Source organism: Plecotus auritus (genome assembly GCF_963455305.1).
Source record: "Plecotus auritus genome assembly, chromosome: 9".
In the NCBI taxonomy this organism is placed as follows: domain Eukaryota; kingdom Metazoa; phylum Chordata; class Mammalia; order Chiroptera; family Vespertilionidae; genus Plecotus; species Plecotus auritus.
The window spans coordinates 64,455,178-64,596,077 of record NC_137783.1 but is presented as its reverse complement, the minus strand read 5'-3'; the positions used below and the strand labels follow the sequence as shown (position 1 = coordinate 64,596,077).

The 140,900-nt window shown below is 51.0% G+C and overlaps 5 protein-coding genes across 12 annotated transcripts; 4 read left to right on the top strand and 1 right to left on the bottom strand.

Annotated features, from left to right (window-relative positions):
* The first annotated feature begins 36,892 nt into the window (after positions 1-36,892).
* On the top strand, positions 36,893-58,189 carry GHITM (growth hormone inducible transmembrane protein). 2 transcript variants are annotated; one of them, XM_080642874.1, is made up of 9 exons: positions 36,893-37,029; positions 38,062-38,228; positions 39,365-39,464; positions 40,538-40,649; positions 41,549-41,690; positions 44,878-44,986; positions 52,054-52,242; positions 52,702-52,873; positions 56,607-58,189. In XM_080642874.1, exons 2-9 carry the CDS (start codon positions 38,097-38,099, stop codon positions 56,689-56,691), a joined length of 1,041 nt encoding a protein of 346 aa, XP_080499000.1. In that variant the 5' UTR covers positions 36,893-37,029; positions 38,062-38,096; the 3' UTR covers positions 56,692-58,189. The 2 variants fall into 2 exon arrangements, with proteins under 2 accessions (XP_080499000.1, XP_080499001.1); XM_080642875.1 differs by having other exon boundaries at positions 36,956-37,294.
* An 8,986-nt stretch (positions 58,190-67,175) lies between these two features.
* GPR15LG (G protein-coupled receptor 15 ligand) lies at positions 67,176-72,398 on the top strand (the record flags this gene model as incomplete). The annotated part of the gene is made up of 3 exons (XM_080642873.1): positions 67,176-67,245; positions 68,786-68,875; positions 72,084-72,398. The coding sequence occupies 3 exons, from the start codon at positions 67,176-67,178 to the stop codon at positions 72,167-72,169; spliced, it is 246 nt and encodes an 81-aa protein (XP_080498999.1). The 3' UTR covers positions 72,170-72,398.
* An 8,055-nt stretch (positions 72,399-80,453) lies between these two features.
* CDHR1 (cadherin related family member 1) lies at positions 80,454-105,036 on the top strand. Of its 7 annotated transcripts, XM_080687761.1 has the most exons (18): positions 80,454-80,611; positions 81,103-81,198; positions 81,995-82,167; positions 82,872-82,922; positions 84,066-84,155; positions 85,895-85,981; positions 87,113-87,229; positions 88,737-88,880; positions 90,351-90,429; positions 94,400-94,500; positions 96,381-96,584; positions 97,040-97,192; positions 99,910-100,074; positions 100,524-100,591; positions 101,085-101,313; positions 102,445-102,702; positions 103,107-103,177; positions 103,795-103,826. In XM_080687761.1, the coding sequence occupies exons 1-17, from the start codon at positions 80,569-80,571 to the stop codon at positions 103,128-103,130; spliced, it is 2,082 nt and encodes a 693-aa protein (XP_080543887.1). In that variant the 5' UTR covers positions 80,454-80,568; the 3' UTR covers positions 103,131-103,177; positions 103,795-103,826. The 7 variants fall into 7 exon arrangements, with proteins under 7 accessions (XP_080543887.1, XP_080543883.1, XP_080543882.1 ...); XM_080687757.1 differs by lacking the exon at positions 103,107-103,177 and having other exon boundaries at positions 82,022-82,167; positions 103,795-105,036; XM_080687756.1 differs by lacking the exon at positions 103,107-103,177 and having other exon boundaries at positions 103,795-105,036.
* An 11,952-nt stretch (positions 105,037-116,988) lies between these two features.
* Positions 116,989-125,741, bottom strand: LRIT1 (leucine rich repeat, Ig-like and transmembrane domains 1; the record flags this gene model as incomplete). Its single annotated transcript, XM_080640571.1, has 4 exons — positions 116,989-118,044; positions 119,227-119,532; positions 122,747-123,210; positions 125,620-125,741. 4 exons carry the CDS (start codon positions 125,739-125,741, stop codon positions 117,134-117,136), a joined length of 1,803 nt encoding a protein of 600 aa, XP_080496697.1. The 3' UTR covers positions 116,989-117,133.
* A 2,669-nt stretch (positions 125,742-128,410) lies between these two features.
* RGR (retinal G protein coupled receptor) lies at positions 128,411-137,870 on the top strand (the record flags this gene model as incomplete). Its single annotated transcript, XM_080640570.1, is given in 7 exon segments — positions 128,411-128,489; positions 129,908-130,064; positions 131,064-131,189; positions 133,890-134,039; positions 135,535-135,649; positions 137,230-137,343; positions 137,733-137,870. Coding segments are annotated over 7 exon segments (879 nt in total).
* Between the last annotated feature and the right edge of the window lie 3,030 nt (positions 137,871-140,900).

Genomic DNA, 140,900 nt, shown 5'->3' with positions numbered 1-140,900 from the left:
CAGAAATGAAGCCCAGAAGGCGGGAGTCATAAGTGAAGGGCCGTGTTGCTGTGCTGATCTTACAGGCGATTTGGGACACAAAGAAATTTGAACAAGAAAATGAATGATCCCATTTACATTTTAGAAAGATCCCATGGAAGCATGGGAATGTCGAGGGGCAAAAAGAACTGGGGCAAGACTGAAAGGACATCGACGAGGAGACGGTGCAACAGTCCAGAGAAGGGATCAGGGAAACTTAGGACGAAGAGGTGGAAGGGAGTCAGACACATGGCGACAGAGACCAGGCTTTGGGTGGCAAGTGCACAATGGAGTATACGGATGATGGATTACAGCACTGCACACCTGGAATTTAAACAATGTTCTTAATAATGTTACCCCAATAAGTTTAATTTTAAAAATAAATTTAGGACATTAAATATGGGCAGTGTGAAGATGAATTCCAAATGTAAAGGACAGGATCTAGACTTAGTCAAGAGAGAGTTAGAAAAAGAAGCATCTAGTATGATTTCATGATTTTAATTGTTTGATAGTGGTACCATTAATGAAAACAGTGAACGAAAGAGGAAGAGTATGTTTCTCTGAATATGAATTTAATTTTGAACCCATTCAATCTGAAATGCCTGAGGGCATTCAGGAGTTGATAGATAAGCATGTAGCTTAGGAGAGTGATATGTGTTGAGAACAAATTTGTCATAAATATATGAAATTTAGAGCAATGAAAGACAGCAAGAAAAAGTGAATGAAATGAGAATGAACATAGGCCTTTAAAAACCCTCCAACATCTAAATTAAAGGTTTTTCCATTTCAGTGATCACAAACCCCATTGAGACTCTGCAGGCAGTCGCGTCTTCACATCTGTCAAAGCCACACCTTCACATGTGCAAGCAATTAGAGGAGAGGCACAGGCCTCATGATGCCTGTCGGTAAGGCCTCCTGGGTTAAGAGAGGAGGGCAGAGCAGGACACCCTGAAAGCAATGGCCACAGAGATGAGAGAACCGCCAAACAGCGCTGCGGAGGAGGAGGGCGCAAGAGGACGTTAGAGCCAGCTGAGCCCAGACCATGCAGGGCCACGTGCCTCCGGCTGAGAACTGTGCTCAGTCCTAAGGGCCATGAACGGGGAGTGAGGTTTTAGATGATGTTGTCTATAACACTTCATTCGATGTCATGAAAAGGAATACCAGGACCAACTACAACAATGATGCTAAAATGAATCACTGTCTTTCTCCTTCTTGAGAAAAGGTGATGTGTCTGTGTTCTTTGTATTTCCTCTGAGAGTAGGAAACATGATCAATTCATAAAAAGCTTCCCTGACATTCAAGTGAATCCCTAGACCCAGCGTTTTCCGAGGTGGGTTCCTTAAGGCCGGAGAAAAGCGGGGAACTGCAAAGGAAAGCGTACACTGCCCCCTGGAAGCTCAGGAGCACATCACACAAGCCAAATAAACAAGGTGTAAGTTCATGTGGCCGCAAAAAAACAAAATCTTCAATTTTCATAGAAATGTAGGTTTATTTCGATAGAGACATGCTGAATACAAAGGGCTGAAATAAATGAGTCATCATTAACATAAAATAATAGAACATTTTAATAAAAAATAATATTTTTTTCTTGAACATTAACTTACCAGACACTGAATAACTGCACAGATTAATAAGCATAATGCAAATAAAACTATCTTTCTGGTTCTCCAAAAGTGAAATGTTTCCTGTTGCGCACACCAAACAAGTCAGTACAAGACTAATGACGCTGCAATCAGCTGCTAGTATTAGTGGAGAGAAATGGTGCACCTGTGCATAAGGTGCTTAAGGAAAATGAATGCAGCACGATTATAGTAATCAGTCATTGGTAAATTTAGTAGTTCGTTATTAATAATCCTATATAATAAAAGGCTAATATGCAAATAGACTGAACGGTGGAACAACCGAACAACCGGTTGTGACGTGTGCTGACCACCAGGGGGCGTGCACCGAACATGGCAGGCTTTGGCCACGGCGGGATGGTGGAGCAGGTGAGTGGAGGTGCCAGACTAAGATAGGGTACTGGTTGCTGTCATTGGGACAAGCCTCTGGTAGTTACTGAAAATTCTTTGCTCCCACATGCCATGGCTCCGGCTGGTGCTCACACCTGCTGCCAGCACTGATCCCACTTGCCCCTGTTGCCAACACTGGAGCTGCCGCTCAAACCCGCTGCTGGCCCCCAGTGCTGGCCCCAATCACTTGGCACCATCAGCAGGTGTGAGTGGTGGCTGCCAGCCCTGATCGCTCCTGAGGGCTTTTCCACCTCCCCCTGCTCCTGAGGGGCAACCTGGGCTGGCAGCCACTGCTCACACCCGCTGCCGGCGATGGCCCCACTCGCACCCACTGCCAGTGTCAGCTGTGGGTGCAAGCTGGGCTGGTGCCATCAGTGGGTGTGAGATGCGGCGGTGGGAGCAGGGCTGCAGCAGACAGGGGGCTGTGGCCACAGCAGGAGGGGCCAGGCGGGTGCTCAGAGGATGGGCCAAGACCCGCTACTGTGCCCTCCGCAGCCTCTTGGCCGACAGTAACTTTCAAGGTGCATGGATTCATGCACTGGGCTCCTAGTTATGTATAACAGTATATTATAAAAATTAAGTTACAAAAATTTTATTAAAACGTTTCTTACATACCATTACATTGGCTGGGCCACAAAAATATTCGTTGTGGGCCACATGTGGCCCATGGGCTGCAAGTTTGACATGCTTGGCCTAAATGAATCAGACAGCATGGAGCAATCAGGAGAGAAATAGCGTTCTATGGTCTCTCTGAGCATTTTTAGTTATTGAAGCTAAAAATATGAATGAGTACTCTATTGCATAAGCATGAACCAAAGTTAAGCAACCCTACCACTGCTTTACATTATACTAGTGTCCAGTACACAAATTCCTACACATTGAAAGGAAATTAATTAGAAGAAATATTTTAATATCGCTATTGGCCCTTTCTCTATAATAGGTCAACCAAATTCAAAATCTACAATGACAGATGGAAACATACACGTGTGACTGATGTCAGTGAGAGCTTTATATGTATCCTCATGCGCAAGTCAACTTAGCCTTTTATAGATATAGAACAAACTTGCTTAATTAGACCTGCTTTCTGATGTAGCTAAACTTTTTTCAGCCCAGTGAAGCACCCCAACTTTCTTTCAGGTAATTGTCAGCAACACAGCAGTAAATATCAACATGAAGCAGGTTATTATTGTAGATCATGCAGGGAGAACAAAGGGTAAAATATTTAACTGCAGCAGTGTTTGACTATATTCTGTGCAGTGAGAAACCTGAAGTCACTTTCAAGGTCCACCATTTCCTACTTCTCTTCAGTTGGGTCAAGTTTCTAAGCTTTCTAAATCTCCATTTTCCAGCTAATGAAAAGAAAATAGATTCCACTGAGTCTCCTATCTACCTACTCCAGGACTTCTGTGAGAATCAAATGAGATGAGGCATGTGAAAACACTTCACAGACATTTGGTAAAAGTTTAAAATGTTTCCACCTGGCTATAAAGCAAGTTTCATAGCAACCAAACCAGTTGGAAGGTGGGAAGGACACTTAGCATATTAGCCTTTTATAGATAGATTGCTTGAACTTATTCATATGTTAACAGCAATGATAATTCGGGTTGGAAAGGAGAATTCTCACTTGTATTTAACTATGAATTCTGCCTGAATAAAGCTACAAATAGGAGGAGCAGACAGCACTCTGAGGAGGCAGCCACTCACATCAGCACTCAGGGATCTGGAAAGAGAAGAGAAGAAAACGAGATCCAGTGAACTTACATAGACTGTGAGGTGTCCTGAGGGGCCACAAAGAACTGGTGGGTGAGAGAGCTCAGGGTGCAAAGCCAAGAGTCAGAGAACCAAGACCTGGATTCCAACCCCTCCCCAGTGCTCAGAACTCAGGTCTCTGATTACAAGGACCTCACTGTGCCCTGGTGAGTATGACCTGTAGCTTCACTTCTCATTCAATGCAGCAGGACGATGAGCTAATGTCTATGGAAGACATTTAAGTATTGAGAGGAAAGGGATTACCCAAACAAAAAATGGCCAAAGTTCATGAAAATATTACTTATGCTGCTCTTCTTAGGAGTCCTAGGACATTGGAAAAGTCAGTTCACTGAAGCTCAGAACAAGCAGTGTAACGAGCACTTTGAGAAGAACATGGCTGGCACCTCGCTGTCGTTCTGCATGGAGCTCTAGAAACCAGAGAGTGGGAACGAGACCCGCTCTCGCTGGACTCTGTGAGGCAGAGGAGCACGCTGCTTCCACAGTCCACTGGCGGCTTCCGTGACCTCCTGGAGGGCTGTGAACAATGCCCTGGATATTCTTACTCTTTAATGTATGATTTGTTTATTTGGATGAGCCCAATGTGACTGCATTTACCCAGCACCAATATCCAGCATTTCCCTCCTCTCTCTGCATGTTGTGAGTGTTCAGATTAACTTCAATATACAGCATGTAATATGCAATATACATTTAATAATTTGTTTCATCTACATATCTTCTTTCCATCTTATAATTTGAATTGAAAAGTTTCTTTCAAAAGTTCTGTATAATACAATCCTACCCAGAAAAAAGGCCAACTCCATTCACTTGATGACAGACATGTACTGAGTGCCTTACTCATGCTGGGAAATGGAAAGCAACAAAAGGTGACCAAACAAGGCTCCTTCCCCCAGGAAGGGTGCAGCTAGCAGTGACCCAGACAGGAAGGTCCTGCTGCCCCTTGCTACTTGAGTGAGTCAATGCGTAGAGACAAGACTGAATCTTTGTGGTGTTTTATTCAGATGGCCTGCAATCCAAGAGAGCAGCAGGCATAATACCCTGAAAGAAACTGCTCTGACATTTCATTTCAAACCAGCCCTTGCCATAGGGCTAGAAGGTGGGAAAAGTCTAACACTAGTGAGTCCCAGGGTCTGTTTTCTACCATCCTCCTTGCAAAGATGAGCCCTGGAACCCGCAAAGATGAGCCTGGGAACCCGCAAGGATGAGCCAGAGAACCCGCAAAGGTGGGCCTTGGAACCCGCAAAGATGGGCCAGAGAACCCGCAAAGATGAGCCCTGGAACCCGCAAAGATGGGCCTTGGAACCCGTAAAGATGGGCCAGAGAACCCGCAAAGATGAGCCATGGAACCCGCAAAGATGGGCCAGAGAACCTGCAAAGATGGGCCCGGGAACTCACAAATATGGGCCCAGGAACTCACAAAGATTATCCCAGAATGCGGTCTTCCTTGAGATAGGCCCTGCCTTTGACCTGCATTTAAAATGTATCTTCTTCTCTGAGTAATAACCCACCCCCCCCTCGCCCCTGGGCTCCCGATGCCTTATGTTTAGAGCCCTGCTTGTCTTCTTGCAGCATGTCCTCCAGTGCCCCAGGGTCTGCAAGAACAATCTCTTTTATACAGCTAAAATAGTGAACTAGTGGCCTGGTGCATTGATTTGTGCACATTAAAAGGAAATTAATTAGAAGGTGGCTGATGGGACGGGACTGGGTGAGATGGGCCGGATATGCCCTGGAGCCAACCTCCCATGGTCCCTCCCTGGCTGGCCACACCTCGGGCAGCGCCACAGCTCGAAGGGTATTTATGGTCACCGCAGCTTGGCAGTAAACCAGATTCAGGGCCAACAGTGCCCCAACAACATAATCCACAGCCAAAGGTGGAATCACATGGCCCTGGGAGGAATCGGGCTCCCTCCTCTCTGGTTCCAGGATACGTCACCTGAGAACCACCGCTGCCAAGCCACTGCAACTTGGCAACTCCTGCGTTGAACATCTGCCCCCAGGTGGTCAGTGCACATCACACCTACAGGCTGGTTGGATGGTCGCTTAGCCTTTTATATATATAATTAAACTGATGGGGAGCCCTAACAGGTTTGGCTCAGTGGATAGAGCGTCAGCCTACAGACTGAAAGGTCCCAGGTTCAATTCTGGTCAAGGGCATGTACCTTGGTTGCGGGCACATCCCCAGTGGGGGATGTACAGGAGGCAGCTGATCGATGTTTCTCTCTCATCGATGTTTCTAACTCCCTATCCTTCTCCCTTGCTCTCTGTAAAAATCAATAAAATAAATTTTTTAAAAAATTAAAATAAAATGATGGGGAAAATAAGACATTTGGGGGGGGCTAGTAATCTGGATCTGTACCAGTAACCTAATGTACATTCTTATTAGCCTATAGTCTAGTCACTTCCCCTTCCTTAATTATCTGGTCTTGCAAGACCTATTTACCTAAGTACTCTCATTTTACAGAGGCCATAAACTATGAACAGTACACATGAACCCCTAAAGCAGGGTTATCAGTGCTGGTGCCAGGCCCAGCCTTTACGTGTGGTCTCACAGCCCCCATCCCAATACATGGGGTTTTTTTGCAAAGCCCGCGAAAGGTCCAGAAGTCCCATCCATTTTTGGAGGACAAAGAAACCAAAAGAGTATAAAGGGAAAGCTTCCTCCATATTGGTTTGCTCAGGATTTGGAGAGGAACAGTCTCCTGAGTCACTGTGAAATGGAATTTTTGGACTGGAACTCGGATTCTTTGTCCACCAGAGTCAAAGAATGAATCCATGGACAGAGAGTAGTATAGCAAAGGTGGAGATTTATTGAAGAACAAGTACAGACTCCCACATGGGGAGAGGGAAAGAGTCCCACTGAGTTCCTTTCCCTATCCTATCTAATAAGAGAGTAATATGCAAGTTGACCATCACTCCAACACACAAGATGGCTGCCCCCATGTGGACACAAGATGGCAACCACAAGATGGCCAGCAGGGGAGGACAGTTGGGAGGGACCAGGCCTGCAAGGGAGGGCAGTTGGGGGCAATCAAGCCTGCAGGGGAGGGCAGTTAGGGATGACCAGGCCAGCAGAGGAGGGAAGTTGGGAGCGACCGGGCCTACAGGGAAGGGCAGTTGGGGGTGACCAGGCCTGCAGCGGAGGGCAGTTAGGGGCAAACAGGCTGGCAGGGGAGCAGTTAGGCATCAATCAGGCTGGCAGGGGAGTGGTTAGGGGATGATTAGGCTGGCAGGCAGAAGCAGTTAGGGGCAATCAGGAAGGCAGGCAGGCGAGCAGTTGGGAGCCAGCAGTCCTGGATTGTGAGAGGGATGTCCAACTGCCCAGGTAGTCGGACATCCCTCAAGGGGTCCCAGATTGGAGAGGGTGCAGGCTGGGCTGAGGGACACACACCCCCATGCACGAATTTCATGCACCGGGCCTCTAGTGGCTTATAAAGGCTGCAGATCCTGGTGCCTTGACATCCCCTCTGATTGGTCCTTTAGACTGGTTACTACAGTAACTCCTAGGCTCAAAGGTCGAACCTCACATGGGACATTTGTGGTTCTCCCCCCTTCCTTCTTATTGTTTTCTATGCCGTGCCAGCACAGCCAAGGGTGAACCTGAAGAGGGGCAGTGAAGGATTAAAGAAGACAAACGAGAATACAGCTGGGGCTCGGCAGATCTCCTGTGCCTGGATGAGGACACAGAAAGACCCAGCCTGCAAGCTGAGGCTTTATTTTATAGTCAGATCAACATGTTTACAACATTTTTGTGAGTTTTACCTTGTTTTGGCAGCACTTGCTGCACCTCCCACAGCCCATTAGCTACCTAGGAAGGAACTAGGGAGGGCTATAAAGTTAAGCTTAATTATGCTAAGAGGGCTCTGCTTTCCAAGCTGGGACTTGTTTGTGGCCCTGCCACAGGTCAATCTGAGGCTTGACCCTATATCCACTTCCTACATCTCCCCCTTTTTTTATTTTTAAGCTACTACTATTAAAACAATAACAAAACAATGCCAATGCAAAAACCAAACTACAGACATGTTAACATTTTTAGCTACTAAATGTTTCTTTTGCTGCTGGTGTATATTTACTCAAGAATCCTAGGACTTGGCTGTGCAAGACATTACAAAAGACTGGCAGCTAACCAATGCTAGCATAGCCAGAAACTTGGTTGAGGGAGTAGCTTCCACTTCTTGCTTTTTCTAACATCTGCTGGGCTTCAGTTATTAACTTCTTCAGCTGATCCCATGTTGGCACCTCGGCCCCTTGTGCAGCTTTCATTTTCTTCTTCTTCCATATTGCTGTCATTGGGGCAACTCTCAGTCTTTTGAACGAAGGGACAAGGAGTTTCTCTGTGTCCATTGTAGTGATGCACATAATGCTCTGGCACCCAAATTGGCTGTGCTGCTCCTTCTGAAAAGATACAAAACACAACCTCTTTCCCACATCATTACTGGATCTGGTAAAACTCTTGTCTGGTTTGTGTATCCTCCCACCAGGCTAACTCAGTGGAGGCTATTGCACTGGAGGTCCGATGCCTTTCAGCCGCTGTACAACTCTCATCATAATTCAAAAAACTTAACACATAACATCCTTCTCCTCCTTTTTGTCTTTGTAATTGCTTTTTAAGAGTAGGATTGGCTCTTTCCGATATTACTTGACCTTGAATTTGTGCTATTTTTGTTTCTGGTAAGACCTGATTTATAGTATTAACTAAAGGCCCGTTGCACATAGAGATTTGTGCAATAGGCCTTCCTTCCCTTGGCTTCCAGCACCGGTTTTCCTCCGGCACCCGGGACCCAGGCCTTTGCTCTGGCCAGAGTCTGCCTTCTTCGTCTTCGCTGCTTTGCTGCAGACTCTGGCTGGAGTCTGCCATCTTCGCTGCAGACTGCCATCTTCATCTTCGCTGCAGACTCCGGAGTCTGCAGTCTTATCATTGCTGCGGCACTCCGCTCCTGTAGATCCCTTTGCCCCCCGCCCTCCCTCTCATAGCAGGCGTCCTGCCCCGCCTGGCCACTCCATGCCTGGAGCAGCTGGGCGGCCGCCATCTTTGGCCTTCTAATTTTCATAATCACTCTGATTGGCTGTGGGCATAGCAGAGGCATGGTCAATTTACATGTTTGTCTATTATTAGGTAAGATTGTGCCATTACTTTAATTTCTCCAATATAGTCCTGATCTATCACCCCAGGAAGAACTTGAAACCCTTTCAATGTTAAATTGCTTCTCCCTAAAATTAGTCCCATTATGCCTGGGGGAAGGAAACCATGCACTCCTGTGGCAGTGGCCTGAAGCCCCATCTCTGGGGTTAGTACATATCGGGAGGTGGGACTGAAGTCCAATCCTGTGCTTCCCAGGGTAGCATGGTAAAGGTTTTGAACGGTTGGCTTTGGGACTGAGCTGGCTGGAAAGGCTGCAGTGGGGTCAAGGATAGGGCCCCTACTGTTTGGTGGGGCTGGGGCTGGCCTGCCTGAAGTTTCCCTGCCTAGGCGGCATTGGATTATCATCAACATTAGCCTTGGAGTGGCATTCATTTACCAATGCTTTCCTCTCCTGCATCTTGGACATAGTCCAGGCTACTTGTTTCCACTGTAGCCTTTTGACTTCCATTTCTAGCATTACACTCTTTAGCAAAATGCCCTGGTTTACCACAGTTAAAATATCTCTCTTTCTTTTTCTGCTGACCAGCGAGTAACATCTCCTTTAATGTGGCAGCTAATACCACTCCCTGAACATAGGCTGGTCCAACGTCAGTACAAACATGGATAAAATACTTCCATAATAAGTAATCTCCAGGTGATAGACAAGCCTTTGCAACAGTTTTAAGCCTCTGGCAACCTTCCACTATCTGTCTTAGTTCTTCTGCCACATTCATCCACTCCCTTTCCAGAGTGGGCTCTAGGCAGTCCTGAATCAGGGATGACAGACCAAAAGTAGAGGTAGGAATTTCCTCTGGACCTTCAGCTATATAACAATCTCTAAGTTGCTTTCCTACCTCCTCCCCTGTCTCTACATTTACCTTTCCTTCCTCAGGAAACCATGGGAAAGTTTTATTTACAAAATCCAACAAATCAAGAAGCTGTTGATACCTCACAGAACAGCCCCGTGCTTGGAGCATAGCCTTAAGCATAGATATGTATAAGTTCTTTTCCTGTGATCCTGAATTTCCCATGTTTTACACCTAGCTATTACTAAACTGTGCTCTTTGCCTTACTTTTTGCTTTCTGCATGTGCTTCACTGGAGCATCCTTTCATTTTACAATTGTAGTTCCCCCATACTCAGGCCCCCCATTGGGTGCCACATGTGCCGCATCCAGCATGGGCAGGTTCAGTGAGCCTGAGGAGAGGTAGTGAAGAATTAAAGAAGACAGACAAGAGAATACAGCTGGGGCCCGGTAGGTCTCCCATGTCTGGATGAGGACACAGAAAGACCCAGCCTGCAAGCCAAGGCTTTATTTTATAGTCAGATCAAAACAAGGGAAGTGGTCAACATGTTTACAATGTTCTTGTGAGTTTCACCTTCTTTTGCCAGCACTTGCTGCACCTCCCACAGCCCATTAGCTACCTAGGAAGGACCTAGGGGGGACTATAGGCCATGCTTAATTATGCTAGGAGGGCTCTGCCCTCCAAGCTGGGACTTGTTTGTGGCCCTGCCACAGGTCAATCAAGGCTTGACCCTATAGCCACTCCCTACAGTTTTCCTATTCCCTTTGGGCTTTCTTCTTCTCCTTCTGGATGAAGGGCTTCATTCTCTTTATTTTGTAAATAGAGACCTTTTGCTGTTCCCAGCTCCCTCATTCCATGGAAATGCACGTTTTTCAGCTTCCCTATTCTATGGAAATATACCTTCTGCTGCTCTGAAACCTTGTGCTTCTCCCATGGTCCCCTTAATTTCTAAAATTTCCTAAAATCTGTCTTTTTCACCCCCAAAAATTCCTGTTTCAGTCCCTCCTCTGATTAGGAAACCCCAACTGCCTTTTGGGACAATGAACAACAAGTCATTTTGACTGCTTCCTGCTGGCAAAGGTAGTTTGGGTGGGGGGGGGGGGCGGTCACAGATTCCCATCAAAAATGAGCTAACTAAAAGAGTCCATGGATGATGGATGCAGTGGCCTTCATCTGCGGTTCTATGTGAAGGACCATTTGTAGCTTTAGGGCTTCTATATGGGAGGATATGAAACATAACAAGAAATGGTTAAAGGTGAGTAATAATAAAACAGTATAAACTAAGGCCTGAAGTGGGGAGCTAATTAATAGAGATGGTATTATATACTTTGGGGCCTTTTTCTTTAGCTAAGTTGCTTACAGCAAGAAGTGTTATTTATGGCACAGACTTTGCCTTGCTCAATAAAGGGCTTTTCTGTGAATAAAAATCTTTAGAGGCTTGAGAATTAGTTCTGGTTAGTGGTAGTGGTAGCATAAGTTGTCCTATAGACTAAGGTTTAGCACATTTTACTCTGAAAGAGATGTGGGAGATATACATTTATTTGAGATTATTTGACCCTGAATTGGGCTGCTTATAACATACTTACTAGTTAGGGATTTGGGAAGCCAATATGGCTGAAAATTTGCTACATTAGGGATACAAAAAAAGGAGCACTAAGTAGGAGCATCTCATGTGGTTGCTACCTCCCAGCAAGGGCAGAGAAGTACCAGCCATGGGTTTAGATGACACTTAAAAAAAGACAGAAAATGCCCTAACAGGTTTGGCTCAGTGGATAGAGCGTCAGCCTGCAGACTGAAGGTCCCAGGTTCGATTCTGGTCAAAGGCATGTACCTTGGTTGCAGGCACATCCCCAGTGGGGAGTGTGTAGGAGGCAGCTGATCGATGTTTCTAACTCTTTCTATCCCTCTCCCTTCCTCTCTGTAAAAAAAATCAATAAAATATATTTTTTTTAAAAAAGACATAAAATGAAAACATTGTTTATCTAGAAAATAGAAGCCCGGTGCACTTAATTCGTACACTAGGGGAGGGGAGTGTCCCTCAGCCCAGCCTGCACCCTCTCCAATCTGGTACCCCTCAGGGGATGTTTAAGCCTGATCCTGCAGGGATTTGGCCTAAACCGGTGATCGGATATCCCTCTCACAATCCAGGACTGCTGGATCCTAACCACTCACCTGCCTGCCTGCCTGATTACCCCTAACCACTTCTGCCTGCCAACCTGATCACCCCCCTAACTGCTCCCCTGCTGGCCTGATTGACACCTAACTGCTACCTTGCTGACCTTATCGCCCCCAACTGCCCTCCCCTGCTGGCCCAATCTCCCCAACTGCCCTCCCCTGCAGGCCGGGTCTCCCCCAACTGCCCTTCCCTGCTGGCCTGGTTGCCCCCAACTGCCCTCTCCTGCTGGCCATCTTGTGGCGGCCATCTTGTGACAAGGTGTGAGCGGCCATCTTGTGATGACATGGGGTGGCTATCTTGTGATAACGTGAGGGTGCGAGGGTACAAGGGCCACCTAGGCTTTTATTAGTATAAATACCAGAGAATGTTCCTTATCTGCAACTCATTGACTTCCCAGGATCCCTTTGAAAGAGAAGTTTCAAGTCGTCTAGAGGCACACATGAGTAGAAATCTGATGATCTAGTTGATGGCAATGCAGCTTTGTCCTCCTGTGCTGGCATTCAAGGCTCACTTGAGACAGACAGATCTAGGAGTCGATGCTGCCAACCTGTGGGGAGACTTAAAGACAGTGCCTGTAAAAGGGCTTTTTGGACTGTTTAAAGGCCTGCCCAAATAAATGAGGGCTATTCCCGAAAGCTCTGGGGCAGTATTGACCATATTAGCTGACAGCTTTGATTATTGGGATCTTCTAAAGGCAAACAGGGACTGTGAGTTACTATAAACCACTTTGTGTTTTCTGGAATTTGGGAAAGTAAAGCATAAGGGTTAGGGACAATTGGCTGGATAGGAATCACTGCCTTATGTATAAGTCCTGATCTAGTCCTCCCCCTCTATTAGGCTCTTGTACCCCTAAGATGACAAGGTTTCAATAAACCTTGGGCTTCTAAAATAGATGGCCTATTAAAATATTGAGTCCTTCTAGAGCCTCAGGGTTGAGGGGAAAGTGTTTCTGATGTGCATGTGAGGCTTTTTGCAGGGTCAGGAAGGCATGGGAAAGGAACAACTTACCCCAGCTATGCCCTAAAGGCTGAGAAAAAGATCTCTTTCTCAGCTTCCCAGACATGTCTGTAATGGCTACAGCCTCTGAAGATGGTTTGCCAGGGTTTGGGAGGAGTACAGAGAAGGTGGCTCCAGCATCGAGCAGGAAATTAATTTCCTTGCTTCCCTCCCCACCCCCACTGTCAGGCTTACCTGGGGCTCTTGGGTGGAGGTGGCAGTCCTCTGAGGAGTGGGATTGAGAGACCCCGAGCCCCATCAGTCCTGTTGGGCCAACTGGTCGCTAGCCCCGCCTCAAGGGACCTCAGTCTCCAGGGGCAGTCCAACTTCCAGTGGTTTCCTTGGCAGGCAGAACAGGGCTTCAGCAGTCCACCACGCCCCTTGGGGCAACTCCAGCACATAAGTCCAACCTGTCTACAGTTGTAGCAGGTGACCAGGACTGACCATTCGCCTCCGGGCTCTGACTGGGGGCCCTTGCCTTGCCGAAGTGTGGCGCAAAGAACCTTGGCTTTGGCCTGGCTTCCCCTGTTTCTCCTTATTCTGGTCTCTATTATAGAATACAGAGGTGGCAACTTTCAGGAGATTTCATAAGGTACTTTTGGGACCAATAGCCAATTCTTGCAACCTCCTGATGTCTGGAACAGCCTATGTGATAAATGTGTCCTTTAAAATTAGTTGTCCCAATTCTGAATCTGGGGTAATGTTGGTACGCTTAACCAAAGCCTCGTTGAGCCTTCCAAAAAGGCCAAGGGGTTTTCACCAGCCCCTTGATTAACGGTGGTTAATTTAGAGTAATTAACAGGCTTTGTTTTACTATGTTTGAGGACTTCTGTAACACAGAACTGGCAGTGCTTTATTTTCTAGTATATTTTGCTTTTCAGTGGCTGAGAGGGTCAGGTGGAATATGAGCATGATGTCTCTATATGAGAAATCAAATATTTAAATGAGGTTTTGGAAGACCTCAATATATTTGTCAGGGTCTTCTGAGAACTTTCCTAGATCATTTTTAATTTGTCTCATGTCCTGGGGTAAGAAGGGGATCTGGGCTAAAGTATGGCCAGATCCTTCATCTGTCTTGGGGCAAGCTAAGGTTGGCTCAACCCTGGTGGGGGCGCAGTCTCCACCCTCTCCCTCAGTGGACTTAGGTTGTTATTGCCAGGAGCGAGGGACTTACTTTATATTTTTTATATAAATCTGGCCTGTCGCTTAGGGTAAAGAACGTTTGGACATATGGGACTTCTGACCATTTCCTATTTTTTCCTACTGAACAAATTAAAACTTCTTTCTGTGGCTAGTTTTTACTATTTTCTAGTTGGCATTTGAGGCCAAACCTGAGTGCAGAAAAAAATCAGGCTTTTTTTTTTTAAGGTTTGTGGGTCAAACTTATCCCAGTTCTTGAGGATGCATTCTAGAGGGCTGTCTTTATGTAGAGTAGATAACACGCTTCCCATCTGAGAAAAGAAAAAAAAGAAACATGCAAGGATGCCTGCCACCCTTGTATAGGTGACCCACCTTGTCAGCATGTGGTCACAGACAAAGTGGCAGGGTGGACTTAACCGCACTCACCACCGCGACTGACAACCCAAGCTCACGCAGAGGCCGCCCCTTCCTGATGCTCCTGGTGACTTCCTAATGGGGGTGGCATGTATAACCAGTGTTCTCAGGTCCCTTGTTTGTGATTAAAGTGCCTGAGGCGGCTGTAATATTTTTGAAGTACCTACTGGACCATATTTGTGAGAGGTTTAGTCTAGGGTGAGGAATTAATAGAGTACCTGGAACCCTGGTTTGGCCAATATCCAGTGATCCGAGTAAAGTATTAACAGCTCCGGTCCCCACCCCTTTATTCCTCATCATTAGGGATTTATCCTCTGCCTGATTTTTGGATGGAAGCTCTTACTAGTCAAATTTAGTACTTTAAACTTTCTGCTCACTGGCTTACCTTCTTATTTTTATTGAACCTTAATTTCTGTTGTTTTATTTTCAAACCTTAAAAATGTCACCTTCTTTTAAACTGGGCAACCAACTGGGTTGCTTCCCCGCTGGGAGAGGGATCTGCTAGTTGACTTTACAGGGAACTACAAAGGCACACCTTTTTAGTTTTTTATTATAGTGTATGTTGGTGGAAGAGATTTTTAAACTTTCTTTTTAAAGCATATTTTATTCAGGTATGCCATACCACCTTCTCTATATATTTTCGTTATTGTTTCTAATTAATAATTTCCTGAAGTTTTACAATCACCTTTTAGTTCAAACATATGACCTGCTTAGAAGCCTGCAATTTAGAGTAAGTCAGAGTCCTTTCCATGGGTTTTCTAAAGACTTAAATGCACCAAAGTAAGGCAATGGCTGTCCAATGACAAAATTCAAAAGTGGCATGTTATAGATTTGTTTAAAATGCAATTGATAAAGCCTTTGCTTTATAATATTCTGAGACAACAACCTTCTAGTACAACATACAATTTGTATATACAACATGTGGCACGTGGCTTATTGCAGATGGTGTGTTAAGCATTGAAAACAATTTATAAATCCCAATAAAAGAAACGTAAAACCCCCAGAATGTCACTGGCAGACACAGAGAATTATCTATCATATTTGCCCTTTTTCCCTGACTGAAAGTTTCTTGTTTGAATTGGCTTTGAATCTATGTAAGTTTTTATTTTTATTATTATTTTTTTTCTGTAGCAGACTGAAATCCTGTAACATTCAAAGAATATGTATTTTAAATAGAACATTGCTATTAATTTTTATTTGGCAGAGTTTCCTCATGCAATTTCAAGTATATTGCACTGGTCTAATTTAGTTCAAAGATATTTCTTTTTAGGGAGAGAGAATAAATATTTGAGTCACCTCAGGACCCTTGGGGTGTCATAAAGCTGTCTCTCAATTAAATGCTTAAAATATTACATTTGGCAAAGCTGTCAAATATACCCAATTTAAAGATCATTAAAACTTAAACCGGTTTTAATATTAAAGATTTTGTCTTGACCACAGAATTAATTATTTTCAATTTGGCCATTAAATTTTTATATCTTAGTAACATCACAGATATGATATACTTTGTATGTCAGAAAGGAAATGCTGGGAGGACACGCCTATCGCCCCCCATTTCTTTGCTGCCATGCCCCCAGGGGCGCAGAAGTGGCAAAGCAGTGATCACCTCATAGTTAACCTTAGTTCCTGTTTCCGCAGAGCCTGCACGGGTTTGTGACATCACAGCCAGGCGTGGACCACCTGGTCCCCATTAATACCTATGCTGCCTACCAGATGTTTAATGGACATGATGCTAGGCGGGGCCCTGCCAATTTCCTCGGCCCTGTCCCTTTTCTAAGCAGCCGCACAGGTTCAGCCAGTGCTGCCTCTTATTCTGCTGCTTTTGGAACCAAAAGCCACTTGTCTGAGTAAAACTGCTCTCTTCCCGCTCCTGATTCACCCCAGGTGGGGAAGACAATGGTTTGTCAACCACAGGCAGGCTACAACTTTAGCTGGTGGTCTTTGTTTAAACTTCCCTGGGTTAACATATATGTAACCATCACAAATTCACATTTTCAAATTAGCCTTAGAATCTTAAAATCTTAACCTAGCAGAACAACTTTTGGTTCTGAGTGGCATAAAGCCTACACAGAGCAGAGACATAGGGCTTTCTATGTTCATAAAGATGGCGAAGAGCAAACCAAGCTAGCAAAGCAATCAGTAACCAAGGTACATCGCAGACAAGGAGACTCTCAAGATTCAAACCCTGCAACATGTTCAGCCTGTCCACACAAGCAGCTGGGCTCCAGCAAAGTGGGATGTTCCCTAGCTTTAAATAGATTGACTCAAACATCAACAGGAAGCATCAATAAAAACACAATATTTATAAGTGCACACAATCCACAGACACTCCATTAAAAAGGCAATGTCTCTCGTCCCAGGTTTGGGGACTGACCCTCCCCAGAACCTCAGCATCCTTCCAATGGACTATTTTGGCCATGTGGCTTGCCTGGTTGCCTCGCATTCCCCTTGTGTCATTTTCACCATTTTTCTAAAGAAAAATAGTCTCAGGCCTATTCTATAGCATCCAGGAAGAGATGGGGCTCAGGCCAATGGGCCACCCAAAATCAGGTGGGATGCCTCCCCTGGAACTAGCCTTTCCCTCTACACAGGTATAGAAAGTCCTGGAAGCATCCCTAATTTGTGAGAAATGATTCCCTATCTAAATTTCAAATGATGGACTGGGAAATAAAAACATGGCGAAAATGAGACTTTTAAGAACACTCCCAAGTGTGCGACCATTTTACAGAATCACAATGAAGGCGAGAGGCGAGTTACCTAGTAATTAATGGGCTAACTTAATAGCTGTGTCTGGCTGTAATGCTGAATTCTCCGAAAGGCTAAAACTTCAGGGTGGTGGCAGAAGCAGCTAAGGGCTATGATTAACTCCTGTTACACCTGATGGGAAGATCTAGGGCCATGCTCATATGCCAGGAGTGGAAAACCGTTAGCTGGCCCTCCCTTTCTTAACTCTTGCCTAGAAGTTTTTCCACAGGACCCTTCCTATAAAGGCCCGCACCAATGGAGACTTAGGATTTTAAGCTTAGTGGCACCTGGACAGCAGAGGCAGTGGTCTTGGCTAGATACTATTTGACCTGACTGAGATAGAAAGCAGAAGAAAAAGGCAGATGATTCTCCAATTAAAACCTGCTTGGGATCTCGGTCAGGGGAGTGGACATATGTAGTGGTCAGAAATGTGCTGTTTTTTTTGGAACCATGTCTCAGTTTCTCTCCCAGCTGTCTAAGACAGCCACGAGGACCTGGGATGCTGGGTGACCAACCATTGTATGTGTTGTGGAGCAAATGCAAGTAAACGACCACTGGAGTCAAGACCACATTAAAATTTAGGAGCCTTTTAATAACCGGCCAGCTGACTGCTCTCTCTCCAGGCAGCAAGCCCAGAGAGCAGCCCCGACCCTTTGTGTCTGACAGTATTTAAACCCATTTACTACATCCTGTTTTTGCAGAGCAAACAGTCTAAAACAATTTAAAACAAAGCAGTTCTATCCAATTAAAAAATGCACCTGGCATGGCATTGAGATTATGGGCATATCTAGTCTCTGGCCTACAAAGTCAGACAGCTAAGTTTATCTTCCTCATTATTCAAGCAGGCTAAAGCAAGCTAGAAAGCAAAGTTATTTTTAGAATACGAATCCATCTAAAAAAACAGCAGAGAATTCCAAACAGTTTTACAAAATAGGGGTTAGCCTTCTCACTAGGAGGAAGCATGCTCAAAAATTCCCACTCTCCGACATGCATCCTCTGGATGGGTCAGAATTTAATTACATGTGTTGTTAAAACCCTACACGCTATGGGGAGTCTCTCCCAGTACCCCCGCTGTGGCTTTTATGTAAGAACATCCAAGAATCCCTTCGGAGCTGGGCAGGGACCCAAGCACTCATGTAGTCAATGGCTGGGCTTTGACTTGCGACTGGTGGAAGCCTAACACTCTAACCCGACCCGGCACTAGTTTATCCTTCCATGGGAGACTTTTTCTTCTAGCAACAGTCACCCTAGTGGCTTTTACGTGACTGACCCATGCCCGCTTTGGTTTTGGCCCTGGAGAATACATCCAGAAAGAAGCAGTGAAAAAGGGAGAGATAGAGAGATGCCCACTTTTTAGACAGCAACCAAGTTTGAGTGCCTGGCAGGTAGCTTTCAGCCTCCAAAATCATACAAGAGACAGAAAAGGGACAGAATCCGTCACTACTCACCATTTGACGTGAAAAGGGTTGACTGACTTATGGAGAAATTCCCGACTGATGCACCAATTTGAAATGGAATTTTTGAACTGGAACCTGGATTCTTGGTCTGCCGGAATCCAAGGATGAATCCACGGACAGAAAGTGGTATAGCAAAGGTGGAGATTTATTTGGAGAACAAGCACAGACTCCCACATGGGGAGAGGGAAAGAGACCCACAGAATGGACTCCCATGTGGGGATGGGGAAAGGGTCCCCCTGAGTCCCTTTTCCCTGTGGCTTATAAAGGCTGGAGGTCCTGGTGCTTTGATATCCTCTCTGATTGGTCACTAGCCCCTTAGACTTGTTACCATAGCAACTCCTGGGCTCAAAGGTCGAACCTCACAGGGGACATGTGAGGTTCTCCCCCTCCTTCCTTATTGTTTTCCTATTCCCTTTGGGCTTTCTTCTCCTTCTGGATGAAGGGCTTCCTTCCCTTATTTTGTAAATATAGACCTTTTGCTGTGCCCAGCTCCCTCATTCTATGGAAATGTACCTGTTGCAGCTTCTCAGCTTCCCTTTTCTATGGAAATATACCTTCTGCTGCTCTGCAGCCCTGTGCTTCCTCCATGGTCCCCTTAATTTCTTAAATTTCCTAAAAACCTGTCTTTTTCACCCCCCATAATTCCTGTTTCAACTGTACTAATACATGCAAAACATCTGAAAATAAATGGGTTTTTCCTGTATCTCAAGTACTTCTTTGTATTCTTGGTTGCCTGGTAAATTCTGCAACAAAACAACTGAAATTCTATTCTTACAGCTGCCCTCCCCCTAACAGCTAGAACTGTAGCATGGGCCCAGGTGAACTGTATTTCAAACAAACTGTTGATACCGGAACTGTGAGCAGGAATTGTCCTGGGATCTTATCTCCCTGTGGTGCCGCTCTCTGATTGGTTCCTGGCCTTTTTGCAACATTGTTTGTCACTTGCAAAAAAAAATCCTTGTTTCAAAACACCCTGTGTTTCTGGTATAGGTCATGTTTTTCTGCCATCCTGTTTCCTGCAAAACACATTTTCCATTTGTTTCAGCCAGCTGCTCATTCCTTCTTCTCCCACCCTCCCCTCTCCACCTAATTCTGCTCTAACTCCTTCACTGTGGTGCTCACTTCCTGGCCTGAGAGAGGCACTGGGTCATAGAGAAGCGGGAGTTTTGGACTGGAACACATGGTGTCCCCCTGGGCAGGATGGTTCCTAGGCTCTTTGTCCGTCGGAGTCTAAGAATGAATCCACGGATGGAGGGTGGTATAGCAAACATGGAAATTTATTGAAGAACAAGTACAGACTCCCACATGGGAAGAGGAAAGAATCTCACAACACAGACTCCCATGTGGGGAGGGGGAAAGAGTCCCACCGAGTTCCTTTTCCCTGTGGCTTATAAAGGCTGCAGATCCCGCTGCCTTGATGTCCCCTCTGATGGGTCACTATTTCCTTGGACTGGTTACTATAGTAACTTCTCAGCTGAAAGTTCAAACCTCACTGGGTTCTGCTACTTTGCAGCCCTGTATTGTTGTCATGGTCCCCTTAATTTCTAAAATTTCTAAAAGTTCCTAGACCTGTCTTTATCAAGCCTAAAAGTTCCTGTTTCAATAGATAAGAAAAAGCCCCTTGGGATGCAGCCACAGAAACACTGTTATATTGTAAGTCAGTGAGCTTAGCAGAAGACAGCTTAGTGAGCCAATTAATTTGGAGTCTTTTATTACACTAGCGGGCTCATGGGAATATTGCTTCTCAAATTCTGAGCAAAAACATGGAGGGAGTTTTCCCTTTTTACACTTTCCCAGTCCTTTGTTTCCCAAATTTGGAATGAGACTTCCGGACCTTTTCGCGGGCTTTGCTTGTGAAAGGGCGGGGAGAGACCAACTCCATGTTCCCTTTGTTCCATGTCCTCCACCTCGTGGAGTCAGGTTCCCACCCTAGAACCTCTCCAAGAGTCCAACCCACACTTTTGAATTAGCCAATAGAAATGCAAGAGGAAAGTAAGCCGCGCCCTGCCCCCATGTGCAACCTGACCCCAACCAATCAGTGGAGGCCACACTACTTCACCCCTCCTACCTCTCCCAATCCCCCTATAAATCAGCGCGTTTGGGTCTGGGGCTCTCTCTCTCTCCACCTCGCCACTGCGCCGGTGTGTGTGTGTGTGGGACTGAGCTCGAGCTAGCTCGATTAAAGGCTCTTTGCTTTTGCATGGGACTCGGCTCCCTGGTGGTCTTTGGGGATCATGAAATCTGGGCATAACATTTGGGGGCTCGCCCGGGATCCCCAAGAACCTCAAGGGACCCCCGATCCGTAGAGTCTGACTGGCCACGGTAGGTGTCTGTCTGTTCCTTGTCTCTTTTGTGTGAGCTCATTTCTGGATCTCTGGCAGTGCCCGAAGCGGTCTAGGTGGACGCACTGGAGGACCACGGGCGGGAGGAATCGGGAGACATCCCGATCCTCCTTCAGGAGGAATGTGTATTCCCCTCAAACCTCTGGGACGAGGTGGGTCGCTCCCACCGATCGGCGTGAGGCCGTCGTCCGCACTTTCGGTTTTGTCAGTTTTGTTCCAACGGACTCGCGTTGGAAAGCTTGTCTCAAGGGCCCTTTGTCTGTGTCTGTGTCTGTGTTTTTTTGTTTTGTTTTGTGGACTCTCTTGACGGACATCATGGGACAGACTCAAACCACTCCTTTAAGCATTATGGTTGATTATTTCAAAGAGGTTAAGGGAAGAACTAGCAACCTCAGTGTAGCGGTCTGGAAGGGCCGGTGGTAAACTTTTTGTTCTAGGGAATGGCCGACTTTTAGTGTCAGGTGGCCGCCGGAGGGGACCTTCGACCTCCCCACCATCCACCGGGTGAGGGACATCGTCTCTCAGCCCAAGAAGGGACATCCTGATCAACTCCCTTACATTATTACTTGGCAGGACCTCGTGGAAGAGCCACCCTCCTGGCTTAAGCCCTTTCTGTCCCAGCGCCCCCTGGAGCCAAAACCCATACTTGCTTTGCAGGAAACGGAGAAGGTGAAGGAGAAGAAAGACCTCACCCCGCCATCAGCTCCCCTCTACCCTGTCTTTCAGGGGGGAACTGAAGAGGAACTAATCTTTCCTCCCTCATATCAGCCCCCTAGGAGTCCACAGGGGGGCGATCCTCCCACGCGAGGGGAAGCGGATGCCAGGGGAGCAGAGTTCCGGGAGCGGCTGGGGGCAGAGTTCCGGGAGCGGCTACGGTTCCGGTGGGCTTCCAGATGCAGATGGCAATCAACCCCATCACTATTGGCCTTTTGCCACTAGTGACCTTTACAACTGGAAGGCTCAGAATCCTAAGTTCTCTGAGAAGCCAGCAGGGCTTATTGATCTGTTAGATTCTGTCCTTTTCACCCACCAGCCCACGTGGGACGACTGCCAACAGCTTTTACAGGTCCTGTTCACAACTGAGAAGAGGGAGAGAATCCTCAATGAGGCCCGGAAAGTGGTTCCATGCGTGAACGGGAACCCAACCACCAACCCGGTCCAGATAGATGTCTCTTTTCCCTTAACTAGGCCTGAATGGGATTTCAACACGGCAGAAGGTAAGGAGAGGCTCCGGGTCTACCGCCAGACTCTAATGGGGGGTCTCCGAATGGCTGCTAGAAAGCCAACTAATTTGGCCAAGGTAGGGAATGTTCAGCAGGAAAGGGATGAGTCTCCAGCTGTCTTTTTAGAACGGATCATGGAGGCATACCGCACCTATACCCCCATGAATCCAGAAGCTCCTGAAAACAAGGCAGCTGTGATCATAAGCTTTGTAAACCAATCGGCTGCGGATATTAAAAAGAAACTGCAAAAAGTAGATAGGCTGGGGGAGAAGAGTTTAAAGGACCTACTGGAGGTAGCCGAGAAGGTGTATAATAACAGGGAGCCCCCGGAAGAAAGGCAGGCTCACGCTGCGGCGGCTGCGAGCAGCAAACAAACCCGAGACCTAGCTAAGATCCTGCTCACCACCACCGTGGACTCTTCCGAGGAATGGAACCGCTGTCTCCACCGACTCGCCGGCAACCAGGAGGACGGTAAGGGGACCGCCCGGGGCGGGAGGCAGAAGCTGCAGAAAGATCAGTGTGCTTACTGTAGGGAGATAGGGCACTGGAAACAAGAGTGTCTGAAAAGGGCCAGCAAAAAGGGAGGCGAAGCGGATCGAGTGAAAGTCCTGGAGCAAGATGAACGGAGTGATTAGGGGAGTCGGGGTTTGGACCCCCTCCCCGAGCCCAGGGTAACTCTTTAGAGTGGAGGGGACCTCCACTGACTTCCTTGTCGACACCGGAGTGCAACACTCAGTCCTCTGTATGCCTCAAGGAAAATTAACAAATAAGTCTTGGGTACAAGGAGCAACTGGTATGAGCCAGTATTCATGGACTACCCGAAGAACGGTGGATTTAGGGACGGGCTGGGTATCCCACTCTTTTATGGTAATTCTGGAATGCCCCTACCCATTGTTAGGATGAGACTTGCTCACTAAGATCAGAGCTCAGATAACTTTCAGACAAGGGGGGCCTCAGGTTACTGAAGGCAAGGGCCACCCCATTCAGGTCCTGACCATAAGGCTGGAGGATGAGTACCGGCTTACCAAAAAGCCTCTCCAATAGAGGGCAGCATGGACGAATGGCTGCAGGAGTTCCCCACGGCTTGGGCGGAGACAGGGGGAGTGGGGCTCGCCACCCACAGGACCCCAGTCCTGGTAGAGTTAAAACCAGGGGAAGGCCCAGTGAGAATCAAACAGTACCCCATGCCTCAGGAAGCCTGGAAGGGAATTCAGCCACACATTCGGAGACTGAGGGGCCTAGAGGTGCTGGTCCCCTGCCAGTCTGCCTGGAACACCCCCCTCCTGCCAGTCAAGAAGCCCCACACGAATGACTACCGGCCGGTACAGGACCTCCGGGAAGTAAATAAGAGTTATGGACATATATCCAACGGTCCCCAACCCATACACTCTCTTAAGCTCTCTGGTGCCCTCCCGTGTCTGGTATACTGTGTTAGATTTGAAGGATGCCTTTTTCAGTTTGCCGCTGACACCCCGCAGTAAACCCATTCGCCTTTGAGTGGCGTGACCCGGAAGAGGGCTACAGCGGACAACTGACGTGGACTCGGTTACCTCAGGGGTTCAAGAACTCGCCCACCATCTTCAACGAGGCCCTGCACGAGGACCTGGGAATCCTAGAGCAAGTGCATGGGCTCCGGAAGGACCTGACCGACCAGCCCCTTCCAGATGCAGACGTCACCTGGTTCACGGATGGAAGCAGCTTCATACGGGACGGGAGCAGGTATGCAGGTGCAGCTGTAGTCACTGAAACGGACACTGTATGGGCAGAGGCTCTGCCCTCCGGGACGTCAGCCCAGAGAGCAGAGCTTGTGGCCCTCACCAAGGCCCTGACACTGGGAGCTGGAAAGCGGCTCAACATCTACACAGACAGCTGGTATGCATTCACCACCGCTCATGTTCATGGGGCAATCTACCAAGAGAGAGGGTTACTAACAGCAGAGGGGAGGACTATAAAGAATAAACAGGAGATACTTGACTTACTCTCAGCCTTATGGCTCCCTGCCAAATTGGCCATCATACACTGCCAAGGACACCAGAAGGCTGACGACCCAGTGGCAAGAGGAAACTGCAGGGCTGATCAGGCGGCCAAGGCAGTAGCCCTTTCTCCGATCCTCACCATGGCCCTACAGCTCCCAGACCCAGGAGACCCAGTTCTGCCAGTTCAGCCAGGATATTCCCTGGAGGAGTTACAGCGCATTAGGAAGCTTCCCCAAGCAAAGAAGGAGAAGGGGTGATGGTATATGCTGGAAGACATCTTGCCCAGGTACGGTTTTCCTGCTGAGATAGGGTCAGACAATGGACCAGCTTTTGTCTCGCAGGTAACGCAGGCAGTGGCCAAGGCCATTGGGGCAAATTGGAAATTGCATTGCGCTTATAGGCCCCAAAGCTCAGGGCAAGTAGAAAGGATGAATAGAACTCTAAAAGAGACCCTTACCAAATTGACCATGGAGACTGGTGGGGACTGAGTGGCTCTCCTTCCATATGCCCTTTACCGGGTTAGGAACTCCCCCTACACCCTGGGTTTTACTCCTTATGAGATCATGTTTGGCCGGCCACCCCCTATTATCCCTAACCTTAAAGCCAAATTTCTTACAGAATTTGAAAGTCAAGAACTGTTTCTTTCCTTGAGAGGGCTCCAGAAGGCGCACGAGGACATTTGGCCGCGCCTCCGAGCCACCTACGAGACCGGCCCAGCCCCGACTTCTCATCAGCATAAGCCCAGGGACTGGGTCTACGTCAAGAGACACCACCGGGAGACCCTTGAGCCACGTTGGAAGGGTCCCTACATCGTGGTGCTGACGACCCCCACCGCTCTCAAGGTAGACGGCATCACGACCTGGGTCCATCACACTTACATCTGGTCAGCGGGACCCATCTGGGATCCGGGAAGACTTTATCACCAAATGGAGCATCAATCAAGATCAACACAACCCGCTCAAGCGCAAGCTACAGCATGCTCGACCTGCCTGATGCTGGAGGGGGAAGGAAGGCTACTTGATGGGACACCGGGAAGACTTGGGGACTCCGATTTTATCAGTGCAGGGAATTTGGGATGGTGTACCCTCGTGACCCAGGAATGTTGTTCAGTAGAAATACAAACCGACCCATGATTGGGTCTGTAAGTTTTAAGACAAGGGGGGAATGAAAGGGCGGGGAGAGACCAACTCCATGTTCCCTTTGTTCCATGTCCTCCACCTCGTGGAGTCAGGTTCCCACCCTAGAACCTCTCCAAGAGTCCAACCCACACTTTTGAATTAGCCAATAGAAATGCAAGAGGAAAGTAAGCCGCGCCCTGCCCCCATGTGCAACCTGACCCCAACCAATCAGTGGAGGCCACACTACTTCACCCCTCCTACCTCTCCCAGGCCCCTTATAAATCAGCGCGTTTGGGTCTGGGGCTCTCTCTCTCTCCACCTCGCCGCTGCGCCGGTGTGTGTGTGTGTGTGTGTGTGTGTGTGTGGACTGAGCTCGAGCTAGCTCGATTAAAGGCTCTTTGCTTTTGCATGGGACTCGGCTCCCTGGTTGTCTTTGGGGATCATGAAATCTGGGCATAACACTTGTAACCTGAGCTTGTAACTTGAGCATAGTACATTTCAGATAACTAGAGCATGGAGTAGCCAAGGACAGCAGCAGAGCTGCTTGCAAGGTCAGATAGTTGAGCTTATCTTCTCTATTATTCAAGCAAGCAAGCGTTTACAGAAGCCAAAATAACAGGGTTAAAATTTCAAACAGCAGTTTTTACACAAGTTGGACATTACTATGCTTCATTCCCCACTAGTTTTATATACATGAGTCAAATCATTGACTCTTGTGGGCCATTGCTGGGGATGGGGTTATATCGACCTCTGAGGACCATGAGCTTGATAGAATTAATTCTTTGTTGAATAAAGTTAGTAAAACATTTTATAAGACAGGAGCCCAGAATGAGGGCCAGGAGTACATGAGAGAGTCTTAGCTTTAGTGGGTCTGATGAAGAGTCCTGTGTCAGAACCCAATTCCAGCATGTCAGCAAGGGCTGAATCACCTGGGATGACTAAAGTCATTTCCCCAAACCTGAAAAGGATGATTGCTTGCTGCCAGACAGCTCAGGGCATCTTAATCTACATGTTATTGCCTCCTCCTGGCCAAATGCCTGAACAGCCGAAGGTAATTCCCCAATCTGACAATGGATTCTGTAGACTAACCCTGGCCTTTGAAGTGTATATCTCCACCTTGCCTTAGGATAAATTGTGTTAATAAAAAGCAAGGGGTTTGCCGAAACCGGTTTGGCTCAGTGGATAGGGCATCGGCCTGCGGACTGGAGGGTCCCGGGTTCGATTCCGGTCGAGGGCATGTGCCTTGGTTGCGGGTGCATCCCCAGTGGGGGCTGTGCAGGAGGCAGCTGATCGATGTCTCTCTCTCATCGATGTTTCTAGCTCTCTGTCCCTCTCCCTTCCTCTCTGTAAAATATCAATAAAATATAAATAATAATAATAATAAAAAAGCAAGGGGTCCTAAGACAAGGAGAACTTGGTTTCTTTAGCCAGGCTCCTCTGCCTCCCCCTCTCCCCCAAATGCCTTTCAAAATTATGTTTTGTCTCTGGACTTTTATTTAATTTATGCACAGCCCCTTCTCCAGGTTTCCAAAACCCTTCTAGATGCCGGATCAAGACCACTGGCGTTAAATGGTGCCCGAAGTTCGGCAATGAAGGGCGCTCAAGACAAGGACGGAAATCTGGAAAAGAAGTATTCACCTGATTGGATAAAACAGCACCAGTGATGGTAGTAAGATTAACTGTGCATAGAGCCCATGTCAGCTTCGGAAGCCCTCGGATCTGCAAGTGTGTGGGTAATACTTTTTGTTTAAGTCAGATTATAATGGGGAAGAATTTGGTTAAAAGGAAAAATTATAAAGAAATTGGAATATTAAAAGGTACTTTTTTTAATCATGCTGGAAAAAGAGTGCCATGGTCATCTTTAATATGGTTTCTTGTTCAAATCATAAAATACCTAATTTGTTTTGAAGATCGAAAATCTGTAATTTCCAAAAAGCCGCCAGATCCTCTATTTCTGATCTCAAAGGTGGCTGGAGAGGGCAGAGCTATCAGCTCTCCCACAAAAAGACTATGTAAAGCTTTGTTTAAAAATTACCGGAGAACGCATTGGGAAAAACAAAATTTGGTGAAAATCACCTTAAGTGTTAGTTATTACTTTGGAAAGCGAAATAGGAAAAAATTTTAAATCTGTGTTTATCTATTAAGCATGCCTTTAATTGGGGAAAGAAATGTGGACGAACCAAAGCAAGCAGGATGTGTGGGAAGGGAGACACGTGGTGATCCTGTAATATGGACGCCCACTCCCCCAGTATGCTAATTTAAAGTCTCCTTCTCTCCATGAAAAGTTTTACAAAATTTAGAAACGCATCTGGGATTTCTGCACATGTAAAGAGAAAAGCTAGCTTAAAACAAATGCGTGCAACTGTCCGATTTCGGATATTAGATAGTTTTGAGCTAAAAACTTGACTCTCTTTACAGATGGTACAGAATAAAACCCCCAGGACTGTTTTTTTTTCCTGCAAAAAGAAAGATGGCAGATTTGAACCAAACATAAAAATACAAGCTGGTTCTAGCAACAAGGTTGGTATTTCCATAATAAAGAGTAGTTTTTAAAATGCTAATGAACCACATTCAAAAGTTAACATTAGCCCAAACCGGTTTGGCTCAGTGGATAGAGCGTCGGCCTGCGGACTGAAAGGTCCCAGGTTCGATTCCGATCAGGGGCATGTACCTTGGTTGTGGGCACATCCCCAGTGGGGGTTGTGCAGCAGGCAGCTGATGGATGTTTCTCTCTCATCGATGTTTCTAGCTCTCAATCCCTCTCCCTTCCTCTCTGTAAAAAATCAATAAAATATATATTTTTTTAAAAAAAGTTAACATTAAAGCCGCCAAGAAAATCAGTAAAATTGTCTCTCTTGTAGAATTTATCCAAAGTAAATTCCTTAAAATAATTAGAATTGGGTTTAAATCAGGTTTTGCTGTCTAAGACTGCCTGGATTGGCAGCCCCCTGGAAGAACTACAGGGTCTAACTGTCCCTATTTTACTCACACACACACACCCACACACGTCCGCACACACCTCTATCGCTCCCTCACTCTCTCACACACTCTCCCTCCCTACCTTCCTGCTGGTCGCCAACTTTGAGCCCCCTTACTTAATAAATTAGCTTTTTAAAATATAATCAAGTTCTCAAATAAATTAAGTTATATGAGAAGCCAATATTTTTATAAGTAATTGAATCCAAATAAAGTCTAAGAAAGTTACTGAAGGCTTCCCATAATCCCTCTTTATATGCAAATAAGCCAAAGGGAATACTCTTTAAAAATATAATTCTAAGCTTAATAAAAAGGAGAAATTTTAAAATTTTGAAATCTCTTCCACTAATATTTACAGGGTAAAATAAAGATTTTTGTTAAAGTGTTAAATCTGACAGTAAATAGTAGTCAACATAATGTAAGAAGAGTCATTGTAATATAGCTATTTGGCCGCATGACTCAGTATCCAAGCAGTAGCCCTGTAGCTTTCTTGGTGTAAAAAAGAAAGACCAAAATTTTTTTTTTAATACATTTTATTGATATTTTACAGAGAGGAAGGGAGAGGGATAGAGAGCTAGAAACATCAATGAGAGAGAAACATCGATCAGCTGCCTCCTGCACACCTCCCACTGGGGATGTGCCCGCAACCAAGGTACATGCCCTTGACCGGAATCGAACCTGGGACCCTTCAGTCCTCAGGCCGATGCTCTATCCACTGAGCCAAACCAGTTTCGGCCCAAAACTTTTAAAGAAACTCTAAAAGCTGGCTTGGAAATTATTCTGAAAGAAAATAAAGGTTTCCTTCAAATGTCTAAAAAACTATAATTAAAAGTCAATGTATTAGGCCTCATAAAGGAAAGTAAATAATTTGTGTTTTTGCCTCTCTGACAAAGTTTATATAAAGTTACTCAAAAATTATTAGCAGAAATTTAATTAATGTCATTTACTGTCCATACCTAGGACAAGTAAAGTTAAAAAGTTAACTTTATTTCAGAATAATTTAACTTGGCTAATTGAAATAAGTGAATATTTAAGAAAACTTAATTGTACTGGACAGGAAACTGTTCCTGAAGTATTAACTAAATATTTTACTGATGGTTCATCTCATAGTAAACTTGATTAACATGCAATGAATCCAAAGCAGTCATATTTCTATATAGAAAATTAAAATTAAAAGTTATCAAGATTGCATTGTAAAATTTCCAAAAGCTTCCTAATATTTAAATAAAAAGGGGGGGATAGTAGGATAATGTCCTGTAAGAAAAAAAATCCTTTAAGAAAATTACATCAAGCCTTAATTGCTTTAAATTTTTACTTTGAAAATTATTTTTCATTTGTAATACTGATAGCAAGACAGACACCCATGAAAACACACATGGTGTCAGAATAAGCCAAAAGAAAATCGTTTGGGCAAAAATGAAAGGATCCCAATTCTTTTCTAATTTATAGAAAAGAATTCCTTTATTAACCTTTGGTCAAGAATATTTTTCTATATTTCCAGAAAACTCCTCCAAGCCCATGTGGATTCCCGAAACAATGACTCCAGAAAGGAACTGATAAGACTGCTCCAGCCACAGAAATAGCAGTGGCCCCCAAGAACAGAGGAGAAACAGTCCAGAAATGAAGATGGTGAAGACACCTTGCCATGCTAGCAGTCAGCAGCTGTGTGTCGCTGCAGGTTGGTCAGGACCAAACCAGAGAGGGTCGGACCTGCATTGCCACCGTTTGTCCACTATCCAGAACTAGAATATCATTGCTGGCATGTACACATAAGGAACTGTTGGACATTGAAATTTGGACTCAAAACTATTGGACATTGAAATTGGGACTCAAAGAACTGTTGGCCCAAAATGAAACTGACTGCAGGCTAATTCCTTTAATGCCTGACAGCAATTTAAAGGGACTTGATAGAACTCTGTCCTTTCCATTGAATTTAAAAATCTTAATACGTGCATTATTGTTAAATTTAAAAAATAAAAAAGGGCGAGATGCCGGAAGCCAATTCCAGCATGTCATAATTATAAGAGTTTCATCAAAAGGTTGATGAAACTTGGGGACTCAACAAGGGCTGAGTCACATATGTAATCACCTGTTGGGCTGGCTAATAGGCACTTCCCTCACACCTGAATAGGATGATTATTTGCTGCTAGACAGCTCAGGGCATCTTAATCTACATGTTATTGCCTCCTGTTGGCTAAACACCTGAACAGCTGTAGGCTATTCCCCAATCTGAAAATGTACACTACCCTTTGAAGTTTATGTCTCCACCTTGCCTTAGGATAAATTGTGTTAATAAAAAGCAGGGGTCCTAGGAGAAACCAAGATGGCGGCATAGGTAAACACCTAAACTGCTGCCTCGCACAACAATTTCAAAACTACAACTAAAAGACAGAACGGACACCATCCAGAACCACAGGAAAACTGGCTGAGTGAAAATTCTACAACTAGAAGGAAAGAGAAAACCTCACAGAGAATTGGAGGTACGGCAAAGGGGCTTTGTGCGCGCAGAGAGGAAGGGCGGCTGAGAGCCTGGCTGACTTTCTCTGGCGGAAGGGGGAAGGAAGCCCCCGACCGCACTGAACCCCAGTTCTGACTGCACTGAACCCCAGTTCCGGGCGAACCCCTGGGGACCCACGCTCTTACGGGGGGAGTCTGGACTCTCGGGCGGAGATTCGAGCTGGGAAAGGCAGAAGTCTGAAGGCGCACGCGGGCCAGTGTGCACAAAGGCTGCGGAGGTTGCCACAGGCTTTCCCTAGTGGAAGGGAGTCAGAGGATCCTGACTGCACTGAGCCCCAGTTCTGACTGCAGTGAACCCCAGTTCCAGGCGAGCCCCTGGGGACCCACGCTCTTGTGGGGGGAGTCTGGACTCTCGGGCGGAGACTCGGGAGCTGGGGAAGGCGGAGGACTGAAAGTGCGCACGCGCGCGTGCCAGTGCGCACAAAGGCTGCGGAAGTTGCCACAGACTTTCCCTAGTGGAAGGGAGTCAGAGGATTCTGACTGCACTGAGCCCCAGCTCTGACTGCAGTGAACCCCAGTTCCAGGCGAGCCCCTGGGGACCCACGCTCTTGTGGGGGGAGTCTGGACTCTCGGGCGGAGACTCGGGAGCCAGGGAAGGCAAAGGACTGAAAGTGCGCAGGCGCGCGCGTGCCAGTGCGCACAAAGGCTGCGGAGGTTGCCACAGGCTTTCCCTAGTGGAAGGGAGTAAGAGGCTCCTGACGGCACTGAGCCCCAGTTCTGACTGCAGTGAACCCCAGTTCCAGGCGAGCCCCTGGGGACCTACGCTCTTGTGGGGGGAGTCTGGACTCTCGGGCGGAGACTCGAGCTGGGGAAGGCAGAGGACTGAAAGCGCACATGCGCGCAAGGGCAAGGCTGACAGGAAGCCAAGACTGAGACTCCACCCCATCCAAGCTGAGCACAGAGGCTATTGCAATTTGGCAAGTCTAATCCTATAAGGCTGTCTCCAGCACCGAACTTCTCCCAGCATAGACACAGCTGATCCTTACAGCCAACTGGCCCGGAGGTCAATTCTTCCCAGTGATATCAACAACAATAAAGACTTAATTACAACAAGGCTGTACACACAGTCCACAAAGGGGTGCACCAAGAGTGTCCACCTCAGGTTAACTGGGGAAGCAGACCCACTGGGCCATATTGGAAACCTAGCACAAATATCTACCTTACCAACTCAGGGAATCAGTGAAAATGCGGGGTCAAAGAATCAGATCACAAACGAAAGAAATGGAGGAAAACAAACGACTGGATATAGAATTCAAAACCACCGTTATAAGACTTTTTAAGAATATCCTAGAAAAGGCCGATAAATATAACGAGACCCTCGAAGATATGAAAAAGGACCAACTAGAAATTAAACATACACTGACTGAAATAAAAAATATTATACAGAGACCCAGAAACAGAACAGAGGAACACAAGAATCAAGTCAAAGAATTGAAATACAAAGAAGCAAAAAACACTCAACCGAAAAAGCAAAAAGCAAAAAAAAAAATCCAAAAAGTTGAAGATAATGTAAGAAGACTCTGGGACAACTTCAAGCGTACCAACATCAGAATTATGGGGGTGCCAGAAGAAGAGAGAGAGCAAGATGCTGAAAACCTATTTGAAGAAATAATGACCGAAAACTTCCCCCACCTGCTGAAAGAAATAGACTTACAAGTCCAGGAAGCCCACAGAACCCCAAACAAAAGGAATCCAAAGAGGACCATACCAAGACACATCATAATTAAAATGCTAAGAGCAAAAGACAAAGAGAGAATCTTAAAAGCAGCAAGAGAAAAACAGTTAATTACCTACAAGGGAGCACCCATACGACTGTCAGCTGACTTCTCAACAGAAACTATGCAGGCCAGACAGGAGTGGCAAGAAATTTTCAATGTGATGAACAGCAAGAACCTACAACCAAGATTACTCTACCCAGCAAAGCTATCATTCAGAATTGAAGGGCAGATAAAGAGCTTCACAGATAAGAAAAAGCTGAAGGAGTTCATCACCACCAAACCAGTATTATATGAAATGCTGAAAGGTATTCTTAAAGAAGAGGAAGAAGAAAAAAGTAAAGATAAAAATTATGAACAACAAATACATATCTATCAACAAGCGAACCTAAAAATCAAGTGAATTAAAAACCTGAGGAACAGAATAATCTGGTGAATATAATAGAATCAGGGGCATAGAAAGGGAGTGGACTGATAATTCTCAGGGGGAAAGGGGTATGGGGGGTTCAGGAAGAGAATGGACAAAAATCATACACCTATGGATGAGGACAGTGTGGGGGAGGTAAGGGCAGAAGGTGGGGTGGGAAATGGGTGGAGGGGAGCTATGAGGGGAAAAAGGAGAAATAATTGTAATAATCTGAATAAAGATTTAAAAAAAAATTTAAAAAAAATAAAAGGCTAAAAAAAAAATAAAAAAATAAAAAGCAGGGGTCCTGAGACAAAGATAACTATGAACTATGAACTAAGAACTTGGAACTTTAGCTGAAACTCCTCTGACCCTCAATGCCTTTCAAAATTATCTTTCATCTCTGGACTCTTTCTTAATCTATGCACAGCCTTTCTCCAGATTGCTGAACCCTTTGTAATGCTGGGACAAGAACCCTGGCAGCTAGGAGCTGGAAGGCCTTTGTCTGGCTTCAGCCTTGGCCTAATCTCGTTTTTGGATTTGGGTCTCCTTATCTCTGTTATTAAAGACTTTAAAGGTCATGTTTAAAAGGTCTCTTTGGGGAGTTTGTCCCCTCTGGGCTTGTAGGGTCAAGATTGCTGTATTTTCTCATGGCCTGAGTAAGGCGAGAGAGGAAGCCTGCCGGATTTCATTTCTTTCTTGGGTGACCTTTGCTAATTTTTTTATAATCAACTGCTTTGTGGTCTGTGTTTCTCAGTCCTTCTAGGTAGAGAACAATGTGGTCTTAAGACCTGAGACCTGCCTGCCCTTCCTGATAGTTCCATTGTGGGTCTTTGTTAGGGACAGCACCCACTCTGACTGGGGGGGAGGAGGGCAAGGGGCCTGCCAGCGGAGGGTATCTGCGTGGCCCTGGGCATAAAGCCATATTTGGCATGAGCAATCTCCGGAAGGGACACTTTAAGGCTAGTGGGAGTGGGGGGAGGAAGAGAGCCGAAACCTGCTCCGGAGTGGGTGTGAGCTGAGGGGGTGGTGGTGGGACCCATTAGGTAGGGTGTAGGCCCTCAGGCTGCTGCTGAGAGTGGGGAGCCATAGGCTTGGGAGCCGGGGATGGTCAGAGGGATCAAAAATGGTGAGGGAGGAGGGGGATCAGGATCCGGGGGCTTAGAGCGAGGAAGGAAAGTCTGCAGGAGAGCAGCTGTCACAGAGAAGGACAGTCCTGCATGTGAAAAAGCTGGCTGTACAGGCCCTCAGGCCACCTGCCCTGCCTGTGGGACTGTCCAGGTCAGGATAGTGCCTTTCCGGGCATAGGGACCCATTGTGCAGTGTTGTGATGGAAAATAAGTTGCCTAGGGCCTCAGTCCTGCGGAGCCCTGGGTCTGAGGTTAAGTAGACTCAGGGGTGGGTGCGGGGAATGGCCGGCTGCGAAGGCCCCTGGTGACGGCTGGGGCTTAAGGCCGAGAAAGGCGCCCTGTCTTCCCTAACGCTCACCAGAAACGGAGGGAGCCTCCCTCCGTGAGAGGTGCCCCATCAGGAGAGGGGGTGAGGGACCTACTTCCCGGGGGCTTGTCCGACCAGCGCTGGATTTCCGCAGAGGCTGAACAGCATCAGCCTGGAGCCTTGCTCCAAACCCAAACAGCAGGACAGCCCTGACAGAGGAGACGGACTAAGCCACTTACCGTGGGTTTATGCCCAGTGTTGATGCAGGAGGAGGCAAGGCAAGGAGAGTCCCACTGTCCATCATGGGCGCGGTCCAGACCCGTCGGAGGAAGACTGGGCCAGGAAGTGCCCGTGTCCCTCAGCAGCTCAGCTGAGCAGGAGGGAGCGTGGCTGGGGGCTTCCCTAGACACAAGGGGGCTCAGGGGCTGGATGATCATGGTCTCTGAGTGCCAAGTGCCCAGTTGCTAGAACCCTGCGGTGCCTCTTATTGGACCCCTTGCTAAACCTTCCTGGGTTTTGGCACCAAATGAAAGGTTCTGCATGGGCCAGGGTCGCGCACCTATGACATGAGGCCATAATGTATCAAAAAGATTTTATTCCAGGGACCTGGGTGCAGGTGGCTGAGACTGAGGAAGGCATCAGCGAGGAGAGTAGGGAGAGAGAGGTTTTTATACATCCTGGCTGGCTGCAAGCCGCTCTGCTGACGTGGGGTCTGGTCTGTCCTTGGTTCCTCCCAAGCGCGGTGTCTCCTGGTGACGTGAGCTGTGCTGTGCTCAAGGCTGCAGGCTTTCTGGAGTATCTCTGCTCAGCACAGTAAGTCTTTCTTTGCCCCATTTTATTCTCTTTAACCCTTTCACTGAGCAGCACTTCAAAACATACGAAGAAGTGGAAAATTGGGTCTCTGAATGGTTTGCCTCAAAACAAGAAAAGTTCTATTGGGACGCTATCTACAAATTACCTGAAAGATGGGGGAAATGTGTAGCTAGAGATGGAACAAAGCACTGTTGATGTTTCTCTTGACATTATCGTGTTTTCTTTGATTACAAAATCTGCATTATTAATCGGTACACCTAGTAAATCTTTGAAAAAAATAATTACTTTATGCATATTTCTCCACCTCTTTGCTGACAAGGGGTTGCTCAAGCCTCAAACAGAATTCCTATAGTTGATTAACATCATTGCAGGATCTATTAGTCTGAAGGCCATCGGAGAGAGGAGCATTTCACTCTGTTACAGCCTCAGTAAATATTTAATGACTAAAAGATTGAAAGAAAACAAAAACAAAAAACCTCCATTAAATAGGAGAAATAGCTTTTCACTACAAATTATGTGCAATAAAAATGTTACAGGGAAGTGAGAAGCTAGGAAAATTTTAGGGCTAGTGGAATAGGGAAACTGAGACAGGAAAGTTGATACAAGGCCAAACAGTGAGGGTAATTTGCAGCTGGCCTGCAAATAACAAGCCATTATCTTTGAGACCAAATGGTTAAAGCCTCCCTCAGGAGAGAATGCAGGCAAGGAGGGGGAAGGAGAAAGGAGAAACAGCCGTTTCTTTTACTAAGCAGAGAAGCCAGCATCCTCAAGGCTTGACAAGATAAAGCTGCCAGGTGCTTCTCATGTGTCCTGGGAAGTCCACAACAAAGTAAAAAGGAACCTTGAGAATTAATCGGCACCCACATATGCAGCAGGGCAATTCTGAAACCTATAGCCAGGAGGGTACATAACACCTCGGACTCACCCAACCTGCTCTTCAGATTAGCTGAGCGCCCGTCTGCGCTTCATAAGCCAGATGGATAGGTTTGCTTGCCTTGCTTCTCTAATAAATGTGCATGCTTTAATTTTTAAAATAAATTCACTTTAAGACAATGTGATTATTACTCATTTGAATGTACTCTTAGGAGTATGACAGTAATTGAGTTGGGGACAGCCCTCTCCCTCTGACTTAGGGGCTGTCCCATAGCACCTCTTGTGTCTGTGAGAGGTGCTGGCACAAAAATATCTGGTCAGTCCTCGGAACCACCTGGACCAGAGGCAAACCCTGCGGCATCTGCCCTATCATGCAAGTATATACTGCAGCGTGAAACGTGCAGTGTGCAGGCCACGCAGCAACGAAAAAAACTCCTGAAACCCGGCCAGCTCCCTCTCCAACCTCCTGTAACTTAGATACTTTCGAGATTTCAGGCGCTAACCTTAGGCATCAAACCCAAGGAGCCAGTTGGCTCCCGTCAGAAACCGTCACCTTTGACATACTGTTTATACTTTCTTGAGGAGGCACAAAAGGCGACAAGAGCAAAGGATCTGGAGGTAGAATAACTTTTAATTCTCACTCCACGTCTTGCACATGTTGAATAATTTTTGTAACCGCTGCAAGGAAAACCGTTAAGACAAAAACAGAGCTCTGCCCACCGGACTGGGACGTACGCTATTCCTTCTCAACCACCTCGCACTGACCCCGCCCCTCGGCCCAGACACCCTCGGCCCTGGTGCCCGCCCCTCTGTCGCAGATCGTCCTGGGATTGGCTGTCTGTAGTGCGGCCACTTCTCCGGACGTTACGTCACGCCGTGAGCAGGGGAGCTGCGCGCGCCGACGGCGGAGGCGGGTGGACGGGCTGAGTTGCGCGCCTGCGTTTCGCTGCCGGAGGGGCCGTGAGGTTGAAGTGACCCGGAGCTGAGGTGCGGTTCCCCGCTCTGGGCACCCGAGGTCGCCGCGCTCACAGAGTCCGGGTCCGCTGGGGGCGCCGGGTCCACTGGGGGCGCGACGGCGGCGGCTGCGTCACAGCCCGCGGCGCGTCGCCTGTGCCGCCGGCGGTGACCTGTGGCCCGGGCGGCGCGGGGCCTGGGCCTACAGGGCTCGCCCTCGCTGCCTCTCCTCCCTGCTCGGCGAGTGCTGAGTCACCCCGCCGCCCCGCAGAGTAGGGGGTGCCCGCGGCGGTGTTGGGTGCGTGGACGGGGCGAGGCTCCCGCGGGCGCTCGTAGCGGCCCGAGGCTGGGGCGCCCTCTTGGGCGCCTTTAGGGCCAGGATCCGAGTCCCAGGTCCAACTCCCGGGGCCCCTCTCGCTGCAGCGCAGGCAGCCGCCCGTCCTGGGGACAGAGCCCCGCGAGCCGGGCCTCGGGTCGGTGCGGAGCCCGAGAACGTCCCCGCGAGTGCAGGCGGGGCTGGTGCTAGGCTGACAGTGCTGGAACTCGGGGTTCCCAGGGCCGTGCCCGCTCGTGTAACCCCGTGGACGCAGGGCTGGGGGCAGAGCGGGACAGACTCTGAGATGGGCGTTTTTAGCGAGAGTTACGAGCTTTGGGGTGCAGGTTAAAAACACATATTCCTGCGTCCCACCCTGGAGGTTGAATCATTAGGACCAGCAGAGTGAGACTCAGGAATCTACACTTAAAGGTGCATCCCAGGTGGTTTCAATAACTTGAAAATTTTACATCATATTGGAAGAGAAATAATTTTTGGCATGTTTGGCAGAAATATTTGGTTTCTATTAATGTCTTATAACCTTGCAATGCAGTATGACCTTGAAGAGGTACTTGTCTCTTCCTGGTTTTGTAGGATGAATTTCCTGAATTAACAAGGGACAAGTAGAAGTTTAACATTTTAAAAGCTCACTTTAGTCCCTCTTTTCAGCAAAAGATGATTGGCCCCTTCTTGTCTCTGGACCCCTGCCCTTCCTCCCCGGCTCACGGTGGTTTCTGTCTTTGTCTCTCCAGCACCTGCGACCTGCCGGGGAGCCTGGCGCAGCACCATGCTGGCCGCGAGGCTCGTGTGTCTCCGGACGCTGCCGCCCAGGGCCTTCCGCCTGGGCCTTTCCACCAAGGCCGCCCCTGTGCTGAGGGGCCCCATCAGGAAGGATCCCTGGCCCTTAGCCCCCAGCAGGGTAAAGATCACCTGGATGCCTCTAGGGCTGGCTCTCTGCTCCCCATCCAGCTCTCTGCTCCACCATTAGTCATTTACTGGAACAGCTAGCCCTGAAAATGTCCCAGATTAGCTCTTTCTCCCCATTAGTTTTGTATCTTTCTGTTCCATCTTCATCTCATGTGAAAGAGAAAAGGAACTAGAACTTTTTCATTTTTTACAGCTCTTGGTTTCTCATTAAAATAACTAGTGAGGGATGAGAGCTATGGTGTAGCATAGAGATCATGGAGCCTATAGTGAAAAACTTACCCTGGGAATATTACCCAGGACTGCTGACTCCCAACTGCTCGCCCCTGATTGCCCCTAACTGCTTCTGCCTGCCAGCCTGATCACCTCCTAACCACTCCCCTGCCAGCCTGATTGCCCCTAATTGCCCCTAACTGCCTTCCCCTGCAGGCCTAACAGCCCTCCCCTGCAGGCTTGATTGCCCCCAACTGCCCTCCCTTGCAGGCCTGGTCCCTCCCAACTGCCTTCCCCTGCTGGCCATCTTGTGGTGGCCATCTTGTGTGTTGGAGTGATGGTCAATTTGCATATTCTTTTATTAGCTAGGATAGGATATGTCATTTCAACTTTCGTTTAGGAAATAGTAAAATTGGTCAGGTAAGAGAGAAAGCCATTTCCTTAGATAATAGAATCCTCCTGGCATTCAGAGAAGTATACATTTTGAAACGGGAGGTAGATAAGGACATATACAGAATCTAGAAGAGATTTTACCTTTTAAATAGTTTCACTGTTGAAAAGGAGCTAAAATGGAGGTAGTAGTCATTCCTTTGGCTTTGTGTTAAGGAAAGAAACTATTGAGCCCATTTTCCAGATGGAAAAAAAATGTAACTAATAAAGTCTGTAGTTTATGAAATATAAATTCTGAAACTTTAAGAAGTTACGTTATAAAGAATTAGCAAGTCACTTTGAAGATAGAGTACAAATACAATGGGGTCTCCATTTAACATTTAAATTGGCTACCGTACTTTCATAGTGAAAGTACATGCATATAAAGTAACAACTTTATATAGTTTTCTAGTGTAACAAGATCCTGTTTTATCGTTAATGTTCTGTTTTGTTGTGGGTGGTGTATGTCTTTGTTTTCATGTGTATCAGGAATATGCCACCAAGACAAGAATTGGGATCCGGCGTGGGAAAACCGGACAAGAACTCAAGGAAGCAGCATTGGAACCGTCAATGGAAAAAATATTTAAAAGTAGGTGCCTAACCAGATCTTAATAAAAGCCTAGTGTTCAGGGAGGGTCCTATTAACTGGCTGCCCTAGAGGCTTCTCAGAAACTGTACCTTCAGTTCACAGTTTGAAAATCAGCTTTGCAAGTTCAGAAACTAGATTGTTAATCTACCCAAAGCCAGCCAAGGTTCCTTAACCTTGCAAAATGTCAATATATTATGTGGGAGACAGCCCTAATTTGTATCCCTTCGGGTATTTCTGATCAGTAAATTGGCCCTAGAAACCAAATTATATGAATCCTATGGCCGTGGAATAGTAACATTTGTGAACAAATTTAGACTAAAGGGAGTAAGCTGGTCTTCATGAATACCTTTATCCAGTTAGAGTTGATAAGTTGTTTCTTTCTCAATATTAAAAGCAAAAGCACCCTCTCCCTTAATTCAGTGGCATAAACATGGTTCACATTTTTCCTTAACTCCACATAAAGCACCATCTTTGCTACTGTCACTTTAGACACAATGTGATCTAACTCTTATCATTTCTTTCTTATATTTAAAAAAATTATTTTATTGCTTGATTGATTTTAGAGAGAGGGAGGAAGGGGGAGAGAGAGGAAAAAAAAACCACCTCAATTTGTTCTACTTTATATGCACTCATTGGTTGATTCTTGTATGTGCCCTGAACAAGGGTCAACACTCTAACCAACTGAGCTTCCCAGCCAGGCCTCTTTCTCATCTTTGCTTTCTAGTTGTCATGAGAACACACTCCAAACTCTTATGAGTAAAATAACGTATCACAGAAGGCTTCCCACATCTACGGATACATTGCCTCTAATTTTGCTGGAGTGAGATGAAAGGTTAACCAAGTCTGATCCTTTTTGTGCTAATTTTTACACCTATGTTTCAGCAGTGTTCTTACTAGTCCCCTAATTCTAAGGCCATTTCTATATATACTAATTATAGCTATTACAAGGAAGTATGGTGTATAATTTGATTTTCCTCATTTACTCTATAAGTATGGGGAAGGGCTTACTGCCAACATTTTAATTTAGTTAAAACATGACAGTGTTAACCTCCATTTCCTCCTGTGTTCTGCAGTAGATCAGATGGGAAGATGGTTTATTGCTGGAGGGGCTGCTGTTGGCCTTGGTGCATTGTGCTACTATGGCTTGGGAATGTCTAATGAGATTGGAGCAATTGAAAAGGCTGTGTAAGTAAATTGTTCCCTAATAGTTCTAGCCTTAAAGGCTCCAGTTTTCTTCTCATTCTTACCTTTGGCCACTTCGGGAATGTTTTATGTCAAGTCTTCTACTTGTGTAGGAGAAAAATGAATACAGATAGAATCTCTTGTTTCCATGACCTGTATTTATTCAAACCTAAATAAAATTCTTTTTCCAAGGTTATATGTATTCAGGTAAGGAGAAAATGTGTCGCTTTGTATATGAGCCAAATGCTTATGTCTTTTATTAGTATTACTATGGTTGTGTTTATTTTTTAAGCAGATTTATTAAGGCATAATTTATATAAGTTCACCCATTATGAGTATACAATTCAGTGATTCTTGAATGTATAGAGGTTCAACTATCACCACAGCTATTTTAGAACATTCCCATCACCTCGAAAAGATCCCTTATGCTTAATTGTAACCCTTCCATCCCCAGTCCCAGGAAACCATTAATCCACCTTTTGTCTTTGTAGATTTACCTTTTTTGGACATGTAGTCAGAATAAAATCATGCTGTGTGTGGTCCTTTGGGCCTGGATTCTTTCACTTAGCACAATGTTTTTGAAGTTCAGCATTTTGTAGAATGCATATATCTCATTCTTTTTTTTGTGTTTTTTTATTTTAATTTTTTCAAAAATTTCTATCACCATTTATCCCCTCTAGGCCCTCTTCCACCTCCACCCATTACCCCCCCCCCCCCCCCCGCTTTATATGTTTTTTATCATTTACGTTTTATGGTAACTTCAGTGTATGCATCATTTCCGTGATAAATGAGGTGAATAGGATTTAGAGCAGTAACATATTTCCCAAGACCTCCCAGCTAATCTGATTCAACCAAAATTCACATTCAGAATCTTATAAATTAACATTTTCTTTTTTTTACAGAATTTGGCCTCAGTATGTGAAGGATAGAATTCATTCTACCTACATGTACTTAGCAGGAAGCATTGGTTTAACAGCCTTGTCAGCCCTGGCAGTGAGCAGAACTCCTGTTCTCATGAACTTCATGATGAGAGGCTCTTGGGTTGTAAGTCAGCTTGTTTTTGTTTACCTTTTCCACTACGAATCAAAAGATTAGACAAAAAATATTGGGATGGGTGTTAAAGGGAAAGAATACCTTACTAAATTTAACAGGTTTTCGTTCAAATAATACAGGAAATTAGTAGTGCAGCTGAGATAGAGTAAGAAGTACACAGTGAAGTACGTCAGCTATTCTTTGTTGGATATGTATTTTATAGTGGCAAAGGGGTTGGAAACCAAACTTATAGGAATGTCCTATTTATCTAGCAGATAAATATCTACCAAACTGCCTGTATTTTGCATATCTTATAGCAACTTACTAAAATAAAGTGGGATTCCAAACCATCTTAGAGGTCAGTGGGAAATGCATATCACAAAAACCTAACGTTCTATACTATTAAGCAGGCATCCTCAAACTACAGCCTGCGGGCCACATGCGGCCCGCCGAGGACATTTATCCGGCCTCCGGGTGCTGCTGCCTGTCTTGCTTAGCAGCCGACTCGTCCTGGGCCCGCAGTGCGCATAGGAATTTGTTCATAGTTTTTTTTTTTAAACTATAGTCCGGCCCTCCAACGGTCTGAGGGACAGTGAACTGGCCCCCTGTTTAAAAAGTTTGAGGACCCCTGCTATTAAGAGTAGAATAGTGCTACAACTATTCTGAGTTTTCTTGACCCTATATTGAATGAGTGTTTCTTGTGCATTTGTTACTTTACTAGATACCAAAAACTGATTTCAAGTGTGGTGACTATTTTTCTGCTCTCTGGTTGAAGAGATAAACTAGAGTAAGTGGTAAAGAATATACAATAAGAAGTAGAAAGTTTAAAATCAGTTGAAAGATTATTTTTGTCTTGGACTAGTAGGGAAATTCCATGAAGGACAGTTTTATCTCATCAGGGCCTGTCATTTCTTTTTTTAAAATATATTTTATTGATATTTTAGAGAGAGGAAGGGAGAGGGATAGAGAGCTAGAAACATCGATGAGAGAGAAACATCGATCAGCTGCCTCCTGCACACCTCCCACCAAGGATGTGCCCGCAACCAATGTACATGCCCTTGACTGGAATCGAACCCGGGACCCTTGAGTCCGCAGGCCGACGCTCTATCCACTGAGCCAAACCGGTTTCGGCGCCTGTCATTTCTTATTTTAGGAGAGTACAAGGGTAGTCCAAGTTTGCAAAACAGCATGAGCAAAGAAAGCAGTCATTAAAAGTGCCTTTACAATTCCTTAGCATATTTGAGGGCTGGAGTGTGAAGAAGACAGAAAGGGGCTGTGTGATTGGCAAGCTGAGAGGAGTGCCTAAGCAGTGAGAGGCCATTGCAGAGAACTGGAACAGCAAAAGGCTGATGGGTATTGGAGTATGGAGAACTAGTGTGGAAGAGCTGGTGTACTAGCTCTGCCTTTGCAAGATCTGATGATAAGAGTGTGAACTAGAACAATGAGTGTGAGGCTGGACGGGAAGGGAAGATGGGAGAGTCTATGTAATACTTAGAGATGTCCCATGGCAAACCAGTTCTCCACAGGTAGCGCAAACCCATCTAACCTCCAAATCTGTAATATTTCCACAGTATTGTACATTCCAAAAGGAAAAACACTTACAGTAGCATAGCCATGTGGACAGTAAGTATTCTTAGGATATTACTTCTCAGATGGGTGTCATGGATTGCCTAGCCTACAGGTTCTAGAAGACACAGAATAAGCATGTGCATTCTCACCAGGAATGTTAGTTTAATCTGTAGTACGTAATTTACAATAGTGCTTTTTGTAATTAAGCAAGCATGGCTATATGAGGAAGATCAAAATACGCAAAGGAGATTAGCCCCTAAAATGAGACGTTAAAGAAGTTTTGTGCATGGGCTATATTCTCAACTCCCTGTGGGCATTAGATCACTCTCATGTGCTTTTACTCTCGTACTTAAGTAAAAGTTTAGGAAGCAAGACAGATGCTACAGTGGTGAAGATATTTTTTTTTTTTTTGAGGGGTGGGTGTGACATGTCTGTAGACACTGATCACTATACTAAGTGTCTTTGGGACAGAGGAGAGTAATCTGACACCTCTTGGCAGCAAGTGGACCCCACCATAAACCTTCCCAGACAAAGAGGAAGTTCTGAAGTAAGTCAAACAGGAAAAAGTTCTTAGGCACAATGAACAGAATTAAAGAGGCATGAGCCTGAGGCATGTTTGTAGCCCTACTAGTTCTGTGCAGCTGGAGTGGAGACTGGAAAGCTGAAAGGCAAAAAATGTAATTGGATCATGAAGGACCTTAAAAGAAAAAATGTAATTGTGATAAATAACCTGAAAATGCTTTGCACAGAGATGTATGAAGTAGTTTTTAGTAATTGTGCACTGGAAAATGGTAGAATAGAACTCAGCATGTTTTTCTGTTTAATGTGAATGAAAGTAGCAGGTGCCTGTGTGTCAGACAGACAGTGCAGATGAGGCAGGTCTGGAGCATCGCACAGGATTCTTAGCATCTGGAGAAAAGCCTTCCCAACCAGAAGCATTTGCATTCAGTTACAGTTTTTTTTGTTTGTTTGTGTTTTTTTTTAGTAATTGGCCATATAAAATACCTGCTACCTGATTCTGTCCAAAAGCTACAAGTTTACAGTTTTTCCTTTAAATTTCCTGGATATTTGTTATCATCTTTCTTCCATTGCCTATATTTCTTTCTTGTTATATACACAAGGAATCTTTACAAGTCATAACAATGAAAATCTAAGGCAAAGAAAGGGAAGAGGACCAAGTCAGCCAGAAAGTTTGAAGGAAAGAAACAGTCTTATTTCTCCTCTTTTCCATGTGCTTTTATTTTTTCAGGTTTCTTTTAGCAAGTGTGATGTATATATTTTAATTGTTATATCTTGACTAATATTTTTAAATGCTATTAGTGCTATGCTAAAATGTAATTTAAGATAATAATTCTGGGACTTTTAAAGAGATTTTGTGAAACCTATGTCTAAAAAGAATAAAGTTTTTAAAAGATGACGTTATTATTCAAAGCTTAACTCATTCACTTAAAACTGTCTGCAAATTTAAGGGCGCTGGCGCTCTTGTAACTTGGCCAAATGGAAATAAAGGCCTTTAATGTGTTGGGAAAACATGGTTTCTTGGAAAGACTAACTGAAAATTAGAACTTGTGTGCTTCTACTTTGTTGTTGTATAAGGAAAGATTTTTCTTAGTAATATGTGTTCTTTCAGACAATTGGTGCAACCTTTGCAGCCATGATTGGAGCTGGAATGCTGGTACAATCAATACCTTATGACCGGAGCCCAGGCTCAAAGCATCTTGCTTGGTTACTGCATTCTGGTATGTTCTAGTTTTCAGTTGTTATTAAATAAATCTTGAATACTACCTTTTAGGTGGCTTTTCACAATCACATGCTTTGTACATAATTTAGTTAAGCTTTATGTTTAGAAAACACTTGTAATTTTCTACTTACTACTGTTTATATACTAAGACCATGGACATCCCCAGTACTACCCTTGCCTCCTGTATAGTCTAGTACAGTGGTCGGCAAACTGCGGCTCACAAGCCACATGCGGCTCTTTGGCCCCTTGAGTTTTTAGCAAAGGCCAGCTTAGGAGTACCCTGAATAAGTTAATAACAATGTACCTATCTATATAGTTTTAAGTTTAAAAAATTTGGCTCTCAAAAGAAATTTCAATCGTTGTACTGTTGATATTTGGCTCTGTTGACTAATGAGTTTGCTGACCACTGGTCTAGTACATGCAGAGATTTTCTTTTTTGTGTTTCATCTAATACCAGGAGGATTTCAGACCTGATACCCATCACTTAAGAATTGTTTATATTGTGTATCTTTAAAAAAATTAAAATGGTGAAAAGAAGACGGAGATAAGACATGTGACAGAGTAGGAGAGGAGGTTTTTGCAGTGCAGTATTTCAAGAAAGCAGTCAAAAAAATGTTTGGAAATACATGTTTGCGTCTGATGCGTTTAGGACAGTTCTTGGCACAAGGTAACATTGGGCAGGGCAAAGGCTGTCAGCCCTGCTATTGCAGAGCAGTTTTCATATCCTTGTAGGTATATGCTGTGGATTTTTTCTTAATTGTTGCAAGACAAATATTTGAAAGTTCAGACGAACTTTTCTACAAGTTTCCTGGCATAGTTTGTTTCTAGGTTGAATAAAGAACCAACCAGACCGAGAAACAAAAATGCTTCTTTGGTGCATGTTCTCTACCGCAATACAAGACATTTTATAAGCATTTCCCTGAAACTTCAGGGAGACGGACTCAGAAGTGTTCTAGCATGGTTAGTAAATGGAAACCAGGTTTTTGGCACTCAGTAACAACTTGGGGTGAAATATGTCATTTATGTTATTCATATGCTATCTTTATTTTGGTAACTATGAGACGGCATGATTTCCCAACCTTGTTTTCAAGTCTCTTGGGTGTTAGGTTATTCAATCATAGATGTTCTCCCTGGAGATTTGCAGGACAAATCACTGGTTGGGAGGGAGATGGTCCCTTTTCTTCTATTACCAATGACTTGCTTTTAAGAAAAAAAAATATTTAGAATAATAGAATGTGCATTTGTTAATAAGACTTTCATTGAATCACCAAAATTCTCGCCATCTGAATTTTCACATTTACATTTATGTTTCTAAATCTCTTGGCTACTGAGTAGTTTTGCACCTGTTTCCCATTTTAGACAATGAGTTCTTTGAGAAAACAGGGTTAGTGTCTTTTTATCTCTGATAAATAGGCAGGAGGCAGCCAATCAGTGATTCTCATTGATTTCTTCCTCTCTCCCCTCTAACTCTCTCTCCCTCTCCCCTCTATCCTTAGTCTCTTAAGTCACCTGTTGAATTGAATTAAGCATTTCTACCTGCTTTGCTTATAAAACCCCTTTTAATCTGATGTCATTGTAGCATATAAATTACTTGGGTTAGTATTTTATGTGTGTTGTGGGAGTGGGGTCCTTAAGACCACTAATTCACTCAGCAATTGATTAGTATTCAGAGGTGAGGTTTATTACAATGAAAGGATGCACAACTGAATCAGCAAGGGTAAAAGATACAGGCAGAGTCTGGATGGAAAAATACACAATCTTTCTTTTTTTTTAAAATATATTTTATTGATATTTTACAGAGAGGAAGGGAGAGGAATAGAGAGCTAGAAACATCGATGAGAGAGAAATATCGATCAGCTGCCTCCTGCACACCTCCCACTGGGGATGTGCCCGCAACCAAGGTACATGCCCTTGACCGGAATCGAACCCGGGACCTTTTAGTCCGCAGGCCGACGCTCTATTCACTGAGCCAAACCGGTTTTGGCAATACACAATCTTTCAATGCTCTCCTTCCTGTGGGGGAAAAGATACAGGCAGAGTCTGGAGTTGGAGAAATACACAATCTTTCAATGCTCTCCTTCCTGTGGGGGCACACCAAGAATGAGGAAAGAGGAGCAACGTGTAGTTTTTCTGCCCAGGGAAGCCAGTAGAGACTCAGTGTCCAAGGTTTTAATTTTAGTTTATTTATTTGTAAATATATATTTATTGATTTCAGAGAGAACGGGAGAGGGAGAGATAGAAATATCAATGATGAGAGAGAATCACTGATTGGCTGTCTCCTGCATGCCCCACACTGGGAATTAAGCCCAAAACCCAGACCTGTGCCCTGACCAGGAATCAAACTGTCACCTCCTGGTTCATAGGTTGATCAACTCAACCACTGAGCCAGGCAGGCCAGGCCCAAGGTTTTTATTGAAAGCTAATCATGTAGGCAACCTCCTAGCAACTATCAAAAACCAGACTCCCTGCCTTGGCTGGTGTGCTCAGTGATTGGAGTGTCAGCCTGCACACCAAGGGTCACAGTTTTGATTTCCGATCAAGGGCATGTACCTGGGTTCAGGTTCAATCCTTAGATCCCTAGGCCCAGTCAGGGCACGTGTGGGAGGCAACCAATCAATGTGTCTCTCTCACATTGATGTTTCTTTCTCCCTTTCTCTCTCCCCTCTGTCCTCCTTTCCACTCTATTAAAAAAAAAAAAAAAAAAAAGTCAATGTAAAAATATCTTCAGGTGAGGATTAACCACAAAAACAAAAAAACCAAACCAGACTCCCTGAAGGAAAGCAGGTCTTTAGCATAACTCAAGTGTTTGCACCAGTAGCCTAACGTTGTCAGTTAGAGAGCTGTCCAAGTACCAGGTTCTCAGATAAGAGGCAGGACTAACCTGGCAAGCAGGCCTTTGTAAAGACAGCCCTAGGCCTGCTATGTTAACCCAGGGCTGCACAGTATGATGGCCAATTTCTTTTTTGTTTTAATTGTTGTGGCTCAAAATTTATTTTATTCTTCATAAACATCTTAGGAAGCTGGGTAGATACTAGCATATTCATATTGTATAATTGAGGAAACTGAGGCTGGGTGAGACACACACCAGGAAGCACCAAAGTCAAGATTGGCACTCCAACTTTGTTTTTTCAAGTCCTGCACTATGCCCATTTATTATTCACTGGCATGATTGAGATGGGACCCAGAGAGGGTTTGGATGATTCAAGGACAACTACTCAGCATCAAAAGGACATCAAAGCTGACATTTTTTATCCAGATGTTTAGTACACCAGTGGTCTCAGTCAGGACCAAGTGATACTTAGCAGGCATTACTGAAATGCTCATTGAAAAACTATTCTAATTGTGTTATTCCCCCAACTTTATTGAGATGTAATTGACACATAATATTGTATAAGTTGAAGGTTTGCAACATGTTGATTTGATACATGTATGCATTGCAGAATTATTACCACCATGGCATTAAATAACACCTCCACCCCATATTTGCCATTTCTTTTTTTCTAGTGGGAATATTTAAGATTTACTTTCTTAGCAACATTCAAGTGTATGATGCAGTATTATTAGCTATAATCTCTGTCAAAAATTCAGAACAAGTAAAATCAGTGAATTACTGAAATAGTAATTAGTAAAAGTTAATAGTACACACACCAAAATGACAGTCTGCAAACTGGGAGCACTTAACCAGAAATATGGAATGAGGCTCAGGTATCTATACTAATAAAAGCCTATGTGGTCCTTGTGCCCTCGCGTGACGCCCTCACATCATCACAAGATGGTCGGCAGGTGAGGGCAGTTGTGGGCGACCAGGCTGGCAGGGGAGGGCAGTTGGGGGCAACCAGGCAAGCAGGGGAGGACAGTTGGAGGTGACCAGGCCTGCAGGGGAGGGCAGTTGGGGGCGACCAGGCCTGCAGGGGAGGGCTGTTGGAGCTGACCAGGCCTGCAGGGGAGGGCAGTTGGGGGCGACCAGGCCTGCAGGGGAGGGCAGTTGGGGGCGACCAGGCCTGCAGGGGAGGGCAGTTGGGGGCGAGATCAGGCCGGCAGGGGAGGGCAGTTGGGGGCGATTGGGCCAGCAGGGGAGCAGTTAGGTGTCAACCAGGCCAGCAGGGGAGCGGTTATGGGGCGATCAGGCTGGCAGGCAGAAGCGGTTAGGAGCCAGAAGTCCCAGATTGTGAGAGGGATGCCTGACTGCCGGCAGTTGGATATCCCCCGAGGGGTCCCAGATTGGAGAGGGTGCAGGCCAGGCTGAGGGACACCCCCCTCCCGTGCACGAATTTTGTGCACTGGGCCTCTAGTCCTATATAATAAAAGGCTAATATGCAAATTGACTGGATAGTGGAACAACTGGTCGCTATGACGTGTGCTGACCCCCAGGGGGCAGACGCTCAATGCAGGAGCTGCCCCCTGCTGGTCAGTGTGCTCCCACGGGGAATGCCACTCAGGCAGAAGCCCTGAGCCAGGCTCATGGCTGGCAAGCACAGGGACTGTGGTGGGGGCCTCTCCCGCCTCTGCAGCAGTGCTTAGAAAATCCGACTTACGTGGGGAGCGGGCCTAAGCCATCATTTGGACATCCCCCGAGGGCACGAATTTCATGCACAAGGCCTCTAGTATTATTATAAAGCAACTTATATAGTGAGAAAGCAGTGGCTGTTCGTTCTTCACAGGGATTGGTTATAATAGAATTTTCTGCGGTTACCTCATATCAACCTTGGGAAACAGTTCACATTTTGTTAATAACTTCCAGAGGCATAAGCAAGAAATGACCTAGGTCAGGTTAATCTTATAAAATAAACTAAATTGTGCTTTGTTTTTATGACTAAACTGGTTTTGTCTGCCCAGGGAACGTTCACATCTAGTCTCCATTTGTTTATTTTAATGTCACCATGCTGTACATTAAATCCTCAAACTTGTTAATCTTAGAACTGGAAGTTCATATTTTTGACCAATATCTCCCCACTTCCCCCATTTCTCCTGCCCCCCGCCCCCCCAAACCCCGCAAACACCTGGTAACCACCAGTATAATCTCTGTTTCTCTGAGTTTGACTCTTGGATTCCACATATAAGTGAGATAATACGGTATTTTTCTTTCTCTGTCTGACTTATTTCACTTCGCATATTGCTTTCAAGGTCCATGTATGTTGACAAAAATGGCAAAATTTTATTTTTTATGACTGAATAATATTCCATTGTATATATCTATATATATGTTTTTACCCATTTATCCATTGATGGACACCTAGGTTTTTAAATCTTGATTATTGTGAATAATGCTGCAATGAATATGGAAATGTAGCTATTTCTCTGAGATCCTGATTTTAATTTCTTTTGATATAAACCCAGAAGTGGGATTGCTGGATCATATGGTAGTTCTGGCAATAATTTTTTTGAAGAACCTCCACACTTGTTTTCTACAGTGGTTGAACCAATTTGCTGAATGCCAGTTTTCATTCACAATAATAATGCGCTATCCTTGTTAGTTTTATAATTGATTTGTCCTTAAGCAGCAAACAGCTATAACTCAGATTTTTATCAGAAAGTGTCATTGAAAAATCTCTGAATGGTCTATTTAAAAGTTTTGATAAAAATTTTGCTATCAGCCAAAACCGGTTTGGCTCAGTGGATAGAGTGTCGGCCTGCGGACTGAAGGTCCCAGGTTCGACTCCGGTCAAGGGCATGTACCTTGGTTGTGGGCGCATCCCCAGTGGAGGGTGTGCAGGAGGCAGCTGATCGATGTTTCTCTCATCGATGTTTCTAACTCTCTATCCCTCTTCCTTCCTCTCTGTAAAAAATCAGTAAAATATATTTTAAAAAAAATTTGCTATCAAATGTAAAACTGATGGAAATCCTAACAGAAATATTATACAGAATTTTTATTTAGCATCTTTTCCTAGAGCAAAAAATATTTAAGTTATTCATCATGAAATACAATTAATTACCTTACTACTTGACCTAGAAATGTTATTCTCACAAAAGAAACACTAGTATTGAAATTTTAGTATGAAGACAGCTCTGTGCCTATTCTATGAGTTAAACCAGTTTAATGTTTAAGAAAAGGGTAACTTGTTCTCACCATTGAAATAATGCCTTATCTAAGATTTATTTGTTTATTTACTTATTTTTGGTTAATTCTCACCTGAGGATATTTTTTCCATTGATTTTTAGAGAGGATGTTAGCAGGGAGGGGCGAGAAACATTGATGCGAGAGAGACACATTGATAGGTAGCCTCCTGCACATGCGGGCCTGCAACCCAAGTACATGCCTATACCAGGAATTGAACCCGGACCCTTCAGTCTGAGGGCCAAGGGTCTTACCACTGAGCCAAACTGGTTAGGGCAAGATTTTTCAGTTGAATTCTAATTACTTGGTTAATTATATCGATAACTTTCACTGTAATTTTTATGAGGCTGTTTATAAATATCTGACAACAAATAACTTTTTACAAGTTATGATTACGTTCCTTATTACACAGTGTAACAGCAGTGTCCTTGAAGTTTCTACATTTTAAAAAAAATACGTATTTTTTATTGATTTTAGAGAGGAGGCGAGAGGGAGAAAGAGAAAGAAACATCAATGATGAAAGAGAACTATTGATCAGCTGCCTCCTGCATGTCCCCTACTGGGGATCGAGCCCGCAACCTGGGCATGTGCCCTGACCGGGAATTGAACTGTGACCTCCTGGTTCATAGGTCAACACTCAACCCTGAGCTACATTTAAGATTAGCATAATATACTCACTTTCTCATCGTACTTTGTTTAAGACTAAAGTTGGGTTTGAATCCAAAAAATTAAACTACAGCACAGAATTTGACAGTCACTAAAAATGTAGGTTAGTGTTTGTACTTGTGACTTGTGGCTGTTTGACTAGGAATAATGCTGCTATTGTGATTTTAGAATCTGGATAGCCCCAAGTTTTGGTTGTAGGATTTTGGGGGTAGTGTTACCTAAATAAGGGGAAGGCTTTTTGTATCGTACTGTTTAACATAAGGTAAAATAGGTTCAAAGGGCATGTTAGAAGTGGCATTTTCCCTTTGGTTGTTTAGTAAAAAGTAACCACTTGCTTTCTCCAGGTGTGATGGGCGCAGTGGTGGCTCCTCTGACGATATTAGGGGGGCCTCTTCTAATCAGAGCTGCGTGGTACACGGCAGGCGTCGTAGGTGGCCTCTCCACTGTGGCCATGTGTGCACCCAGTGAGAAGTTTCTGAACATGGGAGCACCCCTGGGAGTGGGCCTGGGCCTCGTCTTTGTGTCCTCACTGGGTAAGCCACTGTGCTTTGACAGTTGGTTCTTGGTTCATGATGTACCAAAATCATCTTAGGTACTCAGGTTTCCTACTGGAAGGAAAAATATTTAGTCATTTTTAAAAGTTGTTTAAAAGATCTGTGCTAATTAGACTGGATTTTCTTATTTGGCATCATAGCAAATCATTACTATTGGTTTACCAAATGCATCTAAAATGGCAAAGTTGGTCTGCAGAACATGAGCATTGCTCTGATGCAAGAGCCTTCCTGTAATGTGGGTAAGCCACCCTTTGCAGAAATGAGTATCATGGGTTTTGAATTGAATGTATATAAAATCAGACCGTGCTTATAACAGAGATGCTTTTTTTATCTGTTCAGTATACCAAAGAAAAATTTTAAAAATAGCATTAACTATATATTCAGTTAGAGAAAAGTCCCTTTTTTAAAAAAAAACCTTTTTCCCCATTTTGATTTCAGGATCTATGTTTCTTCCACCTACCACTGTGGCTGGTGCCACTCTGTACTCTGTGGCAATTTATGGTGGATTAGCTCTTTTCAGCATGTTCCTTCTGTATGACACGCAGAAAGTCATCAAGCGTGCAGAAATAGTGCCAGTATATGGAGTTCAAAAATATGATCCCATCAATTCGTAAGTAGCCTTTTAATGTCTTTGTTATATAAAGACATTTGTTTTATTTTGTCCTATTTTGTTTTATGATTATACTAGAGGCCTGGTGCACGAAATTCGTGCACGGGGGAGGGGGCGGGTTGTTCCTAGGCCCAGCTTGCACCCTCTCCAATCTGGGATCCCTCTCACAATCCAGGACTGCTGGCTCCCAACCACTCGCCTGCCTGCCTACCTGATTGTCCCTAACCACTTCTGCCTACCAGCCTGATCGACGCCTAACTGCTCCCCTACCGGCCCGATTGCCCCTAACCGCCCTCCCCTGCTGGCCCGATTGCCCCTAACTGCCCTCCCCTGCAGGCCTGGTCGCTCCCAACTGCCCTCCCCTGCAGGCCTGGTTACCCCTAACTGCCCTCCCTTGCCGGCCCGGTCACCTCTAACTGCCCTCCCCTGCTGGTCTGATCACCCACAACTGCCCTCCCCTGCTGGCCTTCTTGTGGCGCCCATTTTGTGTGTGATGGTCAATTTGCATATTACCTCTTTATGATATAGGATAGGATTAGTTTCTTAGGACTGCCATAACAAACTGTACAAACTGGGTGGTTTGAAACAAGAGAAATGTATTCTCTCACAATTGTAGAAGCTAGAAGTCTCAAATCAAGGTGTCATCAGCGTTGGTACCTTCAGAGGCCTCTGTGGCAGAATCTGTTCCTTGCCGCTCCTACCGTCTTGGCAGAGCCAGCATTCCATTTGTAGATACATCACTCTGATCTCTACCTCTGTCTGCACGTGGCATTCTTCCTGTCCCTGTCTGTTGCTGTCACTTCTCTTCTTACGAGAACGGAAGTCATATATGATTAAGGCCCACCCTACTCCAGTATTCATCTCAACTCACATCTTAATTATATTCGCAAAGATCCAGTTCCCAAATAGGGTCACATTCACAGATAACCAAGGATTAGGACTTGGACATACCTTTTGATTTCAACCCACAACAATGGCTTTGTCAAATTTTACTATTTCTATTGCTGTTTGGTCTATTCTTTCTCTAGTAAGCTGTGTATCCATAGAAATTTTATTCTATTGCAACTAAGTAATATTTAGGTATTCAGTTAATTCAGAATAATTAGCCTATGGTGTTCTTGTTGGTCAATTACTTTTAATATTTAACAGACTTTAGAACTAAAGAAAAGATGTATTTGTTGGGTATTCATTGGAAAGTGTAAGTAATTGACTTGAAATGTTTAATCAAAAAGACTTTTACTAAAAATTGGAAATACCTTAGTATGAAAATTTCATTTTGGAGATATTTAAATTTAACTGGTATTAAGTGTTATATAATAATGCTTTTTTCCTTTTCTCCACCAAAGTAGGTTATTTTATTAAACAATTTTCTTGAGTTTCATGGTGTTACCACATATTTTTAAAGTAACTTATTTTTTTTTTTAATATTTTTTTATTGATTTCAGAGACAAAGGGAGAGAGAGAAATATCAATGATGAGAATCATTGGTAGGCTGCCTCTTACATGCCCTTTCCTCCCACCCCCGGGGGTTTGAGCCGGCAACCTGGGCATGTGGCCCTGACTGGGAATCGTAACAGTGACCTCCTGGTTCATAGGTTGACACTCAACCACTAAGCCATGGCAGCTGGGCTACAGCAATTTCTTTTTCTTTTATTTTAAGTTATATTTATTGGAGTGATACTGGTTAATAAGATCATTATAGACTTCAAGTGTATATTTTTATAATCCACTAGAGGCCCGGTGCATGAAATTCGTGCACTCTGGGGGGGGGGTGGTCCCTCAGCCCGGCCTGCATCCTCTCGCAGTCCAGGAGCCCTCGGGGGATGTCCGACTAGCAGCTTAGGCCCACTTCCTGTGAGTCTGGCTTCCGGCTGAGTGGCATGCCCCCTGTGGGAGCACACGGTCTTGCCGCCGTTCGGTCGATTTGCATATTAGCCTTTTATTATATAGGATGATCTGTTTATTGAGTGGTGTGCCCACCATGCAAAGTCAAATCATCTTCCGTCACCATATACTTGGCCCCTTTACTTTCTGCCCCCCTCTGGTAATCACCATCCTATTGTCTGTCTGTCTCTGAGTTTCAGTTTTATATCCCACATATTAGTGAAATCACATGTTTCTTAGCTTTTTCTGACTGGTTTATTTCGCTTAGCATGATATTCTCAAGGTCTGTCCATGTTGTCGCACACAGTATTACACCTTTTCTTATGGTTGAATAGAATCTTATTGTGTACCACATCTTTACCAAAAGACACGTTGGTTGTCTTCATGTCTTGGCCACCATGAATAATGCTGCAGGGAACATAGGGGTGCATATATCTTTGTGAATAAATGTTTCAGAGTTTTTCAGGTAGATGTTGCTGCATCATATGGTAACTATTCTTAATTTTTTGAGGAATTGCTATAATGTTTTGCATAGTGACTGCATTCCCACCAGCAGTGAATGAGGGTTCCTTTTCCTTCACAACCTCTCCAACACTTGTTATTACTTGTCTTGTTGTTAATAGCCATTCTAACAGGTGTGAGGTGGTATCTCATTATAGTTTGGATTTGCATTTCGCTAATAGTGAAGTTGAATCTTCTTTCATATATCTGTTGGCTGCTTATATGTCTTCTTGGGAGAGATGTTTGTTAAGATCCTTTGCCCATTTTTCAATTAGATTTTTTGTCTCGTGTCCCCATGTACAAAAGTTAATTCAGAGTGGATTAAGATCTAAATACAAGATCTGAGCCAAAACCGGTTTTAGCTCAGTGGATAGAGCGTCGGCCTGCGGACTGAAGGGTCCCGGGTTCGATTCCGGTCAAGGGCATGTACCTTGGTTGCGGGCACATCCCCAGTGGGAGGTGTGCAGGAGGCAGCTGATCGATGTTTCTCTCTCATCGATGTTTCTAACTCTCTATTCCTCTCCCTTCCTCTCTGTAAAATATCAATAAAATATATTTTTAAATACAAGATCTGAAACAATAAAGTACATAGAAGACGACATGGGTACTAAATTTATAGACCTTGGTCATAGAGAACATATTAGGAATTTGACCCCAAAGGCAAGGGAAGGAAAGGCAAAAATAAATGAATGGGACTATATCAAACTAAAAAGCTTCTGCACAGCAAAAGAAACTGCTGACAAAACAAAAAGGCAACGAATAGAATGGGGAATGATATTTGCAAAGAACAGTTCCAACAAGGGGTTAATATCCAAAATATATAAAGAACTCATACAACTCAATTTATTTGTCTTTTTTTAATACTAAAACTGTAATGATGGTTTTTAAAATGCTGCTATAATGCTTATAGATTCATAACAGTTTCTTAGGATGAAGGGGGAGTAGGGCCTTAAGGAGAGGGTATATTATATTTTAAAATGCCAGACTTGTGTCTAACACATTTTTGTAAAGGTGTTTCTTTGGTTTTGTTTTGATTCGTATTGTCTAGCACCCATTCCTCCCCTCCCCCCATGTCCCCCATCAAGATATTATACTTAGAGTGTTAGAGGATAGAATAATGATTTTTAAACTGCTCATTGCTATTTAAAAGATTAATCTGCCAGAAGAAAATCTTGACTATTATCTTGTCGAGGACTTCCTTAGTTGGCATATCTTGTTTTAAAATTTCCATCTTACATACCTAAGATAAATAATCAGTATTGCTTTTTCTTCTTTTCTAGATTAAGAAATAGTTTTTATCATTGTTATTAGAATTACATACTTAAACGGGTGTTATTTTTTTTTCTAGGATGCTGGGAATCTACATGGATACATTAAATATATTTATGCGAGTTGCCACTATTCTAGCAACTGGAAACAGCAGAAAGAAATGAAGTGACTCCGCTTCTGACATCGTTAGTGCATCAGGTTCCTGGCTTGTCTAATAGGGCAGGTATTCATTAAATAGTTTGTTAAAGCAGCTTTTGTTGAAGTTTAGAAGATAAGAACTTGTCATCATGTTTGAAATGTCCCAGTAATGTGATCCTTCAGGTCTGCTTTTTCTTCTGGAGAATAAATTCAGTAGTTCTCTGCCAGATAAGCACACACGTGTTTAGTTCTCATTTTTGAATAATTCTGAAATGTTTTAATGAACGTGAAAACTGAGGTTTGTGTTTGAGAATTTAAGTGTTTTATCTTAAATTTTGTTTTGTTAAGTAAAAATTAGCAAACTTGTGTTTACCTGTTTAGATTTTGAAATGCAGAATATTAACAAGTAATGTCATGAGTGGCATGGAGATTTGGTAAAGGGACCAGAAAGAAATAAAGGGTCACCTGCAACCTTCCTTTGACTACTGGCTTTAGGACTTGCTATTTGGAAACAAGTGATCACTTTAACGTTTGTCTCCTGAACTTACCGAAAGCATTGAGCACAAAACAAAGGCGTAGGTAATATCATTGCCTGCTGTTCCTTTTTAAGCCTCTTTCCAGCGTAGATGTGACCATATTGGCTTCTCATTGTTTGACATTGTTAGGACACACCAGAATGTAATCATAAAGAATTCCTGGTATAAAATACGTGTATGTGCTTTATTTTTGAATATTCTAGAACAAAATATTCCTTAAAATACTTCCTCAGGATAAAATATTCAAAGTATACAAACAATTGCTGAATATTTTGCATATTTATTGAAATGTTTAAATATATTTTATCAATTTTTTTTTTTTACAGAGAGGAAGGGAGAGGGATAGAGAGTTAGAAACATCGATGAGAGAGAAACATCCATCAGCTGCCTCTTGCACACCCCCCACTGGGGATGTGCCCGCAACCAGGGTACATGCCCTTGACCGGAATCGAACCCGGGACCCTTCATTCAGCAGGCCGACGCTCTATCCACTGAGCCAAACCGGTTAGGGCTATTGAAATGTTTAGTAGAATACATGCTTGTTTTTTTCACCTCTTCAACTTTTGAAGCTTTATTAGAATAACCTGTTTGTGGTTTACACTATGAAGGCAGTTTTTCTCCTGAGACTTGATTTCTCGTGTTCCCTCTCAGATGAAGCACTAAAAGAAGGAAAGCAAAGCTACTCTTTCTTCATGGAGTACATCAGTCAGAATTGTAATGGGCAGAATGCTTCCTGAGAGTGTCCTCTAGCAGAATTTTCCTTCTCTCCTTCATAGACTGTTCCTTAACTCTCTTGTGACATTTATAAATGTTTGAGAACAATAGAGTTATTTTTGGAAGTTCTTAATGAATGAAATGAGTATGTATAATTATTGAAATGATTGGTGTTTTTGACAAGAATTTATTACAGTAATCCAGAAAAAAATATTCTAACCACATCAAGTTACCGAGGATGCTTATTTTGGAAATATTAAAGGTTCCAGCCAGATGGTGATTGGTCTGTAATTTTTCCATCTGAACCATATGCATATTTTTTGAATAGGGCATTTGTTCAAGAAAGCGGCTTATTCTCTTCCCATTATAGTATATATAGTGCAGTGTGATTATGACCATGTACTGACAGCTGGACTGCCTTTATTTGAACCCCAACTCTTCCACTTCTTATGTGACCTAGGCATTATGTCACGGCACTGTTCCCATTTTCTCATCTAAAATGAGGACAGCAGAGCCCACCTGAAGGTGACATGTGCTGCCACTTCGTAAACACTGGGCATTTTAGCTACTGGGGTTGGTTTGTTTTTTGTTATTTTCCCCCTGAGAAAAATTCTATTTTTTCCCTACTTTGGTTCTGGTACAATGTTAGTGTGACCTTAACGTGAAATCTTAGAGGCCCTTTTGTCTCCAGTCACATTTTGGAACCCAAAGTTCATATCTTCATGCTTGGATGGTATCACACACAAAAAACAAAATATCATTTTAAGCATGGCTGTGAGGCAGAAGCTTATCCAGGAAATCAAGGGTGCTTGTTTTTTAGTGACCTAGTTTTTTACTTTTTCTGACTTTGTTAAGACAGTGAAGACCTTTCAGTAAAAAGTGTATCTACCATGCTAGCTGGCCAGGGGAGGCACATCTCCCTGGAAACAGGCATTGTTTGTTATGGTGTCAATACGAGAAGCGAACAAAGGACTGAGTTTCCAAGCTGTCCCAGGAGGAATTCTTCAAGTAAATACAGTAGTTACAGTGCACAAAAACAGGCATTTCATAGAGCAGAAGGATGACGGAGGACGAGGAGGGACATGGAGAAAGATGGCAGGAAATGAGAAGTTCCCTTGAAACCTGGTTTCCTGCTCACAACATGTATGTTCTGTGCTTAGAACACTGACCTATTGGCCTTTTCTGTGCTCTTTGAAGTGTTAGCATCATGTTTCCTTTAAAGTTGTTCATCTGTATAGAATGTGTCCACATTGGAGTTCCTGAAACTAAATGATACCCAAGATTTGTATCATCCCAGTAGGGTGGGGGGGTTCTAGAGAGGCTGGTGTGTGTGTATTGTGTGCTAAGCCCTTTGCACAAATGATAACCTTCCTTTGAACTAGGTGCTGCTGTCTTCATTTTGCAAAGGAGTACACTGAAGCCCCAAGTTTAATTTTTGTAACAAGATCATATGGCTGGGAAGGAGAAAGTGGTAGAGTTGAATGATCCTTCTAACCTGTTACACTGGGAAGTTTGTGATGAATGCCATAGGGCTGAAATCCTATTTGAGAATCAAAAGTACTGTACCAATTAAATAGGCAGGCTGGGATTCTATTGAGCATACCTAGGACGTTAGAATTCTAGTGTTTATCAAAAGGAATTGACCTCGGTCAAATGGTGATGATGCTTTACTTCCTCAGGTCCTATTTTTTTACTTTATTGATTTTTTACAGAGAGAAAGGGAGAGGGATAAAGAGTTAGAAACATCGATGAGAGAGAAACATCTATCAGCTGCCTCCTGCACACTCCCTACTGGGGATGTGCCCACAACCAAGGTACATGCCCTTGACCGGAATCGAACCTGGGACCCTTGAGTCCGCAGGCCGACGCTCTATCCACTGAGCCAAACCGGTTAGGGCTCAGGTCCTATTTTTTTATAGATAGTATCAGAAGTTCCAGTCCACTTGGAGCTACAAATCAAGCCTTTTTTTTTTTTTCTTTTTAAGGTGAGTGTAGTCGATAAGATGGACTCCTCCCTAAATGTACTCAATTTATGTCACTCAAAATGGAAGCCATTTTTCAGGAGAAGACATGAAGGCTCTGACCTGGAGGACTTGCTCTTCAGCATAGCAGCTCACGAAGATGGAGAGAACGCCCCCAGTATTAACACTTGAAAGCAGCAAAGGAGCATTTTGTGTCAGAAGCAAAGATGAAATCAGAAGTCTGATGGAGGAGGGGATGTGTGGACTATCTGGCCAGTGTCTCCCAGGGCTGCTGGCCAGTTAGCATGAGGGCAGGTCCAGCACAGTCTCTTCCGGCCTGAGCCTTCCATTCTGCCTGGTTCACAGCTTCTATGGGTTCCTTACCTAGTGAGATGTCAGTCCTAAAGGGCCTCCGCCTTCTATCTTCACTGGAAGGTTGATGGGTGGAGGGGTGTTACAACCTCGCTGGTGCATTTGGGAGCTGGGGAGTACCTGTGGCTACACTCAGGAATACAGGATATTTTCTGGCAAGACTAAATTGTCATTTGTTCTCACAATGAGGCACACAAGTCTGGAAACAATTTTTTAAAAAGCTCTTGCTCTGGCCCGATTGGCTTGTGGACTGAAGGGTCCTGGTTTTTTTTTTTTTTTTTTAATATATTTTTATTGATTTCAGAGTGGAAGGTTAGATAGAAACATCCCTGATGAGAGGGAATCATTGATTGGCTGCCTCCTGCACGCCCCCTACTGGGGATCGAGCCCACAACCCGGGCATGTGCCCTTGATTGGAATTGAACCAGGGACCCTTCAGTCCGCAGGCCAACGCTCTATCCACTGAGCCAAACCGGCTAGGGCAAGGGTCCCGGGTTTGATCCCAGTCAAGGGCATATGCCTGGGTTGTGGACTCAATCCCCAGTAGGGGGCGTGCAGGAGGCAACCAATCAATGATTCTCATTGATGTTTCTCTCCCTCTCCTCCTCCCTCTCTGAAATCAATAAAAATATATTTTAAAAATAAAAATGCTCTCCACTGAGACCCTTGTAAAAGCTATCTGATCAGCTGAAGCATGGTGTCAGTTGGCCATTGTACCCCCAGACTAGGCTTATGTGTGCCTGGAACACGTGGGCTACTCACCTGTACCCCAGTGGGAGTGTGCATAGCATCCCAGCTGCTGAAAATTGGTTCATGTGGTGATCTCAGAGAGGGTGTCTTAGTTTCATTTACTCAGTAGCCGTGTTACCTTGATGCTAAGATGCAGTATTTTCCAGTTTCAATTTCTTTTTCTTTTCTTTTCTTTTCTTTCTTTCTTTCTTTCTTTCTTTCTTTTTTTTTTTTTTTTTTTACAAAACTAGTGTATCTTAAAATTAGTGGCATTTTAGAACTGAAGAAATACGGTGTTTTCCATAATTTCCCAATAGTTCATTATCCTGTAAGAACAGGTATCTAAAGGATAATCATGGTAATTGCCAGTAGCTATTAACTTTTCCCAATAATTCAGAGGGAACCTTTCACAAGACAGTACTAGCCTAGCCCCACCCAGTTAGGTGTCTCGTGGGCTTGAATGCTGAATGACCCAAACAGAAAGACCAGTGGAAGCTGAGAGCACAAGTGATGTGGTTTGATATGACTTCGTTAGGAAGATTCAGGGATTTGTTAGGTTGGTTCAGTTTGGTGCTTCTTGAAACCAACTCAGCACCAGCTGTGGGGAGAAACATGAATCCTTGTGTCTGCCCTTTCTGCCCTGCCATCAGCCCAGCTAGAAGCAGGCTGTCGAGAAGACAGGCATCTGATGGGCAGAGGCAGGGTGGCAGCAGGAGAGAGCTCGTGGGAGGAGGCCAAGGCTTGGCTGGCTTGGAGCAGGGGGTGCTGGAGCCGGAAGCTCTTAGGATCGGTGGGGAATTTCCGGCACAAACACAACTGTCAATCACAAGTCACTCTTTTTAAGAGATCAAGTCAACAGATACATGTTAGATGCTGTATTAGATACCATGCCGTTAAAATGTGAGAAACAGCAATAAGTGACCCACGGTAGTTATGAAATACTTACCTAGAAACTCCAAAAGCATGATCCAGACTGAAGGTTGCAGGAGTGCAGGGAAGGGACAGGTGTGCCAGATGCCCACAGGAAGGCAGGTGTCCCCCCATGCCCTGCAGTGGGCTGATGGCTGGAGGGGGCTTTTTGCTTTGGTGGGAAGGGAATGTCTTGGACACCCCCACACACAGCATCAGGGGAAGTACCCTGGCCCCCCTTGCAGAGGACCCAACCTCTGCTAGCACACCCAATGTATCTGTGACTCTGCTTGTGTCTCAGGGTGTATCACCCTTGCCATACTGGGTGCCTCAGCAAAGGAAAGCATGTGATCACTACCTCATTTAAGTAGAAGTCATTTTAAAAGAAGTTGGAAAAATTATGACAAGATCGTCACAATTCTAAGTGGCAGGGAAAGGGACACTTGGTAGGAAAATGAGGTGTTTGCTACATTTTCCAGTATATTATAGCTGGCCCTAATTAATTTTTTACAAAGAAAAGTACATATGGTGAGAAAGTCCATTGAAACACACTTTTCAAAATAACCATGAAAGCAGAACATCTCTCCACCCTGAGGACTTGGCATGTCCCATCTCCGAGTGGACCTGGACCCAGAGCCTTCAAGGTGCTTGTGGCCCTGACAGGCTGTTGGCAGTGAGCCCAGTGTTGAAGTTTTCCCAGGACTGCCGAGCTCTGGCCACACCTCAGACCTCGCCCTGTCCCTGTGGTGCCAGGAGGGAGGGTGGGGATGGGGAAAGCTTACACTTCTGTTCTGGGAAGCCTGCTGTCAACCCTGCAAGTCAGAGGCCAGACACTGACAGACAGGATCCATCCCAGCCAGCTCTGAGGGCTGGCAAAAGCGGCGACCTTGACACCCCCTTCTCCCTGTGGCCCACGCCTCATGCGTGTTCTACAGGGTCTCCCTTCTCTGTCAGAATCCACAGCTGTGAATGGTGCTGGCATCCGTCATTTAGGCCTGAATTTTAGAATTTATTTTTGTCCTGAATTGTGGCAAGAAAACAGTCATTGCTCTACATCAAGCATGTCAAACTTGAGCCAGCGGGCCGCATGCCTCATTTATTTAAACAAGGCATGCGAGTTTGACATGCTTGCTCTACATTGAAGAAGCACCATACATCCTTGAACACAAGTGGGGATTGCTATTTTTTGGAGACAGGTTGCACCCCAATTCCAGCAACCAACCACCTAATAATAAGATTATCTTCAGATACCAGGACGCGTTAGCATTGCACTCATCACAAGGATCTGTTCCTCTCCAGCTGCAGCTGCTGTTGTAATTCAGAACAGACACTGAGAACAGCACAGCTGCGCAGCAGTCCCAGGGCCGCTCAGTGGCAGAGTTCCGTTATTCACACAGCCCAAGGCCCTGAAGAGATGCTGTCGGACAGCCCGAGTCAGAGGGAGAGGCCTGTCCCCACCTCCGTTCTCTTCATGCTCCTGTAAATGAGTTTAAATGAGGGACTCTAGATGATTGAGTTGTGATAAAGCTAATTTATTATTAAAGCATGCACATTCATTAAAGAAGCAAGGCAAGCAAACCTATCCATCTGGCTTATGAAGCGCAGACGGGCGCTCAGCTAATCTGAAGAGCAGGTTGGGTGAGAGTCCGAGGTGTTATGTACCCTCCTGGCTATAGGTTTCAGAATTGCCCTGCTGCATATGTGGGTGCCGATTAATTCTCAAGGTTCCTTTTTACTTTGTTGTGGACTTCCCAGGACATGTGAGAAGCACCTGGCAGCTTTATCTTGTGAAACCTTGAAGATGCTGGCTTCTCTACTTAGTAAAAGAAACGGCTGTTTCTCCTTTCTCCTTCCCCCTCCTTGCCTGCATTCTTTCCTGAGGGAGGCTTTAACCATTTGGTCTCAAAGATAATGGCTTGTTATTTACAAGCTGGCTGCAAATTCCCACACTGTTTGGTCTTGTTCTAACTTTCTTGTTTCAACTTCCCTATTCCTCCTGCCCCAGCTTGTTCCTTGCTTCTCACTGCCCTGCAGCAGAGCCTGGGCCATGTGGCTCTAAGGCCTGTGCTTCTTAGAAGACCAGGGTCTTGAGTCCCCCTCCAAGCTGAAACTACGGGTAGGTGTGAAGGTGTCGGGCCAAAGGCAGAACCTCCATGGAGAGGAAGGGCAGAAGGGCAAGGGGCTCAGAGGCAGTGGCCTCACAGGTGCTCCAGCAGGACAGGGAGTACAAGCTGGAAGACGGCCCCCTTTTGTGTCCCGGAGCAGAAGACGGCATTCCAGCATGAGCCCCGGGGAGGAACCCAAGTCCTGCTGGCAGCCACCGTGGTGGGCAGGTGGCCCGCTGTCCCCTGTGGGTCGATGGCCCCCCAGTGGCAGAAAGAGAGAGTAACGGGGAGGGTGCACAGCATCCGGGGAACTGAGGGGCCAGCCAGGCCAGGGTGGAGGGAACAGACAGGATTTACCAGCCTTGACCCCAGAGGCAGGCTGGAGGCTCATGAGGAAACGCAGATCAATTGTAAAACAGAGAGGAAGCCATTAGTTTTTTGTGCATTTTCAGGGTGGCATGTGAGCTAGCATCAATGCTGTAGATTATTGTCAATCCCATGAGCTCTTGTGGAACCAACACATCAGAAAAGAACCTCAGCTTTGGAGTCAGACTGACTGCTGCTAAGTTGCCATAATGTTTCCTGTGAGGGGAGGAACGTTTTCCCTGTAACAAGATGAAACTAAATGCTTGTGTCTCTGAGGTTGGGGAAGAATTCCATGAGAAAAGAATTGAAGGATCACTGAAGTAGTCCCAGGAGTCTGACCCCTCCTCTTATAAATTCACCTGGAATTTGCTAAGCAAATAAAGGAGGGAGCGTCATTGCAGGGCCAGTAATTGCAGGGCTAGTACCACGCCCTGGGAAGAGAAGTGGTGGCCGAGAGTGAAGGGAGGGACCAGCCTAAGGCGCATGGCTTAAGAGGAGGTGCTTCAGGCAGTTTCCTAATTAAAAACCAGAAATTTGACTTGAAACCATTTCCTTCCTGGCATCCCCCTGTGTGAGTTAGGTGAGCCTCTAAGACATTTTCTCAGGAGGCTGCCAAGTGTCAAATCATCTTTGGAAATTATTCAACGCCTCAAACTTGATTATTTTTGTACCCAAACTGCATATGCTTAAACTAACAGATGTTCCTGTTAAAAATGCTCCTCATTTTCACCTCTTTCAGCTCAACATTAGATTTCAAATATTCTAAAGAGCCAAAGGCATTTCTTCCTTTTTAAAAATAAGACATCCACAGCCATCTGTCTTTGAAATGTTAAGAAAGCAGGTGAAAATCCAAGAGCAGGGATTGTCTTTGGGGTGTGGGGTTTTGGGTAGAACTTGCACTTTATACCCTGTGTTATTAAATTACTCAGGCAGAGGTTGCTGAAGTAACTTTTATAAGCATTTAAAAGCAGGTGGTATTCTGACATCTGAATCCATCCTTCCCGCCAAGCATGCGATCCCAGGGACACCTGCAAATCTGAGAACAGTGTGTGTGGTTGTGCAGGGAACGGAAGCTGAGAGAGCCAGCAGTTGCTCCTGCTCTTAGTTGTCAGTGCCCTTATGATCCTGTTCTGTGTTGAGAAGCTGGCAACTATTTCTGACTCAATAGCTGGGTGGCTGAGGGCATCCAAAATTACTCAAGGCCTGGACCTTGGGAGCAGATGAGTACCTCTCTTCAGTAGGCAGAGTCTCTCCTACTGTCTCTGCCATTGCAAAGCAATTAGAGTTCAAGTCTGAGTTTGACTGCATTTCTGCCCTGGGCCAGGGCGGGCTTCCTCCCCTCTGATGCTGGTGTGCCAGTACAGAGAGTAGCTGTTACAGCAGGCAATGGGTGAGTGCAGCCAAAGGTATGCTATCTCCCAGAGGACTTGGTGGTGGCACCCCAAGTCACCCAATAAAAGCAAATAAAACTGTGGCAATAGTTCTTGATAGGAACCATGGATGTATTCTAACTCAGAAAGCACCTGTCACATGCTAAGAATAGCTGCTGCTGGCAGATGCAGCTCAAGACAAGTCCCACTTTTCCCTGGCCCTCCTTTCAACAATGATCGCCCTCAAACCTCTCCTGGCACCAAGACTGGAGTTAGCTCTGGAAGAACCCGCCCCCCCACCCCCCAGGTCTTCCTGGCCACACCCTCGCTTCCTGGCCACAAGCCATCAAGGCTGGGAACCGCTTGGAGAGGAAAGCAGACTGGGGCTGGGTGACTATCAGCAGGACGTCGGACCTCAAGCCAGCAGCCCCTTTGTGTGGATGGTTTAAACACACAAAAGCACACAGGCTGACTGTCATGACATCCCCTGGGCCCTGATTGGCTCACTGAGCTGACGGACACTGTTGTCTAAATTGTTCCCTGAGCTCCAGCGGGGGAGGCTGGGGAGGGCGTGGCTGTCAGTCCCAGGCAGCCTGAGCATCTGCATGGGCTGCTGGGAGCAGGGGGCCTGGAGGCTTGAACCAGATGCCACAGTGTCCCATGCGCCTGTGGGCCGGAGTGGAGCCTGCTCTTGGTTAGAAGGGCACACGTATTAGGGCAAAGGAGAGAAGGACATGAGAGCACCAGGGGAAGCACACTGTGTATCTCACAGCTGCCCCACTAAGAAAGCCCTGAGGCCGGCACGGTGCCTTCCACCCCTGGGCCCAGCACTCAGCGCACGTGCTATGAGCAGGCCACGGAGCTTCCGGGCCCACGCGCAGGCAGACCCTCCTCACACCTGGTTTCTCATTGGACTGGAGGAAGGCAGCACTTGACCCTTCACCCCTGGGAATCAGTCAGCGCAGGCTCCGGCACTGCTGTGTGGAGAGCAGAACCAAGCCCGGCTCTCTGGATCCCGAGCCGCTGCTCCCACATCCCCCAGTGCTCTCAGCGCTCCCCAGTCTTTGCCCAGGGCTTCACCGGCCTCCTCCTGCCACAGCTCAGCAACGAGCAGGAAGAGCTGCGTGGATGGGATGATCACAGACACGAAAAGTTAATGTTCAACCCAGGGAAGTGGCTCTTCCTGGCAAGTTTCCTGCTCTGGCCACCGAGGCCCCTGGGAGCTCCCTGGGCTGGGCCATAGCTCTGCTTCCCACTCACCAAAGGCTCTCACCTTCTTGAAAAGCTGGTTTTTTCCTTTTGGGAGGGGCTGACTCTACTCTTTATGAGAATTTCAAGGTTGCTGTGCCCTGCCCATTTGGGAACACCTCTCCAGCACTTGGTGTCCTTGGGGAGGATTTCCGGGGCGCAGCTGCCTCCCAGGACAGACACGGAGGCCCGGCCGCACCATGCGGGCTCTGGTCCTCTCCAGCCTGCTCTGCACGCTGCTCCTCTGCTCCTCCATCTTCTCCGTGGAAGGTAGGACTGTGCGGGGTGCTGGGCCTGATGGGGTGTCAGCATCAGGAAGGCTGGAATCAGGAAGTTGGAGGGCAGGCCCCTGGCAGGCAGGCCTGGGCCCCAAAGAGGTCATCCTCCTGAGTCTCTGCAGCACTTCTCCCCACAGTGTCACACCAAGGTGGCTGGGAGTCTTTGCCATCATCTCCTCACAGCTACAGCACACAGGCAGAGGGAGGGCAGGCTCCCCACGCAGACCAGACAGGGGATCCCCGCCGGATTGCTCTGCACCGAGGTCCCGCCTCGCTAGAATTCAAGGGCCACTGTGCTGTCCTGTGTCACACTCAAAGCACAGTAAATGTGTGTTGAATGAATGAATAAATTAATTAATAGATTATCTGAGTCTGAACATCTCCCAAACTCATGCATAGTAGACACTGTGGCAGAAGGCATGAGAGGGTACATGTGGGGTTTAGAAGTGGGGGGCGATCCTGTGCCTCTGTGGATATGAGTATTTTGTAGATAGCTGAGTATTTTGAGCTTTTTCTCTTATCTAACCCTCTAGAAACTGCCTACTTTTACTCTTGTTTTAGTGGTTACGGTTATTTAACATTCATTGGGGTTGAGGATAAAGAAGTATGTATAGGGGCGAAAACACCCATCATTTCATGCTGCAAGAATAGCCATGTTCAACATTTTGATTATTTCTTTTCAGTATTGCATGCCAACCTTTTTTGTAAATGATAAACCCCTACATGTTCGATGTTGTGTCTTGTTGTTTATCACTGCATGATGATGCTCACCAAGCACAGTTATGATTGAGATCCTAGGAGCATTCACACCAGCATGTCAGCAGCAGTGATCTCTGAGCAAGATGATAGGAAGGATTTGTTTTCTAACGTGCCTGCAGGAACATTGTGCGTCTATGACATGGAGCTAGGGCCTGGAATTCTCATACACAGGGCCTGGCAGTGCAGACAGGCCTCCATTCACCATGTTGGAGGCTGCCACTGCTCCTTCATGAGGATTTAATGACGATAAAGCTCTTTCCCCATAAAGTTTCCTGTCCGTTTAGGAATATCTCTGGCAGATTCTCCAAAGCAGTGCTATTCAACCAATATTTTTCAGGTATAACTTGCCATCAAGTGAATGTGCATGATGAATTTACATGCTTAGACATTTAGATGGTTGACAACTTTGCACTATTTTAGGTATGTGGCCAAGGCATATGTGTACATAAAATAATTCTTATATTTAGGGTTATTATCTTAGGCTCAATTGCCACGGTGAGAGCCATGGTGTCAAAAGGCAGAGACACTTTCGAGTGAATGTTTCTCGGACAAGAACATGAGGAACAGATTCTGGGGGCAGAGAATCCCTCCACATCGACTTTAATATTCCTGAAAAGTAAATCACCTCCAGGTCCCTCCTTTACTTGGGCCTCCCAGAGCCCATCCTGAGCTTTCTCAAGCAGCATGTCTGAGCCCTGAGCCGTGAGAGCTGAAGCTCACGCCAGTCATTCCTGCACAGACCAAGCCCAGTGCCCCTCTGTGTCCGCCCTCAGGAAGAAGGCACCCCCGGCCTCCTGCCAAGCCCTGGAAAGGCAAGCCCTGCTGTTCCCAAGTTCCTGATCCTGCCCTGAGGACCCAGAAAGGTGAGCACCGCACCCCGTGGGGCCATGTCAGCCCCGCCCAAGCCTGGTATGGAGGGGCCATAGACAGATAGGATCGCTGTTTCGTGGGGCTTCCCGTCTGTGGGGAAAACTGACCACCCCAGCCCCAAAGTCAACAAATGAATCATTTTGAACTCAATATGTTCTGTCAAATGAAAGAACAGGATGCAATTAGGAAATGGGGAACAGAGGGTGGAGGGAGAGGGTGCAGGCAGGGGCTCTGTGATGTGCAAGAGGAAGGCATGGGGGGCATAGGGAGGGGGTTGAGAAGTGCTCATGGAAGCTACCAACCAAGGCAGGGCTGGTCTTGGGGCTGGCACAGAGGTCAGGCAGATGAGGCCAGCAGGTCGAGAGTCCCAGAAGTACAGGCAGGGAGAAGGCCTGGGCATGGCTGGGTGGCAGGGGGCATGCAGTGGGGGAGGCTGCAGGCACCCAGGTCCCAGCCAGGCCAGGGGTAGACTGACGCGTGGGCGTGGGCTGGCCCGGGTGCGAGGTAGGAGTGCTGGACCTCTGCTGACCTGTGGTAAGTGGGTCCTAGAGCCTGGGGCTAGCACAGTCCTTCAGGGTAAGCTGCAGAGCCTGCCATCAGCCAGGCCTGACACAGAGCCAGGGCGCCTGCCCCCACTCCCCGCAGCCTAAGGTCCCCTGCAGGACGGATTCAGGCACCAGGCTCCTCCATTACCATTTGTAATGGAGGATACAAGTTTGACATGCTTGATGTAGAGCAATGACTGTGTTTTCTTGCCACAATTCAGGACAAAAAAACCCTCACTAAAATTCAGGCCAATTAAGTATCCTCCATTACCATTCCCGCTGGCTCTCCTGCACCCAGGCCTGACCAGCTCCAAGAGCCTGTGCACCAGAGGGAGCTGAGTGGCTCAGCCTCAGGCCACTCCTTTGAGGAAGGGCATCGCCTCCCGCAGGGGCCAGTAGAAGTACCAGACCTCACACCCTGAGCCCAGGGCACCCAGCACCCAGGTCAGGTGGAGAGTGAGCCTCTGACGGGCTGCCTGGAGCTCAGCTCCCACCTGAGGCCCAACCAGGCGCAAGAACCGTGTTTCACGAAAGAAATAAGGCAGAAACCTAGGAAAGAGAAGCAGCATATACCCCATGTGGAGAGAAGGCATGCTCAGACCCTCCCCAGGATGCATCTGCTTGGAGGCGGGAGGGGAGTTAAGGACGTGTGCACAGCACATGCTAGCACACGGCTCCCACGAAACAGCTGGCAGCTGCCATGCGCAGAGCTAGGAGATGGTGAGTCACACAGGACTCCAGAACAATCCATGTGCGAGGCTCTCGTGGTGGATCGGGATTTCTTTCAGTGTGTACATTTTTAAAATTCCAATGCAGAAATTTGCAAACAACTTAGAACAAAGAGAGCAAAACAAACAGTTCTATTGTGTCCTTAGCAATCTCAGTTAAACCCGGGAAGCATGGTCACTGCTTCACAGACTGGGAAACTGAGTCTGAGGCAGAGCAAGGAGACCAGTGTGTCCAGTCTTCCCACTGCAGCCACGCTTCCCCCCCCCCCCCCCAGCCGGCTTCCCGCAGCGCATTTATGAAGCGATTCGCATGCCCCAGGGGACCTAGGACTCACCGCGGCCCTCAGCCACCTGCTCCACCTACTGGCCACCGCACTCCTCGCTAGGGTCCATATAACAATTGAAGCTGCCTCACCGGCCAAGGTGGAGCCCGGGGGTCCTGAGTGCCCTCCGTGTGCCTGCTGTTTCTTGGGAGGAAGTGTGAGCGGGCCCAGGATGGCGGGGTCAGGAAGCATCGAGGTGCACGCTGAGAGCAGAAGCCATGTGTTCTCGGCCAGGCGTGGGGGGCTCCTCATGTGTGTGGCCAGCAGCGGGGCGGGTGTGCCGGCTCTGCTCTCTTTACTGACGAAAGAGTGTCCATGCGCCTGTCCTTGGAAAGAGAACATAACCAGGTGGCCTGGAGGCGGTCCCTGCGCCCAGGTGGGCGGTGGCCCATGCGTGGACATCAGCTGCTCCTCAGCCTCCAGGCTCTCCTGAGCTCTGTTTCCCTGCAGGTGCCGCGCTCGGAGGAGGGGGCGGGGAGTGGGTAGGGACGGGGACAGGAAGTGCCAGGCATAGGACTCTGGGTCAAACCGACAAAATCATCTTCAAAAATCAATGTGCCAAGTGGCCAATTGCTGAAGTTACACAGACCAATTTACTAAAAAAGTCTTTTTCTCAAGTGTTAGAACCGTGTAGCACTCTGTCCAGCTGCACTGTCATATAGGCAATTTTTAAAGCAATGTTCAACCTGTTGGCCGTGAGCACTGGAAGGGCATCAGGCGTAGGCTGGGGTCAGATGGCAGCTGTTTAGGCCCCACCTCATAATAATCCTAAGAGTTAGGTACTATTACTATGGCCATTTTTACACATGAGGAACCAAAGCACAGAGAGGTTAAGTAACTTGTTGAAGGTCACACAGCTAGTAAGTGGTAAACCTGGCTCTGCCAAATGACCTGGCTCCAGATTCTATGTTCTTAACTCTCTCACTGCCTTTCATAGTAATAGCGTGGAAACAGAAGGAGGAAAAAAAAAGAATAATCCCATTACCATAACTTAATAACCCTCTCATTCGTGTTTCCTTTGTTTTGTTATGCAAAATGTTTGCCTGGTTTTATTTTTTATTGTATATCATTCTTCAATTTTTAAAATTCACACTACATCATAATCATTTTTTTCATGTTGCAACATAGTCTTCATAATCATAGTGCTTTATTACTATTAAATTTTTCCACTATTGAAAACAAAACTCTGAAGAATACCTCAGTGCATGCAGTTTTTTCTTTTTGTGGATTGTTCGTCCCATAAATTCGTCCCAGCTCTGTCACACACATTGCTGAAAGATTGTCTGAGGGTGCCAGGGCCTGCATACATGTGGGCAGGGCCTCCACCCGGCCCCTCAGCCTCAATGGACTCTGCTCTTGGCAGAGCCAACCAAGCAGCTAAGCCACCTTCTCTCCATCTCCTGTGAGGAAATCGGATTTCTCTCTGACAGATGAAATAGCCTGGGCTGGTCGTGCTTGGAGGCCTAGTCTGTGCCTCGAGGAGGAGGGTAGAGTTTGATTCATGCTTTGATTTTTTAAGATTGTGTCTAGAAGCGAATCCTAATTGTGTTCTCCTCTCTCCACCACTGGGTCTGCCTGCCGTGTCTGCTCATTGCTCCTTCCCAGGGCACCGTGTGAGGATCTGCAAACCATGCAAGTTCAAGCCAGAGTCCCCCTTCTGGGTAGTGCCCGGGGCGCTCCCACAGGTTTAGTGTTTCCCAAGCAAAGCTCAGTTCCTGAGGCACCCAGAAGCCCCCGGCTCCCCTGGATCCCTTCTGGAGTGGGACTGAGGCAAAGGCCCTGGGACTTCCAGCACTGGAAGCCTCTGCCCCAAACCACTGGTCTCCTCCTTAAAGACACAGCATCCCCCGCGCCACATTGAATTGTTCTTGCCCTGCCTTTCAGAAAAGCCACAATAAAGAAAGAAGAGCTTGGAATGCTTGTCTTTCTGAGTGTCCTTGGACAAATAACCTAGCACCTTGGGACTCACATCAGCGTCAGAGATGTAAAAGCTGGTGAGGAAAAGACAAGGTCAGGGAAGGCCCCCTCGTCGCTATTCTGAAGGCCTCCATTCTCCTCCTTCAACCTTCACTGCTGTGAGCTGGGTGTTGGAGGGCTTCCTCTTGGGCAGCAAGGGCCCTGGGGGAGTTCCAGAATTTCAGATCCTGGTCCCATTGTGCCACCAACCATCAGAGTTACTGTGAACCAAGCTCAGCCCACCTTGCCTCAGTCCCCACCTGGCCCCTGTGGCACAGACAGGATTCTCCTGGGACACATGCAGCTATGAATTCAGAGCCTTTAGAGCCTGCAGGGTGCAGGGAGCAGGCTCCCCAGGGCAGCTGACTAGCTGCAGGGGCCCCACCGTTCCACGCGCCCAGCCCCTCCACTTGTATCCAAAGGCCCCTGAGGGGTCCTTTCCTATCTTCCCCATGAGAGTCAGCAGGAATCTATAATAATCCTATCTAATAAAAAGGGAATATGCTAATTGACTGCCCCACCCTCAAAGATGGCAGCGCCCACAGCCACAAGATGGCGGCGCCCACTCCCCTCAGCCCCACCGGGGTGGCAGGCACATGGCAAGGCTGGGCCCACCCCCAGGTAGGCCCGGCTGCTCTATGTGCCTGCCTCTGGAGTCCCCCAGTCCCCTCAGCCCCCCAGCCGCCCAGGGCCAGCCTGAGGCTCAGGTAACCAGGGCCGACGGAGGCTTGCACTGCCAGCAGTGGCAGCAGCAGAGGTGTGATGGGGCGTCGCCTTCCCCTGATCACAGGGTTGCCTCCCGCCCCTGAGGGCTCCCGGACTGTGAGAGGGAGCAGGCCGGGCTGAGGGACCTCCCCTCCAGTGCATGAATTTTCATGCACCGGGCCTCTAGTAAAAGAATAATATGCTAGACTGGACAGCCGAATGGCCTTCTGGATGACCTTTCAAACGAAGGCTGGGCTGCAAGGGCCAAGCCCCTTGCACGAATTTCGTGCATCGGGCCTCTAAGTGAATAATAATCAGACAAATAAATAAGCAAAATGCATGGGGCATCCTTGTTTGGGCAAGTCTGTCAGAAGATGTGAGCCCCAAGGTTCTGCTCAAGGAAAGCCCTTCACCACAGCACACCCAATGTGGAGCGGGGAGAATGAGAACAACGACAGTAGCAAGGCCTGCGCCAACACCCCAGGATTCAAGTCCCAGTCCTGCCCAGGATTCCTCTTTTCTGTGAAATAAAGCTCACAGGACCTACTTAGAGGGCAGACAGGAGGCTCCAACTAGTAGATGGATGTAAAGTACCCACAAACAAAGGGCTGGCTCATAGGGCCAGGGCGGGTGAGCTTGGTTCAGGGAAGTCCCTGCCTCCCTGCCCCCACCCGGGGGAGTGTTTGTGTCCACGATGAATACAGAGCTGCAGGGCTGCGGCTCAGAGGGGCAGATGGCTCAGGTCTGAGAGGCTTATCTCTCAGTAAAGCTCCCTTCAATCGGATTCTCCCGCAAGGTGAGCCCCACACACATGTCAGCCTGCCAGGCCGCCAGGTGCAGGGTTGATGGGAAGCGGTGCTCTGCATGGCCTCGGGGACGTGGTCCCAGGGCAGCCAGCAGCCCTTGCCTTGCTTTCCAAGCTTCAGTCACAGGCGCACGCCTCACGCACTCATTCTCTCCTTCCCGGTTGGCATTGGTCAGGCTGGGAGGCTCTGAGGCACTGAGGCTGGGATGCATCATGAGGCTGGGGCTGAGGAGCCATCACAGTTCCACAGAGTTGGGAGCACCGCGGGGAGGGATGGGGAGAGGAGGAGCTGGTGCCTGAGCTGAGTTCTGGGGGAGCTCCAGCTGGGAGAGAAGGTGTCTATCTGTCTGTCTGTCTGTTTGGGGTGAAGTAGGGGTGCGGCAAGGGCCAGGCAGGAAAACTTAAGTATTTGAGTAAAATTCAGCAACTGGACAGAAACACCAACGGACAAAAAGAAAGAGGGGGTTCACTCTGGGGCCCTGTGAGCCCCTGGAAGCCATCAGATATTTAGAGTTTATTCTGATTCGAAGAACCAGAGACGCTCGTGAGCAGAGGTGAATGCAGGCAGGGAGAGGGGCCTGTTGGGATGAAGGCAGGACAGTGGGCCAGGCAGACAGACGGGAGGGTGAGACGTGGCAGCTTGCGGGCTGTGTGGATGAGACCATTCCTGGGCGTGAAGGGCTCCCACTGAGAGCTTCCTTGGCAAAGGGACCCTCACCTTCCAGCAATGCCGGAGAGCCAGCCCTGCTCCCTCCTCTATTTTCCAACTCCCACACCCTCCAAAACAGGAAAAGAAAAAAATCTCACACAAAATTAAACACCTGAACTCAAGACTCAACCAGGAGGAACAATTCAAAGGCCACATGCCCGACCGCTGAGCCAAGTCCCTCTTTACACTCAGAAAGCCCTAGGCCTGAGGCCCAGCCCTCTGAGGGTGCAGTCGGAAGGGAAAGTCAGACATTAAATGCACAAATAAAAGTGTAACCGGACAACCAAGGGTCCGCACTGCTTGTCAGTACTTGAGCCAATTAAGCAGAGACCGGATTGAATCATATAAGCGATTAGTCCAGTCCTCCCGGCAGCATGGGAAAGCAGCAGGTTACCCAAGAAAATCTGCTCTGCCCCCACCATAAGCCGCTGCTTATAGAGGTAGAAGGACAAAGGAAAGTAGGCAAAGGGCAAAAGGGCTGGGTCCTCAAAGGGCTTAGTGATATGCAAGGGCTGGGGCTATCTGGGAAACAGCCAAAGGGGGAGCCTGGCTCCCATGCAAACAGGTGCCTGCAGAGCTGCAGGAGCCCAGAGCACCCTCCCCTCTCACCTGAGGAGCCGCCTCCAGAGCTCGCCACATGGGTTTTAACTGGTGAATCTATGGGGTAATCGTGTGCATACGGCGATTCAAGGCTCTCAGGGACCCTTTGAGATGACAAGGAAATACCAAACATCTGAAAGTGACTTTTAGCTAGAAAACTGGACTTCTCAGCAGCCCTGACTCCTTGAAGAATCCAGCCATGTTTGCAGGTTACAGTGGGGCCATTAGAGAAAGTGTGAAGTCTCCATGGCAACTGAAGGGGCTCACACTCCCTGACTGTGGGACCTTGTACTGCTGACAGCTTCAAGTTTCCCAGACAGAGTTGGGTTCAAATGATGGCTCTGTCATGTGCCCACATGGGCCTCAGGTTCCCGCCTCTGCAATGAGACTGAGAGCCTCTCATGGAGAGTAAGTCAGACGAGAAAGGCCTGGTTCTGCAATAGAAGCCAAATGGTCACAGATCTGCCAAACAGGACCAGGCCTCCTGGAGCGGTTCCATTCCAGCCACTGCAGGGCCTCTTGTTGGCACCGCACACATTACAGGCCCTTGTGCCCACCCCTCTGCTGACTCATATCCCAGCTTATCTTGGGGCAAACTGTTGAGGTGGCCCTTCCTGGGGCTGGAGAGTCCACGTCTGGTCTGGTCAGTGCTCCACAGGCCCTGCCTATGGCCCCAGGGACCCTGCAGCACTTCCCTGCCCTGAGAACAGCAGGAACCTCCTGGGACCAGGTGTGCCAGGCTTCGGTTTAGTCAGGGGCTGGCCCTGTGCTTACTAGCAGACTGGTAGCCTGTGCTAGCTCCAGAGGCAACTGGTAGGCTTGTTGGCTCATCTGCTGTTTAACCTGTAAAAGGACACTGCCCCCTAGGGACCTGCAGAGTGTGAACCAGAGGTGGGAGGTGTCAGGTTACAAGATGTCAGAATCAAAAAGGTCCTTTTCTACATCAAAATGCAACCTTTTTGCTCAACTAAGTGATTAAATATGCTGTGTATCTGAACAGGGGTCATGAGCAGGGGTCTCCACCCCTTGCTATTGGGTGGAGTCAGAGAGACCTGCCCTAGAGGGACCTGCTCTAGAGGGACCTGCCCTAGAGGGACCTGCCCTAGAGAGACCTGCTCTAGAGAGACATGCCCTAGTCATGACCTGCTCTAGAGGAAGCTGCCCTAGAGGGACCTGCCCTAGATGTGACCTGCCCTAGAGGGACCTGCCCTAGAGAAACCTGCTCTAGTAGTGACCTGCTCTAGAGGGACCTGCCCTTGTTGTGACCCTCTCTAGAGAGACCTGCTCTAGAGGGACCTGCTCTGGTCGTGACCTGCTCTAGAAGGACCTGACCTAGAGGGACCTGCTCTACTCGTGACCTTCTCTACTGGGACCTGCCCTAGAGGGACCTGCCCTAGTCGTTACCTGCTCTAGAGGGACCTCCTCTCGTCATGACCTTCTCTAGAGGGACCTGCCCTAGAGGGAACTGCTCTAGTCGTGACCTGCCCTAGAGGGACCTGCTCTGGTCCTGACCTGCTCTAGAGGGACCTACTCTAGTCATGACCAGCTCTAGAGGGACCTGACCTCTAGGGATCTGCTGTAGTCGTGACCTGCTCTAGTCGTGACCTGCCCTAGAGGGACCTGCTCTAGAGGGACCTGCTCTAGTTGTGACCTGCTGTAGTTGTGTCTGGCTCTAAGGGGCCTGCCCATTGGGACCTGCTCTAGAGGGACCTTCCCTATTCGTTACCTGCCCTAGAGGGACCTGTTCTAGTCGTGACCTGCTCTAGAGGGAACTGCTCTAGAGGGACCTGCTCTAGTCGTGACCTGCTGTAGAGGGACCTGCTCTAGTCATGACCTGCCCTAGAGGGACCTGCCCTAGAGGGATCTGCCCTAGAGGGACCTGCTATAGTCATGACCTTCCCTAGAGGGACCTGCTCTAGTCGTTACCTGTCCTAGAGAGACCAGCTCTAGTCGTGACCTGCTCTAGAGGGACCTGCTCTAGAGGGACCTGCCCTAGAGGGACCTGCTCTAGAGGGACCTGCCCTAGAGGGACCAGCTCTAGTCGTGACCTGCTTTAGAGGAACCTGCTCTAGAGGGACCTGCCCTGGAGGGAACTGCTCTAGTCCTGACCTTCTCTAGAGGGACCTGCTCTAGAGGGACCTGCCCTAGTCCTGACCTGCTCTAGAAGGACCTGCTCTAGTTGTGACTTGCTCTAGAGGGACCTGCTCTAATCGTGACCTGCCCTAGAGGGTCCGGTCCTAGAGGGACTTGCCCTAGAAGGACCTGGCCTAGAGTGACCTGCTATAGTCGTGACCTGCTCTAGAGGGACCTGCTGTAGTCATGACGTGCTCTAGTCGTGACCTGCCCTAGAGGGACCTGCCCTAGAGGGACGTGCTCTAGTCGTGACCTGCCCTAGAGGGACCTGCCCTAGAGAGACCTGCTCTAGTCGTGACCTGCTCTAGAGGGAACTGCTCTAGTCTTGACCTGCTCTAGTTGTGACCTGCCCTAGAGGGACCTGCTATAGTTGGGACCTGCTCTAGAGGGACCTGCCCTAGTCGTTACCTCCTCTACAGGGACCTGCTCTCATTGTGAGCTTCTCTAGAGGGACCTGCCCTAGAGGGAACTGCTCTAGTCGTGACCTGCTCTAGTCGTGACCTGCCCTAGAGGGACCTGATTTAGTCATGACCTGCCCTAGAGGGACCTGCCCTAGAGGGACCTGTCCTAGAGGGACCTGCTATAGTCATGACCTTCCCTAGAGGGACCTGCTCTAGTCGTTACCTGTCCTAGAGAGACCAGCTCTAGTCGTGACCTGCTCTAGAGGGACCTGCTCTAGAGGGACCTGCCCTAGAGGGACCTGATTTAGTCATGACCTGCCCTAGAGGGACCTGCCCTAGAGGGACCTGCTCTAGTCGTGACCTCCTCTAGAGGGACCTGCTCTAGAGGGACCTGCCCTTGAGGGACCTGCTCTAGTTGTGACCTGCTCTAGAGGGACCTGCTTTAGTTGTTACTTGCTCTAGAGGGACCTGCCCTAGAGGGACCTGCTCTAGTTGTGACCTGCTCTAGAGGGACCTGCTCTAGTCGTGACCTCCTCTAGAGGGACCTGCTCTAGTCGTGACCTCCTCTAGAGGGACCTGCCCTAAAGGGACCTGTTCTAGTCGTGACCTGCTCTAGAGGGACCTCCTCTAGTCGTGACCTGCTCTAGAGGGACCTGCTCTAGTTGTGACCTGCTCTAGTGGGACCTTCTCTAGAAGGACCTGTCCTAGAGGGATCTGCCCAGAGGGACCTGCCCTTGTTGTGACCCTCTCTAGAGGGACCTGTTCTAGTCGTGACCTGTTCTAGAGGGACATGCCCTAGAGGGACCTCCTCTAGTTGTGACCTGTTCTAGAGGGACCTGCTCTAGTCATGACCTGCCCTAGAGGGACCTGCCCTAGAGGGCCCTGCCCTAGAAGGACATGGCTAGAGTGACCTGCTATAGTCGTGACCTGCTCTAGAGGGACCTGCTGTAGTCATGACCTGCTCTAGTCGTGACCTGCCCTAGAGAGACCTGCTCTAGTCATGACCTGCTCTAGAGGGATCTGCTCTAGTCTTGACCTGCTCTAGTTGAGACCTGCCCTAGAGGGACCTGCTCTAGTCGTGTCCTACTCTAGAGGGACATTCCCTAGAGGTACCTGCCCGATTGGCATTTCACCACAGGTCGTGGTGAGAAACCCAAGGAGAGGGAGCTGCCGTTCTGCACTTTGGTGGGCCTGGGGGAGGCCAGGTGACTGGTGTGCTGGAGTCAACACAGGGTTGTCCAGAGGGCCAAGCCCAGGTCCCACAGCAGGGAATCCTTCCTTCAACCTATGACAACCCAAGCCATCAGGCCCTCCTTACTGTAAGGCCAGGATCAGGCTGTGCTGAGGCCTCCACGAAGAGCTGATGTTTCCCGGGCTCTCGGGGCCTGAGGATGACCGCTCTGTTCGTTCACCCCAGACGTCTCTGGTTGTAGCATTGAAGGTCCCACATTTTAAAACACCCTCAGTCCCAGGCAAGCCCGGATGGCTAGTCCCTCTAGTCTAGCAGATGTGAGCCTGTGCGATGGAAGGGCGCGATTTCTGTAAGAGGACAATATAAACTGCAAATATAAAGCCAGTGCTGTGGAAGGGATGTGTGCGCAAGGGGCTCAGCTGAAAACTCAGCAGCTTCAGTCACCTTCTCAGCGGGAAGAGCTTTAACTGTTTTTGAACCCAGCCCAACGTGGATGTGATCCCAGGCTCTGCCCCTCACTGGTTGTGTGAGCTCGGCAAGACTTACCTCTCTGTGCTTTAACTTTCCCTTTCTACAGCAGGGACAGGCATACCAGGAGAGGTGTGCTGGTCACATGAGATGATAGAGTGATAGTGACAGGCCGGGTGGGCCCTTCTCTGTCCCTCTAGTCGTGACCTGCTCTAGAGGGACCTGCTCTAGAGGGACCTGCCCTAGTGCAAGTCTGGGACGTGGCCCAGTGCAAGTCTGTGGATTGAATGGAAGGAGGAGAAAGAAGCCACTTGGTGAGGGCATGGGCCAGGACACAGAGCGGGTTCTTCTAGGCCCACTGACGGCATTTGCCCAGGAGATTCTGGCCCTGCTTCCAGGCACTGGGGGTCTGCAGAAGGCGGCAGTCCTCATCAGGAGACAGGTTGTGGGACACCAGCATTTAGTGACACAAAGTGCACCTTCGGGCCAAGGGCCACGCCCCAGGGGTTCATGAGGAGTTAGGATGAGTACAAAGCTGCCAAGCTCTCTGGGACCCCGATTCGCCTTCCCCCGCCCCAATCCCCAGCTCTCAGAAGGAAGGGCTGGAGTGGGCTGTTCTCCCTGGTCTCGGCCTGGGCAGGGGGTGGGAGTGGGGAGGGGACCACAGCCTCCGAGACACTCCCCGGAACCGGGAACCCGGGGTTTGTCCCCGAGGCAGGCCCCGCCCACATGTCTGGGCTCGCTCTCATCCCTCCTCTGGGAGGGAGCCCTCTGTTCCCGGCTGATCGCGGTGGGAAGGCTGGCTCCGAGCGCCACCCTCCTGAAGCCGAGGAAGCTCCTGCGAGGGGGTCTCCTGCGGGGTCGCCCCAGGGGCTTGGGGATTCGACGCCCAGTTTTCCCCGCCTTCTCAGGCCACCGCAGTGCGTGTCTGTCCCTCAGGAGGCCGGGTTGGGCTCGGACCAGAGCGCAGTCTTCGTCCCCGCACCTCCCTCCCCACCACCACCCCGCCACCCCGCCACAGCGGCCCCGCGCTAATCGGCCTCCCAGCCGGTCACCGCGCAGCGCCTCGCCCCGCGCAGCGCCCTCGCCCATCCCCCGGCACCTCTGCTCGTCGCGGGGACATGCGGGCCGCCCTGGCCCTGGCGCTGCTGCGCCTCTGCCTGGGTGAGCGGGGCGGGGTGGGCGGCGCTGCTCCGGACGCGGGACTCGGCACAGAGGTGCTGGGGCGGGGGTGGGGTTGGGCGGGTGGGGGCGATGCTCCCGGAGGCTGGCAGCCTGCAGACCCGGGCTGGGGACCGAGGCCCAGCTGCCCGCCGCTTCTTCAGGAACCGGTGGCGGGGGAGGGGGGGAAGGGGAGGGGGGGCCGGGGGTTAGGCCGCTGCTCTGCGGGGGGAGGGGAGGCAGAGGGCGCCAGGCCCCTTTCTGGCTCGGGTTCCCATTGCCCTTTGGTGGGTTTTATTTGGCCGCTGCCTGAATTCGAAGCGCCCCAGAGAGTCCTTGTCCCTGACAAGCAGACAGGGGGTATGGCAAAGAGACCGCCCCCCCCCCCCCCAGCGGATCCCACGGTGCCGCTGGGGGGGGGGGGTCCTCTCTCTGAGAGCTGGGCGAAGGTGTCCCCTCATGTCTGGGAGCCACCTGCTCTGTTTTCTTCCCAGCTAAGGTCAACTTCGCCCCCTACTTCTTCGACAATGGGGCGGGCAGCTCTGACGGAAACATGGCCCTGTTCAACCTCCCGGAGGATACCCCTGTCGGTGAGGAGCCTGCAGAGCCCACGGGGCCTCAGGAGGGGTGACCCTCATTCCCCAGACATGGCACCCCCCACGAGCCTGTGGAGACAGGTGCCAGCTGCCCAGCTCCCCTGAGTTCCCAGGGCTCTGGCGGAGCTCAAGTCTGCCCTGGAAACTTGAGCTGGTGCGTGAGGAGATGACGGGCACAGATAGGCAGGCTCCGGAGGCACCGGCTCTGCACATGACAGTCACTGCTGGGCCCGGCTGTCCAGTGCCCACTGGCATGACCTTGAGCACGTGTGCTGACTCCTAGAGTCGCAGATCTTTAGGCTTTAAAATGGCCCAAGAACACCCACCTGCCTGGGCTACACAGAGAGGAGAGGAGGAGAGAGACTGGCATGTCCTCCCTCCCGTCTGGGCTGGGAAGTCTGAGCAAAAGGACAGCAGAGTGCAAGCCACCTGCTCGCAGGCCCCGAGGAGCTGACCTGGCCTGGGGGCTCTGCTGCCAAGAGCCACTCCTCCTGCTTGAAAGGTGCACCCCCTGCCCCGCCCCCGCCCCCCTCACACCCCCGTCCCCCACTCCGGGTACTTGTCTCCGAGTTCCCAGAGCAAGAGTGAGGCAAGCGGCCCGAGCGCAATCTCAATCTCCGTAGAGTGGCTGGTGCTCACACCTTCTTCCACACATCCCAGTGGGAAGCAGCGGGAGGCCGCACCCCTGCCTGCTCAGGCTGGGTCTTTGCTCCAAATCGCATATTCACTGCATAAACAGGGGGATCCTTGTTTTGAGCCGCTGCCACTGTTAAGAAAAGTTTGGTTCCAGATTCCAGGCTTCCGTGTCACCTTCCAGGCTCTCACGTGTACACGCTGAATGGGACAGACCCCGAGGGCGAACCTGTCTCCTACCACATCAGCTTTGACCCCAGCACTAGAAGCGTCTTTTCTGTTGACCCCAATTTTGGAAATATCACCTTGATTGAAGAGTTGGATCGAGAGGTATGGGGAGGTGTGAGGGTGCAGCCTGTTGGCATGGAGACCAGTATCTGTGGGTGAAAGGCCCTCCGAGATGGTCCTTGGAGAGGTCTTATAAGCCACAAAAACTCAGGCTCACCAGGGCTGGTTGCATGGTTTAGGGGTGGGTCTGAGTTTGGTAGAACTTTACCCTCTGCACCCTCGAACCTGCAGTGACAGGGCAGGGCCCCCACACCAGCTGGCGGGCCTGGCTGTCCACAGGACCGGACCTGTCCGTGGGCTCCTGCCAGCTCTGGTCTGATGCAGCCACCACCAGCCCTGGGCCGGGGAGAGAGAGGAAACCTCAACACCTTCCCCACTGAAGTCCCACTGAGTCTTGGGGAGTGTGAGACACCACAGACCTGGCCCTCTGTGGCCTGGGGGCTATGGAGGCTCGGGGGAGACCAGTGGTGTGAAAGGAAAAGGGAGAACGGAATAACACCTTCTTCCTGGGTCCCCGCCTGCGTCTCCCCGCTCTAGCCTGGGCCCGTTTTCTGCTGGCTCCTCAGCAGTCCCCTGGGTTAGGAGAACCTGTGTGCAAAGCCCTGAAAGAAAGCATGGCCAGAGGCAGCTTTGGGGCACCTAGCCTTGCTTCAGCCTCTCTTGGGCTCAGGGGAGCAGGGAGGGTCCCCCCCAGCCTCTGTCTCTAGGGTTTGTCTCTCCTGGATACTCAGTCCTGTGCTTCACAGATGGAGGACGAGATCGAAGCCATCATCAGCATTTCCGACGGCCTGAACCTGGTGAGCAGACACCGGGGCCAGCCCCTGGCAGCCCGCAGCCCGCAGCCCGGGCCTGAGCAGTTTCCCAATCACACCTCCTGGGGGATGGGACTCCCTGCAATCCAAGCTGAGGCCCAGCAAGACCTGCCCCGTGTGCCCCCAGGAGTGGCTGTAGGAGAGGCTGCAGGGAGGGAGGCCGGTGGGAAGGGGTAGGGAGAGGAGAAAACCAGGTGCTTCAGTGTCTCCTGGAGTCTTTCCCATCACCTCCTCCACCTGTTCTTGGCTCTGCCACCTGTCACTCACGCAGACTTCCTGGGCCCCCAAGCCCGCTTCTCCCTCACTCCTTTCTCACAGCCACACTCTCCCAGCCCCTACCACGCTTCTTCCCCGCAATTGCAGGGGCGTCCTGCCTGCAGGCTCCTAGACGCCCCCTCAGAGCTGGGCCAGGGCCATTTAGAACCCAGGCCTGGCCAGGACCTGCTCAAGAGCACTAGCAGCTGCCCCCACCCCCTCAGGAGAAAACCCAAGCTGCAGCCTGGCAATCAGGGCCTCCCTGTGGGGCACCCTTGGCTTCGCCCTCCGTTCCACATTCTCCCCACCAACATCAGCCACAACCTACTGTGTTCTCTGAGCTCACCAGGTCCCTCCTCCTGCTTTGGCAGTGGTGTTCCTTCCCTCTCGTCCTCTCGCTTGACACACTGCTGCGGGCTTACCTCCCACTCCACTGCAAGGCGCCCTGCTGCCCACCCCCAGGCTGGTTAGATGCCTCTCTAGGCCCCTGACTGAAGCCTCCAGCACTGTGCACCCGGCCCTCGGGATGCACTGACCTGGGCAAGGTGGGCATGGTGTCTGAGGTCAGGCCTGCCATCACCGAGTGTATCCCCACCTTCTTTTACATGCTGACCTTTGCCCTGCCATTTCATTTTGCAAAATACACGCCATCAGACTGTATCTTCTGCCTCTGGGATAGAGCACAGTGCTTGGCACCAAGTAGTTGCTTAATAATAATGTTGCATGAATGAATAAAAGAAGGGAGGGGGAATAGAGGGAGGGAGGAAGGGAGGGAGATGGGTAGAGACATATACCTGGGGCACTAGGGGCCACTGTCCTTTTATCACCCAGAAGGCCTCACTCCCCAATTCCTGTCCCATTTGCCCTCCTCAGGTGGCAGAGAAAGTCGTGATCCTGGTGACTGATATAAATGACGAGGCACCCAGGTTCCTCCAGGAGCCGTACACGGTCCAGATTCCTGAGGTGAACTTGGCCCAAGGCAGGGCCCATGCATTCTTGCCCCAGACCCTGCTTGCCTTCTGGGGCTGCCAAGGCCTGGCCCAGGGGCCCTGGCACCGAGTCAGGGGCCTCCCATCACTCACTGCCTTGGGGGCCTCCCTCGCATCCCCCCACTGCCATTCCTCACACATGCATTCCCCACAAAGGAATGTTCGCTTACCATTTTCCAAATCATAATGTATGTTTATTGTGGAAATGTGAAATATGTAGAAAAGTAGAGAGAAAAAAGTTTCCATTAACACTAGCCAGAAAATAGACGCAATGCATTCATTTTGGTGGGTTAAGGAAAAATGAACTGTAAGTTTCATTGAATCTGAGTCAATATTGACTTATGGGATGTCCCAGATGACTTCTCAACCACTCCCACTGGCAAGGCGGCAAGGCCTTTCCTTAGACTTCGTTCTTACACGTTTTTACAAAATTCAGAATCAGTTTTTGATCAATCTACATTTAGATATTTTTGTCTTTAGAAAGTTTTGTTACATAATAAAAAATGCTATTTTCACTCTAAAAAAAAAAAAAAAAAGTTTCCAGACCACCCCAAACCCCTCCAGGCTGAGGTTGCATTGTTAAATTTCGGTGTATTTCCTTTCAGCTGTTTTTGTGATTATTGGATTTACTTTCTGTTGTTTTAGGTGATTGGGACTACACTAAGCATGCTTTCTGTATACTTTTTCCCATTTAATTTATAAGCATCCCCCCATTACTTTTAAAGTTTGCATAATTATAATTTTAATAGCATCTGTTAAGTGAACATTGCACCATTTATGGAACTGTTCCTTTATGTTTAGACTAGAGGTCCAGTGCATAAAATTCGTGCACTGGGGGGCAGGGGCTCAGCCTGGCCTGTGCCCTCTTGCAGTCTGGGAGCCCTCAGGGGATGTCCAACTGCCCCAGAGGCAGGAGAGGCTCCCACCACCACCCCTGTGCTCGCCAGCCCAGTTTCTGGCACACTAACTACCAGGGGGCAGCTCCTGCATTGAGTGTCTGTCCCCTGGTGGTCAATGCGCTTCATAGCGACCAGTCGTTCTGCTGTTCAGTCTATTTGCATATTAGCAGTTTATTATACAGGACATTTAAGATACTTAAAATTTTTGCTGTAAGAAACATCAAATTCTGAACATAACAGTTCTTTCTCTCTAATTAGAATTATTTCCTAAAGATACAGCCAAGATTTGGAATTGCTAGGTTGCAGTGTGAATGCCTGAGTATTGTTGCTTCTTCAGGGTGTGGGAGCTGTGCTCCTGATGTGGGGGATGTGGGTGAGGCATCCTCCTGGCCCTGCCACACTTGCATTTTCACATATTTAAGTGTTTGCTTCAGTGGGAGAAAGATATTTTATTTTGGTTTTCAATTGTATGGATTTTATTCCTGGTCATACTGATTATGTCCATGTTTATTAACCCTTTTCTCAGTTCATATTTAAACAGTTTATCTCCTTGGAGTCTTAGTTTCCTCTTTCTTGGAGGCTGTGCTGGGGATTGGCGGGGGGGTCTGCTTGCTCCTCCCTTTCTCTTCCTTTTCTCCACCCCACCCCCCGCCTGACATGCCTCTGCCCCTGCCCAGGACTCCTGGGTTCATCACCCCCTTCCCACCTCTTCTTAGCCCTTCACTCTCCTGATCCACTTTTCCATGACCCTCCGCACCCCAGCTCCCCGGCATCCTGCCCCTGTCCCAGACCTGACCCCTGTGGCATCCCTCAGGACACACCTGCTGGGAGCAGTATCTTTGAGGTCCATGCTGTGGACAAGGACACGGGCTCTGGAGGAAGTGTCACCTACTTCCTGCAGGTAAGCAGGGCACATGCGTATCTGTACCAGAGGTCTGGGCTGGCGGGGACAAATGGCTGACCCCTCCGTCACCAGGCCTTAGGTCAGTGCCTCTACTAGTCCCCACATTGTCAGAAATGACACATCAGATCCCATGGATTCAGTAAACGCAGAGGGAGAACAGGCAGGTGAACACATGAGGGGCCAGGAGGAGGCTGTTTGCCCCTGACTGCCCCCCTCCCACCTTCCTCTGAGTTGGTTGCCTCCCCTTCCCTGATCTCCAGGACTCGCAGTTCTCACCCAAAACCCTTCCCCAGGAGAAGCCTGGGCACTTAATCCTCCCCCCCCCCCGCCCCCCGGGGAGAAAGCTCCTGTGCCTGGAGCTGCCAGTAGGAAAGGGCAGCTCTCGGCTGTGAACCCCAACCTGTCCGTCTGTTTGTCCGCCCATCCATCCATCCATCCACCCATCCATCCATCTTCTCTCCATGTTGACTCACTTTCTCTCACAATTTTCCAGGCAACACAACTTGGTGGTTAAACACAGGTTAGAGGGAAAATCTCTTGGGATCCGCAGGTGCTGGAGAAATCTAACTACTTCCCACTCTTGGGCCTTCTAACGTCACCTAACGTTCCCAGCTCATCCCCTCACGTGTGAGGTGGGGAAGATGGAAGCATCCTCACTGGGTGGCTGTGAGGATTAAATCTTCATAAAGTCCCAACAACAGCTTCCGACACGGAGGCCCCTCTTTCAGACGGATCATCTCCTGTCTCCTTCTCCCCACCCCAGGCTCTGCCTGGGACTGGCCCTCACGCTCAGCTGGTAGGGTTTGAAGATCCCACCCCTCTAGGGGGAGCTCTGTGCTGACACTTCACCTGCTGGGACCTGCAGGCCAGGTGCACCCAGAGCTGGACTCAGCTGTTTCCTGGATGAGCTAAGGCCTCTGGAAGGGACCCTCTGGTTCTGACTGAGGGAGGGACAGGGGGAACCCAGAGCCCTAACAAGGGGGACCCGGAGGCCAAAGAGGCTGAGCTTCAGGCCGAGGCTGGAGTCCCCGGGACTCAGGACAGTGCAGGTCCCCTTCTGGAAGCAGAACCAGCATCCTGGGGCCCACCGGTCCCTCCCCAAGACCAAGCTGCCTCTCACTCCTACAGAACATGCCGGCTACCCGATTCACCGTGGACTACCACAGCGGCGTGCTGCACCTCCGGGCGGGGACCACCCTGGACTATGAGAAGGCCCGGGCCCACTTCGTCACTGTGGTTGCCCAGGTACCAGGGAGGAATGGGGGCATGCAGTCCTTCCCCAGCCTCTGCCAGGGAAGCTGCACTCAATGCCAGCGGGGTTCGTCCTACAGCGGACCAGGCACTTTGGAGAGCAGGTGACCGGGTCAGGGTGGGGCCGGGCATAGCTGCAATGTCTGTTGAGTGGATTCCACACAGACATGGATGTATGCTCCCCTCTGGGGGACAGACAGGCCAGGTCCCCTCCATAGGCCTGGAGACTCACATCCCAGCATGACCTCAGCCCTGGCCTCTGCTCACCCCCCAGGCTCACCTCCCAGGCCTGCACCACCCAGACCTGCACACCCCCAAAGCCTGCACACCCACCAGGCCTGCTCACCCCCCAGACTCACCTCCCAGGCCCGCTCACGCCCCAGGCCACACACCTCCCAGGCCCACTCATGCCCCAGGCCACACACCTCCCAGGCCCACTCATGCCCCAGGCCACACCCCCCCCAGGCCCACACACCCCCAGGCCTTCACACCCCCAGGCTCACCCCCAGACCCACTCACCTCCCAGGCCACACCCCCCCAGGCCCTCACACCTCCAAGGCCCACTCACCCCCAGGCCCTCACCCCTCCCAGGCCTTCACCCCCCCAGGCCCTCACATCCCCCCAGGCCCGCTCACCCCCCAGGCCCGCACACACCCCAGGCCTGCACCCCCCCAGGCCCGCACACCCTCCAGGCCCTCACCCCCCCAGGCCCTCACACCCCCCAGGCCCTCACCCTCACTGTGGACCACCACAGCGGCGTGCTGCACCTCTGGGCGTGGACCACTCTGGACTACGAGAAGGCCCGGGCTCATCCCCAGACCCGTTCACCCCCAGGCCCTCACACCCCCCAGACCCTCACACCCCCCAGGCCCACACACCCCCAGGCCCACATACCCCCCAGGCCCGCACACCCCCAGGCCCTCACACTCCCAGGCCCTCACCCCCCCAGGCTCACCCCCAGACCCGCTCACCTGGCCTTCCTCTGTGTGACCATTTACCTCTTGGGGCCTCGGTGTTCTTGTCAGCCTGTCCCTGAGGCTTCAGTCCTCATGCTCCAGTGTGTGGTGTGGGGCCTGCAGCTCCGCAGGTGCTCAGAGCAGCTGCTTTCTCCAGGGACGACCCGCCTCCCAGACCCTGGGCCCAGGTCCCCAGGAAGGCCCCCTGCCCACCTGTGCCCAGCGACAAGAGCATGGTCACTCGTCAGCCGGGCTCCACACAGCAGGGCCCAGTCAGACTCTAGTGGGTCCAGGAGGGGGTGAGGTTTGGTTCCTGGCTGGGGGGAGGGTGACTCCCTCCTTTGCCACTTGTCCAACGTGACCTCCCTGGAGAGAGAACCTCCCCCAGCAAGCCTCTGAGAGGGGAACTATTGGCGGGGGGGGGAGTGGGGGGGCGGGCAGGAGCAAACAGCACTCAGAGGGCAGCTCCCCCGCGACAGGGGCAGGAACCCATGCCGTGGAGTCTGTCGGCCAGAGCCCAGCCTCTGCTCCCGGTTCCTCCCCAGGACGGCGGCGGGCAGCTGCGGGGTGCGGCTGCAGTGTTCTCAGCCACCACCACGGTCACAGTCAGCGTGGAGGACGTGCAGGATGTGGGCCCCGTGTTTATGGGCACTCCCTTCCACGGCTACGTGTACGAGGACACGGTTCCGGTGGGTGACTATCCCCCCCCCTCCCCCCCCCCCCCCCCCGCCTCCCCAGGCTCTGTTCCTCGCAGGCTCTGGGCAACAGGTGTGTTTGCCTCTGGAAGCCTTAGGGGAGGAAGCAGGTGCTCCTGTGTGGGCACCACTGGGTGCAAGCCTGTTCCAGGCATTCCCCTCTCATTCACACTCAACTCAGACCCGCCCAGAGGTCGGCCCTGCAGAGGCCGCCAAGAGGCTGGGAGAAAGGTGACAGCCTTGATCTGGGGGGTCTTTCCTGCACCTGTGTAGGAGGTGAGGTGCTCCTGTGCCCCCACAGCCCCAGGCCTGGAGCCTGGGCCCCTCAGACAGTGGTTCTCCCATAGTTTGCTGCCAAAGCATGTGACCCTTGTTGGACATCACACAGGCTCAGCTCCAAGGCCCACCCCAGCCGTCTCCCCATGTGCAGGCTCTGACCTCAGTGTTTGGGCTCCTGCGTGTTCCTTCTGCCTCTCGGAGGAGGCACCCAAACCCCAGCCTCACAACCCCCCCTCCCTGAGCTTTCACCATCCTCACCCCCCCAGCCCCGCACTGCCTTATCCCTATGCCTGAAACATGCCCTCGGCCTTGCCCTTGCCCTTGCCCTCCCCGCTCAGCCGTGGCACCCCCTCCCCGCTACCATATCTGGGTTGAGGTGGGAGCTCCCCCTCCCTGCTCCCATGCTATGCACCCCCTCATGGGCATGCCCTCCTCGTATGCACCACAGGGTCCCCCAGACCACAGCTCCTGACTTCCAGGGCCCTGGCTGAGGCCTCCTGTGGAATTGAGCTGTATTCCCCATTTTCACTCCCCCAATTTCAGATTATCCTTGACTTTGCAAAACAATGGAAAACCCTTACTGAGGACCATTCCCATGCCAGGCCCAAGTGAGAAATGCCCCCCTCCGGCTGGGCGTGCTGGCAGGAGAGAGGGAGAGTACCGGCCTCCTCTTCACCCCCTCCTCGCTGGGATTGGCGAGGGGGGCAGGGGGTCCTCTGTGCTGCTGAAGAGCAGCCAGGAGAGGGGCCTGAGGAGAGCGCATAGAAGGGTTGTCAGGCCAAGGTCAACAGGGCTTGTCTAGCTGTGCACCCCAGGGACCAAGTAAAAGCCTTATCCTGGACTTCACGTGGGACCCCTCTGTGCTGGCCCCTCCCACCAGCCCCCTGCCTCCCCTCTGATACCTCCAAAGGCAAAGCATGGGTGAGAAGAGGGGGTGAAGCTGGAGGTGGGGACAGGGCTGAGGGCTGAGTGGGAGATGTGGGGAAGGAGGCTAAGTAAGAAGTCTGTGGCTGAGAGTCCCTGCAAGGCCAACAGTCCTGTGAGCTCCCCAGAGAGGAGGGGCCCACAGAGGCCCATGGTGTCACTGGGTGAGGCCAGCACCCGCCCTGCCTGACAGGGCAACGTCTGTGGGAGGGAGGGGCCCTAGCACCACCCTAGCCTCCAGCCGCTGCTTCTGTTCCCAAGGGCTCTGAGGTGCTGACAGTGGTCGCCATGGATGGAGACAGGGGCAAACCCAACCGCCTTCTCTACAGCCTCATGAATGGTGAGTCAGGGCACCTTTGGGGACGGCCATCACGGCAGCAGCTCTGACCTTGGGCAGCCAGAGCACATTCCCAGCTGCTGGTGTCCAGTCACCACGGCTCAGCAGGCAGCAGCCCCTGCGCATGGCCTCGCCGCCTGGCATTAGAGCCTGTCACAGGGAGAGAAGCATTGGGCGGGGAACTGAGAACAAAGGGTGGGCAGATTCACATTCCTTTTGTTGCCAGAAAGGGGCCTGGTCCTGCGTGGTCGGCCTGGGGCCAGCCAGTAGCATGTGGGTTCTTGACTTCGTGCAGGAAAGATTTCACAACGCGAGTCCAGGTGTCTGTGAGGCAACGTTTATTAAAGCCGGGACGGAAAACAAGAAAGGGTTTCTCATAGAAGAAGCAACAGGAGAGCCTGGCTGGGCCGCCCTCGCTCTCTGGGGAGTCAGAGAAAAGGGGATCTTGGGGTCAGGTTGAGGGGACTAGCCTGCGAGGAGCTGCCACTGCCCATTGCTCCCCAGGTTGCAAGTCTCGTGGGGTCCCTTACAGTAGGAATGCATGGCTGTGGGGGACGGAGGGGGCGCTGGGTCCTTTGTCTTGGGGGGTTTGTTTCTCTCTCGCAGGCGGGAATCTTAGGGGAGGCCTCGGGAGGGTTCCAGCAGAACAGTCTCCAGTTTTCCAGGTGGCTCCTCCAGGGCCGTGGTCGCCACTGATGGCTCAGTGTCAGGGCTGGGGGCTGTCCGTCATCATAGCTGGTCCTGGTGCGGCCCACCTGGTTTTGCGCTTTTCTGGGCCGAGATGTCCTCTATCTGTGGGGGAAGTTGTCTGTGGGGGAAGTTGTCTGTGGGAGAAGTTGTCTGTGGGGGAAGTTGTCTGTGGGAGAAGTTGTCTGTGGGGGAAGTTGTCTGTGGGAGAAGTTGTCTGTGGGGGAAGTTATCTGTGGGGGAAGTTATCTGTGGGGGAAGTTGTCTGTGGGAGAAGTTATCTGTGGGGGAAGTTATCTGTGGGAGAAGTTGTCTGTGGGAGAAGTTATCTGTGGGGGAAGTTATCTGTGGGAGAAGTTGTCTGTGGGAGAAGTTGTCTGTGGGGGAAGTTATCTGTGGGAGAAGTTATCTGTGGGAGAAGTTATCTGTGGGAGAAGTTATCTGTGGGAGAAGTTATCTGTGGGGGAAGTTATCTGTGGGAGAAGTTGTCTGTGGGAGAAGTCTGTGGGAGAAGTTGTCTGTGGGGGAAGTTATCTGTGGGAGAAGTTATCTGTGGGGGAAGTTATCTGTGGGAGAAGTTGTCTGTGGGAGAAGTTGTCTGTGGGAGAAGTTGTCTGTGGGGGAAGTTATCTGTGGGGGAATTTGTCTGTGGGAGAAGTTATCTGTGGGGGAAGTTATCTGTGGGAGAAGTTGTCTGTGGGAGAAGTTGTCTGTGGGAGAAGTTGTCTGTGGGAGAAGTTATCTGTGGGGGAAGTTGTCTGTGGGAGAAGTTATCTGTGGGGGAAGTTGTCTGTGGGAGAAGTTATCTGTGTGAGAAGTTATCTGTGGGAGAAGTTGTCTGTGGGAGAAGTTGTCTGTGGGGGAAGTTGTCTGTGGGAGAAGTTGTCTGTGGGAGAAGTTATCTGTGGGGGAAGTTGTCTGTGGGAGAAGTTATCTGTGGGGGAAGTTGTCTGTGGGAGAAGTTATCTGTGTGAGAAGTTATCTGTGGGAGAAGTTGTCTGTGGGAGAAGTTGTCTGTGGGAGAAGTTGTCTGTGGGAGAAGTTATCTGTGGGGGAAGTTGTCTGTGGGAGAAGTTATCTGTGGGGGAAGTTGTCTGTGGGAGAAGTTATCTGTGTGAGAAGTTATCTGTGGGAGAAGTTATCTGTGGGAGAAGTTGTCTGTGGGGGAAGTTGTCTGTGGGAGAAGTTGTCTGTGGGAGAAGTTATCTGTGGGAGAAGTTATCTGTGGGAGAAGTTGTCTGTGGGAGAAGTTATCTGTGGGGGAAGTTATCTGTGGGAGAAGTTGTCTGTGGGAGAAGTTGTCTGTGGGAGAAGTTGTCTGTGGGGGAAGTTATCTGTGGGGGAAGTTGTCTGTGGGAGAAGTTGTCTGTGGGGGAAGTTGTCTGTGGGAGAAGTTATCTGTGGGAGAAGTTATCTGTGGGAGAAGTTATCTGTGGGGGAAGTTGTCTGTGGGAGAAGTTGTCTGTGGGGGAAGTTATCTGTGGGAGAAGTTATCTGTGGGGGAAGTTGTCTGTGGGAGAAGTTATCTGTGGGGGAAGTTGTCTGTGGGAGAAGTTATCTGTGGGGGAAGTTGTCTGTGGGGGAAGTTGTCTGTGGGAGAAGTTATCGTGGGAGATGTTGTCTGTGGGAGAAGTTATCTGTGGGGGAAGTTGTCTGTGGGAGAAGTTGTCTGTGGGGGAAGTTATCTGTGGGAGAAGTTATCTGTGGGGGAAGTTGTCTGTGGGAGAAGTTATCTGTGGGAGAAGTTATCTGTGGGGGAAGTTGTCTGTGGGAGAAGTTGTCTGTGGGGGAAGTTGTCTGTGGGGGAAGTTATCTGTGGGGGAAGTTGTCTGTGGGAGAAGTTATCTGTGGGGGAAGTTGTCTGTGGGAGAAGTTATCTGTGGGAGAAGTTATCTGTGGGAGAAGTTATCTGTGGGGGAAGTTGTCTGTGGGAGAAGTTATCTGTGTGAGAAGTTTTCTGTGGGAGAAGTTGTCTGTGGGAGAAGTTGTCTGTGGGAGAAGTTATCTGTGGGGGAAGTTGTCTGTGGGAGAAGTTGTCTGTGGGGGAAGTTATCTGTGGGAGAAGTTATCTGTGGGGGAAGTTGTCTGTGGGAGAAGTTATCTGTGGGGGAAGTTGTCTGTGGGAGAAGTTATCTGTGGGAGAAGTTGTCTGTGGGAGAAGTTATCTGTGGGGGAAGTTGTCTGTGGGGGAAGTTGTCTGTGGGAGAAGTTATCTGTGGGAGATGTTGTCTGTGGGAGAAGTTATCTGTGGGAGGGGCTGCTGTGACTGCCCCAGCCTTGGCGTCCCTGCCCGGCCTGGCTCCTGGCCTGCCTCACCCTCACCCTGAGCTTATGCTCGACAGAGGGGTGGCAACATTCCTTACACTCTTTCAATGGCTGTGTGTTTTCTAATACTCTAACAGTTTTTGGCCTAGAACATATCCTTGGATTAATGAGTTAAATGCATGATGATATGGCACATATGGATGAGGAAGCTGAGGCTCAGAGAAGCTAAGCAGACATCCCAGTTCCCACCAGGTTTGAACCTAAGTCTGCTCGCTGCCAGTCTGTGCTCTTCCCACAGCGGGGCAGCAGCTGAGCAGGTGGGCAGCCCTGGGGAGGCGCCGAGCCCTCAGGGGCTAGTCCCAGTGGCAGGCCCTCTGTCGGGTCACCACACCTAAGCCTGAGCCCAGTGACCACGTATGCAGCTCTCACTCGGACACCCTGCTCCTCCAGCCCATCCCCAGGACTATGCTCCTGGATGTACATCCCCTCTCAGGCCCTTCCCAGGCCCACAGGTGCCGACTGCCCCACTTCACACCTGCACAACCTGACGCTCCCTCTCCTCTCTTCCTGACTCTCCCTCTCCCTCTCCCCTCTTCCTGATTCTCCCTTTCCCTCTCCCTTTCCCTCTCCTTCTCCCTCTCCCTCTCCCTCTCCTTCTCCTTCTCCCTCTCCCTCCCCTTCTTCAGCCTCTTTTCTTTCGCTCTTTCCTCTTTTTCTCCCCTCCCCTTCTTTCCTCTCTCTCTTCTCTTTATTGCCCTCTGAACACACACACACACACACACACACACACACACACACACACACTCTGTCCCAGGCAAAATGCATGGACCTGGGCGCCCAATAGAAGTGAGTTCCTGTCCCCACGTGGCATTGCTGTGCGGCCTGGACGGTCCTGCAGCCCCTGAGACAGCCCCACTCTGTGGAGGAGACTGAGATTGGCCTGAGGAGCACATGGGACCCCACCTGGCGAGGCTCCCGCCCCCGCGCACGGCCAGCACTGCAGGGGCGTCTCCTCTGACAGGGAGTGACGATGCCTTTGACATTAACGCGACGTCTGGAGCCATCGTGGTCACCCAGAGCCCTGCCCAGCTCCGGAGAGAGGTGTATGAGCTGCGCGTGCAGGTACTGGCCTTCCCCACCCTCTTGCCCCGGAAGGTACCCAAGGCAACAAGACCCGCCAGCACCAGAGCCCGTGGGGCCTGCCTGGGCGGAGGGACACGGGGGAGAGACAGGGAGGCAGAGCCACCAGCCGGGCCGAGGTAGAAGTGGACAAAGTGCACATGTGAGGAGGAGACGCCACAGAGCATGGCGAGGCCGGGCCGTGAGGGTGGGCGAGGAGAGGATGGTGACACAGGCGTGGCCAGCCGGGCCGGGGAGGCTGGACCAGGACAGGCACGAGGAGTTTGCTGCGCAGGGAAAGCCAAGTTGAAAATTCCAACCTGCACACAGGTTTAGGATTTAGGGAGAGTGCACATGCACAGTGCTGTGAAGGGAGGGCAGAGATCACCACAGGACGGCCGGGGAGGAGCCATCACAGCGGACAGAGCCGAGGGGCACCCACAGCTCAGAGTGAGGAGGGGAGCAAGTGAAGGAGCCACCAGAGGATGGAGGGGAATGCAGAGCAGGCCCTTGGGGAGGGGATGGGGGAAGGACACAGAGCTTTCCAGAACGGGAGAGCGCGGAGGGCCTTGGCAGCATGGGGGCAGCGTGGGGGCAGCGAGTGTCGGGCTGAGATGGGTGAGTGGGAAGCAGGACATGGAGAGGTGCAGGCACCGGAGAGAGGAGAGGTAGGAAGTCGCAGGTGGACAGAAGGGTCCAGGGAGGGAACTGTTAGATAGCTGAGACCAGAACCTGCTCATGGAACTAGGTGAAGAGGCCTTGAAGGGGCTCACACGGTGTGTGCCACGCGGTTCATGAGGCGCCTATGGCCTCGGCCCTGCTTGCAGCCTGTACTAGTCTGATACACCTGCTGCTTCTCCCCGCTCCCAGCTGCTCCCCCTGGCCCAGGGACCCAGGACAGAGCTTGGCAGAGCTGGGGTTCGAACTCTCTGGCTGCAAAGCGGGGGTCGTGCAGTGAGGTAGAGAGAACACTGACTGCAGAGTCCGATACACCTGCTACTCAGTCGCTGTGACTCCAGGCGCTGCCCCCGCCTCCCGCCTCGCCTGGTCAGTGGCTCAGTCACAGCACCGTGTGGCGTCTCCTGTGGCCATTATAATAGAGCAAACATGTTAAACTCAAAGGCTAACACGGGCCAAATAAACAAGGTGTAAGTTTATGTGGCTGCAAAAAAAAAAAAAGCTTCCATTTTCATAGAAACGTAGGTTTATTTCAACAGAGACATATGTATTATAGGATATTGTAAAAATTAAGTTATTAAATGTTTATTAAAGCATTTCTTACATACCGTTATGTTGGCTGGGCTGCATGCGGTCCGTGGGCGGTGAGTTTGACACGTTTGGTGTAGATGATCACAAACCTAGAGGCTTTGAAAAACACATATTCCTCACTCGCAGCTTCTATGGGTCAGGAATCCAGGCTCAGCTCAGTGGGTCCTCACCTCCAGGCCTCCTGGGCTGCCATCTGACAGCCAGCCCCGTCTCGCTCTCCCTGGAGGCTCAGCGAGGAGGCTCAGCAAGGAGGGTCCCCGGGCACTCGCCTGGCCGAGGGTCAGATTTCCTTCCTCGTGGGCGGATGGGCTCAGAGACTCGGCTGCCTTCTAGTTGTTGGCAGAGGTCGCCCTTAGTTCCCGAGACACAGGACTCTCATCGCAGCTGCCTGCTGCCTTGAAGCAGGTGGGAGTGTCTGCTGGCAGACGCTGTTAGAGCCTCTTGTGATCTAGTCACTGAATGGTATCTCATCACCCTCGTCACCCCTATCTCTAACGAGCTGCTAGGCAGACCACACGCCAGGAGGAAGTGAGGGATGACCACTGGGAGGTGGGGCCATGCAGCCGTCCCAGGGTCAGCCTGTCCCAGCACCGGGGCACCTATCTCCATCCCAGGTGACTGAGGTCAGCGCTGCAGGGAGCCCCGCTGCCCAGGCCACGGTCCCTGTCACCATCAGGATCATGGACATCAACAACCACCCACCTATGTTCTACGGAGAGAGAGGACCCCAGACCAGGTTCGAGCTGTCCCTGTCTGAGCACCCGCCCCCGGGGGAGATCCTGCGAGGCCTCAAGGTCACCGTTAAAGACTCAGACCAGGTATGTGTCTCTGCCCTCCACCTGTCTTCCTGAGAATCGCATGGGGCCAGCGTCCATCAGCCTTCACTGCTGTCACAGGCGTGTGGCCACCGCGGGAATAGAGCAGGAGAGGGGAACCGAGAAAGCGTGGGAGAGGCTGACAAAGCCTGATTGGCCAGACATTCATGATCAGTTACAAAGTTAAAGTCAAACAGAAGCACTGCCCGTCTGCCTGGCCTGGCGGGTCTGTGAACATGGCCTGTGGCCTCCTGTGCCAGCGCGGGGCGTGACCTCGGGCCTTGGGGTCTTCAGTGCGGTCCTCACAGCCATTAACCCTCCAGACAGCTCGCCTCACCTTCAGGAAGAAGGAAATCTTGCCTCCAAGGCTGAGGGCGGGAGGCTGCTGGCCCAGGGCTGCTGAGTGTGAGTTCTGTTCTCATTCACCTTTCTTTTTTCCTCTCCAAACCTCCGCCCAGGGCGCCAATGCCAAGTTCGCCCTGCGGCTGGTGGGGCTGGGGGGCGCCTTCCGCGTGGTCCCGCAGACAGCCCTGAAGGAAGCCCAAGTCACAGTCCTCGCAGAGAACTTAGCTGCCATTGACTTTGAGAAGTTCAGAGTGTTAACCTTCCAGGTATGTAACGCTCTGCGCCGCTGGGCATGGAGCAGGGTCCGGCAGCTCAGGCAGCCCTGGATGCATTCCTGAGGGCCCCTGTGGCCCCTGCCCCTCCTCGTCCTACTCTCTCTCTCAGTCCCTCTGCCTCGGCTGCTGACTTGGGGAGGGAGAAGAAGGTGACATGAGAGCCTCCTCCTGTGGCCACACAGCTTCTCTGAGCCTCAGCTTCTAACCCACAGCTACAGGACTGCACGGAGGGCCAAGGGGAGACTGCGGTGGGATGTGCATGTTACTAGGTGGAGAGCCCCGCTGGTGTGGCTCAGTGGATAGAGTGTTGGCCTGGGGACTGGAGGATCCCGGGTTTGATTCTGGTCAAGGGCACATGCCTGGGTTGCAGGCTCGATCCCCAGTAGGGGGCATGCAGGAGGCAGCCAATCAATGATTCTCTCTCATCATTTCTATCTCTCTCTCCTCCCTCTCCCTACCTCTCTGAAATCAATAAAAATATATTTTAAAAAAACAGGTGGAGAGCTGAAACCGGTTTGGCTCAGTGGATAGAGCGTCGGCCTGCAGACTGAAGGGTCCCGGGTTCGATTCCGGTCAAGGGCATGTACCTTGGTTGTGGGCACATCCCCAGTAGGGGGTGTGCAGGAGGCAGCTGATCGATGTTTCTCTCTCATCGATGTTTCTAGCTCTCTATCCCTCTCCCTTCCTCTCTGTAAAATATCAATAAAATATATTTAAAAAAAAAAAAAAAAAAAAAAAAAAAAAAAAAAAAAAAACAGGTGGAGAAAGAAACACTACTTGTCACAATACATTTTCTTCTTATATACATTTGACATCTATCACCTACTCTGATAAGAACTTTAGCAAAACATAAAAAATACTCTTTTGTATTTACAATTATTTAAAACTATAAACATATAAACAACACCTATTATACATAAACACATAATATATATGAAAAATACTTTGTTGATATTATTTAAATTGTTATAATTACTTATAATTATACATACACAGAGCCAGCATCATTCTTTTTTCAAATATATTTTTATTGATTTCAGAGAGGAAGGAAGAAGAAGAGAGAGATAGAAACATTAATGATGAGAGAGATTCATTGATTGGCTGCCTCCTGCAAGCCCCACACTGGGGATCGAGCCCACAACCTGGGCATGTGCCCTGATTGGGAATTGAACCATGACCTCTTGGTTCATAGGCCAACGCTCAACCACTGAGCCATGCCGGCCGGGCGAGCCAGCATCATTCTTAAAAGTGGAATTCTAAAAGCATTCTATGAAGCCAGAAACAAAACATGGATGCCTGCTATAACCACTATTATTTAACATCATTCCTGGAATAATATTATTCCTGGATAAAGAAGGGAAATAAGAGGTATAAACATTAGAAAGGAAAAGTCAATTTTATCATTTTTTAGGTGATGTGATTGTTTGCTTAGAAAAACCTAAGAGGAATAGAAAAATAGTCAGAAACACAGCAAAGTTGTTAACATGATTGGCTACAAAGTTAGCACACAAAATTCAATAGTTTTCCTACATACAAAAAATAGCAATGGAAACAATAGGATAAAGGTTTTTCTTTTACAAAAACAACTAGCAGAAAAATTTTCTAAGAATTCCTATAACAAGAAATAGGGTACATCTAAATGGCAAAAAGAAATGCAAAAATTTAACAAAAGGATAAAAAGAAGAAAACCCTGTTAAAAATGCCAATTCTCCTTAATAAAGAATCCAATGCCACCTCAATTAAGTCTTATCTAGAATTTCCTTCAGAGAGGTGGTGAGGGGACTTGACACTATCTGGAGAAATAAATATATAAACACTAGGGGCCCAGTGCACGAATTCATGCACTTTGAAAGGAACTGCGGGCCTCGAGGCTGCGGTGGACACAAGGGCAGGTCTCAGCCCATCCTCCATACCCCTGCCCAGCCCCGATCACCCCTCAGGAGCAGGGGGAGGTGGAGAAGCCCTCAGGGGAGATCAGGGCCGGCAGACGCCACTTGCAGTCGCTGATGGTGCCAAGTGATTGGGACCGGTGCTAGGTGCAGGCAGCGGGTGTGAATGCAAGCAGGGCTGGCACCAGCAGCAGGTGCAAGCACCATGTGGGACTATGGTGCACGGGAGCAAAGAATTTTCAGTAACCGCCAGAGGCTCACCCTGATGACAGTGACCAGCACCTCGACTTGGTCTGGCGCCTCTGCTCACCTGCTCCACCATCATCCCACCGCGGCCAACGCCTACCATGTTCCGCGCTCTGCTGCCTGTTGCTGATGCCCACCATGTTCCACACGTGCCCTCTGGTGGTCAGCGCATGTCATAGCAACTGGTTGTTCAGTTGTTCCACAGTACGGTCTATTTGCATATTAGGGTTTTATATATATAGATAGTTGGAAAAACTCAGAAAAAAAGAATGAGGCAGGAATTTGCTCTAACAAATATCAAATTATAGCATAAAGCACAATACATTTTAAAATTGGAACTAAAAAGGAATATGCAAATTAATGGAAAAAAAGAAACTGGCAGAAATACCAGTGGGAACTATAAGAAAGCTGGCTGTGCAAGTTGGTGGGGGAGTGATGGAAACCTTCCAGGTGCCTCCTGCAGTGGCGGCAGGAATAGTGGCTGAGAGTTAGGACTGAGAAGAGGCAGGTGGGCCTGGGCCAGGCTGAGAAGAGGATCAGCACCTGACCTGCTTCCCCTTCCTCCCTCCCCAGCTCCTGGCCACTGAGGTGGACACGGCCGAGAAGTTCAGTGCCACCGCGGATGTGGTGGTGCAGCTGCTGGACACCAATGACAATGCCCCCCGGTTCACCTCTCCCCACTATGTTGCCAGGGTTCCCGAGGACGCCCCTGGGGGCTCCACCGTGGTGGCTGTCAGGGTGGGTTGGGGACTGGTCCCAGGATGGGATCGGGGTGAGGCTCTCCGAAGGAGACCTTATGAAGTCAGACAGGCCCAGGCTGCAACCTGAGTTGCATTCTCAAGAGCCTGCCCTTGACAGGCTTCCAGCCCTCAGGGAGCCTCCAGGTTTTCCTTCTTTATGATGGGCTGTAGTCCCAAGACTACGAGGGGGGCATGAATGTGAGCCCCAAGCTCAGGCATGGGACCCACCTCCTCCCCTCTCATTGACGAAGAGGAGGAGGGTACACACCTTGCAAATCTACACCCTTTGGGACCTCACACACTTGAGATCCCCTGGGCTATGGGCAGCCTCCATCAGTCTTCACCTGAGCCAGGCAAACCCCACCCCCTGCTTTGCCATTGAAACAACTCAGAGCTGCCAATGTGCCCACAAAAGGGGCAGATGCCACAGGGCGCTTTCTCTTCCAGGCTGTGGATGTGGACACAGGCCCCTGGGGTGAAGTCACGTACTCCATCTACGGGCCCAGGGCAGACCTGTACGTAGACCCAACCTCGGGCAGGGCCTGGGAGGCTGAGGGTGGACGGGGTCTGTGCCACAGTCAGGAGTGAGCTGGGGAGGACAGGATTTGGTCTCGGAGGTGAGCACACAGCAAGGAGTGGAGAGAAGCGGAGACCCGAGGCTAGGTGCGGGGCCGAAGAGGGGAGGCTCCCTGACGGCCGGGAGCTGAGGCCCTGACCTCAGGAGCCACCAAGCAGCTGCTGGGAGGCCGACAGTAGCAGGAGGGACTCGTCTGCAACTTGGTCCTTCAGTTGGATGTCGGTGGTGGCATATGGGTGGACCTGCCTCCCTTGGTGAGACTGCAGGGATAGGGAGCCTTAGAGGAGCTGCACGGCTGCAGGCACGCATGTCCATGTACAAGTCCACATGTCCATGTGTGTCTCCACATGTGTCCATGTGTGTCTACATGTGTGCACACATGTGCATGGGCATGTCCTGTACACACCCTGCCTGTTCCCTATGCCTGCCAGCTTTCAGGTCCACTTCTCCACGGGGGTCATCTGCACGCAGCCCTGGTCCAGCCTGGATGCCGAGGCCATTGCCAGGTACAGCTTCCGTGTAAGAGCAGAGGATGCAGGGGGCAGGCATGACCTGGCCAAGGTGACCGTCTTGCTGCTGGATGTCAATGACCACCCCCCCCAGTTTGGACAGAGCATCCAGGAGAAGACGATGGTGCTGGGAACCCCTGTGAAAATTGAGGTGGGCTTCAGGCAGCTCAGTGCCCCTAAAGCCTTGTTTAGCAGCTGCAAGAGACAGCGTGGCTAAGAATTTATTTCAAAACTAGAGGCCCGATGCACAAAATTCATGCGTGGGGGGCGGGTTCCTCAGCCCAGCCTGCACCCTCTCCAATCCGGGACCCCTCAGGGGATGTCTGACTGCCTCTCCCAATCCAGGACTTCTGGCTTCTAACCGCTTGCCTGCCTGCCTGCCTGATAGCCCCTAACCATCTCTGCCTGCCTGATTGCCCCTAACTGCTCCCCTGCTGGCCTGATTGCCCCTAACTGCCTCTGCCTTGCCACACACCCGGGTCCCAGGATTCCCTCCTCTGGCTGGTTGCAGGCACCCAGGACCCGGGCTGGCTTTGCCTGGGCCGGCCACAGCCACAGAGGACTGTGGACAGGCGGCTTGTCCCTCTCCCGGGCCGCAGCCTGGCTGGTCCCCATTCCTCTCTCCCCAGTGTTGAGTGTCTGAGCAGTTACGGTGTGATGGCATGAGGACATGATGACATGAGGGCGTGATGACCATTTGCATATTAGCTCTTTATTACATAGGATACCATATGCTGAATTCTCGCTCTGGGCGAGGGTTTTAAGGTACCTGCTAGGTCCCCACCCTTACCTCAACCCAGAAATAACCCCTGGGAAGCAGATGTTATTGTGGCTCTACCAAAAAAGGATGGAGTCCAAAAACAAACAAACAGGCTCCTCCGATGGGCTGTGCTGGTTGGCGCTGGTCCCACAGCAGGTATCAGAGCCACGCTTTGCCCACTGGGCAGGTTTCCCCTGAGGAGAAGTGTGGCCTCTGACCGCAAGCCCGACCTTCAGCTCCCGCCCTCACCATCTGTCCTCAGACCCGCCACCTGGTATCCCAGCTTTTGTTTTTCAACAGCACCTGCTTCCAATAGTTCTGAGCGTGGGATGGTGGGCACAGGTCGGGGGCCTGGCAGGGTGCTGGCTCACAGTGGGGCACACACTCAATTTCTCTCCCGGCTCCAGGCCACTCCATGGGTCAGGACCTGTCCCATCAGCCCAGCAAGCCCCGTGTGACCGGGCAGCTCAGACGGGACACAGCGTGTCCTAGAAGCCCAGCTGCCCTTCTCCCTGTGCTCAGGCCACAGACCTGGACGCAGAGGCACCCAACAACCTGGTGGACTACTCCATCACAAGTGCGGAGCCGGCCAGCGTGTTCGACATCGATGCACGCACGGGAGAGATCCGGCTCAAGAGCTCCATCCGCTCCCTGGACGCCCTGCGCAGCATCACGCACAATGGGGACTGCACGTGGGCCCTGGAGGTGCAGGCCAAGGACCGTGGCTCCCCATCCTTCAGCACCATGGCCGTCCTCAGGATTGACATCACAGACGCTGAGGTGGGTGTGAAGCTTGGGTGGGGAAGGCTCCGAGGACCTCTCAGGCCTTGCTGCAACATGACCCGATGGAGACACCATCTCCAACTTCCTCCGAAAGACTCAATGCTGAGCAGGCTTCTGCGCCATCAAATACACCAGCTTTAGAATCAGGTTGAAGTCTTAGTTTCAATACTCACTAATGGTGTGACTCTGGACTTTGCCAGGCCTCTACTTCCTTTTCTGTAAAATGGGAATAATGATGCCTCCTTGTTATGGGTGTTGAAAGCAGAAGTGAAATCATTATGTATAGTTCTCAGGTCAGTGTCAGGAAAAAAAAAGTCATTATTTTAGGAGTTCCTGTTACATTTAGGCAGGTGTAGCCCCCATAATCAAAGGTAAATTATATCCTACTCTCTGGGGAACAGAATCCAGATAATGAGAAAGTCTAGATTGAGAGAGGATGTTTGCATCATGCTTCCTCTGGGTGCATTTCCAGGTGAGCTGCATGCATTGTGTTGTTCTCTGTGTGAGTTACATGCATTGTGTGTTGTTCTCTGGGTGCATTTCCTGGTGAGCTGCATGCATTGTGTGTTGTTCTCTGGGTGCATTTCTGGGTGAGTTACATGCATTGTGTGTTGTTCTCTGGGTGCATTTCCGGGTGAGTTACATGCATTGTGTGTTGTTTTCTGGGTGTATTTCCGGGTGAGTTGCATGCATTGTATGTTGTTCTCTGGGTGCATTTCCGGGTGAGCTGCATGTATTGTGTGTTGTTCTCTGGGTGCATTTCCGGGTGAGCTGCATGTATTGTGTGTTGTTCTCTGGGTGTATTTCTGGGTGAGTTACATGCATTGTGTGTTGTTCTCTGGGTGCATTTCCGGGTGAGTTACATGCATTGTGTGTTGTTCTCTGGGTGCATTTCCGGGTGAGCTGCATGTATTGTGTGTTGTTCTCTGGGTGCATTTTTCTGGGCTGAAGCCCACAGTGCTCACCAGACTCTCAAGGGAGACCTGGTGCCAGAAAATTCAAAACCATTGGACTTCTGGGATCTCGTGACCCTGCTCTGTCCTTCAGGGACCAGCAGGGGCCACTGAATGAGGTGGCTCTCTCTTCCAGACGCTGCCCCGGAGCCCCATGGACACCTTTCTGACACAGACCAGAGACGAACCTGTGAAGGCTGTGGGTGTGCTGGCTGGCGCCATGGCCATTACTGTGGCCATCACTGCCCTTGTGTCCACTGCCACCTTCTGGCACAACAAGAAATCCAATAAGGTCCTGCCAGTGCGGCGTGTGTTTCGCAGGCAACCCCGCCCTGCCCCCCGCGCTGCCCACATCAAGTGGCTCAAGTGCAATAGGACCAAGGCTGCAGCCAAGTTTGTTCTCAAAGAGGATCCCCCCAGTGAGAACTGCAACGGCAGCCTGGGGACTCTCCCATCCCCCAGAGCCCCAATGCCCCCTCCTCTACCAGGAGTGGCACCCAACCCGGGGGCAGCCCCCCCGACTGTGCCCACAGTCTCTGGCTCACTCACCTCTCTGCAACATCAAGGGTCACCCAAACGCAGTGCCTTGGGAAGCCCCATCCAGTCAGCTCTGGTCTCTGAGCTCAGGCAGCAGTTTGAGAAGAAGAGTAGAGCTGACAAGGTGCACTTTTAGAGTGCAGCCCAGAGCCCCTCTCTTCCCCACCTCCTTCTCCCCCTCTCTGCTCCTTAGGGTCACCCTGTTTTGTACAATAGTGTAACCCCCATATTCAGGGCTCTGGATAACAGCACGGGCAAGGGGTTTCCCTGGTTCCGGATGCGATGGGACAGTACTTCCCATTGCCCTGGTGCTTGGCAGCTGCTCTCCATTCGGCAGAAGCCGGGAATCAACAAGGAGTCGGCTCCCTGTCTCCTACTCACCAGTCCCACACCACAGTCCCTTGGTTCTCCTAGGGCCTCCGCATCGTCAGGTGAGGAGCAGGGCCTGGCCACCTGTGACAAGGCCGTCCAGAGCCTGATCCTGAAGCTCCAGCTGAGAGCAGGGCAGACACTAGGAGGTCTAGTGCTGGCTGAGGCTGGCGTTCAGCAACCTCGCAGACTGAGGGAAAGCAAATGGGTGGGAAAGGCAGAGCTGCACTGAGAGCAAGCAATCAGCTGACCGCGAGGCTGTGCTGGGGGCCGCTGGCAAGGTGGGGGAAGGGAGGTGGGCAAAGGTGTTTGGGCAGAGACCGCGGGGCCCTCCTGTGCCCACGGGAACCAGGGACACAGGTATAAAAAGGGCCTTGCAAGAGGGAGAGTGGATGCCCCAGCCAGGGCTTCCCTGAGCCCAGAAGTGTTCAAGCTGGAGCCTGGTGGGCGGGGGGGGGGGGGCGGGGGGGGGGGGAGGTGGTCCTAGTGGCCTCAGGAAAAGCTTCACATCCCTTGCAAAGGAGCTGCCCCCACCCCGCCCCCCGAAACCGTGAAGGGAGCAGGCAGGTGTCAGGGCTGAGATCTAGAGAGACCTGCGGCTCTTCTCTTCCATGGTGTTGCCGTCCGGAAGCTGCTTGAACTCCCAACTCATCCTCCTCCTCGTTTGTAAAATGAAGAAAGTGAGTCCTGTGGGCCTCACTCAGGTCCAGGGTGAGAGCGAAATGAACAGTGGGGACAGGGTTTTCGCCAAGTGCAAGCGGCATCCATGGGTTCTCCGCAGGCCGTTCTCGGGGTGAGCTCTTCCAGGAAGTGTCAGGGACCCTTGGCTGCTCTGCTGAGCACCCTGGGAAGAGCTGTAATGGGCGAGGGTGTTGCCACTGACCCAGCAGCCAGAGCAGGACAGCGGCATTGCCAGGTCCCTGCCCCCATCACCCTGGGGCAGCGGCGCAGTCAGTCCAGCCTCCACCTGCCAAGGTGAGAGGAGTGGGCACCAGGGGCCACGGGGACCTGTCCGAGGCTCCACAGTGACTGGGGAGCACCCCAGGGAGGAGCCCCATGGGTATCCACGGCAGGAACGAAGAGGTTGTCAGCCCTTTGGGAAGCGGGACAGGTCTTTCTTTGCATGTTGCCCCCTCATTAAGAACCCTCTAGAATTTGCCCGTGATCTTATTCAAGCAGGTGATGTGCACATGTGGGGTCCTGAGTTCTGAGGAATTTGGGGTGCTCCTCAGATGGACCACGCAGGCTCCTGGCCGGGCTCCTGCAGCCCCTGCCCCCGGAGTAGTGACAGGTGGGCTCTGGGGGGCCAGGGCCCCGACAGACAGACGGTCCTCTACAGAGTGTCAGGAGGCAATGGGCCAGGTCGCCTCCCAGGGAGCACAGCAGCCTCCCAGCTGCCCGCAGCCACCCCCTCTGTGAAGGTAAATACCACCTCCCACAGCCACACCTCTGGAAATTAGGAAATGAGGCTCCTGGTGGTCTGAATCCTGGTCCTGTCAGGCGTGACTTTGGGCCTCACTTCCTCTTAAGTACATGGAACAAAGACGTGTTTCCAGGAGGATGACAGGAGCTGCCTAGGAAAGACCGCCTCCAGCTCTGTGCCTGCGGGCACAGCCGGAGACACTGCTGTTCTTGGTTGTACAAGAGGGACTGAGCGTGACAGGGGTCCCCACGCTGAGCACCAGGTCCTGGAGATGAGGGCCCTCACGCATCCTCATCTCTAGGATGTTTCCCCCCACCGTTAGGCCTAGGAGGGTCAGCCCCCCAACACAGAGGCAGCATCTCTTGTCAGACAGTGAGGCTTCCCAGGGGTCAAGGAGACAGGAGGGATGCTATGTGGAGACGGGCATGTACCCATGAAAGACCCTTAGGAGAGTCACAGAAATTACTTGGAGGGAGGCGGTGCTTGGAAGGGACCAGTTTCCAGAATGAGGTGGGGATGGCCTAAGAGACCCTGTTTGTGATCAATAAAGAAGTGGCTGATTTTGCAGCCACAGGCTGGGATGCTGGGGTGTCACAAGGCCATGAAATCCTGCAAATGCATCTCTGGCTGAATAAGATCCACTTCCAGCAAGTCACCCAGCCAGTCCTTTAATGGCACCGCTTCTGAGGTGGTCCTCTGTGCCAGGCCTCCTCCAGGCAAGGAGACGGCTCTCATAAACCAGAGAAAGACAAGAAAAACAGAACTTCTCCCACGGGTGCTGGTGCAGAGCCCAGGCCAGCAGTGCGCATTCTTGAGGCAAGGAGCCTGCACACCCTCTCTCCTGAGTCAAAGGCATTGGCCTCAAACAGCATGGTCAGAACTCTGAATATTAATTAGACATTAATTAACCAGAACATGTGAAGGATATTAGCATAGGTAGCATGTCATCACATATATACTTATACATGTACACACTTATGTGATCCTAATAAGCTGTGATGCTCCAAATGGCCGAGTGTGTATGCTGGGTCACATTCAAAACACACACACACACACACACACACACACACACAGCCTGACACATCGTAAATGGTGATAAGATTTATTGTGGTGACGTTTACTGAGGACTTATTATGTGCCAGGCATTGTTCTGAGAGCTTCAGTTCACGCGTAAAAACTCATTTAACCATCCAGACAACCCCATGAGGTAGGCAGGAACTATTATTACCCCCACTTTACAGATGAGGAAGTTAAGGCACAGAGCAATGCTGTAACCTGACTGATGTTCCAAAGCAAGTACAAAGCAAAGTTAACATTTAAGTTCAAGAAACTGGGTTCCAGTGTCTGCTCTCGCTCTCACTGCCATGTTGCCCAACAATCTTAGGAACGCACATCTTCATGCAAGGATTTTTGCAGGGACATCAAAGTGTCTTAAAGAACAAGATTCCCAGGAACCCTCAACAGGCCTTCTCCCTCCTTCAGTTTCCACACTCACAGAAGCAGCTGAGCCGCCCAGCGTGCAGACATGCTCCTGACCTCAGAGGCAATACGACAGGTTCTGGCCTTGCTCTAACCATTTTCTTTAAAATTTATCCCAGGAAGTTTCACAGGAACAAATTCTACACTGCATGTATGTATGGATATGTGATTTGTACAGGTATAAGTATATATGTACATAAAATGTAAAAAAATGTGTTCTTAGGTGTGAGGATTGTTGTCTGTTATAAATAACACTAGAGGCCCAATGCCTGAAATTCATGCAAGAGTAGGCCTTCCTTCTCCTGGCTGCTGGCACTGGCTTCCCTCCGGCACCGGCTTCCCTCTGGCACCCGGGACCCGGGCTTCCCTTGCAGCCCTGGCTTCATCTGGAAGGTCATTCGGAAGGACATCTGGTCTAATTAGCATATTATGCTTTTATTATTAAGAGAAAATAAAATAAAATGCTCACAGGTGCTGCAGAGCTTTGTGTTTGCCTTTAAATACTCCAGTGTTGTTGTTTCTTTAGTTGGGGTTGATGATTAGATGAAAGAAGACTGGAAAATGTTAAAAAAAATTATTGAAGCTGCCCTGGCCCGTGTGCTCAGTGGTTAGAATGTCAGCCCATGCACTGAGGGGTCTCGGGTTCGATTCCTGGTCAAGGGCACGTACCTGGGTTGCAGGTTCAATCCCCAGCCCTGGTTGGGGTGTGTGTGAGAGACAACTAATCAATGGTCTCTCTCACACCGATGTTTCTCCCTCCTGCCTTCCACTCTCTCTAAAAATCAATGGAAAAAAACATCCTTGAGTGAAGTTTAGCGTACACACACACACACACACACACACACACACACATTATTGATGCTGACTAAAGGGGAGGATGAGATTCTCTCTACTTTTGGTATGTGTCAGAGACAGCAGGAGCCCTGCTCAGCACTGCTGTTCTGAGTCCATGTACTCTCAATTCTTCCTGACTACACCGGGCAGGTCTTTCGAACCCTGCCCACTCTACTAACTGTTGGGAACTTAGTCCAAGTTCCTCCTTTGTCCTCTGCTCACTAGTTATAGGTGGTAGGTCTGAGCCCCCTGCCTGGGACTGGAGCTCCTAGGACGCTGGGTCTCAGACGGAGAAGCCATGAGAGGCTGTGGGTGTATAAGGATGAGTCTTTATTGCAGAAGCCAGTGGCCATATAGTGGTCAGACAAAACAGTCCTTCACAGCAATCCCATATAGGCGGCCACACACCGGCTGGTGAACACATATCTTTCCTGCACAGCAGTAGCAGTCTCTGTCCCCACAGCTATTATCTGAGCAGCCGCACACCGCCCCAGACTCACCGCCTTCCATTGAGGCAGCCCCTGCACTCTCCCTTAGAGCTGCAGCCTCATGGCCTCTCTGGCTCAGCAGCTTCTCCTGTCTCCCTGCCCTGCACTGGCAGGGTAACATGGCAGCTGAATCTGAGCTCTCTGGGAGCTCTTAGCCTCCCATTGGGCAGTGCCAGCTCTCAGCTCCGTCCGAGCTCTCCTCTCTGCTGCACACGTAGGAGCTACGTTCTCTGTGCCTATCGCCTCTGCTTCTCGGAGCTCTCTCGCCTCTGCTCTGCCGGCTGCTCTCTCTTGCAGCTCCTGGTCAGCAGCCTGTATATTACTCCAGAGACAGAGAAGGTTAGCTGCCAACAGCGACATCAATCCTTTGAGTTACAGAAGGGCACAGTGTACCGTGTGTCCTTGCGCCCACTCATGGTGTCTTGGCCTTGGGCACCCAATGAGGCTCATGCTCAGAGCTGCCTTGGCCATTCTGGTGTATTGACAATGAGGCCTCTGTGCTCCCATTGGCCTTGACTATTCGGGGACCCTGGTGTGGTTCCTACAGAATGACTGAAAATTTCCATTAAAAAGGGTTTTTTCTTCTAATGCTTGGAAAAAAATAAGCGAGAACTTGAAGAAATGACTGAACAATTACTCTAAATATGAAAGCAGTCTTCAATTTTTAAAAATTTGTTTCAACCAACATTGATTTTCCAAATAGTCCAGGTCGTGGGTGGGCCCAGTAGCTACAGCAAGATGATGGGTCTCACCCAGAGGGCTGGCAGCAGATGGAAACATTGCCTATCCTGCTCGACACATGGCTTCTTTTCACGGGACATGTTAAGTCAAGGAAGGCTAATGGAGGCCGTGGTACTTGAGACAGGCCCAGGAGGATGAGAAGGGATGGGTAAGGAGGGTGGGAGGGGGAAAACGTTGGTGAGGATGTCACAGGGGCCAGCTCCTGCTACAGCCTCAAGGCCACTTCCCTGAGCCGGTGGGAGATGCTATAGGGAGACAGGTGTGGTTACACCCTGGCCTTCGTCAGCTGGGCTCCCCGGAGGGACAGTGAGCTGTGTCTGGGATTTCATAGGAAACCCTGGGGGAAGGGGAAGGGTTATATCGTCATTCGTGTGACAGATGTTTGTCACACACACAGGGCTGAAAAAAATAAGCCGGAGGCTCACAATCTCCTGGGACTAGGTGAGCATCAGGGTGTGTGGCTCACTCTTTGAAAAAAAGAGAGAGAGAGAGTCATGTGACTTTACACAGATCCCCTTCTCCTGGCTGTTCTCAGACTCTGCCTCCAGGGCCTCGGAGCCTGCTTCTCACCCCTCTCTCCTCTCAGGACCAGACACACTCAGCAGACAGCGTCACCCACCAGCTCTGACTACTCAGACCACAGTGTTTTGAAACATCAAACTCTCACCATCTCATTGGGAGTTTGCCATTAAGAGGGAGGATAGCACTCTCTGAACAGGAAGCATGCTGCGAAGTGGGCATTTAGAGGAGGCAATAGAATTAGACCCTCTCCCGCGTCCTGCCTCCACTGCCCCCTGCCCCTGTCTCCACTCCCCACTGCCCCTGTCTCCACTCCCCACTGCCCCTGCCTCCACTCCCCGCTGCTCCTGCCTCTACTCCCCGCTGTGCCCGGGCTGAGGCACCCCGAGTACTGGGCTCCCAGAAGGAGGTCGCCCACCGCCTGCGCCGACCTGCCTGAGGCGCACCACCTGCTCCTCCCTGGGAGACCTCGGGCTCAAGTGGTGGGTGAACCCCGCCTCCTCCCCGCCTCCAGCGGTCTGCCTGGACACCCGTAGGTCCACGTGGGCGTTGCCCCCGCCGGGGGTTGGGGGGAGGGGGGCTGGACGATGCTCGGGATGACCACGCCGACAGGGCAGCGCCTCCTGGGGTAACCACTGCCCCGCTGAGCTAACCCAATAACCTCTGGGGGCTGGAGACTCACATGGGCCTGGCGAGGCCCTGAGTTTCGACAGGTGCCCTTCTACCCTCTAACCACGACAGGTGCCCTCCTACCCTCTGGCTTCTTGCCAGCGCAGCAGACCTGCCAAACGTCTCCTCTGTGCAGGCAGGTCCTGGCACACAGTATGGCTGAGCTGCATGTGAATCCAGGACCAGAACTAGCAGCAAATAGTGAGAAACTGAAGCCATATTCCTCTGTAAGGAATTACCTTGGGAATTTTGAATAAGATAGTCCTATTATTGGTGATCCTTGGCTATATAGGTCAGCACAGCAGTTGAAAAGCCACTGGACACAATAAGGTCTATTGTGGCCCCAACCACAAGCTCAGGAAGAACCCGGTCAGGGAACTATGTCTCTTAACTAAGGTCAGAAAAATCACCCTTTGTCTGGTTCTTGAGTTTCAGAAGGCAAAATCAAGGCCAGATGTCCAATTCTGTCTTGACACTGCTTTCCCTCCACTTCTTGCAAAAAGATCTGAGATTCCAGCAGGTGCGCTGTGCTGGAGCGATGCCACAGGCTTTAAGGGGTGAGCTTTCTTTCAGAATGAGCGGGAGTGGGAGGAGGCTGAGAACTCTGAGCATCATGGATCAGGTGATTTGACCAAATTCATCCAGCCCGGCCGGCGTGGCTCAGTAGTTGAGCGTTGACCTATGAACCAGGAGGTCATGGTTTGATTCCTGTCAGGGCACATGCTCGGGTAGCAGACTCGAAGCCCAGTGTGTGGCATGTAGGAGGCAGCCAATCAATGATTCTCATCATTGATGTTTCTCTCTCCCTCCCTCTCCCTTCCTCTCTGAAATCAATAAAAACATTTTAAAAAATTCATCTAATACTTCATCAATCACAGTTGGTTCCTGAAACCTAGAATTTCCAACCATCCTCTAAAAATGAATGCAGGTGATGGGTGACAAGTAATCTTGTGACTACACCCCGCCCCTGAAAGGTTCCCTCTCACACCTGGCTTGGCCGAGTCCTGCCTCCACTGCACACAGCTGCCTCCGCCCATGGCAATCAGGATCAGGGAAGCATCGTGGTGGGGAAGGCAGACCATAGACCAGCCTTGGGCAATCTACGGCCCGCGGGTCGGATCCGGCTGTTCTATCCGGTTCTCTTGCTCTCCCCTCCGCTCCTTTACTTTGAATTTATATTAGTTCACACAAACACTCCATCCATGCTTTTGTTCTGGCCCTCCGGTCCAGTTTGAGAACCCATTGTGGCCCTTGAGTCAAAAAGTTTGCCCACCCCTGCCATAGACTGTGGTTTAGTTTCTGATCAAACTAAAGCGTGTGTGTGTTTTTTAAATCTTGGATCTCATATTTCCCATAATAGGAAGGAAAGGCCTACATTTAAAGTGATACATATGTGATTCTTGGGTACTTGCTCTGCCACCCATCATTCAGTCAACAAATATTTATTCATCATCTGCTCCAAGCTACACACCCACTGGGTGCAAGGAGTGCAGTGGTGAGCAGCCCTGTGCAGCCGCTGCCCCTGCGGCCTTCTTTCCAGCTCAGCCTCCCTGTCACGACATCTTTGGAAAGTCCTTTAACCTCTATGAGCCTTGATCTTTCCTCTGCAAAGTGAGGGAATTAATACACATTCAGAGTGCTTTAGGTAACTCTGAGATTATGTAGAATAAAGTACCCAGCATGCAGCACTCCATCACCTGTGTTGTGTGTTCACCACCCCCGAGTAATAAATTTCAGTTCCCCTCCCACACCAACAGACTCTCCTTCCCTGTTACCAGGGGCACTTCCTGATGAATGTTGTGGTCCCATGGTTCCCCTAAGACTCAGGACACACACTGCTCCCTGCCAATGGCCTCAGTGAGCAGCCAGTGAGGGGAGCAGTGGGTCCCTACTAAGCTGCTTCCACCCCAGCTTTCCATCTGAGCAGACACACCTGCTGGGTTCACAGTCTAACCCTGTGACCTGCCCAGGTCTCTGAGTCCCTCGTGAGGTAAGAATTAAAGCAGGATGTGCTGTGGGGACAGAGCCGGGGTGAATGGACCCCTCCAGGAGTGAGTGGGTGCTCACCGGAGAGGAGTGTTTGCAGAGGTCATTCTTGCCGAATGTGCCCCTGGCAGGGACTGAGGTAGTGAGGGCAGCGGCACGGGCAGTGTGACCCAACAAGGACAACACTGATGGGCGACTCGCATTCCAGAGCCCCCACCAGGTTGGCCAAGGTTTTGTCAGGTTTGCTTCCTGGGAAAAATGCGTTTTACTCTGTGGGTATCAGAAACCACTGTGAATTCTGTTCTTACCCCAAAATATAAGGGCCTATAGAACTCTCCACCCCCCACAATTTTTTCTCTGTTCATCCCATATTAGTCTCTTCAAATGAATCTAGCTCAACCCAACTTTCCAGTGGTTTGCTGAAAACACCCACTGGTGTGAAATATCTGGCATTGCTGGCACTTCCGCTCCCCCTCCTCTGCTGGCCCTTTACCCTCTGGGTCCCTACGTGGCATATGGGCCTTGGAGGAGCTATGTTGTCAGTTAAGGCAGGAGACTAGGACAATGAAATTTACTTGGGTTATATTATTTTTCTTAAATAACAAGTGGTTAAGTGGTGACTCTAAACTCAATAGATTCAACAACAAGGGGAAGGAGTCTGAGTATATTACACCCCCACCTCTCTTCTTGCAAGATGCCTTTAGGAATTGGGTTCTTATCATGGTAAAGACAGAGTATAAGAGAGAACTTACTCCATGTTTATGAAATAATTAGAGAGAAATGGCTTCTGGGTATCAGCTTCCTGGCTTGTCTTAATAGAATATTAATCAGAAAGTTTCTGATCTCTTCAATTGGCAGGACGCTGGGACATCTCGGACAGAGACTAAGTGACGTGTAAGAAACAGACATGCTGCCCTTGCTCTCCCTCAAGCTGGTGCTCTTCCCTCACCTGCTGCTGTCCATCGCGTTGGAGATGGGACCCAGGCTCAGTGGCAGGCCTGTGCCTGGATGGACCCACCAAAGGCTATGTTCCCACCCCCTGAAACAGGTGGGCTATGGGACTAATGTTGTTGCTGATGAAATGTTAGAGCAAATAATGTCTTAAAAGCCCCGACATGCTTCTCCATTCCTCCTTCCCCGTTGCAGCCACTGCTGACACTCCAGATGGTGGGGTCATCGGCCTGGGCCCCTGCGTGAGTGGGTGGAGCAGAGCCCTCTCCTTGTGCACTTTCCCTCCTGACTTAGGTAGATCTGTGAGAGCAAAAATACATATTTCTATGTTAACCACTGAAATTTGGGAATTGTTAGCACAGCATAAGCATAACCTATCCTGGCTAAAAAAAAGCCCTTGCAATCAAATAAAATATGCTCAAATACTTGAAGTTGATTTTTTGTCTCCACTGGCTTATATGATAGTCAAAACAAAAATTTCCAGCTCTAGCCCTGGCTGGTGTGGCTCAGTTGGTTGGAGCACCGTTCACACATCAGAGGGTGGTGAGTTCAATTCCTGATCAGGGCACATACCCAGGTTGTGGGGTTCGATCCCTTGTCAGGGTGTGTGCGGGAGGCAACTGATCTATGTTTCTCTCTCACATCGATGTTTCTCTCTCTCTTTCTCTCTCTCTTTCAAATCAATATAAAAAAAAAAATTTCCAGCTCTAGTTCTCTAAGCACACTGCTCTCTGGGTCCCTTGACTGAAAATCTAGTTTTAATAGCCCACATCTACTTCCAGGATAGAATTTCTTTTATTTGCCTTCCGTACCCTTCAACTTAGACATGCAATTACAGACAAGTAACATGAGACACAGCTTCTCCTGGGCAAAGGAGAGCATAGCTATGCACCATTCAGAAAAGGCATGACGAGAGGCTATGGTTCCAGCCCTCCAAAGAAGGCTCCGGGAGGCAGTATGCTGTGGGACCCCATGAGGGTAGGCCCTCCGCATGGGCGGCCAGAACTGCTTTTCACAGGACTCAAAAAACATCAGGTTTTCAGGGACTGACTCAGACTAACCAGACTCATACACCAAAGACTACTATATAAACAAGACATCATTTTATTTTTTTTATAACGGGAATTTGTTTTTTTCCAATGACTTGAATATTCATGAGCACAATCCAGCCCGAGTATCCTCTGTAAGAGCAAATCAGAGAAGACAGAACACACGGGGGAGGATGGTTACAGGGATTGCAGGGCTGACCATCTGGGGTTATTTTGTCCAGATGAGTTTGAATCCTCTCTCTCTCTCTCTCTCTCTCTCTCTCTCTCTCTCTCTCTCACACACACACACACACACACACACACAAGTACAATGCTGGATAAATACTAACACACTAAGAAGTGCTTGCTTTGAAGTCCTAGGTGATGGGCAAAGGTCATCTGTGTATGGACATTCTGTGTTCATGGGCACCGCTGCTCTCATGGTTCTGATCCTGGGTTCCAGTGGCACAACACATCCATTCATATAGTGAGCCTGCCGTGGATCATATTGCAGAGATCCACACTGAATATTGACCCTCAGCTGGCCAGAAAGTTATCAAAGACTTGGATCCTCCGAGAAAATCACCACAACCTCTTTAAATCATTCCACTCTCAGACTCAGTGTTCTAGTCTATATAGTCCAGTAGCCCAGCCTCTATAATGAGCTGCTGTGAGGGTCAAATGAGAGAAAGCAGGAAAATATGTTGTAAGGTCTTTGGTAAATGTGAGAGGAAATAACCTTAGAAATCCCAGCAGCACATTGGCTTATATCAAGAGAGTGTTCAACACCACGTGGAGTCTCCTAGGTGATGTTAGTCAGTTAGTTTCCGTGGATCACTTGCTGTCCCAGATCTTCTCAGGTGTTGTTACCCCAAGGTTTTGGTGCCAAATACCCCAGATGCTCCTTTGGTACAGCTTAGTGCTGCAGACGAGACACACCGACACGTCTGTGGACTCCCACACTCAGGCCCTCAGGGGCCCCAGCGCTAAGTGAGCTGAGAAGGAGGCCTCCTTTCCAGTGGCCCCTGAATGACTGGGAGACCTGGAGACCACCCCCCAGGAGCCAAGGTAAGTTTAGGAAGCACCACAGACACGGCTGCACAGGCAGGGCAAGCTGTGCGCAGAAAGCGCAGCGCATGGGGCCACGCCCAGGCACCTCTCAGCCCCTCCAGACTGACATTCGTGAGTAAATGAGCACCATTCAAACCTCTAGAACTCATTGAAAATCAAATTACTCTCTTCAGGCAGAATGGCACCCAGAGGAAAAATGTTAGAATCAGTCAATGTCCACAGGGAGGCCTGGTGTGTCTGGGGTCTGTGTGTGATGGCACAAACGCGGCTGCTGCTCGCGGAGGCGTGTGTGAAGCCTCTGTGAGCGCCACCGCCGCCACACCGCACAGATGCCAGCAGTAAGGCCTCACTGCCAGGCCAACTTCTGCGTGGCCACGTCCCGCTTGCGTGGTTGTGGGCAACGCAGTAGATGAGATCACCACTCAGCCGATAGTGCTGCTCCACCATGACTTCCAAGCGAGAACTGTCCTCCGCCCATTTAAGTTGGGTTTGGCCATGGCACTGGCTTTGGCAGATAGAATTGGGCAGAAATGGCAGTGTGCCCGTTCTAAGCCAAGAGTTTGAGAGGCATCACATTCCTCTGATATCATCTGACCCCCCAAGAAAGGAGATGCCCCAGGTGGCCACCAGCTCTCCATGTTGGGCCCCAAATAAGACACCTGCCACTCCCAGACCTGTGGGCTGTGCAAACGTAAGTGCCGCTCGCTGCTCAGGGCCTGCGCTGCTGCTTCATTCATGTGCAGCCAAATGGCCGCACAGGCGTGTGGGGCACAGGCCCTCGGACGCCCGGGCTAAGATGGAGCAGACGTGAGAAGTCGTGGGCGCACAGGGGAGTCTTTACTGCAGACCAAGCAGCCATTGCTGACAAGGAGCCATTAACAGAGTAGTTCTTCCCACAAAGCAGCCCACAAAGCAGCCCACAGACATAGGAGCCAGCCACCGGCTGGTAGGCAACACACTGGTATAGGAGCTCAGACAAAAGAGGCTTCTTGCCAAACAGCGACATCAGCATCCGAGTTACAGAGAGGCCGCCGCTGTGTCCTGCCTCTGCACCTGAGCATGGCAACTTAGCCTTGAGAACCAGCGTGCTCTGATGAGGGTCCCCACAGCAAGTTACTTAATTCCCCTGCTTCTGCTCCAGGAAAATGGGGAGAGAATTGCAGGGGTGTCTTCTGCAAACGATTGTTGTAAGAATTAAACGAGTTAATGCATATAAAGCACTTAGAACACTTTCTGGCACATAGGAAGCGCTTTAATAGGTGTTAGTTCTTGTCGTTGTGTGTAGTGGAGGAGCGAGCAGGCACCCACGTGGGAGGAGTGGGTGAGCACATGGGGGAAAGGGGGCAGAGCAGGTGTTGGGCACCGTGTACCAGGGGAGCCTCAGCACAAGTACTCGTCCACCCGCCCGCCCCCCCTGGCGCCCCCGGGTGCAGAGTCCAGGCTGGAGCTGGAGCGGGCAGACAGGAGCCCGTCAGCCTCGCTGAGGCTGGGCTGGGGCTGCGCCCCCGAGTCCTCGCCCAGGCTGAGGCTCAGCCCATCCAGGCTGAGGTAGGTGCTGGTGGCCTCAGTGGAGTGCCCGGCGCGGCACCGGCGGCAGCGCCTACGGAGGGCCCCACAGCCCACAAGCAGCGTGAGGGGCAGTGCAATCACCGCAGCCACGCTGGCCACAACCGCGTTGATGAGCCGCTGAGTGGCCTCGGCGTCTGCCACTTCGTCGGGGGAGAAGACAATGCACTGCTCCTTCTGGGGCGCCAGGCCCCACGCGCAGATACAGGCCACGTACTTGGTCTCGGGCACCAGCCCCTGGAGGGTGACCCTGGTCCTCCCAGGTGGCACAGCCACCCGCCACATGGCCCGTTGCCCGAGGATGGCGTACAGGACGCTGAGGGCCACGCTGCTGGACTGGGGCGCCTTCCACACCAGCGTCACACTCTGGTGCGTGTCCCCCACCACCTTGAGCGCTGTCACTGTCCGGGCCTCCTGGGGTCCCGTTGGCCCACCCTCCTCCATGCTGGGCCCTGCAGGCCCGGGTGTGGGGGGCACACGTCGGGCCACCAGCCTGTCGTACACAGCTGCTTCCGGCCCCTCGCCAGTCCCTGCCTGTGGGGCCCCTGGGCTCCCGCTGTGCTCAGTGGAAGCCTGGGGCTCGGTGACGACCAGGGAGGTGAGGGTCTTGGAGGCGCCCAGGAAGTTGCTGGCCTGGCAGACATAGTCCCCTGCGTCGAGGTGGGACACGGCGGGCAGGCCCAGCAGCGCCCAGCTGGTGCCGTTCCTGGAGACCTGCTGGTGCACTGGGTGGATGGGGAGGGGGGGGAGGAGGCACAGATGAGGAGGGTGCCCGTGCCCAGGCTCCCTCCCAGGGCCAAGCTCGCAGCCCGGACTGTGTACCTGCCACTGAAGGCCTTGTCACCCCAAAAAAACACTGGGGCTCACCCAACCTTTCTTAGACTAGCCAAGGAGATTGAGGCCACCGAGGCTCTAATCTGGGGAGACACAGGCTGAGTCAGTGCCCAAGAATGCTCTGCCTTCTAAGCCTGCCACATGCACACAGTTCCTCAGGCTCTGGAGCTCTGCAGCGCTGACCAGGCAGCGGCCCGTGGGGGCGCGAGATGGGAGCCCTGGGAAGTGCCCTCCCATGGCTGCGAGGGCCCGTAGCTGCTGGCCCTGCACCAGCTCCAGGGGCACCTCCTGCTTGCTGTCTGTGGCATGGTGCTCCCTGTACAGCTCAGCTGCACACTGATTCCAAACCCCTTGTTCTAGAGCAGCACTGGCCAACCTGGTTGCAGGAGAGAAAAGAAAGCTGGGTGGAACCAAGCGTTCCGGTCAGACACCGAGAGATGTTCCTCCTCAACTCTACCTGGGCGTGGTGAGCACTGGCTCCACACCCCTTCCAGCCCACCCAGGGCCAGAGATGAGCCCTCTGTCTACGGGGCAAAAAGAGCCGCACTGTGGAGTCACCGGATCGCGGTCTGCGCCCAGTCCTCCTGTAGGAGCTGCTGATGGAGGCCAGGCATTTAGCCTCTCAGAACCTCAGGTTACTTATACAAAATAAGAAGATTGCTCTTCAAAGCTCAAAGACATGATGGACAGAATACATTTAACAAAGAGCTTCATGAATGTAACTCACATCAAAAGTTACTCCTAGTGATACCAACTTAATATTTGCAACTGGGAGACTCACTATAAATATTAAATACACTAAGAGAGCACCTTCCACCACATGTCGGCATGTTGCCCTCTCGGGGGCCCTGAGCCTCCAATAGAGGGGCTGGTGGGATATGACAGGACAGGCTGAGAGCCACCATTGAGGCCACTGTCCCCAGGCCCTGCCTCTTCATGGCGCCTGTCCAACCCCATCGGGCAGAATGGGAGTGAATAGCCCAGCTCAGCCTGCCGCCCACTCCTCGGCCTTTGGGACCTTGACTCGCCTGCCCTGTGGGATCTCAGCATGGTGATCCCTGCAGCTCACACACCTGTGCCGTTGAGTGGGCGCCCACTGACCCTCCTCCAGCTCATCTGGGGCTCAGGGATGCCAGTGGCCCCACAACGGAGCAACACTGTGCTGCCCAAGGGAGACCTGATGCTGGCCATGCCCGGTTGCAGCTCGGGTTCCCGGCACCTCCTCAGCTGCAGCTGGTGGAAGGCCACGCCTGCCAGGCCACCCGGGCCAGCACACCGCAGCCCAGCTTCTATGAAGGTCAGGTGCGGGGCCCCGCCTTCCAGGAAGTGGACCAGGTCGTGGAGTCGGCAGTCGCACACCCAGGGGTTGTCTTGCAGCCCTGCAGGGTGAGAGGCCAGAGATCAGCCTGGCTGTTCACATCCCCAGGCCCACTCCCCCAAGGGGGAGACTAGGCAGGTCCTGAGCTCAGCCAGCAGAACTGGCCTCCCACCCCACTCCTTGCCTGCCAGCCCTGCCCCCTCAGCCCCCCAGCCCTGCCCCCTTGCCCCCCCCCCCAGCCCTGCCGTCTCGGCTCCCCGGCCCTGTCCCCTCAACCCCCCCCAGCCCTGCCCCCTCAGCCTGCTCTTTCTCTCGAGGCCTCACACTGCTTCCTTGTCAGGTTGTCATGAGCATAAATAAAAAAGAATCATATCAGGTACTGGGTAGGCCATACAGCACCAACAGCATCAGCAATGACCCCGCCAGCCTTTGAGAGATACTTTCAGGCCACTGGCCATCGAGCATTCCTGTGGTGCTCGCTATGTGCCAAAGCCCGTTGCTGGCAGTGCTGTGACCCCGGCTTGACCCCTGCCCTCTCAGTGTGAGTGACGCTGCCAGCACCAGGCAGCAAGGCGGCCGTCTGAGCCTGGTTCCTCTGACACAGGCTCAAAGGAGAGAAGAGAGGAGGCCAGGAAATCAAACCCTATGTCGCTGCCCTGCGCTCCCATTTCTTTCAGAGCTGGAAGGTTACTGCCCACCCCCCACCCCCCTGTCAAAACCTCCAACAGAGACAGGGCATCCTGTGTCCTCAATTCTCAGGCACAAATCCTCTTTATGTGTCTGCATTTCTGAAGTGCAAAATAAATACATTTAATATGATGTACTTTTTATCCCCCAAAGACTGTTATTAAATGAGATAGTAGTGTGTCTAGGAATCAGTGTGTCTTGTACATGTATCTACAGGCGTTTAGTTTGTTTGAAAGAAGGATGTGAGTGTGGAAAGGATGCATTCAGATCTGCTGGATGTTCACAACTCATGTGAGAGCCAGCCGGGGCACTGGCCCCTTCTCCTGCCCCAGCCCTCCCTATCCAGCCGGCGGCTGCTCCCCGTCCCCAGTAAAGTGCGTGTAATGAGTTGTCACTGCCTGCTCTGGCTTGCACCTGGTACAGAGTCCCCAGTAAATGACTGCAAAAGGCAGAGTCAGAGGACAGTGAAGCGGTCACCCGTCATTGGCAAAAGTGAAACATTGTCCATGTTAACTGTTAGCTCCATGAGAAAGTAGATCTTCATCAGCTGTGCTCACGGCTGCATTCCCAGCGCCTAGAACTATGGCCCACATTCATAAGGGCTCAAGTCGACTTGCAGAGCGGGCACCACATGCCTGGGGAACAACAGAACATTGAGCATGCACGCTCCGTGAGCTTGCCACGCCCCCAGCCCCTAGAGAGATGTCTGCAGGTACCAGGCTGCAGAGTCAGGAGCAGGTGTGACTAAAATAATGAAAACAGCCCAAAGGTCCATTAAAGGCGAACTGGCTGAGGAAGCTGCGCTATGAAATATTAGGCACTGGTTTAACAACGTGAAGCTGATCCTTGTAGTAACTAACAAACATCTCCAAGACATACTCTTGGGTGGGAAATTGGTGCTGGTTGATATATACAATATGATAAAATTATATGTAAAACACACAGATAAACTTCCTATGTGTGTGTATATATGTGTATGTAGATATCTTGTGGAAGACAGGAAACATGAAAATAAACCTAAGAGTGGCTACCATTTATGAGGGGGAAAAGGGACAGAAACTTTAGCCTTTCTAAAATATTTTAAATGTTGACATATATTCATGCATGAGTTGTGTCATTAAAATTAATTTTCCAGAATATATGTCCCCACCTGTCACCCCACCCCCGCTAGGGAGGTGCCTGGGGCAAGAATGGCCTAGTTCACCTGGCAGCCATTGGTTGGTAGGACCAGGACAGGATCAGAGGAAGAGTGGGCAGCTGTGGGAAACCAAGCCTCCGGGGCTGTCTCCTGGCTGCACGCAGACATCTCTTGTCCCTTATTTGTGACCCTGGCTCAGCACCCCTTGCCCTGGCTGCCTGCCATGGTTGTTGGAACCAAGTCACCAAATATTTAAGAAAAGGACGCTCCAGTTCAACTTGATTTTCAAATAAACTTTTGTCCATGGAGGTGCTTTCCTAGAAGGTGCCCTTCGTGGCAGGAGGTTCTGGAGGGGGCGGGGCTGAAGGGCTTGATGTTCCCTCCCTGTTTCCCCAGGGGAGGCTCCTAACAGTCCCTCCCGGAGCGACTTCCAGGGCAAACCCTCCAGCCCCTAGGCCCAGACCTGTCCAGCCAGGCAGCCTCTCTGATGCTACACACCTCGCCTCTGCGCAGCAGGTGCTCCCCACCCTCAGGGGACTGGGAACCAGACTGGCTCATGACAGGAGCATTGGCCCAAACCCTCCACTTTCTAATCCCTAGTTTATGTGTGTTCGTCTATAAAACAGGGGGATTGTATTTGCACTGTCTACCCCTGGGTGCAGTAAGGGTCCGTTCTATGAGGGACAGGAGAAAGTTTGGGGGACCTTCAGGGCCACACTGATGCTGATGGCCTTCAAGGACTACAGGTCAGCCAAGAGCATGGAAGGGCCTGTGCCGAGAGCTCAGAGGAATCTCGGGCGTGGGGGTGGGGGGGGAGACACGTGCTTTGAAGACTGTTGGCTTTGGGTTTCCCAGAAGGAGGCTGAGAGGAAGAGTACAGTGCAGGGGAAGGAGGAAAGCACAAGAGAGGGGAGCTCTGTGCACCTGGCAAACCCCCGGGCTGGGGCGGCGGTGGGGGGGGGGGGGCTCTGGAGCTAAAATACCCCATCAGAGTCTTTGGTGACTGGGCCTTTACCTTCCCCCTGATAGGTCCTGGGATGGGACTGTCCTCAGAGAGGGATGTGGCCTTGGGAGAGGCTGTTCTGAGCCGAGATGGTGGAGATGGTCCCAGCGCTGCAGCACCCTAGGTGCTGGGCTGGGGGTGGGGTTGAGGGGCACGTCCCTTGCTGCCCAGGTGCCCATGGCTGCCAGTGCTGTGCCCACAGACCTGCATGTTTGAATAGATCTTTCTATCAACCTCTCTTCTCTAAAGGAAATGGGCACAGAGAAGCTGAGCCAGGGACGCAGCTAGTAAGACGCAGGGCCAGAATTTAAACTCCTAACCTTACCAGTATGTGTCTGGCACTCAGCCTCCACTCAAACCCAGGACCGGCGCCTTGTCTATTTCCCAGGGAAAGAGTCAGCCCAGAGAGAGTCCTGCACAGACCCGAGGCGAAGGGGCAGCTCTTACCTAGGACCAGCCCGGGGCGGCCCGGGAGGGAGGGAGCGGCGGGCAGGGGAGCCCAGGCGGCCAGAAGCGTGGGCGGGAGCCGCAGCAGCCGGTTGCTGGAGAGGTCCAGGAAGGTGAGGTTGCGCAGGAAGCGCGCGGCGCCGGGCGGCACAGCGGCGAGCCGGTTGGCCTGCAGGTCCAGTAGCCGCAGCCTAGGCACGTCCCCGAGTGCAGCCCAGGGGAAGGCAGCCAAGCGGTTGCCCGGCAGGCGCAGCTCCCGCAGGCGGCCCAGGCCCCGCAGCGCCCGCGCGCCCAGCCGGCTCAGCGCATTGTAGGGCAACCAGAGCTGCTCCAGGCGGCGCAGCGCGGCAAAGGCGGCGGCGGGCACCCGGCGGATAGCGGTGCGTTCCAGGCGCAGCCGGCAGGTGTCGGGCGGCATGGCCACGGGGGGCAGGGTCATGTCTGGGTCGTTGCACACCACGGTCCTGGGCACAGAAAGGGGGCGTCTGAGCCAGGGTTAGGCAGGCGAGACCCTCCCCACCTCCTGCAGTCTCCCCATCTCCTGCCCGAGGCCGCTGCTCTGCAGGGACCCGGGACACCCGCCTGGCTCCAAGCTGTGGGGCTCTGGGATGGGCGGGAGCCAGCCCCTCCTGGTTGCTGGGAAGGGGGTGGGAGTGGGGGGCTGATTTCAGAGCCTTTCACGGGGTCCCCCCGGGGCGGCTTGGTCTCTGTCACCCCGAGGGACCTCAACCTGCTGTTCCCGGCACTGCCCGCCCTCCGCCCCCCACAGAACAGCACTCAGGAGTCCCAAGATCCCCGTAGGCATGTCCTTTTGCAAATGGGCTGAAAGTATTGATTGTCAAATTGCAGCTTTGCTTTGTAACCATTTGGGCTTTCCTTCATTTAAAAAACTATATGCCAAGAGCATCAGAAACGCAGCCACTGAGGTGCCTCCCCCTCTGACTGAGCCCCACCCCCACCCCCCAGACTCACACCTGGGCTCTGCTTGCTGCCCGTGTCCTTGAGCACGTTACATGACCTTCTCTTTCCTCTGTGTCCCCTTAACAATAGAGGCCACCGTGAGGGCATAGGAGGGCAAAGGAGGCCATGTGTGTGCCAGTTCGCATGTGGGTCGCCCGCAGGGCCCAGGCTGGTGGCCAGGCATAGATGCCACCAGCCCTGCCAGTGTGTCAGTCTCCACAGAGCCGGCCAAGGCACCTCCTGCCCCGACAGCGGCACCTGATGTTTTGGCTGTGAGTTTGGCACTAAAGTCAAGGCCGCAGGGCTGGCTCTCACCGCAAGGGCTGCACACACCGGCAGGACGGGGCAGCTGTCTAGGAGCCGGCCTGGGAGGCCGGGAGGTGCCAAGATGCAAGGGACCTCGGCCTCCCCACACGTCGTGCCCGTGGGCACCGCAGCTGCTCAGGCCTCCTCCCCTGGCAGGACCTCCCTGCCCACGGGCTAGCGAACAGCTGTGAGGCTCCCAGGTAGACTGTGGCGAGAGCTCTGGTGTCAGAGGCAGGATGGCCACGGGCTGACATCAGGGGCCTGGAAGCTGTCCTTGGAATGTCCTTTTCCACACTAAGGTTAACCTGCTACCAAGTCATCCCCGTCCCTGCCCCTGCCCATCACCAATGGGCAGAGTCTGGAAAGGAGCAGTTGCCGGGTCCCAGCACCAGGCCTGCCCAATGCTGTGGGCTCAGCCGGTGCTTCCTGTGTTGGAAGGAGGCCCTGCATCCCACGGTCGCCCTGTGCAGGTCCACGCTCAGCCTGGCTTCCCTATGGAAGGGGCCCCTCACTGCTGATGGGTTGCATGAGCTGGAGTACAGAGATCTGAGCCACACATGGAGCTCTTCCTGTGCTTCTGGCCTCTCACTGCCTCCCTAAAACCCAGTCAGCCAGCACCCCGGGCCGGGATCACTGAGAGGCGCACTGACAATATTGCTGCCTGATCAGAAACCACCAGTGTCTCCCCTACACCCACCTAAGACAGGGAAAAAGGAAGATGGCATTCCAGAAGGTGGGAAAGGTTGTGGGAGAAGCCCTGAGCCAGGTGAAATCCTGAGTGAGGTGGGATTTGGTGCTCATAGATGCATAAACTGAAGTGTCAGAGGAAAGATGCTTTAAAGACAGAGGAGGAGAAAGAGAGGGAGTCATGGTGGAGGTGGAAGAGCAGGGCGCACAAACCCCGTGGCCTAGGGATGCCCATGGAGGGGGGGGGATGGAAGTGCTCCCAGAGCTCAGAGGGGGTGGGAAAGTCAAAGAGAGGTGCGGAGGGAAGGGCACTTGCTGCAAAAGAATGGGCAGTCCCGGCTGTAAGAGAGCCCTAGGAAGAGGTCAAGGCTGAGGCTCCAAGGGCTTTGCCAGAGGAGACCCAAAAAGGCGGTCCATCCTGGGAGGGTGGTCAGAGATACTTGGGATGTGAATGGGCACCCTGAGAGATGAGGCAAGAGAATAGGAAAGGCCTGGGAAACAGGAGGCTAATGAGATATGGAGAGAATGGTGGGAAGGAAGGAAGGAAGGAAGGAAGGAAGGAAGGAAGGAAGGAAGGAAGGAAGGAAGGAAAAAGGGAGGGAGGAATGAAGGAATGAACAAAGGGAGGGAGGGAGGAGGGAGGAAGTGATAAAGGGGAGAAGTCCTGGAGGAGGATTCGGGAAGGATTTCCTGGGGCTGCACACCTGTGCCCCACCCCACTCCACCTGCAGAGGTGCCTAGTACCTCTGAGGCAGAGCCATGCCTTGCTGGCCAGACAGCGATTCAGCACAGACAAGCCTCAGGTCCCAGGAAATGGAGGTCTCACCTGGCCACTCTCTGAGCCGGCATCCAACCCTCCCACCCTAGCCAGCTGGTGGAGCTGGGGACTGGGATGCCACCCCACACACCTGGCACCTTACCTGGCCATGCTGCCATCGCCCAGGACCTGGAGGCTGCAGCTACACTGAGGCGGACAGGAGCTCCAGGCCTGGGGTGGGGGCCTGAGGACCAGGAGCCAGAGCATGCTCAGCGCCACCCTCATGGCTCCGGGCTCCGCTGCAGCCCAGTCAGGGGCCTGGCCTGGCCCAGTCTGTCCTGCCTGCTTCACCCCCCAGCCCCAGGCCATCAGATAAACAGGACAGAATGGAGATTAGGGAAGGGAGCTCATCCAGTCACAGTACTCAGCAGCTTATTGCTCCCTGGAATCACCCATCCTGAGATTAGGGGTGGGGTTCCCCTCCGTAACAACACACAGGCCCAGAGAGGCTGGGCTGGGCAAGGTGGGGCAGGGAGGTGGACAGGGCAAGCAGCAGCTGAGCCAGCTGGCTGGCTGCCCACCTGCAGAGCCCCGAGGGCAGCCCGGCCGTGGGCAGCACAGACCACCAGGCTCCTGGCTTACAGGAGCCAAGACAGGCGCTGGCGTCGGTGCTGGCGTGGAGATTCTTCTCTGCGATGTGTGTTGTGGTGCAGACGCAAAGAGGTGAGGGCAGTGAAGGCGTTAGGAAGAGCCCAGGCTCAGGACCACGCTGCCTGGTTCAAATCCCAGCGCTTCCACTCAAAGCTGTGGCCTTTGGTAAGTCACATGATTCCTCTTGGCCTCTGTGTCCTCATTTGTCAAAGGGAAGTAATGTTACTTTGCTCTGGGTGTTTATGAAAATTGAACAACCCAAGTTCCCCAGACCTCGACAGCCCGAGAAGCAGAAGCTCTCTTAGGAGTCGTCAGGACCCTGTTTTGTTGGCACTTGCAAGTACCTGCTCATGGAAGAGTGGGGAGATGCAGAGGTTTGGAGAGACCCCCAAATGCTCTCCCAGGGGCTCACGAGCCTCTGGGCACCTGGCAAGCAGCTGTCTCCCGCCTGCCATGAAGAGCCAGGTGAAGCACTGCCTTCCCAGCAGAGCCCTGGCCGTCATCCGAGGACCAAGGCGCGCTCTTCTCCACGAGGCTCTCCTGCAGGCACCGTACTCGGCGGGGGTCCTGCCAGGTCTCTCAGAGCTTTGGGAGCAGGTGCTCTGTTTTCAGGATTGTCTCCTACCCCCAATCTCATCCCATCACAGACAGCACCTTTCACTCCTTCATTCCTCACACTTGACCCCAAGGCTTTGCCCCTTGGACCAGATGCCCTACCTGTTTCCCTTGGCCTTTCCAGAAGGTTCCTCAGTCTCTCATGCCCATGGGTCTAGGCAGGCCTAGACCAGTGAGATGTGCCCCAGGCAGATCCGGGCTATGTGCATGCATGGATGCCTGTTTGGACATCGGCTTCCAGGGGAGTTAGTTCCCATCCCTTCTTCTCTCCCAATCCAGCCAAGATGGTTTTCTCACCTCCACCTCGTCCCCCACAAACCAAAGGCCAGCCCAGCCCCGTTTCTACATTTCTGCTTTCCCTCCTCCTGCTGGGATGCCCTCAGTCGGCCATACCTGCTGGACTTCACCCTTATTCCAGACCTGTCCTGCTTCTCTTCTCCCTCGAACTCTTGAAATCTTGGCATGAGAAAACGCCGACATATGTATTAGCCAGTGATGCAAGACAGATTTGGAAACAAGCAGGAAAGACTGTGGGAACACGGGTGACCAAGGAAGGCCCCCAGTATTATGTGGGTGTCACTCAGCCTGAGGGTGGTTAGGCACGGATACATGTGGGGAACACAAGAGGAAAGCATGGGAAACGTATGTTTATAAGGTAAATTTCGCTACTTTGGAATTACTGCATGGCCTCAGGCTGATGCTGAGCTGCAAGGGTGGCAGTACCTGGTTCCCGGAGTTGTGGCAGGAACCATCCCCCGGGAGTTAGTCCGTGCCTGGCTTTAGGGAGCACCAGTGCACGTGAGCTGTGCTGCTGACAGTGCTCTTTACCTGAAATGAGTAGAGTTGCTCCAGATTGGTGTTTCCTGCTGTAAATTTCACCATGAGACAGTGCGTAACTTGTACCAGGACCTCATTGTAGAAGCCAAAGCTTGTAGTGGTTGTGGGCCAAGCCCTGGGAGACTGTTGCTTGGGGGAGCTGAAGGGCTCTGTGGGCATTGGGACGTGCCACCCTGAACATCACATCCACCACGGAGTCTTCTACCCAAGACCTGCACAGGCCCTGAGAAAAGATGCCCACATTGCAAAAGAGGAAATAGAGACCCCAGTGGACCCACCCCAGGGCACACAGCTAGACAATGGCAGACTCAGAACCAGAACCCAAGTCTCTGATCCCAGTTGGGGTTCTTTCTACGACAACTGGTGGCTTGCTAGCCATCATTCTTTCCCCCACTTGTGAGTACACGCATGTGACCATGTGGACACATATGTGCACACACATGCTCAGGCGCTCAGCTTGTCAGCACCAAAAACATGCCAGGATCTGGCTCCTAACCAGTTCTCAGGCACAGCTGCAGCTTCAAACCCCTCCTTTTGCTCCCCTCCCTCCCTGGTTATGCAACTCTTCTAATTCGGCTCAGCTGCTCAGCCTGGAGTCCGGTCCTAATCCCCCTGCTGGGCTGGTGAATCAGCCGGCTCCACAGCTCCACGTGGTTCACAAAGGCTGCCCTGTGCAGCATAACGTTCCTTCTGCTCTGGCCCAGAGGGCACTGTGGGAGGAGGGGCAGCAAGAAGGAGCCCAAGGTCCAGCATAATCCCCCCATGGGCCCTCGTGTGTCCGCTGGCCCTTTAAAGGGGAGGGGTCTGGTTTTCAGGAGCCAGAGAAGCGCTGGGCCAGGGGAGGAAGCGAGATGGCAGAGGCCGGGTCCCTGCCCACAGGCTTTGGGGAGCTGGAGGTGTTGGCTGTGGGGGTGGTGCTGCTGGTGGAAGGTGAGCAGGTGGCCCAGGGCGGAGCGGGGCCCAGTGGTTACCCAGAGTCGGGCTGTGGTTCTGAGGCTGGTGAGGAGAGGTCCCTAACCCCTCTGTGCTGGTCCCTGGGGGCTTTTGGTGGCTGGACTGGGGAGCCAAGAAGGAGGAGCCAGGAGAGGGTCAGGCAGGGGGCCTCTGAGATGGGGCATCTACCAGAGTGCAACTAAGCACCAGCTGCAAGCCTTTGCACTGTCCCTCCTGCATGGAAACTGTTCACTCTGCTCGCTGAGACTCTGAGAATCTGTGTATGATCAGGCCCCGGTAGGCGCTGGAGACAGTACTGCCACCCGTGTGCCTGCAACCGAGTCCCTTGAGCTCTGGGCCTCGGTGCCCTGGCCTCCCAGGTATGTGGGGATAAGGGATCATGGGTATAAAGCACCAGCTGAGACAGACACCTCTCCACACCCCATTCCTGCCACCACCTCCTTCTCTCGGCCCTAAGCATTTCCAGGCCTGGGCGACGGGGTCCATGAAGCGCCAGCCTCAACCCAGAATCCCCACGATGCTCGCTGAGGCCAGAGCTGGGCCTGCAGGCCAGCCCAAGACAAGGCTGATGCGGATGAACCCTTGATCAGAATTAACCTGCACATTTTCTCACCCAATGAGAGTCGCCAGTGGAGTGGGAGTGGAGCCACGGGGTGGTCCTGGTGCCCGGCCACGCTTTCTCTCTCCTGGGAAGCTGCCGGCCAGCTCCCCTGTGCCCTGAACACACCTGGACATTGCCCCACAGCATGTCTTTGCACACGCTGCTCCTCTTTCCAGAAGGCTCTCTTTCACCCTGTCTTCCTAGGAAATGCTCAGTTTTGAAGGCAGGATGCTTCCCCATTTCTCACTTAGATGGGAGAAGCTGCGGCTCAGTGTGGGTAGGGAGTGACCAGCTGAACTTCAAGTCAGGTCTGCCTGCCCCGACCACCCAGCGCTGCCGCAGCCTCCCCTATGCCAAGCGCTCCCTGGGGGATCCCAGCGTGTAGAGATTGCACTGGAACTGGAGAAACCTGCGCTCCACTCCCAGAGGCACCACTTCCTAGGGGAGGTTAGCTGGTAGTACCCCGAGTCAGGAGGATGGTGCCCAGTGAAGACCACGAGAGGATCTGCAAGGCGCCAGCTGTCCGTGAGGCTGGCTGCTTGGTGGGGTGCGGGCCTGTCACGGTTTCCTTCCTGGCTCTCTTTTCCTTAGGATGCAGTGTGGCAAGCAGGGTGCTCGCATGGCTTCAACTGTGAGGCCAGCCTCCTGGGGTGTGGACGAACTTAACTGAGAGTCTTGCTGAGTCTGAGGGCTTGGGGGGTAGAGGGCTGTTTAGGGTCCACCCAGCCCACACTCCTGGTTCTGACCAGACGGGCCTCACCAGCCCCTCGGCCAGGCCCTACCTTCCTTTCAGCTCTCGCCGGCCTCAGCCTCAATAGCCTGACCATCCTCTCCTTCTGCACGAGCCCAGAGCTCCAGACCCCAAGCCACCTGCTGGTGCTGAGCCTGGCCCTGGCGGACAGCGGGGTCAGCCTGAACGCCCTCACTGGAGCCACAGCCAGCCTCCTCCGGTACCGCTCCCTGGGCCCTGACCTCTGGGTCCTGCCCTCGGCCTGACCTCTGGGCACTGAGCATTCTCCTACCAACAGAAAACTGACAGGGGGTGGGAAGGGGGCAGGCTGAGCTAGGCTAGATCCAACCCCAGACCCTACAGCCCACAGCCAGTTCCTGGAGCACAGGAGGTCCGGCCTGACCACAGCGGGCCGACAGGTGGAGAGCAGGCCCTGCCACCTGCTCCCACGCTTGAATCTTGGCTGCATTCTTTCTCACCTCTTGGCTTCCTCTCTGAACTGGGTCTTATTGCCTAACTCATGTGGTGATTGGAAGTACGTGTTATTATGTGTGAATAACTTCACACAATCGCTGGTCCCTGGGAAGCCCTAATTACGTTTGTGAAAGCAAACAGGACTTCACAGGGTCTGAGACCTCCTCCTGGCCAGGGGCACCGGGTCTTCCCATTCTGCCCTGGGGGGAGTTTCCAAGATCATTCTCTTTAGGGGGACTGAGCCCTGGCTCCTGCAGGTGGAGGCTGGCGCCCCCTGGTGTGAATGGCCTGGGTCCGAGCCAGTGAGGGTTCCTCCTGCTTCTGCTGAAGCTCTACCCTTGTTTGGCTCATGAGGCCACGAGTTGGGAGGCCTGGGGTTTCCCTCTGACTTTGCCTTCATCGGCTCTGTGGCCTTTGCTCAGCACCTTGTTTTCTCTGAGCCTCAGTTTCCCCATCTATGGAATAAAGGTATGAGCTCTCTTTCAGACCAGGGTGTTCCATTTACTGTAATGGAGGCACCTGATCACACAGAGACCTTTGTTCCAGCCGTGGGGCTGAGCCTGAGCCTGCACAGGCCCCCCCGCCCCTCCCCCCCGCCACCACCAGGGACCTCATAGGAAACACAGATCATACCGGCTTCGTCTGAGGAGCTGGGCTGAGGTCAAGGAAGGTGCCTCCATGCTACTCCTGGGCAGATGTGGGGTGCAGAGGCCAAGGGAGGGTCACTGTGCCCGTGTCTCCGCAGGCGTTGGCCCTATGGCTCAGGTGGCTGCCAGGCTCACGGCTTCCAGGGCTTCGCAGCTGCGCTGGCCAGCATCTGCAGCAGCGCGACCATCGCCTGGGGGCGCTACCATCACTACTGCACCCGTACGTGTTTGGGGCTCCCAGGATGAGGGACCCCCAGGCAGTGAGGGTTATCAGGATGGAAATCTGCTCAGTGTTTCCCAGTTCAAGGGCGGGGGACCGGTTGAGGGTCCACGCGGGTGGGGTGCGGGCACCAGGCAAGGAGGAAGACCGCATGTGCTGGACAGGCTGTCTGTGCCCTTGCTGTAGCTTCAGGCAAGTCAGGGGTCCTCTCTGAACCTTAGTCTCCTCTTCTGCCAAATGGTTTTTGTAACCAGTCTCAGTTTTATCCTGAAAATCAAATAAGATCATGGACACAGAAAATGTCCTTGATAACAGGCACTGCTGGGAGCAGAGAGGTGATGTGTAGGTGTGTGTGTGCGTGTGTGTGTGCGTGTGTGTGTGCGTGTGTGTGCGTGTGTGTGTGTGTGTGTGTGTGTATGTGTGGCTGGGCATGTGATCCCACACCTCACACTTCCACGGAGCCTGTGCCATGCCAGAGCTTTATGAAAACTAGTCGAGCTCTCGATTTCCCAGGCCATATTGTCAAGTGCCATCTTCTTAATTGGTCATGTGAGTGTACCACCTGCTGTCATTTACTTGGTGTTTCTTCCTTAGAAGCGAGCCAATTTTAAAATTCTAAACACCTGCTTTATTCTTGTTCTAAACAATATCTGTGACCTCACAGCTTTAATGTTCTTATAATTTTAATACACATTAATTACAACCCATGTTCACCCAGAGGCTCTCTAGAATCCCATTCACCTCAGAGTGTACAAACGTGCTTCGGTGAGCAGTGGCTCAGCAAACCCCACTGCTCGCAGACTGGGAAGCAGAGGCTCAGAGAAATGAGGGCACCGTCTAGGCCACAGCTGGTGGGGCGGCCCTGGGAGTCGGCCTGGCCTGCGTGCCTTCAGAGGTGGCCTCTCCCTTGTGCCCGGTCTCCACGTTTGGAGCAATGGAGGTTCTGTGGGGTACATGGTCAGCATGGCCTGGAGCCCTGGGCATGACCCCTTTGGAATCGCAGATCTGCCCTTGCCACAAACACACGCACACACCCTTGACCCTTGGCAAAGTCACATGCCTCTCTCCAGCCAAAACATTGCCTTTGTTCTGGCAGGCTAGCCCCTCCTGTCGCATCTGACCTTGGAGCTCCTCTGCCACCACCATCCCAGCCCTGCCCCCCAAACTCCCTCAACCACCTCACACACACATGGACTGTCACATGTGCACACACACACACACCTTTTCAGAGAGCAACAGGCTTCTCTGTCTCAACACGGCAGTGAGCCGGTGCCAGGGCCTAGACCGAGGCCCCTCCTGTTCCCGCAGGGTGTGTGCGGTGCCAGGCAGGGAGGGGCAGAAGGGGCTGAGTGCAGACTCCCTCCTAAGTGACCTTAGGTATGCACCTTGGTCATTTGTTTCCAAAGCCAAAAAGACTAATGCAACACATGGGCAAGACGTCTCTGAGTCATTGTGCCACTCTAATTACTGTGGGGGTCTTGGCCAGCTAGGAAACACCACAGACGGGGCTTCAACCACAGAGAGTTCTCTCTTGTTCTAGAAGTCCAAGGTCAGGTGCTAATACAGCTGGGTTTTGAGGAGAGCTCTCTTCCTGGTTTGCAGGTGCTGCCTCTTGCTGTGTCCTTATATGGAGGAGAAAGAGATCATCTCTCTCTTATCTCTTCTTTTTTAAAAATGTATTTTTATTGATTTCAGAGAGGAAGGGAAAGGAAGAGAGAGAAACACCAGTGATGAGAATCATCCATCAGCTGCTTCCTGCACGCCCCCTACTGGCGATTGAGCCCGCAACCCGGGCATGTGCCCTGACTGGGAATCAATCTGTGACCTACTGGTTCATAGAGCCATGCCAGCTGGGCCTTATCTCTTCATAGAAGGGCACTAATCCATCATGGAAGCTCCACTCTCAGGACCTAAGTGCCTCCCAAAGTCCACCTGGTTATGGGGCTCCATGGTATGACTTTTGGATGGGGAACATAAAGATTTAATTTATAGAAGCGGACATATCCATGCCAACTCCATCTGAGGCTGTGAAATGAAATCAGTGTCAGGTGAGGGGTTTTGTAGACCTGCTCTTCTCTGGTGATCCACCTGGAGTCCTGTCTACAAAGGAACATGAACTATAGACAGAGAAGGCATCTGGGGAAGGCATTCTGGAGCAAGATCCAGGAGGAAGCCTGGATGGGAAGGGCTGGTTGAGGATGTGAGGGCTATAGGTGGAGGAAGTCAGGTCACTGAGACCAAAAACACTGTCAGGACCTAGCCTCCACCCGTGGCACCGAGATGCCCAAACCCCACGCCCAGAGCTCTTGAGTTGCGAGCAGACTGCTGCTTCTGAGCGAGAGCGGGAGGCACTAAGTCCAGGTTCTACTTTTTTCCGCCAATGCCCCCCCTGGGTCCCTGCCCGTGTGTCTTTCCTAACTTAGCTTTGGGAAGCACACCTTCTCTTTGCCACCCCTCTGTTCTCTGTCCTTGGAGGAAGAGAGTATGGAGTGTCTGTGACCTCTTTATTCTCCATAACAGCCCTCTGATGCAGGAACTGCCTTTCCTATTTTGTGGAAGGAAAAGTGAGACTCCGAGCTCTTCCCCTGCCTGAGGCCTAAGCTGTTGGGGATTGGAGGCAGGATTCAGGTCATTGTGCCAGACCATGAAGCCCACTGTTCTTCCGTCAGCTCCTCTCCACCACCCTCCTCCTACCTGCAGGCAGCCAATTGGCATGGAGCACGGCTGTCTCCTTGGTGCTCTTCGTGTGGCTGTCTTCGGCCTTCTGGGCAGCACTGCCCCTCCTGGGCTGGGACCACTATGACTACGAGCCCCTGGGGACCTGCTGCAGCCTCGGCTACCCCAGAGGGGACAGGTGAGGCGGGAGGCGCCCTTCCGGGGGAACCCTGGCCTTGAACCCTGTGACAGCAATGTCATAGTTGAAAATCCAAAAGGGAGGCGTCAACATTGGCCAGGCAGTCCCGACTCCTTAGCTGTGAGGCCCACTTGCAGGCTGATGATGGGCAGGGAAGCCCTCTCTGAGTGGCCGAGTGACGCACGGTTGCAGTGTGAGGGCAGAGGGGGACCCGGCAGCAGCCCGCTGCGAGCACTGGCCTGGTTGGTGGTAACAGCTGCTGAACTCAGGACCCCTTGGCCCTCTCAGCAGTCAGCCATCGGAGCTGCGACTTGCGTGCTTTCTAAGGGGAGTCCTGCCCTTGGGTTGGATGGATTCAGGGAATGTCACGGTCTTTGCTTTGGGAGGAACCTCCTTGGCACAGTGCTCAGGTCTCTAAATTCCCTGAGCCTCTGTGGCAGGCCAGGCCTGGGCCAGCCCTGGAGAGACAGAGCAGAGACAGAGCAGATGCACAAGCACTGTCAGGGAGCCCATGTCTAATGCCCATCCCCCGCCCCGCCCCCGGACTCCTGGGAGACCAGGACTGAGAGGGGGTGGCCACATGGGCTCAGCTCCCCTCTCACTTCCACCAGAACCACGTTGCATTCGCTGCTTTAGATGTTTACTCACATTTGCTCATGAAGCATCTGCCCCTGATGAAACCCACTTGAGAACCCTGGGTCCTCCCAGCACCTGCCATGCACTCTGCGCAGCATTTCCCTGTCTATGCCCGTCCTTCTGGCACCCCTTCCCCCCACCTGCCCTTAGTGGACAGCACCAAGGTTACATGGTATCTTCTTTAAAATATATATATTTTTTATTGATTTCAGAGAGAGGGAGGGAGATGGAAACATCAATGATGAGAGAGAATCATTGATTGGATGCCTCCTGCACGTCCCCTACTGGGGATGGAGCCCACAACCCAGGCATGTGCCCTGACAGGAAATTGAACCGTGACCTCCTGGTTCATAGGTCAACGCTCAACATTGGCCGGCAACATGGTATCTTCTTAATGAAGGATCAGCCCTTGCACCTCCCATGACCACAGCAATTTCTTCAGTGACACAGTGCCCAGTCTCTGCCATCCACAGGCCCCTTCCAAATCCCTGTGCCAGGAACACTCCTGGAATGCTCCTTCCTCTTGATCCATTGGCATCTCCATCTGGTAAACATGGTTTCCAAACAGAAGTGCCCACTCCCATGCTGGGGGCACATGTCGAGCTGGGCACCTGAACGGGCAACAGCTAGTGATGGAGGAACCTCATCCAGCTCCCTGGCTCCTTCAGTCGCATCTAGGAGGCCCCAGTGGCTTCCTGGTTCTGAGGGGAGTGCAGCCAGGATGGGAGTGGCCACACTCTGAGCTCGCATCCTGTGGGAGCAGATCCCCGCATGTGACTGCATGGAGCAAAGGCAAGGCGGAGGGACTCGGGGAGCTCTCTCCTTTGAGAGACAGCCTCCCGCTCCCCTCTGTCTGCAGAAACTTCACCAGCTTCCTCTTCGTCATGGCCTTTTTCAACTTCCTCCTGCCCCTCTTCATCACACTCATGTCCTATCGGCTCATGGAACAGAAACTTGGGAGGACCGGGCCCCACTAGGTAAGGCCTAATCCTGGAGCAGAGGACTCTGCGTTGCTCAGGGACACCAGGAGCAGGAAGGACAACAGACGCAGTCGGGGTTCCTGTGTTTTCAACAATCAGAAGCAATGCAGCTGTTGCAGGGGAGGGCAAGATCGCCCCTCCTGTGGGTGCTGGGATCGGGCACCATGACCCTGGGGAAGGGCCAGGGCTGCTCAGGCTTACCAGCAGACACTGAGCCCCGGAAGCCGGGGCCCTGCCTGACCTGGTCCACACTGTTATGGTTCTTTCTTCTCAAGGACGTGAGGGTCGGCACAAAATCTCATGCTTTTTAAAAGCTGCTGCAATGGCGTGGAGGATGAACCTAATCACAGGCACAGGCCCTTTCCCGCAACGTGCACGCATGCCCTTGGCTACTTCTGAATTCGACAAGGATATTTCCTTGCCACAATTTTGTTTTAACTTTGTCTCCTGGATAATCTTTAGCAGATGAGTCAAAACAAGCACCAAAGATTTTTTAAAATCTAGATATTAATAATACTTGATGTGAATTATGCCACATCAGTTTTGCAACTACTTAGAGGAGGAACAGTTTCATTGTCCCCGTGTCACAGACTAGGACACTGAGGCTGAGAGGAGCTGGCTAAGCCTCTCATCACCAGCTGCCCGAGGAGCAGCGGACCGCGTGGCCGGTCAGGGCGCCGGAAAGGAAGCCGGCTGCTGAGACACTGTCTGTGTGGGTGCTTTCCTTGGACGGGAGAAGCGTGCACACCCCCCTGTGAGCTGGAGGCGGGCCCTGAGCCCACAGCAGGAGGGCCAGGCTGTGCTGGGATGAAACTGCGTTCAGGTTCCCAGCGCGGGGGCTCCCGGGCTGGTCGCCCGCAGGCCGCAGGCTGGTGACATCACCCGGAGACCAGGCTGTCGCGTGGGCGTCCTCATCCTTCCTAGTTGACTTGAAACCATGAGGCGGACAACGTCAGCAGGCGCCGCTCACTGGCCCTGGCCGGACCTGGCCGCATGCTTAGTCCTGTGAAAGGAACACACAGTCTGGAGAAACAGACACTGAGGTTTAGGCTCAGAAGTCCTCGCCCCAGCGCATGTGAGAAGAGAGCATGGCAACTTCCTTTACAATTAGATAGTAAGCCCCCTGCGGTCCCAGGTGGCACCACATCGCCTGTCCCGGTTGTGTCTCCCGCGTGGGAAGCGGCCCCTCTGAGCCAGGACCCGCGGCTGCAGCTGCAGGAGAGCTGGTTCCCAGGCTGAGGTGTGAGGGCTGCGCACAGGGACCCTTGTGCACACAGACACACTCAGGGAGCCCGGGTTCGACCAGACCCTGCCTCCAGGCCAGTCAGGTAGAATCTGGCTATTTTACAGAGAAGGCAACTGAGGCCAAGCAAGCTTACATGACAGGCTGAGGTTGTGCATCTGAAATGGCAGAAGAGCCCCTGGGATCCCAAGTTCCCCCCCCCCCCCCCAAGCTCAGCGCCTTCCCGCAGCCTGGCCATGTGCCCGCCTGTGCGTGCCCACATGGTCCCTGGCTGCCTAGACTGCCAGCCGTCAGGGCAGTCATGCCTCCTCCCGTGCCCATTTCTCCCCAGGTGAACACCACTCTGCCAGCCAGGACACTGCTGCTCGGCTGGGGCCCTTACGCCCTCCTGCATCTCTGCGCAGCCCTCACAGGCACGGCCCTCATCCCCCCTGGGCTGCAGGTGGTAAGGGACCCCCAGTGCCAGTGCCTGGGCTTGCTCCACTTTTGTCTCTCTCTTGCTTTCTTGCCTCCATGATAGTCTCTCTTCCTTTGAATACCCAAAATTCACTGGACTGTGCTTGGCGCCCAGGTCACATGGGCGGCTGCTTGATGCTGCTTAAGCCTCAGGTGAGGTGACAGGGCAGATTGCCAGAGGGGACGTGCCTCTGGGGCCAGGGGCTGAGGCTGTGCCCAGAGCCATGTGCTCCCAGACAAGACACATGGACAGCTAGTCGGGGAGGACAGGGCAGCAGGACAAGTGATGGGGCCTTAGGGGGTGGGGGGAACCAGGTGGGACCGGGGAGAGGTGCAGAGGCTTTGCGACTTCTTTCCTGGGTGTTTTTGCCACAACAGGTGCCTGCTCTCATTGCCAAAATGGTGCCCACAGTCAACTCTGTGAACTACGCCCTGGGCAATGGAATCTGGCAGCGCCTGTTCCTGCAGCGAAGTGGGTGGGACTCGGCCCAGCGAGCTGCTCAGGTGCTGTGCTGACCAGGCCCCTCACCGCCTGGATGGAGCCCGGGCTGGGTGCTGCCTGTGGGTCCTAACCAGCAGTCTCAGAGCCAAGCTCCAGACATGCATCCTCCAGTCCTAACAGCCATGAGCCCAGCCCTGGGCCGGACACTGTAGGGAGTGGCTCTAGGGTCAAGCCTTGGGCTGACCTGTGGCAGGGTCACAAACAAGTCCCAGCCTGGAGGACAGAGCTCTCCTAGCATAATTAAGCCTGACCTTGTAGCCTACCTAATTCCTTCCTAAGTAGCTAATGGGCTGTGGGAGGTGCAGCAAGTGCTGCCAAAACAAGAACATCTGTATACATGTTAGTCTACCCTTGTTGTAATCAGACTATAAAATAAAGCATTGGCTTGCAGGCTGGGTCTTTTGTGTCCTCATCCAGGCACGGGAGATCCACCGAGCCCCAGCTGTGTTCTCTTGTCTGTCTTTTCTTCAGTCCTTCACCACCCTTCCTCGGGCTCACCCTTGGCCATTCTGGCGTGGCACAGGACACAGGGCCTTGAGATGCCAGGCTGCATGACAGGAGTGGGAGGGAGCAGGACCTGAATGTGAGTCATAGCCCACCCCCACTCCACCCCCCCAGGACGAGGCTCTGGGAAGCCATTGCTCCTGACCCTGACATAAATGTTAATATGGCTCCACAGGCTATTGTGAGGCTCGAACAGGATGATGTGCACAGGGAAGCTGCTCATTGAAACAGAACTGGGAGCACTCAGAAGCTGAGGTAGAGCCCGGGTACCTGCAGCCCGGCTGCCGGCATTCAGACGCCACTGATTACATTGTGATCCAGGTGCGTTTCCCAGCTTCTAGGGTGATGTCAGGACGGCTGGGTGTGTGGGAGGGGCCAGGGTGCTCTCTGAGTTACCCACCAGCACGCCCTAGTCAGACAGCAGCCCATGCTGCTTAGTCGCCAACATTGAAAAAAGGTTTATTTAGAATCCCAGAAGCCTGAAAAGGAGGCCTGCGCCTCTGCTGTGGGACAGGCACAGGCTTAGGCGTCGCTGCCTGGCCAGCATGTCCTGCAGGAGTGGCCCATGCGTTCCCTGCGGAGCCTGTGGCACCTGGGCTGTGACACTAACGCAGTCCCCACCCAGGGCCCACATGTTCCTCCTGAGTCAGCGCTGCAAGGACAAGGAACAGGAGCTGGGTAGATGGGGAGTGGGGGGTGGCACAGGGCTCCAGGAAGGCCTGGAGAGGCAGGAAGGGCAGAGCGCAGGGGGGAAGCACAGTCCCGGGGAGGGGTCCTCAGAACAGCAGCTGGGTCCTTGGCACCAGGACCTAACTATTGCAGTTGCAGAAATCAGGCCACACACATGCAGCTCAGGGCGTGCACACAAGCTGAGGCCAGTTCGTCATTCTGCACCCGGTGGTGAGGTGGCAGCTTCTCTTCTAGGCCATGCCCTGTGCCAGCCACTGCAGAGACAGAACACCGCTGGCCTCACTCCAGTGCTCACACGGGCTTGTCTTGGGCCCTAGAGTAGGGCCAGGAGGGAAACCGTGGCCTGAGTGGTGCACTCCTGCAGGCTGTGGGTGGCCAGGAAGGCAGCGGGCTCAGCACCTGGAGGTGTGCCCCTGCCACAGCCTCAACTGTGTTTATCAAGGAGCGACCTTCACTCACCATTTGCCATCCCCACCCACAAGGTACTAGGAAGTACAGTGAGAAGAAGAGAGAGGAGCCCAGACTCAGAAAGGGTGGAAGCTGAGAGGCTGAGGATGTTGCGAGTGGCAGCCCCCACACAGGCCCTGCTCCCCTGTTCTCAGTAGAGGGTGGGAGGGGGGCAAGATGGCCAGTGTGGCCAAGGACACCTTGAGCCCAAGCCCAGGTTTGTATGGAGCTGGGAATAGTGGGCTCAGGACATCTCCCCACTGGACTGGGTCAGCAGGAAAGGAGAAGGGCTGCAGCGGTGCCGTTGCCGGGGGGTAGGGGTGTGGGGGTGGGTGGGGGGTAGCGGGGCAGGGGATCCCCAAAGTCTGAAGCCCTTTGCTCGAGAAGTTCCAAGTCCACCCATGCCCTTGCCTCCACTCACATGTGGGCCTAGGAAGCCTCCTCACCCTTGGGCATGACCCATAGTCCTCTGAGCACCATGTGCAGGCCTCTCACCCTGCCCTCCTGCCCCCCAGCCCCTCAGCCCCCTCCCAGCCTCACCCTTCTATGGAGCAGCTCAGAGAGACACGGGAGGGGCTGACTCTGACACAATCCCGCCTCTCTGCCAGCCTTGCACAGTCTCTGGGTGGGATCAGAGCCACCGGTCAGCCCTGGGTCCTGGCCGGTCCCTGACACTGGCTAGAGCACAGCCCGCATGGCCTGGGGACCCCAGGATTTCCTTCGCCCTCAGTGGCCCTCGGCCGACCACAGCCCTCCCTGCGCGCTGGTCTCTCCAGGAAACAGGTGTCACTCTGTAGACAGGGAACACGGAGAGCAGCGTCTCTGCCTCCTTGAAGCTCTGCTCCGGGTCCCTCTGTGGGTCTGATTTTGGTGGCTGTTCTTCCCGTCTCCTCGCTCTCCTGCCCACCCGCAGCTCCTGTTGAGAAAGGTCTCGCTCTTTCTGGGCCCCAAACTGCTCTTCTCCACTCACCTCTGTGGCCCCTGATGCGGCCTGGTAGGGACAGTGCCCGGCCCCCCGCCCCATAACATGTGGGCTTGGGAGGCACACACCAGTGTGGCCATCTGTCACTGGGGCTGCCAGGCTCTCCCCAAGATCCTTGAATGTCAGGAAAACTGAGGCCATATGGGGGGCAAGGGAACAAGAGCCCTGAGAAACCAGGAAAGAGGTGAAAACAGCAGAGTCCGAAGCCTGGTCCACAGACCTGAGAGCACAGGCCTCTTCACTGGGCCTGGGGCCCGCCCTGCCCGTGCGTCAGGCTTCCCCCCCCACACACCCCCCTCCCAGACCCAGTGGCTTCAGCCACACCCCACCAGAGACTCAGAATGGACGTGAAGAGGCCGCCAGGAGGTAGGTGAACCACCAGGCCAGGCGCTGGACAACCACGCAGGCCCTCCAGCAATCA

Bases quoted from the DNA above. Each gene is read 5' to 3' on its own strand.
- GHITM (XM_080642874.1), top strand. From the start codon at position 38,097: ATGCTGGCCGCGAGGCTCGTGTGTCTCCGGACGCTGCCGCCCAGGGCC. The intron at 38,229-39,364 runs GTAAAGATCACC...CATGTGTATCAG, and splicing joins GGCCCTTAGCCCCCAGCAGG to GAATATGCCACCAAGACAAG. The intron at 41,691-44,877 runs GTAAGTCAGCTT...GTGTTCTTTCAG, and splicing joins TGATGAGAGGCTCTTGGGTT to ACAATTGGTGCAACCTTTGC.
- CDHR1 (XM_080687756.1), top strand. From the start codon at position 80,569: ATGCGGGCCGCCCTGGCCCTGGCGCTGCTGCGCCTCTGCCTGG. The intron at 84,156-85,894 runs GTGAACTTGGCC...GGCATCCCTCAG, and splicing joins ACACGGTCCAGATTCCTGAG to GACACACCTGCTGGGAGCAG. The intron at 88,881-90,350 runs GTGGGTGACTAT...TCTGTTCCCAAG, and splicing joins TGTACGAGGACACGGTTCCG to GGCTCTGAGGTGCTGACAGT.